Source organism: Ambystoma mexicanum, chromosome 7q (assembly GCF_040938575.1).
Source record: "Ambystoma mexicanum isolate Mex_15411 chromosome 7q, UKY_AmexF1_1, whole genome shotgun sequence".
Lineage (NCBI taxonomy): Eukaryota > Metazoa > Chordata > Amphibia > Caudata > Ambystomatidae > Ambystoma > Ambystoma mexicanum.
The window spans coordinates 700,258,552-700,402,730 of record NC_090941.1 but is presented as its reverse complement, the minus strand read 5'-3'; positions in this window follow the sequence as shown (position 1 = coordinate 700,402,730).

Below are 144,179 nucleotides of genomic sequence, written 5' to 3'. Positions count from 1 at the left end.
AAGCTGCCCAGTATTAGCATATCCAGATGACTTGGTAATATTCGATCACACCATTAGTGGGATGAGAAGATCTGCGGTTGCATTATGGGAATATGCTGAAGAGAATGGTCTGAGCATTAATTTAGGAAAAACAAAGATCATGAGATATACAGAAAAAAAGGTCTCAGGGGTAGCGAATATTGCCTACGTCCCTCGGTATTGCTATTTAGGTATAGATTTTGAAAATACTGGAGACTATGTGGCCTGTAAACAAACACGCTGTATCAAAGCTGCACAGTTGACCGCATTATTTTACAGATTTACGGTTAGGCAAGGCGGTTTTACTCTATGGGGTACACGACAACTCTACATTCAGGTCTTTGCTCCGGCGATAATATACGGTCTGGAAGCATTACTAGAGTCTGACCTGAGATGGCTACAGATATTAGAGGGTAAATCTGGCGACGTGTTCTTGGTTTGCCTCCCTCTGTCCCTATGGCCATTATCAGATTAGAATTGGGCCTGACCTCCTTAAAGGCATTAGTATTAAAGAAGAGGGCTTCGTTATAGCTCAGAATGACCCGAGTTACAAATAATGGACTATTAACAGCGGTGCATCAAGAAATAGAAAAGGAAGGCTTGATTTGTTCAATTGTGGACCAGATGAATGATCTGTTCTCCGAAATAGGCTGGCAACCCAGAGATGGTAAATACTCAGAGAAAGTAAATAGAGCACTGAGTAAACGCGTAGACCTCTGGGATTGGCTGGAGAACTTTGAACATCTTAAGAGCTTGAGCAGTTACCATTTTGTGCAATATAGATTATTTGACTTAAGGAAACCCCAGAGATACTTGAATATTTGTCCATCTGTCAGACTTAGACGGTTCATATTACTGCTTCGGCTAGAACAACTTCCCACCCTTAGCAATACGGGGAGAAAAGATAGGATTGCCGTAGAGGAACGTATCTGCTGACTATGTAAAGTACAAGAGCAGTTGGAGACGGCAAAGCACTTGACTGAATGTTTGGAGATGGCTAGTACATTTTCATCCCTCCTTGGTAGCTATGTGCATGAAATAATGCATATTGGGGAAGCCCTGTTTTGGCATCATTGCCTCAACTCTAATAGCTTACGTCTGTTGATAGCTCTATATACTATCTGGTTGCGAATTGAAATAAGATTGGGCATAACTCTTTAGAGGAATAGATTTTACAAAGGTAATTTTTATTTAGAAGGTATGAAATGTATATATATCTGTGAAAGATATGAATTATTTGTTTTAAACAGAATATGTATTGCAAATTATTTGTATCTATAATTGTATTTGTATTATGTTGGTATTTTTATATGATATTTAATGTTAAATTTGTGTAAAGTTTATAATTTAAACTATAGCGCAATAAATATTAAATGAAAGAAAATGTGCACACTCTAGGAGTGCAACATCCAATGGAGCAATCTTTAATTATCTTAGTAAATGGAGTACCTACAAAAGACAAAAAAATATGGCAACAGCTGGTAGATTTACATAAAGTTAGACAAGCCTTGCAATATCTAAAAGAGAATAATGAATACTACAAAGAAATTAATATTGAAGAAAACTTGAAGGATACAACTGAAACAATTCAAGAGATACACAAAGCTGGTCAATTTGAGCTCCTAGATCCTGCTACAATATCAAATACTTTAGACCATTATACAATTCATCCATTGCACTCTAATGACACTGTAGAAGATGCACTAGAAACGTACCAAATGAGTCAAACAAAAGGATCACCAATCAGCATATGGGAAAAAAGTATAGAAGCACGTGCGTTTCCTCTACTCTTTCCTACTGGCAAAGGAGGAAGGTACGATGATAGACCTATTCAAATATCAGCATCAGAATACCGCTCATTATGGATGTATTCTGAAGATCCCAGGTTCAGACAAAATGAAGAATACTTATTCCACCTACTCTTTGAAAGTGAAGTAGCAACTTTATGTTATGGAGTTGCACACACATTAAAATCAGGATCTCACTTTCAAAATATGTCAGCTACACAATTATTACAAAAAGTGCAACAAAAAGATGAGGTTTTACAATCAAATATTACAAATTTATAAGCAAATATGCGTGCTACTAAAGAGTACTGGTTTCGACGTCATGGAGATGTACGTTGTATGATCAGAAACCTTGGCCCACCCACTCGGTTTGTTACATTAAGTTGTGCAGAATATGAATGGGAAGATTTACATGATTTCCTACGCATATCAAACAAAAACAAAACAAACATAGATATACTAACACCTGGAGAACTTTGTTTTCTGGATCCTGTTAATGTTTCAAGATATTTTCACCATCGCTTCATTGCTATGCTACACTTTATGTGTAATAAAACTGTTCCTCCTCTTGGAGAAGTGCAACACTTCTTTTGGAGAAAAGAATACCAAGCCAGAGGAGCACCACATATCCACATGCTTTTATGGATTAAAGATGCTCCTAAATTTGGTCAAGACAGTGATGCCACTGTTTTACAGTTTATTGAAAAATATGTCACTTGTGAAATTCCATCAGAAGCCACAAATAGTGATCTTCATGCACAAATATTACAATTTCAAAGACACAAATGTGGCAAATATTGTCGTTGCAAATACAAAAACAAAGGGAAAAACCACACCAAATGCCGCTTTGGTTTCCCTAGACCGGTTACAAATACAGGTCAAGTGAACAACCTCATGTCTTCAGTTAGACATAGTGTTAAAGGTAAGTCACCTAAAAATACATAATACATAAAAAGAACAGAATAAGAAAAATATATCAATGATTACAATGCAATCATTGCCCACTTATGGAATGCAAACATAGATCTGCAGTACATTGCAGACAATTCCACTGCAGTTGCACGATATGTTACAGCATACTTAACCAAAGCGGAAAAAAACAGAGGTCCAAGACCTCTGGAATGACCTGTCATCAGACAAAACAGTGTCTCAGAAATGATACAGCTTGGGCATAAACATGGTCTCCCATAAAGAGTGTGGATCCTATGAAGCAGCAGATCGTTTAACTGGTACTGCATTGTATGGTAATTCTGAAAATATAGTATGTCTAAGTCTTGGTCCTGCTAAATCTAGAAAACGAGTTCTAAAATCATACGAAGATATAGAAACAATAGCCAAACATGATCCCAACAGCCAAGACATTTTAAAAAACAATTTATTGGACACATACTACCCAAACAGAAGTAATACTTTGGAAACCATGTGTCTAAATCACATAGCCCAAAACTTCACATACAAAAATAATATAAAACCCAATAAAAAAAAAGGTAAATACAGAGTGACAAACTGTGAAGGCAGCTTAGTAAAACTCACCAAACCAAATTTAATTAATCATATCAAATTGTCATTAAAGCCTCCTCAACATAAAGAACTATATTACATGTCCCTGCTACAACTCTTTAAACCATGGAGAAAAGAAGAAGAAATACTAGAAAACTATGACTCATATGAAGATGCTTTCAAAGCAAATGAAAGCACTATAACTGATGTAAACTTTACACAGTACAAAACAATGTTGCACAATGAACAGCAACACGAAGAAGAACTCCAGGCCCAAATAGATAAGGACACTCCTGACAGTAGTCAACCTTCTGTAACAGGAAGCCAAGAACCACTGTGAGAACCACTAATAACAAATGAGGCAGAATTAGCTATGACAGAAGTAGAAAACACCATGTGTCAGTATGAAGATAAAGAAGACTTAACTATACTCCAATCAAAACTAAACAATGAGCAACGTAGCATTTTTCAAGAAGTAACAAAAGAAATTGCACATGGTGTACAACATGAAAACATAGAATGCACCTGCCAAAATTACAAACCTATACTACTGTACGTCAGTGGTGAAGCTGGTTCTGGCAAAACATTCTTAATCAAAATCATCAGCAAGTTCCTTCAACAATTGACAAACAACAAACTGTCAGCTGTTGTCACTGCCCCCACAGATTTAGCTACCTACAGCATAGGCGGTGTCACTTTACACCGATTACTACTCCTGCCAGTAGAACACCAAAACAAATTAGACTATTAAAAAATTTCTACAGGAGCTGCAATGGAACTACGCAGAGTATTAAAACAAATGAAAATGCTACTAATAGATGAAGTGAGCATGGTGTCCAACCAAATGTTGGCTTTGATTCACCTCAGATTACAAGAAGTACTCAAAACAAACTACGAAGAACTCTTTGTAGGAAAACACATTATTGTTTTCGGAGATCTTCTCCAATTGACACCAGTAAAAGGTGAGCCTATTTTTAAAACATTAGGACACAAACTGTTGGCAGCATTGGAAATGTCAACCTTTGGCAACATTTCCAATACAGAGAATTAACAGAAAACATGTGGCAATCTGCAGATCTCACTTATGCCAACATCTTACAAAGTATTAGAGTTGGTATACTATCTAAAGAAGCACAAGCAATATTGAAAACCCGGCACATTCATGCACTTTATGGTGATAATGCATGTGCTACCGATGTTATGGAACAATTAGCCCACAAAAATGTCAATTGTGTGGCCTTCATGCCAACTCTTGCAAGCTGTTTCAAATTCAATGAAATAATGTTAAATAAAGAAATGCAACAAATAATGGAAATTAGCGCCACAGACAAACTAGATGTACATGGCATGACACTACCCATGAGTGAGCAAGCCACAACAAGACTAAACAGTTTAGAAAATTCAATCTCCAACAGAGCTGGGTTGGAAAAGATATTAAAATTATCCTTAAATTGCAGAGTATTAAACGTAACCTTGACGTGGACCAAGGACTAGTTAATGGAGCACTGGGTACAGGTGTTGGCTTTCAAACATACCCACGTGACAACAAAATTTAGTTTGTCAATATTCTCTTTGACAAACTTTCAGAAGTAAAAAGGATAGGATGCTCAACAGCTCGATTCCTTCTCTTCAAAGACATGTATGTTTGCAGAGAACAATTTTCTCTAGCTCTTACATACGCATTCACCATTCATAAATCACAAGGTCTTACCCTAGACAAAGCAATGATAGACATTGGTAACACAGTCTTTAAAGAAGGCATGAGCTACGTAGCACTATCACGCTTACGTACACTTGACGGTCTATTTCTAATCAACTTTGATGCAAGTAAAGTAAACGCTGATATTCCTTGCATTTTAGAATACAATAGACTTCGTTCACTATACACCCCCCATCTAATCACATATTCTGTTCCACAAAAAGTAAAATGTTGTAAAAGAAAACTAAATCAAACAGAAATGCAACAGGATGTCACTGAAAATTCTCCAAAGAGAAGAAAAGAAACTAAAACTTCATCAAGTACCACAAGCATAAAAGAACCAATTAGGGAAAGTAAACCAGGTACTTCATCAAAGAAGGAAGACAAACTAAAAAAAATCACTCAGATACAGAACTACCTGGCCCATTTAAACTCTCAAATATAGTTGGTGTAAATTGCTACGCAAATGTAGCAATGAATATTCTATTTCAATTACCACCAATTGTTCACAACATTTACTTACACAGTACAGACCAATTGTGTTTGCAAATGTTAGTACTTCATAGAAACACAACAAATAATCCTGACAACACGTATAGTGTTTATAAAATAAGACAACAATTGGACTACTGTGCTGGAATGGTGAAATTCACTATAAACTCACAGGAAGATCCACAAGAATGTCTAATGTACTTACTACAAGTACTGGAAAACAAAAGCATACCTATAAATGAAATCTTCCAGATTTCATACATGTGGAAACATACATGCACTCTCTGCAACTATGTGACACAAGAAGAAATCCCCAATGAACGCTTCGTATATATATCAATACCTAATTGTGAATCCATTCTATTTCAGCAACTTGTACAAAATACAAACCATGGTAGATTATGTTCTACCTGCAATTCGGATAATTGCTCCACCTTACTGATACAAACACATAGTAAATACGTAATACTAATGCTCCTACGTTACAATGCAGATGGTACCAAAAACAACTGCAAGCTGACTGGATTCACACATGGTCAAGTATCACTTGGTAAGAAAACCTTCACAACAATAGGTATAATCTACCACGCAGGAGCCACAACCAATTCAGGTCACACTGAACACACCTAACTCACAGGTAAAAAGGCTCCCTTTTCAACACCAATCCAAATGATGTATGGCCCGCTTAGAACCTTCCAGCTAATGATTTTCTGGTTAATCTTTTTCCCCAATTCACTTTGACCTGATGAACCTTACTCATACATATGGTATGTTTTTTCGTTTTTTTCTTTTTATTTATTCTTTCATTTGCAATTGCGGTTGATTGTATTCTGTCTTGTTTTGTGACTCTTTGAAATTTGTTTAAAAATTGGAAACTTGACTCTTGATATGATGTACCAAAAAATCTTGTGTTTCCGTACTATTAATGTATGTTTTTGTGGTCTTTCACCTTGGATGCACCGATACCTTGGGTCCCCACACCTTGCATCAACCTTGGTTTCAAAATTACTTTTTCCTTCTTTTTCTTGTTTTTGGTTAACCCCGCATCAAAAATGTGTATATATGTACAACTCTGTAGCCTCAGTTGAAGGGCAAGTGCCCGAAACACGTGTCAGGCTACCTCAGTGACAATTAAATTCACTATACCACTTTGGACTAAATTTGTGTTTATGCGCAGTGTGTTTGCAAAACAATTGTTTACTTGGTTCCTTACTTGGCGTTAGATTTGGCAAATCGCGCCTCCTGCATCCACCTGCAGCTTTACTCACTCCAACCAAATATATTAGATCCTTGCGCTGAACCTCAAACCCCCCCTCTTGCCACTCAATTCGGATATATATCGGGTCCCAGAGGCTCAGCTGCAGACCGGATCACTGACTAATAAATAAGCATTATGGCTACTGCAGCAGAATATATTTTGACCCGAGAAGATGACATTAAAGCATTATTTGCTCCCAAAGGTTCAACCCTGAATCCTTTCAAGAGACTGATCTCTGAAAATAACGATCTCCGAACTAAGTTTATGAAATTAGAACGTCTTAGCGTCAGAGAGATTAATACATTTTGGGAAAAAACTACACTAACACATTACTTGAAAGAAAATAAAATTCCTAGAGGCCTTCGTATTCTCATTCTGCCAGACTTCGAAGACCCGGCTGATAATGATCTAGCGACCGATTGGGAAGCTAATCTATCGGCTAGCTCGAATACAATGCTCAAACTTCTTATTGAACATGCAAGTAGAGAACATGAACGTATTGTAATTCAAATTGATGCATTAAAGGAGGATATTGCACACTTCGATGCACCTAGCACTACTATAGACAAAAACTATAAAACCTTGTATACCCGCTTACGTAGACACCAAGATGAGGTCAAACTCCGCAAATCACGTAAATTTTCCCGTGATGACAGAGATTATCGGGATAATAGGGTATATACATACCAACCAAAATATGATGAAGTCTCACGCTCACGACCAACTAGTGCAGCCTCCTCACTAGCAAGTTCAGAAGCAGATAGTGATGCTGATAAAGCAGATACAGACATAGACCCCCTAGTGGGGCCTAGTCAAACTGAATCTAATCTCTCCGATGATTTTGTTGCACCCACGGGCAATTGTGATCACACTACACAATCCCTACCTAACCCTTTTTTAGAGCAAATTCGCCGTTACAAGAAAGGCAATCGCCAAGCCGCACTTGCGGCCATGAAAAAAGTCAGGTTTCAAATACCTCCAGTTACAAGTACCACAACCCCAGACCCAAGCCTCGGGGCACAAGGGGCGGCCAACCTCGCAGGCGCAAATGCTCCTCCCCTTCAGCAACGCAGAATGACTCGATCTCAGTATCAGCAAAACCTCAGGAATCAGACACACTAGATCTGATTACCAATTTGAGTGATTACCCTCTCTCTCAAGATGAACGTGTACTCCTGAACAAAGGACTCTCGTTCGCTCCAAGCGACCGTAATGACTTTGTGCAAATCCAGATTGACCTGTTCAAATTCATTCGGAAAATCAAACTGAAAAAATATTTTGCTACACAAATCAAATATTTTAAGCCTAAATCACAGCAGCCTGCCCTCTCGGATGTCACACTTCAAACTATGCTAAGTACACATGTCCTTATGTCATTGGACGAATGCGATCATGATCCTAATACTAATATGATGGACCTATTACATGACCTCAGTATACAACAGCAAAATCTCAAAATAAAAGAATTATCAAGTAAATCTAAATTTGTGCCTACTTTTCCGAAAGACAATTTGATTGATACCTTCCATCAAGCAGTCACAAATGACATACACAAACTGCAAGACTCCACTCATACGAAACAAGGGCGCAAATGCAACTTGACGCGCCAACAACAAATAGCTTTGCAAAAGTTGGCTTCTAATGAGAATCTGATCTTCAAAGAGGCAGACAAAGGTGGCAATGTGGTAATAATGAATAGGAGGGACTACATTGCCATGGGCCTAGAACACTTAAATTCACCTGGCTGCTATGAAACTCTGCCCTCAAATCCAATTTGCACACTCAGGGCAACAGTCAGCCAACTTGTGGCCAAATGGTACACCAGAGGCCTTTTAACAGATGTTGAAAAACGGTTTCTTACTGTAGATGGTCCAATTATGCCCACTGCCTACTTCCTGCCCAAGATTCACAAACCCTTTACCAGAATACCAGAAGGAAGACCAATCTTGAGTGGGGGTGGTGGGATCTTTGAGCCAATCTCCATGTACATTAATGAATGTCTTGCTCCTCTTGTGACTTCTATCCCCACCTTTATCAGAGATACCATGCACATTTTACACATACTGGATCAATTACCTGTACTTCCAAACATGTTACTAGTGACACTTGATGTCAAAGCACTCTATACCTCCATTGAGCATGCGAAAGCAATCATTAGTGTTGATCATATTTTCCGGGAGCACTCTGCCTCATTTTATGAACACATAGAAATGATTAAAGATCTCTTATCGTGTGCTCTCTCCAACAACGTATTTTTGTTCAACAACATTTATTACCGCCAACTTATTGGAATAGCAATGGGGGCAAACTACGCCCCAGCCCTTGCAAACATATTTATGCATCATTTTGAACAAATGGTTGTCTTTACAAATACTATGTTCTCACCATATATCTATATTTGGAAAAGATATATAGATGACGTAATTCTGATTTGGAATGGCTCCTGTGACACCCTGAATGATTTTGTGAACTATCTTAACACCAACATATGGGGAATTCAGTTTACACAGAGGGCCTCATTACGACCCAGGCGGTAAGTTACCGCCTGGGCCGTGACTTTACCACCATGGCGTAAACTACGTTTACGCCATGGTGGTTGGCGGACTTACCGCCCCATTCCGAGGTCGGCGGGGCGGTAAGTCCCCAATCCCCATTTACCCTTCCCCATTCCCATTTTTGCCCCATAGGGCATAATGGGAGTGGGGAAGGCGTTAATTACGCCACCGTAAATTACGGTGGCGTAATTAACATCAAGTTCCCTTACCGCCATGGTTTTTTACACCCGCTAGAAGCAGGTGTAAAATCCGCCATGGCGGAAAGGGAACTCGTGATTGGCGGTAAGGGGTCGGCGCAGCTAACGCTGGCGCTAACCCCTTACCGCCAGGGTCGTAATGAGGCCCAGACTGTTAGCACCAGTAGTATCAATTTTCTTGATTTAACTATTATGATTTCTGATGGTAAACTGATAACCAAAACTTTTCGCAAATCCACTTCAGTCAATTCTCTGCTTCATGCGAGCAGTTGCCACAAGAAATCGGTTGCACGCAATATCCCCAAAGGGGAATTTATACGTGCTAGACGCAACTGCTCAACAAATGAGGATTTTAAAATTGAATGTTCATTTATTCGCAACCGTTTTCTGGAAAGAGGTTATGATAGTCACCTCCTTGACAAAGCTCAACTGGAGGTCCAATCTCTGCAGAGAGAGGTTTTACTCACTCCCATAGTACGCCCTCAGAGTACTCATAGCAACAAATTGAAATTTATTACCAAATATAACGCAGAGAGTTCAAAACTGTATAGCATAGTCAAGAGACATTGGCACATTTTACAATTGGACAGAGATATCACCCCCTGGGTAGATGATTCGCCAAATTTCATCTACACCAAGGCTAGCAATCTTAAAAACATTCTCTCTCCTTCATTTATGTCCAACCCACAATCCAAACCAACTTGGTTACAGCTAGCCAGTATAACTGGTTTTCGTAAATGTGGGGGGTGTTCCATGTGTATGTTCGCACTTGAAACTAAGCAACTAGACTTTGGCCATTTAGGTAGATATTCAATCAACTCCTTCATGAACTGTAATACCAAATTCTGTGTATATTGCATCCTTTGTGTATGTGGGAAGCGCTATATTGGCAGTACAATTCGGCCTTTGAAGATTAGAATCAGGGAACACTTGGCTTCCATCTCTCAAGTAGATTCCAAATACCCATTATCTGTACATTGGCAACAAGTCCACCAAATGGACAACAAGGCTGAAATCAGATTCACTGGGATGGCCAAGGTTTCATTACCACAACGAGGTGGCAATTTGGTTCTGAAACTACGCCAATTAGAAGCGCGACTCATTTGTCGTTTTCGCACGGTCACACAAGGCCTCAATACAGATCATGAACTGTCTGTGTTTTTATGAGCAAATTTGCAATATATAGAATGTTTATTTCAATTGGTATGTAATCTACAAAATTTACCCTCCTCCTTCCCCATGCGGGGGTTTCTTCGTGTGCCATACATCTAGCTGCCGATAATTTTCTCCCTTTCCTAAATATTTTTTTCTAAGTGCCCATATGAGAGGGTTCAGGAAGGTATGCTTCTTCCTCTACGTTTGTTTTGAATTACTGAGTGTCTTATGTATCATCTGCCCTTTGCTTGTCCAAGGAATCCTGATTTCTCTCCTTGTGCAACTGTCAGGCCTTTATCTTTTGCCTCCTCTATTTTCATTCTAAAGTGTCTACTCGGCACTTACCCACATGGGCTTTGTTAATTTTAATTAATTTAAACATACACCACAATGCTGGGTTAAATTTTATTGCAAATTATTGTAATTGATTAAAGTGAACTTGTTGTCTCAGCTCACTTTGAGTACATCTGTGCATTGTTCGCCTATTCTAGTCCCTTCTTTAACCGTCTTCCGATTTATTCGGTCGACACCTCAATACACACAACCAAGATGGCGATCGCACGTCCCTTCACGTACGGCTGCGGTCGCTTTACGTCTGCCGGCTAACATAATAATGTCAGTATGAGTCGCGGCCAGCCGGCTCCATTTCGTTCCATTCAGCGGAGACGCTGGTGAGTTCAACACTTTCACGCAGATCCCTAGGTGGTAGGGACTGCGCGGCTCGCAATTATGTAGCCAGACACGCACCCGCAGCTAATTAATCCGTCTCCTTACCTTTTCCTTTTCCCTCTCATCTTGGACACACGCCAATTGGACGGCCTCTCCCTTCAATTTCTACCTTAAAGATACGCGGAAACGCTTTTACATAAACCCTTGAGTGCAATTGCAAGTGACAGGTACTATTTTGGCACTTGCCTTCGATTTTAAATGCTATTTGACTACAGATGTGGATTTGTCTAATTAGCTGCGCCCCTTATTGTCTCTCAGTGGAGCGCATGTTAAATTATTCTCTCATTTACCCTAATCAGGGTAAGTACCTTGCCAGTATTTCAATTCTCAAATGATTGTAAGCTCCAATTTCTCATGGTACTATTTTATATGCTGCCCTAATTAGTTTTACGGCTTTCTCCCTCAGTTCACACTGAACACACCTAACTCACAGGTAAAAAGGCTCCCTTTTCAACACCAATCCAAATGATGTATGGCCCGCTTAGAACCTCCCAGCTAATGATTTTCTGGTTAATCTTTTTCCCCAATTCACTTTGACCTGATGAACCTTACTCATACATATGGTATGTTTTTTCGTTTTTTTCTTTTTATTTATTCTTTCATTTGCAATTGCGGTTGATTGTATTCTGTCTTGTTTTGTGACTCTTTGAAATTTGTTTAAAAATTGGAAACTTGACTCTTGATATGATGTACCAAAAAATCTTGTGTTTCCGTACTATTAATGTATGTTTTTGTGGTCTTTCACCTTGGATGCACCGATACCTTGGGTCCCCACACCTTGCATCAACCTTGGTTTCAAAATTACTTTTTCCTTCTTTTTCTTGTTTTTGGTTAACCCCGCATCAAAAAATGTGTATATATGTACAACTCTGTAGCCTCAGTTGAAGGGCAAGTGCCCGAAACACGTGTCAGGCTACCTCAGTGACAATTAAATTCACTATACCACTTTGGACTAAATTTGTGTTTATGCGCAGTGTGTTTGCAAAACAATTGTTTACTTGGTTCCTTACTTGGCGTTAGATTTGGCAAATCGCGCCTCCTGCATCCACCTGCAGCTCTACTCACTCCAACCAAATATATTAGATCCTTGCGCTGAACCTCAAACCCCCCCTCTTGCCACTCAATTCGGATATATATTGGGTCCCAGAGGCTCAGCTGCAGACCGGATCACTGACTAATAAATAAGCATTATGGCTACTGCAGCAGAATATATTTTGACCCGAGAAGATGACATTAAAGCATTATTTGCTCCCAAAGGTTCAACCCTGAATCCTTTCAAGAGACTGATCTCTGAAAATAACGATCTCCGAACTAAGTTTATGAAATTAGAACGTCTTAGCGTCAGAGAGATTAATAAATTTTGGGAAAAAACTACACTAACACATTACTTGAAAGAAAATAAAATTCCTAGAGGCCTTCGTATTCTCATTCTGCCAGACTTCGAAGACCCGGCTGATAATGATCTAGCGACCGATTGGGAAGCTAATCTATCGGCTAGCTCGAATACAATGCTCAAACTTCTTATTGAACATGCAAGTAGAGAACATGAACGTATTGTAATTCAAATTGATGCATTAAAGGAGGATATTGCACACTTCGATGCACCTAGCACTACTATAGACAAAAACTATAAAACCTTGTATACCCGCTTACGTAGACACCAAGATGAGGTCAAACTCCGCAAATCACGTAAATTTTCCCGTGATGACAGAGATTATCGGGATAATAGGGTATATACATACCAACCAAAATATGATGAAGTCTCACGCTCACGACCAACTAGTGCAGCCTCCTCACTAGCAAGTTCAGAAGCAGATAGTGATGCTGATAAAGCAGATACAGACATAGACCCCCTAGTGGGGCCTAGTCAAACTGAATCTAATCTCTCCGATGATTTTGTTGCACCCACGGGCAATTGTGATCACACTACACAATCCCTACCTAACCCTTTTTTAGAGCAAATTCGCCGTTACAAGAAAGGCAATCGCCAAGCCGCACTTGCGGCCATGAAAAAAGTCAGGTTTCAAATACCTCCAGTTACAAGTAACACAACCCCAGACCCAAGCCTCGGGGCACAAGGGGCGGCCAACCTCGCAGGCGCAAATGCTCCTCCCCTTCAGCAACGCAGAATGACTCGATCTCAGTATCAGCAAAACCTCAGGAATCAGACACACTAGATCTGATTACCAATTTGAGTGATTACCCTCTCTCTCAAGATGAACGTGTACTCCTGAACAAAGGACTCTCGTTCGCTCCAACCGACCGTAATGACTTTGTGCAAATCCAGATTGACCTGTTCAAATTCATTCGGAAAATCAAACTCAAAAAATATTTTGCTACACAAATCAAATATTTTAAGCCTAAATCACAGCAGCCTGCCCTCTCGGATGTCACACTTCAAACTATGCTAAGTACACATGTCCTTATGTCATTGGACGAATGCGATCATGATCCTAATACTAATATGATGGACCTATTACATGACCTCAGTATACAACAGCAAAATCTCAAAATAAAAGAATTATCAAGTAAATCTAAATTTGTGCCTACTTTTCCGAAAGACAATTTGATTGATACCTTCCATCAAGCAGTCACAAATGACATACACAAACTGCAAGACTCCACTCATACGAAACAAGGGCGCAAATGCAACTTGACGCGCCAACAACAAATAGCTTTGCAAAAGTTGGCTTCTAATGAGAATCTGATCTTCAAAGAGGCAGACAAAGGTGGCAATGTGGTAATAATGAATAGGAGGGACTACATTGCCATGGGCCTAGAACACTTAAATTCACCTGGCTGCTATGAAACTCTGCCCTCAAATCCAATTTGCACACTCAGGGCAACAGTCAGCCAACTTGTGGCCAAATGGTACACCAGAGGCCTTTTAACAGATGTTGAAAAACGGTTTCTTACTGTAGATGGTCCAATTATGCCCACTGCCTACTTCCTGCCCAAGATTCACAAACCCTTTACCAGAATACCAGAAGGAAGACCAATCTTGAGTGGGGGTGGTGGGATCTTTGAGCCAATCTCCATGTACATTAATGAATGTCTTGCTCCTCTTGTGACTTCTATCCCCACCTTTATCAGAGATACCATGCACATTTTACACATACTGGATCAATTACCTGTACTTCCAAACATGTTACTAGTGACACTTGATGTCAAAGCACTCTATACCTCCATTGAGCATGCGAAAGCAATCATTAGTGTTGATCATATTTTCCGGGAGCACTCTGCCTCATTTTATGAACACATAGAAATGATTAAAGATCTCTTATCGTGTGCTCTCTCCAACAACGTATTTTTGTTCAACAACATTTATTACCGCCAACTTATTGGAATAGCAATGGGGGCAAACTACGCCCCAGCCCTTGCAAACATATTTATGCATCATTTTGAACAAATGGTTGTCTTTACAAATACTATGTTCTCACCATATATCTATATTTGGAAAAGATATATAGATGACGTAATTCTGATTTGGAATGGCTCCTGTGACACCCTGAATGATTTTGTGAACTATCTTAACACCAACATATGGGGAATTCAGTTTACACAGAGGGCCTCATTACGACCCAGGCGGTAAGTTACCGCCTGGGCCGTGACTTTACCACCATGGCGTAAACTACGTTTACGCCATGGTGGTTGGCGGACTTACCGCCCCATTCCGAGGTCGGCGGGGCGGTAAGTCCCCAATCCCCATTTACCCTTCCCCATTCCCATTTTTGCCCCATAGGGCATAATGGGAGTGGGGAAGGCGTTAATTACGCCACCGTAAATTACGGTGGCGTAATTAACATCAAGTTCCCTTACCGCCATGGTTTTTTACACCCGCTAGAAGCAGGTGTAAAATCCGCCATGGCGGAAAGGGAACTCGTGATTGGCGGTAAGGGGTCGGCGCAGCTAACGCTGGCGCTAACCCCTTACCGCCAGGGTCGTAATGAGGCCCAGACTGTTAGCACCAGTAGTATCAATTTTCTTGATTTAACTATTATGATTTCTGATGGTAAACTGATAACCAAAACTTTTCGCAAATCCACTTCAGTCAATTCTCTGCTTCATGCGAGCAGTTGCCACAAGAAATCGGTTGCACGCAATATCCCCAAAGGGGAATTTATACGTGCTAGACGCAACTGCTCAACAAATGAGGATTTTAAAATTGAATGTTCATTTATTCGCAACCGTTTTCTGGAAAGAGGTTATGATAGTCACCTCCTTGACAAAGCTCAACTGGAGGTCCAATCTCTGCAGAGAGAGGTTTTACTCACTCCCATAGTACGCCCTCAGAGTACTCATAGCAACAAATTGAAATTTATTACCAAATATAACGCAGAGAGTTCAAAACTGTATAGCATAGTCAAGAGACATTGGCACATTTTACAATTGGACAGAGATATCACCCCCTGGGTAGATGATTCGCCAAATTTCATCTACACCAAGGCTAGCAATCTTAAAAACATTCTCTCTCCTTCATTTATGTCCAACCCACAATCCAAACCAACTTGGTTACAGCTAGCCAGTATAACTGGTTTTCGTAAATGTGGGGGGTGTTCCATGTGTATGTTCGCACTTGAAACTAAGCAACTAGACTTTGGCCATTTAGGTAGATATTCAATCAACTCCTTCATGAACTGTAATACCAAATTCTGTGTATATTGCATCCTTTGTGTATGTGGGAAGCGCTATATTGGCAGTACAATTCGGCCTTTGAAGATTAGAATCAGGGAACACTTGGCTTCCATCTCTCAAGTAGATTCCAAATACCCATTATCTGTACATTGGCAACAAGTCCACCAAATGGACAACAAGGCTGAAATCAGATTCACTGGGATGGCCAAGGTTTCATTACCACAACGAGGTGGCAATTTGGTTCTGAAACTACGCCAATTAGAAGCGCGACTCATTTGTCGTTTTCGCACGGTCACACAAGGCCTCAATACAGATCATGAACTGTCTGTGTTTTTATGAGCAAATTTGCAATATATAGAATGTTTATTTCAATTGGTATGTAATCTACAAAATTTACCCTCCTCCTTCCCCATGCGGGGGTTTCTTCGTGTGCCATACATCTAGCTGCCGATAATTTTCTCCCTTTCCTAAATATTTTTTTCTAAGTGCCCATATGAGAGGGTTCAGGAAGGTATGCTTCTTCCTCTACGTTTGTTTTGAATTACTGAGTGTCTTATGTATCATCTGCCCTTTGCTTGTCCAAGGAATCCTGATTTCTCTCCTTGTGCAACTGTCAGGCCTTTATCTTTTGCCTCCTCTATTTTCATTCTAAAGTGTCTACTCGGCACTTACCCACATGGGCTTTGTTAATTTTAATTAATTTAAACATACACCACAATGCTGGGTTAAATTTTATTGCAAATTATTGTAATTGATTAAAGTGAACTTGTTGTCTCAGCTCACTTTGAGTACATCTGTGCATTGTTCGCCTATTCTAGTCCCTTCTTTAACCGTCTTCCGATTTATTCGGTCGACACCTCAATACACACAACCAAGATGGCGATCGCACGTCCCTTCACGTACGGCTGCGGTCGCTTTACGTCTGCCGGCTAACATAATAATGTCAGTATGAGTCGCGGCCAGCCGGCTCCATTTCGTTCCATTCAGCGGAGACGCTGGTGAGTTCAACACTTTCACGCAGATCCCTAGGTGGTAGGGACTGCGCGGCTCGCAATTATGTAGCCAGACACGCACCCGCAGCTAATTAATCCGTCTCCTTACCTTTTCCTTTTCCCTCTCATCTTGGACACACGCCAATTGGACGGCCTCTCCCTTCAATTTCTACCTTAAAGATACGCGGAAACGCTTTTACATAAACCCTTGAGTGCAATTGCAAGTGACAGGTACTATTTTGGCACTTGCCTTCGATTTTAAATGCTATTTGACTACAGATGTGGATTTGTCTAATTAGCTGCGCCCCTTATTGTCTCTCAGTGGAGCGCATGTTAAATTATTCTCTCATTTACCCTAATCAGGGTAAGTACCTTGCCAGTATTTCAATTCTCAAATGATTGTAAGCTCCAATTTCTCATGGTACTATTTTATATGCTGCCCTAATTAGTTTTACGGCTTTCTCCCTCAGTTCACACTGAACACACCTAACTCACAGGTAAAAAGGCTCCCTTTTCAACACCAATCCAAATGATGTATGGCCCGCTTAGAACCTCCCAGCTAATGATTTTCTGGTTAATCTTTTTCCCCAATTCACTTTGACCTGATGAACCTTACTCATACATATGGTATGTTTTTTCGTTTTTTTCTTTTTATTTATTCTTTCATTTGCAATTGCGGTTGATTGTATTCTGTCTTGTTTTGTGACTCTTTGAAATTTGTTTAAAAATTGGAAACTTGACTCTTGATATGATGTACCAAAAAATCTTGTGTTTCCGTACTATTAATGTATGTTTTTGTGGTCTTTCACCTTGGATGCACCGATACCTTGGGTCCCCACACCTTGCATCAACCTTGGTTTCAAAATTACTTTTTCCTTCTTTTTCTTGTTTTTGGTTAACCCCGCATCAAAAAATGTGTATATATGTACAACTCTGTAGCCTCAGTTGAAGGGCAAGTGCCCGAAACACGTGTCAGGCTACCTCAGTGACAATTAAATTCACTATACCACTTTGGACTAAATTTGTGTTTATGCGCAGTGTGTTTGCAAAACAATTGTTTACTTGGTTCCTTACTTGGCGTTAGATTTGGCAAATCGCGCCTCCTGCATCCACCTGCAGCTCTACTCACTCCAACCAAATATATTAGATCCTTGCGCTGAACCTCAAACCCCCCCTCTTGCCACTCAATTCGGATATATATTGGGTCCCAGAGGCTCAGCTGCAGACCGGATCACTGACTAATAAATAAGCATTATGGCTACTGCAGCAGAATATATTTTGACCCGAGAAGATGACATTAAAGCATTATTTGCTCCCAAAGGTTCAACCCTGAATCCTTTCAAGAGACTGATCTCTGAAAATAACGATCTCCGAACTAAGTTTATGAAATTAGAACGTCTTAGCGTCAGAGAGATTAATAAATTTTGGGAAAAAACTACACTAACACATTACTTGAAAGAAAATAAAATTCCTAGAGGCCTTCGTATTCTCATTCTGCCAGACTTCGAAGACCCGGCTGATAATGATCTAGCGACCGATTGGGAAGCTAATCTATCGGCTAGCTCGAATACAATGCTCAAACTTCTTATTGAACATGCAAGTAGAGAACATGAACGTATTGTAATTCAAATTGATGCATTAAAGGAGGATATTGCACACTTCGATGCACCTAGCACTACTATAGACAAAAACTATAAAACCTTGTATACCCGCTTACGTAGACACCAAGATGAGGTCAAACTCCGCAAATCACGTAAATTTTCCCGTGATGACAGAGATTATCGGGATAATAGGGTATATACATACCAACCAAAATATGATGAAGTCTCACGCTCACGACCAACTAGTGCAGCCTCCTCACTAGCAAGTTCAGAAGCAGATAGTGATGCTGATAAAGCAGATACAGACATAGACCCCCTAGTGGGGCCTAGTCAAACTGAATCTAATCTCTCCGATGATTTTGTTGCACCCACGGGCAATTGTGATCACACTACACAATCCCTACCTAACCCTTTTTTAGAGCAAATTCGCCGTTACAAGAAAGGCAATCGCCAAGCCGCACTTGCGGCCATGAAAAAAGTCAGGTTTCAAATACCTCCAGTTACAAGTAACACAACCCCAGACCCAAGCCTCGGGGCACAAGGGGCGGCCAACCTCGCAGGCGCAAATGCTCCTCCCCTTCAGCAACGCAGAATGACTCGATCTCAGTATCAGCAAAACCTCAGGAATCAGACACACTAGATCTGATTACCAATTTGAGTGATTACCCTCTCTCTCAAGATGAACGTGTACTCCTGAACAAAGGACTCTCGTTCGCTCCAACCGACCGTAATGACTTTGTGCAAATCCAGATTGACCTGTTCAAATTCATTCGGAAAATCAAACTCAAAAAATATTTTGCTACACAAATCAAATATTTTAAGCCTAAATCACAGCAGCCTGCCCTCTCGGATGTCACACTTCAAACTATGCTAAGTACACATGTCCTTATGTCATTGGACGAATGCGATCATGATCCTAATACTAATATGATGGACCTATTACATGACCTCAGTATACAACAGCAAAATCTCAAAATAAAAGAATTATCAAGTAAATCTAAATTTGTGCCTACTTTTCCGAAAGACAATTTGATTGATACCTTCCATCAAGCAGTCACAAATGACATACACAAACTGCAAGACTCCACTCATACGAAACAAGGGCGCAAATGCAACTTGACGCGCCAACAACAAATAGCTTTGCAAAAGTTGGCTTCTAATGAGAATCTGATCTTCAAAGAGGCAGACAAAGGTGGCAATGTGGTAATAATGAATAGGAGGGACTACATTGCCATGGGCCTAGAACACTTAAATTCACCTGGCTGCTATGAAACTCTGCCCTCAAATCCAATTTGCACACTCAGGGCAACAGTCAGCCAACTTGTGGCCAAATGGTACACCAGAGGCCTTTTAACAGATGTTGAAAAACGGTTTCTTACTGTAGATGGTCCAATTATGCCCACTGCCTACTTCCTGCCCAAGATTCACAAACCCTTTACCAGAATACCAGAAGGAAGACCAATCTTGAGTGGGGGTGGTGGGATCTTTGAGCCAATCTCCATGTACATTAATGAATGTCTTGCTCCTCTTGTGACTTCTATCCCCACCTTTATCAGAGATACCATGCACATTTTACACATACTGGATCAATTACCTGTACTTCCAAACATGTTACTAGTGACACTTGATGTCAAAGCACTCTATACCTCCATTGAGCATGCGAAAGCAATCATTAGTGTTGATCATATTTTCCGGGAGCACTCTGCCTCATTTTATGAACACATAGAAATGATTAAAGATCTCTTATCGTGTGCTCTCTCCAACAACGTATTTTTGTTCAACAACATTTATTACCGCCAACTTATTGGAATAGCAATGGGGGCAAACTACGCCCCAGCCCTTGCAAACATATTTATGCATCATTTTGAACAAATGGTTGTCTTTACAAATACTATGTTCTCACCATATATCTATATTTGGAAAAGATATATAGATGACGTAATTCTGATTTGGAATGGCTCCTGTGACACCCTGAATGATTTTGTGAACTATCTTAACACCAACATATGGGGAATTCAGTTTACACAGACTGTTAGCACCAGTAGTATCAATTTTCTTGATTTAACTATTATGATTTCTGATGGTAAACTGATAACCAAAACTTTTCGCAAATCCACTTCAGTCAATTCTCTGCTTCATGCGAGCAGTTGCCACAAGAAATCGGTTGCACGCAATATCCCCAAAGGGGAATTTATACGTGCTAGACGCAACTGCTCAACAAATGAGGATTTTAAAATTGAATGTTCATTTATTCGCAACCGTTTTCTGGAAAGAGGTTATGATAGTCACCTCCTTGACAAAGCTCAACTGGAGGTCCAATCTCTGCAGAGAGAGGTTTTACTCACTCCCAAAGTACGCCCTCAGAGTACTCATAGCAACAAATTGAAATTTATTACCAAATATAACGCAGAGAGTTCAAAACTGTATAGCATAGTCAAGAGACATTGGCACATTTTACAATTGGACAGAGATATCACCCCCTGGGTAGATGATTCGCCAAATTTCATCTACACCAAGGCTAGCAATCTTAAAAACATTCTCTCTCCTTCATTTATGTCCAACCCACAATCCAAACCAACTTGGTTACAGCTAGCCAGTATAACTGGTTTTCGTAAATGTGGGGGGTGTTCCATGTGTATGTTCGCACTTGAAACTAAGCAACTAGACTTTGGCCATTTAGGTAGATATTCAATCAACTCCTTCATGAACTGTAATACCAAATTCTGTGTATATTGCATCCTTTGTGTATGTGGGAAGCGCTATATTGGCAGTACAATTCGGCCTTTGAAGATTAGAATCAGGGAACACTTGGCTTCCATCTCTCAAGTAGATTCCAAATACCCATTATCTGTACATTGGCAACAAGTCCACCAAATGGACAACAAGGCTGAAATCAGATTCACTGGGATGGCCAAGGTTTCATTACCACAACGAGGTGGCAATTTGGTTCTGAAACTACGCCAATTAGAAGCGCGACTCATTTGTCGTTTTCGCACGGTCACACAAGGCCTCAATACAGATCATGAACTGTCTGTGTTTTTATGAGCAAATTTGCAATATATAGAATGTTTATTTCAATTGGTATGTAATCTACAAAATTTACCCTCCTCCTTCCCCATGCGGGGGTTTCTTCGTGTGCCATACATCTAGCTGCCGATAATTCTCTCCCTTTCCTAAAAAATGTTTTCTAAGTGCCCATATGAGAGGGTTCAGGAAGGTATGCTTCTTCCTCTACGTTTGTTTTGAATTACTGAGTGTCTTATGTATCATCTGCCCTTTGCTTGTCCAAGGAATCCTGATTTCTCTCCTTGTGCAACTGTCAGGCCTTTATCTTTTGCCTCCTCTATTTTCATTCTAAAGTGTCTACTCGGCACTTACCCACATGGGCTTTGTTAATTTTAATTAATTTAAACATACACCACAATGCTGGGTTAAATTTTATTGCAAATTATTGTAATTGATTAAAGTGAACTTGTTGTCTCAGCTCACTTTGAGTACATCTGTGCATTGTTCGCCTATTCTAGTCCCTTCTTTAACCGTCTTCCGATTTATTCGGTCGACACCTCAATACACACAACCAAGATGGCGATCGCACGTCCCTTCACGTACGGCTGCGGTCGCTTTACGTCTGCCGGCTAACATAATAATGTCAGTATGAGTCGCGGCCAGCCGGCTCCATTTCTTCCATTCAGCGGAGACGCTGGTGAGTTCAACACTTTCACGCAGATCCCTAGGTGGTAGGGACTGCGCGGCTCGCAATTATGTAGCCAGACACGCACCCGCAGCTAATTAATCCGTCTCCTTACCTTTTCCTTTTCCCTCTCATCTTGGACACACGCCAATTGGACGGCCTCTCCCTTCAATTTCTACCTTAAAGATACGCGGAAACGCTTTTACATAAACCCTTGAGTGCAATTGCAAGTGACAGGTACTATTTTGGCACTTGCCTTCGATTTTAAATGCTATTTGACTACAGATGTGGATTTGTCTAATTAGCTGCACCCCTTATTGTCTTTCAGTGGAGCGCATGTTAAATTATTCTCTCATTTACCCTAATCAGGGTAAGTACCTTGCCAGTATTTCAATTCTCAAATGATTGTAAGCTCCAATTTCTCATGGTACTATTTTATATGCTGCCCTAATTAGTTTTACGGCTTTCTCCCTCAGTTCACACTGAACACACCTAACTCACAGGTAAAAAGGCTCCCTTTTCAACACCAATCCAAATGATGTATGGCCCGCTTAGAACCTCCCAGCTAATGATTTTCTGGTTAATCTTTTTCCCCAATTCACTTTGACCTGATGAACCTTACTCATACATATGGTATGTTTTTTCGTTTTTTTCTTTTTATTTATTCTTTCATTTGCAATTGCGATTGATTGTATTCTGTCTTGTTTTGTGACTCTTTGAAATTTGTTTAAAAATTGGAAACTTGACTCTTGATATGATGTACCAAAAAATCTTGTGTTTCCGTACTATTAATGTATGTTTTTGTGGTCTTTCACCTTGGATGCACCGATACCTTGGGTCCCCACACCTTGCATCAACCTTGGTTTCAAAATTACTTTTTCCTTCTTTTTCTTGTTTTTGGTTAACCCCGCATCAAAAATGTGTATATATGTACAACTCTGTAGCCTCAGTTGAAGGGCAAGTGCCCGAAACACGTGTCAGGCTACCTCAGTGACAATTAAATTCACTATACCACTTTGGACTAAATTTGTGTTTATGCGCAGTGTGTTTGCAAAACAATTGTTTACTTATGTTTCATATGATGTGACTGGACTCTAAGGGAATTACTGTAAGAACCTACTTGAAGGATACGTCTACAAATAAAGTAAATGTTTTAGTTTCTGACTGTTACTGAAGAAAACCATGTGGCCTAGATATGTCAGCAAAAGAAAAAAGAGTGAGCCAGACATGTGATGTCATCAGTCTTCAGTGATGTCATCAATGACATTTGTGATGTCATCTTTGATGTCTTGGGTGTTAGTCTAAGCAGTGCACGGTGGTGGCGCGAGTTATGGTTGCTTAGCTTACCATAACTGGCGAATTTCAAGGGTTTTTCGGTTTTACTTGGAACCATAACGTCCCTTTAACAAAGTTTTTTCACTGAATTTCATAGGTTTTTAGTAGCGCAACTTAACCATAACGTCCCTTTAACAAAGTTTTTTCATTGAATTTCATAGGTTTTTATTAGTGCAACTTAACCGTAACGTCCCTGTAACACAATTTATTTTTACTGCATTTCATAGGTTTTTATTAGTGCAACGTCACCATAACATCCTTTTCAATAGATGAAGACCACTAGCATCTTAGGTCCTCAAAGTGGGAACCCCAAGTGGTAAAAAAAAGATTTTTCTGCCCAAACCAGGAAGGAAAATCTTTTACCAAGATGGCCACCATGGAAAGGGAAGGCAGGGTATATAAAGAGAACACAACAGGGCATGAGCGGGGGGTGGGAGGTAACAGGAGAGAGACACAGGGCATGAGCGGGGGGTGGGGGAACACGAGGGAGACACGGGGCATGAGAGAGGGGTGGGGGGTAATAGGAGAGAGACACGGGGCATGAGAGGGGGGTGGGGGTAACAGGAGAGAGACATGGGCATGAGCGGGGGGTGGGGGGAAACAGCAGGGAGACACGGGGCATGATCGGGGGGTGGGGGCAACAGGAGAGAGACACGGGGCATGAGAGGGGGTGGGGGGTAACAGGAGAGAGACACGGGGCATGAGAGGGGGGTGGGGGTAACAGGAGAGAGACATGGGGCATGAGCGGGGGGTGGGGGGAAACAGCAGGGCGACACGGGGCATGATCGGGGGGTGGGGGCAACAGGAGAGAGACACGGGGCATGAGAGGGGGTGGGGGGTAACAGGAGAGAGACACGGGGCATGAGAGGGGGTGGGAGGTAACAGGAGAGAGACACAGGGTATGAGCGGGGGGTGGGGGGCAACAGCAGGGAGACATGGGGCATGAGCAGGGGTGGGGGGCAACAGCAGGGAGACAAGGGGCATGACCGGGGGTGGGGGGTAACAGGAGAGAGACACGGGGCATGAGCAGGGGGTGGGGGGTAACAGGAGAGAGACACGGGGCATGAACGGGGGGCAACAGCAGGGAGACACGGGGCATGAGCGGGGGGTGGGGGGAACAGGAGAGAGACACGGGGCATGAGAGGGGGGTGGGGGGCAACAGCAGGGAGACACGGGGCATGAGCGGGGGTGGGGGGCAACAGGGGAGACACGGGGCATGAGCGTGGGGTGGGGGGAACAGGGAAAACACGGGGCATGAGCGGGGGGTGGGGGAGAAAAGGAGGGAGACACGGCATGAGCGGGGGGTGGGGTGGAACAGGGGAGACACAGGGCATGAGTGGGGGTGGGGGGCAACAGCAGGGAGACACGGGGCATGAGAGGGGGTGGGGGTAACAGGAGAGAGACACGGGGCATGTGAGGGCAACAGCAGGGAGACACGGGACATGACCGGGGGGTGGGGGGAAACAGAAGGGAGACACGGGACATGACCGGGGGGTGGGGGGCAACAGGAGAGAGACACGGGGCATGAGCGGGGGTGGGGGGTAACAGGAGACAGACACGGGGCATGAGCGGGGGGTGGGGGGCAACTGCAGGGAGACACGGGGCATGAGAGGGGGGCGGGGGTAAAACGAGGGAGACACGGGGCATGAGAGGGGGGTAGGGGTAACAGAAGAGAGACACGGGGCATGAGCGGGGGGTGTGGGGCAACAGGAGGGAGACACAGGGCATGACCGGGAGGTGGGGGGCAACAGGAGAGAGACACGGGGCATGAGCGGGGGTGGGGGTAACATGAGAGAGACACGGGGCATGAGTGGGGGGCAACAGCAGGGATACACGGGGCATGAGAGGGGGGTGGGGGGTAACAGGAGAGAGACAGGGGGCATGTGAGGGAAACAGCAGGGAGACACGGGACATGACCGGGGGGTGGGGGGAAACAGAAGGGAGACACGGGACATGACCGGGGGGTGGGGGGCAACAGGAGAGAGACACGGGGCATGAGAGGGGGGTGGGGGGTAACAGGAGACAGACACGGGGCATGAGCGGGGGGTGGGGGGCAACTGCAGGGAGACACGGGGCATGAGAGGGGGGCGGGGGGAAAACGAGGGAGACACGGGGCATGAGAGGGGGGTAGGGGTAACAGAAGAGAGACACGGGGCATGAGCGGGGGTGGGGGGCAACAGGAGGGAGACACAGGGCATGACCGGGAGGTGGGGGGCAACAGGAGAGAGACACGGGGCATGAGCGGGGGGTGGGGGGTAACATGAGAGAGACACGGGGCATGAGCGGGGGGCAACAGCAGGCAGACACAGGGCATGAGTGGGGGGGTTGGGGGAACACGAGGGAGACACGGGGCATGAGAGGGGGGTGGGGGGTAACAGGAGAGAGATACGGGGCATGACCGGGGGCTGGGGGGCAACAGCAGAGAGACACGGGGCATGACCAGGCGGTGGGGGGCAACAGAAGGGAGACACGGGGCATGAAAAAGGGGGTGGGGGCAACAGGAGAGAGACACGGGGCATGAGAGGGGGTGGGGGGTAACAGGAGAGAGACACAGGGCATGAGAGGGGGGTGGGGGTAACAGGAGAGAGACACGGGGCATGAGAGGGGGGTGGGGGGAAAGAGCAGGGAGACACGGGGCATGATCAGGGGGTGGGGGGAAAGAGCAGGGAGACACGGGGCATGATCAGGGGGTGGGGGGCAACAGGAGAGAGATAAAGGGCATGAGAGGTGGTGGGGGGTAACAGGAGAGAGACACGGGGCATGAGAGGGGGGTGGGGGGTAACAGGAGAGAGACACTGGGCATGAGAGGGGGTGGGGGTAACAGGAGAGAGAGACATGGGGCATGAGCAGGGGGTGGGGGGCAACAGCAGGGAGACACGGGGCATGATAAGGGGGTGGGGGGCAACAGGAGAGAGACACACGGGGCATGAGCGGGGGTGGGGGGAGGGGATAGAGACACACGGGGCATGAGCAGGGGGTGGGGGGAGGGATAGAGACACACGGGGCAGTAGCGGGGGGTGGGTGGGAGGTGTTAGAGACACACGGGGCATGAGCGGGGGGTGGGTGGTAGGGATAGAGACACATGGGGCATGAGCGGGGGGTGGGTGGAATGGATAGAGACATACGGGGCATGAGCAGGGGGTGGGGGGGAGGGTAGAGACACACGGGGCATGAGCAGGGGGTGGGGGGAGGGATAGAGACACACGGGGCATGAGCGGGGGGTGGGGGGAGGGATAGAGACACACGGGTCATGAGCGGGGGGTGGGTGGTCGGGATAGAGACGCACGGGGCATGAGCAGGGGGTGGGGTGGAGGTTAGAGACACACTGGGCATGAGCAGGGGGGTGAGTCGGAGGGATAGAGACACACGGGGCATGAGCGGGGGTGGGGGGGAGGGGATAGAGACACACGGGGCATGAGCGGGGGGTGGGTGGTAGGGATAGAGACACATGGGGCATGAGCGGGGGGTGGGTGGAATGGATAGAGACATACGGGGCATGAGCAGGGGGTGGGGGGGAGGGTAGAGACACACGGGGCATGAGCAGGGGGTGGGGGGAGGGATAGAGACACACGGGGCATGAGCGGGGGGTGGGGGGAGGGATAGAGACACACGGGTCATGAGCGGGGGGTGGGTGGTCGGGATAGAGACGCACGGGGCATGAGCAGGGGGTGGGGTGGAGGTTAGAGACACACGGGGCATGAGCAGGGGGTGGGGGGAGGGGAGAGACACACGGGGCATGAGCGAGGGGTGGGGGGGAGGGATAGAGACACATGGGGCATGAGCGGGGGGTGGGTGAGAGGGATAGAGACACACGGGGCATGAGTGGGGGGTGGGTGGGAGGGATAGAGACACACAGGCATGAGCGGGGGTGGCTGGGAGGGTTAGGGGCATGAGCGGGAAGGATAGAGACACACGGGGCATGAGCGGGGGTAGGCGGGAGGGATAGAGACACACGGGGCATGAGCGGGGTGTGGGTGGGAGGGATAGAGACACACGGGGCATGAGCAGGGGGTGGGGGGAGGGATAGGGGCATGAGCGGGAGGGATAGAGACACACTGGGCATGAGCGGGGGTGGGCAGGAGGGATAGAGACACACGGGGGGAGCAGGGGGTGGGTGGGAGGGATAGAGACACACGGGTCATGAGCAGGGGGTGGGGGGGAGGGATGAGACACACGGGGCATGAGCAGGGGGTGGGGGGAGGGGAGAGACACACGGGGCATGAGCGGGGGGTGGGGGGGAGGGATAGAGACACACAGGGCATGAGCGGGGGGTGGGGAGGAGGGATAGAGACACGGGGCATGAGCGGGGGGTGGGTGGGAGGGATAGAGACACACGGGGCATAAGCGGGGGTGGGTGGGAGACATATAGACACACCGGCCAAGAGCAGGGGGTGGGTGGGGGGGATAGGGGCATGAGCGGGGGTGGGCGGGAGGGATAGGGGCATGAGCGGGAGGGATAGAGACACACGGGGCATGAGCGGGGGGTGGGCAGGAGGGATAGAGACACACGGGGCATGAGCGGGGGGTAGGTGGGATGGATAGAGACACACGGTGCATGAGCGGGGGGTGGGTGGTAGGGATAGAGACACACGGGGCATGAGCAGGGGTGGGGGGAGGGGAGAGACACACGGGGCCTGAGCAGGGGGTGGGGGGGAGGATGAGAGACACACGGGGCATGAGCAGGGGGTGGGGGAGGTATAGAGACACACGGGGCATGAGCGGGGTGGGTGGGAGGGATAGAGACACACAGGGCATGAGCAGGGGGTGGGTGGGAGGGGAGAGACACACGGGGCATGAGCAGGGGGTGGGTGGGATGGGAGAGACACACGGGGCATGAGCAGCGGGTGGGTGGGAGGGGAGAGACACACGGGGAATGAGCAGGGGGTGGGTGGGAGGGGAGAGACACACAGGGCATGAGCAGGGGATGGGGAGAGACACACGGGGCATGAGCAGAGGGTGGGGAGAGACACACGGGGCATGAGCAGGGGGTGGGGGGGAGGGGAGAGACACATGGGGCATGAGCGGGGGGTGGGGGAGAGTAATAGAGACACACGGGGCATGAGCGGGGGGTGGGTGGGAGGGATAGAGACACACGGGGCATGAGCGGGGGGTGGGCGGGAGGGTTAGAGACAAACGGGGCATGAGCGGGGGATGGAGGGGAGGGATAGAGACACACGGGGCATGAGCGGGGGTGGGCGGGAGGCATAGAGACACACGGGCATGAGCGGGGGGTGGGCGGGAGGGATAGAGACACACGGGGCATGAGCGGGGGGTCGGCGGGAGGGATAGAGACACACGGGGCATGAGTGGGGGGTGGGCGGGAGGGATAGAGACACACGGGGCATGAGCGGGGGGTGGTAGGGAGGGAGAGGGACACGGGGCATGAGCGGGGGTCGGGGGGAGGGAGAGACACACACGGGGCATGAGCGGGGGTGGGGGGGAGGGATAGAGAGACACACGGGACATGAGCGGGGGGTGGGTGGTCGGGATAGAGACACACGGGGCATGAGCAGGGGGTGGGGGGGAGGGGAGAGACACACAGGGCATGAGCAGGGGGTGGGGGGAGGGGAGAGACACACAGGGCATGAGCAGGGGGTGGGGGGGAAGGGATAGAGACACACGGGGAATAAGCGGGGGGTGGGTGGGAGGGATAGAGACACACAGGCATGAGCGGGGGGTGGGTGGGAGGGATAGGGGCATGAGCGGGAAGGATAGAGACACACGGGGCATGAGCGGGGGTAGGCGGGAGGGATAGAGACACACGGGGCATGAGCGGGGGGTGGGTGGGAGGGATAGAGACACACGGGGCATGAGCAGGGGGTGGGGGGGGAGATGGTGGCATGAGCGGGAGTGATAGAGACACACTGGGCATGAGCGGGGGTGGGCAGGAGGGATAGAGACACACGGGGTGGGAGCAGGGGGTGGGTGGGAGGTATAGAGACACACGGGGCATGAGCAGGGGGTGGGGGGGAGGGATGAGACACACGGGGCATGAGCAGGGGGTGGGGGGAGGGGAGAGACACACGGGGCATGAGCGGGGGGTGGGGGGGAGGGCTAGAGACACACAGGGCATGAGCGGGGGGTGGGGGGGATGGATAGAGACACGGGGCATGAGCAGGGGGTGGGGGGAGGGATGAGACACACGGGGCATGAGCAGGGGGTGGGGGGAGGGGAGAGACACACGGGGCATGAGCGGGGGGTGGGGGGAGGGCTAGAGACACACAGGGCACGAGCGGGGGGTGGGGGGGAGGGATAGAGACACGGGGCATGAGCGGGCGGTGGGTGGGAGGGATAGAGACGCACGGGGCATGAGCAGGGGGTGGGGGGAGGGGAGAGACACACGGGGCATGAGCAGGGGGTGGGGGGAGGGGAGAGACACACGGGGCATGAGCGAGGGATAGATACACACGGGGCATGAGCAGGGGGTGGGTGGGAGGGATAGAGACACACGAGGCATGAGCGGGGGGTGGGTGGGAGGGATAGAGACACACAGGCATGAGGGGGGGTGGGTGGGAGGGATAGGGGCATGAGCGGGAGGGATAGAGACACACGGGGCATGAGCGGGGGTAGGCGGGAACGATAGAGACACATGGGGCATGAGCGGGGGGTGGGTGGGAGGGATAGAGACACACGGGGCATGAGCGGGGGTAGGCGGGAGGGATAGAGACACACGGGGCATGAGCGGGGGGTGGGGGGGAGGGCTAGAGACACACAGGGCACGAGTGGGGGGTGGGGGGGAGGGATAGAGACACGGGGCATGAGCAGGGGGTGGGGGAGAGGGATGAGACACACGGGGCATGAGCATGGGGTGGGGGGAGGGGAGAGACACATGGGGCATGAGCGGGGGTGGGCAGGAGGGATAGAGACACACGGGGTGGGAGCAGGGGGTGGGTGGGAGTGATAGAGACACACGGGGCATGAGCAGGGGGTGGGGGGGAGGGATGAGAAAACACGGGGCATGAGCAGGGGGTGGGAGGAGGGGAGAGACACACGGGGCATGAGCGGGGGTGGGGGGGAGGGATAGAGACACACAGGGCATGAGCGGGGGGTGGGGAGGAGGGATAGAGACACGGGGCATGAGCAGGGGGTGGGTGGGAGGGATAGAGACACACGGGGCATGAGCGGGGGTGGGTGGGAGGGATAGAGACACACCGGCCAAGAGCGGGAGGTGGGTGGGAGGGATAGGGGCATGAGCGGGGGTGGGCGGGAGGGATAGGGGCATGAGCGGGAGGGATAGAGACACACGGGGCATGAGTGGGGGGTGGGCGGGAGGGATAGAGACACACGGGGCTTGAGCGGGGGGTACGTGGGATGGATAGAGACACACGGTGCATGAGCGGGGGGTGGGTGGTAGGGATAGAGACACACGGGGCATGAGCAGGGGTGGGGGGAGGGGAGAGACACACGGGGCCTGAGCAGGGGGTGGGGGGGAGGGGAGAGACACACGGGGCATGAGCAGGGGGTGGGGGGGAGGGATAGAGACACACGGGGCATGAGCGGGGTGGGTGGGAGGGATAGAGACACACAGGGCATGAGCAGGGGGCGGGTGGGAGGGGAGAGACACACGGGGCATGAGCAGGGGGTGGGTGGGACGGGAGAGACACACGGGGCATGAGCAGCGGGTGGGTGGGAGGGGAGAGACACACGGGGAATGAGCAGGGGATGGGTGGGAGGGGAGAGACACACGGGGCATTAGCAGGGGATGGGGAGAGACACACGGGGCATGAGCAGAGGGTGGGGAGAGACACACGGGGCATGAGCAGGGGGTGGGGGGAGGGGAGAGACACATGGGGCATGAGCAGGGGGTGGGGAGAGTAATAGAGACACACGGGGCATGAGCGGGGGGTGGGCGGGAGGGATAGAGACAGACGGGGCTTGAGCGGGGGGTGGGCGGGAGGGATAGGGACACACGGGGCATGAGCGGGGGGTGGGGGGAGGGATAGAGACACACGGGGCATGAGCGGGGGTGCGCGGGAGGCATAGAGACACACGGGGCATGAGCGGGGGGTGGTCGGGAGGGATAGAGACACACGGGGAATGAGCGGGGGGTCGGCGGGAGGGATAGAGACACACGGGGCATGAGTGGGGGTGGGCGGGAGATATAGAGACACACGGGGCATGAGCGGGGGGTGGGCGGGAGGGAGAGAGACACGGGGCATGATCGGGGGTCGGGGGGAGGGAGAAACACACACGGGGCATGAGCGGGGGTGGGGGGGAGGGATAGAGAGACACACGGGACATGAGCGGGGGGTGGGTGGTCGGGATAGAGACACACAGGGCATGAGCAGGGGGTGGGGGGGAGGGGAGAGACACACAGGGCATGAGCAGGGGGTGGGGGGAGGGGAGAGACACACGGGGCATGAGCAGGGGGTGGGGGGGAGGGATTGAGACTCACGGGGCATGAGCGGGGGGTGGGTGGGAGGGATAGAGACACACAGGCATGAGCGGGGGGTGGGTGGGAGGGATAGGGGCATGAGCGGGAAGGATAGAGACACATGGGGCATGAGCAGGGGTAGGCGGGAGGGATAGAGACACACAGGGCATGAGCGGGGGGTGGGTGGGAGGGATAGAGACACACGGGGCATGAGCAGGGGGTGGGGGGGAGGGATAGGGGCATGAGCGGGATCGATAGAGACACACTGGGCATGAGCGGGGGTGGGCAGGAGGGATTGAGACACACGGGGTGGGAGCAGGGGGTGGGTGGGAGGGATAGAGACACACGGGTCATGAGCAGGGGGTGGGGGGGAGGGATGAGACACACGGGGCATGAGCAGGGGGTGGGGGGAGGGGAGAAACACACGGGGCATGAGCCGGGGGTGGGGGTGAGGGCTAGAGACACACAGGGCACGAGCGGGGGGTGGGGGGGAGGGATAGAGACATGGGGCAGGGGGTGGGGGGAGGGATGAGACACACGGGGCATGAGCAGGGGGTGGGGGGAGGGGAGAGACACACGGGGCATGAGCGGGGGGTGGGGGGGAGGGCTAGAGACACACAGGGCACGAGCGGCGGGTGGGGGGGAGGGATAGAGACACGGAGCATGAGCGGGGGGTGGGTGGGAGGGATAGAGACGCACGGGGCATGAGCAGGGGGTGGGGGGAGGGGAGAGACACACGGGGCATGAGCATGGGGTGGGGGGAGGGGAGAGACACACGGGGCATGAGCGGGGGGTGGGGGGGAGTACTAGAGACACACAGGGCACGAGCGGGGGGTTGGGGGGAGGGATAGAGACACGGGGCATGAGCAGGGGGTGGGGGGGAGGGATGAGACACACGGGGCATGAGCAGGGGGTGGGGGGAGGGGAGAGACACACGGGGCATGAGCGGGGGGTGGGGGGGCTAGAGACACACAGGGCACGAGCCGGGGGTGGGGGGGAGGGATAGAGACACGGGGCATGAGCGGGGGGTGGGTGGGAGGGATAGAGACGCACGGGGCATGAGCAGGGGGTGGTGGGGAGGGGAGAGACACATGGGCATGAGCAGGGGGTGGGGGGAGGGGAGAGACACACGGGGCATGAGCGAGGGGTGGGGGGGAAGGATAGAGACACACGGGGCATGAGCGGGGGGTGGGTGGGAGGGATAGAGACACACGGGGCATGAGCGGGGGGTGGGTGGGAGGGATAGAGACACACAGGCATGAGCGGGGGTGGGTGGGAGGGATAGGGGCATGAGCGGGGGGGATAGAGACACACGGGGCATGAGCGGGGGTAGGCGGGAGGGATAGAGACACACGGGGCATGAGCGGGGGGTGGGTGGGAGGGATAGAGACACACGGGGCATGAGCGGGGGTAGGCGGGAGGGATAGAGACACACGGGGCATGAGCAGGGGGTGGGGGAGGGCTAGAGACACACAGGGCACGAGCGGGGGGTTGGGGGGAGGGATAGAGACACGGGGCATGAGCAGGGGGTGGGGGGGAGGGATGAGACACACGGGGCATGAGCAGGGGGTGGGGGGAGGGGAGAGACACACGGGGCATGAGCGGGGGGTGGGGGGGCTAGAGACACACAGGGCACGAGCGGGGGGTGGGGGGGAGGGATAGAGACACGGGGCATGAGCGGGGGGTGGGTGGGAGGGATAGAGACGCACGGGGCATGAGCAGGGGGTGGTGGGGAGGGGAGAGACACATGGGCATGAGCAGGGGGTGGGGGGAGGGGAGAGACACACGGGGCATGAGCGAGGGGTGGGGGGGAAGGATAGAGACACACGGGGCATGAGCGGGGGGTGGGTGGGAGGGATAGAGACACACGGGGCATGAGCGGGGGGTGGGTGGGAGGGATAGAGACACACAGGCATGAGCGGGGGTGGGTGGGAGGGATAGGGGCATGAGCGGGGGGGATAGAGACACACGGGGCATGAGCGGGGGTAGGCGGGAGGGATAGAGACACACGGGGCATGAGCGGGGGGTGGGTGGGAGGGATAGAGACACACGGGGCATGAGCGGGGGTAGGCGGGAGGGATAGAGACACACGGGGCATGAGCAGGGGGTGGGGGAGGGCTAGAGACACACAGGGCACGAGCGGGGGGTGGGGGGGAGGGATAGAGACACGGGGCATGAGCAGGGTGTGGGGGGAGGGGAGAGACACACTGGGCATGAGCGGGGGTGGGCAGGAGGGATTGAGACACACGGGGTGGGAGCAGGGGGTGGGTGGGAGGGATAGAGACACACGGGTCATGAGCAGGGGGTGGGGGGGAGGGATGAGACACACGGGGCATGAGCAGGGGGTGGGGGGAGGGGAGAAACACACGGGGCATGAGCCGGGGGTGGGGGTGAGGGCTAGAGACACACAGGGCACGAGCGGGGGGTGGGGGGGAGGGATAGAGACATGGGGCAGGGGGTGGGGGGAGGGATGAGACACACGGGGCATGAGCAGGGGGTGGGGGGAGGGGAGAGACACACGGGGCATGAGCGGGGGGTGGGGGGGAGGGCTAGAGACACACAGGGCACGAGCGGCGGGTGGGGGGGAGGGATAGAGACACGGAGCATGAGCGGGGGGTGGGTGGGAGGGATAGAGACGCACGGGGCATGAGCAGGGGGTGGGGGGAGGGGAGAGACACACGGGGCATGAGCATGGGGTGGGGGGAGGGGAGAGACACACGGGGCATGAGCGGGGGGTGGGGGGGAGTACTAGAGACACACAGGGCACGAGCGGGGGGTTGGGGGAGGGATAGAGACACGGGGCATGAGCAGGGGGTGGGGGGAGGGATGAGACACACGGGGCATGAGCAGGGGGTGGGGGGAGGGGAGAGACACACGGGGCATGAGCGGGGGGTGGGGGGGCTAGAGACACACAGGGCACGAGCCGGGGGTGGGGGGGAGGGATAGAGACACGGGGCATGAGCGGGGGGTGGGTGGGAGGGATAGAGACGCACGGGGCATGAGCAGGGGGTGGTGGGGAGGGGAGAGACACATGGGCATGAGCAGGGGGTGGGGGGAGGGGAGAGACACACGGGGCATGAGCGAGGGGTGGGGGGGAAGGATAGAGACACACGGGGCATGAGCGGGGGGTGGGTGGGAGGGATAGAGACACACGGGGCATGAGCGGGGGGTGGGTGGGAGGGATAGAGACACACAGGCATGAGCGGGGGTGGGTGGGAGGGATAGGGGCATGAGCGGGGGGGATAGAGACACACGGGGCATGAGCGGGGGTAGGCGGGAGGGATAGAGACACACGGGGCATGAGCGGGGGGTGGGTGGGAGGGATAGAGACATGGGGCAGGGGGTGGGGGGAGGGATGAGACACACGGGGCATGAGCAGGGGGTGGGGGGAGGGGAGAGACACACGGGGCATGAGCGGGGGGTGGGGGGGAGGGCTAGAGACACACAGGGCACGAGCGGCGGGTGGGGGGGAGGGATAGAGACACGGAGCATGAGCGGGGGGTGGGTGGGAGGGATAGAGACGCACGGGGCATGAGCAGGGGGTGGGGGGAGGGGAGAGACACACGGGGCATGAGCATGGGGTGGGGGGAGGGGAGAGACACACGGGGCATGAGCGGGGGGTGGGGGGGAGTACTAGAGACACACAGGGCACGAGCGGGGGGTTGGGGGGAGGGATAGAGACACGGGGCATGAGCAGGGGGTGGGGGGGAGGGATGAGACACACGGGGCAGGAGCAGGGGGTGGGGGGAGGGGAGAGACACACGGGGCATGAGCGGGGGGTGGGGGGGCTAGAGACACACAGGGCACGAGCCGGGGGTGGGGGGGAGGGATAGAGACACGGGGCATGAGCGGGGGGTGGGTGGGAGGGATAGAGACGCACGGGGCATGAGCAGGGGGTGGTGGGGAGGGGAGAGACACATGGGCATGAGCAGGGGGTGGGGGGAGGGGAGAGACACACGGGGCATGAGCGAGGGGTGGGGGGGAAGGATAGAGACACACGGGGCATGAGCGGGGGGTGGGTGGGAGGGATAGAGACACACGGGGCATGAGCGGGGGGTGGGTGGGAGGGATAGAGACACACAGGCATGAGCGGGGGTGGGTGGGAGGGATAGGGGCATGAGCGGGGGGGATAGAGACACACGGGGCATGAGCGGGGGTAGGCGGGAGGGATAGAGACACACGGGGCATGAGCGGGGGGTGGGTGGGAGGGATAGAGACACACGGGGCATGAGCGGGGGTAGGCGGGAGGGATAGAGACACACGGGGCATGAGCAGGGGGTGGGGGAGGGCTAGAGACACACAGGGCACGAGCGGGGGGTTGGGGGGAGGGATAGAGACACGGGGCATGAGCAGGGGGTGGGGGGGAGGGATGAGACACACGGGGCATGAGCAGGGGGTGGGGGGAGGGGAGAGACACACGGGGCATGAGCGGGGGGTGGGGGGGCTAGAGACACACAGGGCACGAGCGGGGGGTGGGGGGGAGGGATAGAGACACGGGGCATGAGCGGGGGGTGGATGGGAGGGATAGAGACGCACCGGGCATGAGCAGGGGGTGGTGGGGAGGGGAGAGACACATGGGCATGAGCAGGGGGTGGGGGGAGGGGAGAGACACACGGGGCATGAGCGAGGGGTGGGGGGGAAGGATAGAGACACACGGGGCATGAACGGGGGGTGGGTGGGAGGGATAGAGACACACGGGGCATGAGCGGGGGGTGGGTGGGAGGGATAGAGACACACAGGCATGAGCGGGGGTGGGTGGGAGGGATAGGGGCATGAGCGGGGGGGATAGAGACACACGGGGCATGAGCGGGGGTAGGCGGGAGGGATAGAGACACACGGGGCATGAGCGGGGGGTGGGTGGGAGGGATAGAGACACACGGGGCATGAGCGGGGGTAGGCGGGAGGGATAGAGACACACGGGGCATGAGCAGGGGGTGGGGGAGGGCTAGAGACACACAGGGCACGAGCGGGGGGTGGGGGGGAGGGATAGAGACACGGGGCATGAGCAGGGTGTGGGGGGAGGGGAGAGACACACGGGGCATGAGCGCGGGTGGGCAGGAGGGATAGAGACACACGGGGTGGGAGCAGGGGGTGGGTGGGAGGGATAGAGACACACGGGGCATGAGCAGGGGGTGGGGGGAGGGATGAGACACACGGGGCATGAGCAGGGGGTGGGGGGAGGGGAGAGACACACGGGGCATGAGCGGGGGGTGGGGGGGAGGGATAGAGACACACAGGGCATGAGCGGGGGGTGGGGAGGAGGGATAGAGACACAGGGCATGAGCGGGGGGTGGGTGGGAGGGATAGAGACACACGGGGCATGAGCGGGGGTGGGTGGGAGGGATAGAGACACACCGGCCAAGAGCGGGGGGTCTGTGGGAGGGATAGGGGCATGAGCGGGGGTGGGCGGAAGGGATAGGGGCATGAGCGGGAGGGATAGAGACACACGAGGCATGAGCGGGGGGGTGGGCGGGAGGGATAGAGACGCACGGGGCATGAGCGGGGGGTAGGTGGGATGGATAGAGACACACGGTGCATGAGCGGGGGGTGGGTGGTAGGGATAGAGATGGATGGGGCATGAGCAGGGGTGGGGGGAGGGGAGAGACACAAGGGGCCTGAGCAGGGGGTGGGGGGGAGGGGAGAGACACACGGGGCATGAGCAGGGGGTGGGGGGGAGGGATAGAGACACACGGGGCATGAGCGGGGTGGGTGGGAGGGATAGAGACACACAGGGCATGAGCAGGGGGTGGGAGGGAGAGGAGAGACACACGGGGCGTGAGCAGGGGGTGGGTGGGACGGGAGAGACACACGGGGCATGAGCAGGGGTGGGGGGGAGGGGAGAGACACACGGGGCAGGGGGTGGGGGGAGGGGAGAGACACACGGGGCGTGAGCTGGGGGTGGGGGGGAGGGATAGAGACACACGGGGCATGAGCGGGGGGTGGGTGGGTGGGATAGAGACACACGGGGCATGAGCGGGGGTGGGTGGGAGGGTTAGAGACACACGGGGCATGAGCAGGGGGTGGGGGGGAGGGATAGGGGCATGAGCGGGAGCGATAGAGACACACTGGGCATGACCGGGGGTGGGCAGGAGGGATAGAGACACACGGGATGGGAGCAGGGGGTGGGTGGGAGGGATGAGACACACGGGGCATGAGCAGGGGGTGGGGGGAGGGGAGAGACACACAGGGCATGAGCGGGGGGTGGGGGGGAGGGCTAGAGACACACAGGGCACGAGCAGGGGGAGGGGGGGAGGGATAGAGACACGGGGCATGAGTGGGGGGTGGGTGGGAGGGATAGAGACACACGGGGCATGAGCGGGGGTGGGTGGGAGGGATAGAGACACACGGGCCAAGAGCGGGGGATGGGTGGGAGGGATAGGGGCATGAGCGGGGGTGGGCGGGAGGGATAGGGGCATGAGCGGGAGGGATAGAGACACACGGGGCATGAGCGGGGGGTGGGCGGGAGGGATAGATACACACGGGGCATGAGCGGGGGGTAGGTGGTAGGGATAGAGACACACGGGGCATGAGCAGGGGTGGGGGGAGGGGAGAGACACACGGGGCATGAGCAGGGGGTGGGGGGAGGGGAGAGACACACGGGGCATGAGCGGGGGGTGGGGGGGAGGGATAGAGACACACGGGGCATGAGCGGGGTGGGTGGGAGGGATAGAGACACACAGGGCATGAGCAGGGGGTGGGTGGGAGGGGAGAGACACACGGGGCATGAGCAGGGGGTGGGTGGGACGGGAGAGACACACGGGGCATGAGCAGGGGGTGGGTGGGAGGGGAGAGACACACGGAGAATGAGCAGGGGGTGGGTGGGAGGGGAGAGACACACGGGGCATGAGCAGGGGTGGGGAGAGACACACGGGGCATGAGCAAGGGATGGGGGGAGGGGAGAGACACATGGGGCATGAGCGGGGGGTGGGGGAGAGTAATAGAGACACACGGGGCATGAGCGGGGAGTGGGCGGGAGGGATAGAGACACACGGGGCATGAGCGGGGGGTGGGCGGGAGGGATAGAGACACACGGGGCATGAGCGGGGGGTGGAGGGGAGGGATAGAGACACACGGGGCATGAGCGGGGGTGGGCGGGAGGCATAGAGACACATGGGGCATGAGCGGGGGGTGGGCGGGAGGGATAGAGACACACGGGGCATGAGCGGGGGGCCGGCGGGGGGGATAGAGACACACGGGGCATGAGTGGGGGGTGGGCGGGAGGGATAGAGACACAGGGGGCATGAGCGGGGGGTGGGGGAGAGACACACGGGGCATGAGGAGGGGGTGGGTGGGAGGGCTAGAGACACACGGGGCATGAGCAGGGGGTGGGGGAGAGACACACGGGGCATAAGCGGGGGTGGGGGGAGGGCTAGAGACACACGGGGCATGAGCGGGGGGTGGGTGGGAGGGCTAGAGACACACAGGGCATGAGCAGGGGGTGGGAGAGAGACACACGGGGCATGAGCGGGTGGTGGGTGGAAGGGCTAGAGACACACAGGGCATGAGCGGGGGGAGGGTGGGAGGGCTAGAGACACACGGAGCATGAGCGGGGGGTGGGCGGGAGGGCTAGAGACACACGGGACATAAGCTGGGGGAGGGAGAGAGACACACAAGGCATGAGCGGGGGGTGGGCGGGAGGGAGAGAGACACACGGGGCATGAGCGGGGGTCGGGGGGAGAGAGAGACACACACGGGGCATGAGCGGGGGTGGGGGGAGGTTCGATACAAACACGGGGCAAGAACGGGGGTGGGGGGAGGGAGAGAAACACACAGGGCATGAGCGGGGGTGGGGGGGATGGAGAGAAACCATGGGGCATGAGCGGGGGGTGGGCGGGAGGGATAGAGACACACGGGGCATGAGCGGGGGGTCGGCGGGAGGGATAGAGACACACGGGGCATGAGCGGGGGGTGGGCGGGAGGGATAGAGACACACGGGGCATGAGCGGGGGGTGGAGGGGAGGGATAGAGACACACGGGGCATGAGCGGGGGTGGGCGGGAGGCATAGAGACACACGGGGCATGAGCGGGGGGTGGGGGAGAGACACCCGGGGCATAAGCGGGGGTGGGGGGAGGGCTAGAGACACACGGGGCATGAGCGGGGGGTGGGTGGGAGGGCTAGAGACACACAGGGCATGAGCAGGGGGTGGGAGAGAGACACACGGGGCATGAGCGGGTGGTGGGTGGAAGGGCTAGAGACACACAGGGCATGAGCGGGTGGAGGGTGGGAGGGCTAGAGACACACGGAGCATGAGCGGGGGGTGGGTGGGAGGGCTAGAGACACACGGGACATAAGCTGGGGGAGGGAGAGAGACACACAAGGCATGAGCGGGGGGTGGACGGGAGGGAGAGAGACACACGGGGCATGAGCGGGGGTCGGGGGGAGGGAGAGACACACACGGGGCATGAGCGGGGGTGGGGGGAGGTTCGATACAAACACGGGGCAAGAACGGGGGTGGGGAGAGGGAGAGAAACACACAGGGCATGAGCGGGGGTGGGGGGGATGGAGAGAAACCATGGGGCATGAGCGGGGGGTGGGCGGGAGGGATAGAGACACACGGGGCATGAGCGGGGAGTCGGCGGGAGGGATAGAGACACACGGGGCATGAGCGGGGGGTGGGCGGGAGGGATAGAGACACACGGGGCATGAGCGGGGGGTGGAGGGGAGGGATAGAGACACACGGGGCATGAGCGGGGGTGGGCGGGAGGCATAGAGACACACGGGGCATGAGCGGGGGGTGGGCGGGAGGGATAGAGACACACGGGGCATGAGTGGGGGGTGGGCGGGAGGGATAGAGACACACGGGGCATGAGCGGGGGTGGGGGGAGAGACACACGGGGCATGAGGAGGGGGTGGGTGGGAGGGCTAGAGACACACGGGGCATGAGCAGGGGGTGGGGGAGAGACACACGGGGCATAAGCGGAGGTGGGGAGGAGGGCTAGAGACACACGGGGGCATGAGCGGGGGGTGGGTGGGAGGTCTAGAGACACACAGGGCATGAGCAGGGGGTGGGAGAGAGTCACACGGGGCATGAGCGGGGGGTGGGTGGAAGGGCTAGAGACACACAGGGCATGAGCGGGGGGTGGGTGTGAGGGCTAGAGACACTTGGAGCATGAGCGGGGGGTGGGTGGGAGGGCTAGAGACACACGGGGCATGAGCTGGGGGAGGGAGAGAGACACACGAGGCATGAGCGGGGGGTGGGCGGGAGGGAGAGAGACACACGGGGCATGAGCGGGGGTCGGGAGGAGGGAGAGACACACACGGGGCATGAGCGGGGGTGGGGGGAGGTTCGATACAAACACGGGGCAAGAACGGGGGTGGGGGGGAGGGAGAGAAACACACAGGGCATGAGCGGGGGTTGGGGGGGATGGAGAGAAACACACGGGGCATGAGCAGGGGGTGGGTGGGACGGGAGAGACACACGGGGCATGAGCAGTGGGTGGGTGGGAGGGGAGAGACACACGGGGAATGAGCAGGGGGTGGGTGGGAGGGGAGAGACACACGGGGCCTGAGCAGGGGGTGGGGAGAGACACACGGGGCATGAGCAGGGGTCGGGGGAGGGGAGAGACACATGGGGCATGAGCGGGGGGTGGGGGAGAGTAATAGAGACACACGGGGCATGAGCGGGGGGTGGAGGGGAGGGATAGAGACACACGGAGCATGAGCGGGGGTGGGCGGGAGGGATAGAGACACACGGGGCATGAGCGGGGGGTAGGCGGGAGATATAGAGACACACGGGGCATGAGTGGGGGGTGGGGGAGAGACACACGGGGCATGAGGAGGGGGTGGGTGGGAGGGCTAGAGACACACGGGGCATGAGCAGGGGGTGGGGGAGAGACACACGGGGCATGAGCGGGGGTGGGGGGGAGGGCTAGAGACACACGGGGCATGAGCGGGGGGTGGGTGGGAGGGCTAGAGACACACAGGGAATGAGCAGGGGGTGGGAGAGAGACACACGGGGCATGAGCGGGGGGTGGGTGGAAGGACTAGAGACACACAGGGCATGAGCGGGGGGTGGGTGGGAGGGCTAGAGACACACGGAGCATGAGCGGGGGGTGGGTGGGAGGGCTAGAGACACACGGGGCATGAGCGGGGGGAGGGAGAGAGACACACGAGGAATGAGCGGGGGGTGGGCGGGAGGGAGAGAGACACACGGGGCATGAGCGGGGGTCGGGGGGAGGGAGAGACACACACGGGGCATGAGCGGGGGTGGGGGGAGGTTCGATACAAACACGGGGCATGAACGGGGGTGGGGGGAGGGAGAGAAACACACAGGGCATGAGCGGGGGTGGGGGGATGGAGAGAAACACACGGGGCATGAGCGGGGGTGGTGGGAGGGAGAGAGACACACGGGGCATGAGCGAGGGGTGGGGGGGACAAACAAAAACACGGACATGCCGCACGGACATGAGTTCGTGCGGCATATCCCGCTCCTCGGCCCTCTGCCGGCCACCGTGTGCGATGGCGTGAGCGGGGGGCTGGAGGAACAGGGGACACACGGAGCATGAGCGGGGGTGGGGGGACAGGAAGGACACACGGGGCATGAGCGGGGGTGGGGGGACAGAAAGGACACAGGGGGCATGAGCGGGGGCTGGGGCAGACACGGGGCATGAGCGGGGGTGGGAGGAACAGGAGACAGACACGCTCCTGCTGACCTGACAAAGCCTCTCATGCGGGAAAGAAAGATGGCGGGTGTCTCTGAAGCCAGACGCACTGCATGCTTTCACCGTATCCAATGAGAGAGCACGTCAGATGTCCGCGGACATCACGCAAGCTGGTGGCCCAATCACTGTCCTGTCCGCGGAGCGAACAGGGAAGTCCGTCCACGGACCGAACACAGATATCACTAATTTTTTTTTACCTACTTTTTGGTCATTTTAAAAAAAAATACTGGACGGATTTTCACCAAATTTGCAAAAGCACGCTTTCAGAACCAAGCCGCTGCTCCTGGTCCAAATTTGGTGAAAATCCGTCCAGCGGTTTGGGCTGTAGGCGCGAGCAAAAATGTTTTCCCATTCATTCTATGGGAAAAACAGAAATTTTGGGACCCCCCTATAACTTTTCCCCCCTGCACGAATCCTCACCAAACTTTACAAAAAAATTTAGAGTGGGCCATATACTTTTTTTGCAAAGTTTGGTGAGGATTCGTCCGGGGGAGCGAAGTTATAAGCCGCCCAAAAAGTGCCCTTCCTATGGAAACAGCAACTTAACCATAACTACACTGCCACTATCGTATATATATTTTAAATGAAAAACGTTAGTTAATGATTAATTAAGGCACGAAACATATCGCAAAACCCTCCCCTCTGAAATTCAATGCATTGGGGAACTCAGTACCGGCTTCACTCATTGCGTTCCCATTGATCTCCCCTATAATGCTATATCCCCCATAATGTAATTTTCTATGGCACTGTCAATTCCTTCTCTTCTAATAAATATGTCTTCTTGGGCTTTGCAACGGGAACGTAGCGAGTTAAGCTGGTCCTGAGTTCCCCCATGCGTTGAATTTCAGGGGTTTGTTTGCTACAAGTTTCTTACCTTAACTGATCATTAACTAAAGTGTTTTCATTGAATTTCAAGGGTGTTGTCACTGCATAAATTTTTTCCACACACTGGCCGGCCTTTGGCCGTACCCACTGTATATTTTAGAACACTACCAGACCACTAGCCATGGCCTTCATCCATGGCCAGTGGGCACAGCCTTCTGCCGTGCCCACTCTCCAATTTAAAACACTACCAGATCACTAGCCAATGCCTTTGGCCATGGCCAGTGGAACGGCCTTCAGCCGTGCCCACTGTATATTTTAAAACACTTGCAACCCATCGCTCAAAGACATTCATCAATCAGAGAATGCTTTTGACCTGTTTTGGCAGTGGTATTGTTATGTATAAAAAATGGCTGGCTTTGAGAACTCACAATTCTTTTAGGCAATGCTCTGTGAGAATAACATTATTTGCCAACTATCACACACTTTGGTTAGGCAGCATGTTACAAGTCTCTTGTTTTATTACCGGTTTCTTGGTGACTGTTGTGATAAATCACACAACCCAAACTAACCACATTTAAGCAACACGGAAAGGGAAAAAATGACCGGCTGCAAGAATAGCATATACCCAGGTACATTTGCCCCCGTAGTGAATATCCATATCTGGCAGCCATGAATACATGCACAGTACGTGAACAAATATCGTGAAGTGAAATACACAAATGTAGTTCAATTGACCTTCCCCTTAGAAGAAAGTGCGCAAGACAAAATAGCATTGGGCTTAAAAAAAATAATGAACACCAGAAAAAATACTTGAGAGGGGAAATGTCACAATAAATATGCTGGCAAAGTATTAAAGGTGCTTACCTTTTAAACCTAGCAATCTATTGCAAAATGCTCGCTGGAAAACAAAATTCCAGCATGAAACAAGTGCCTGTGGTCTTGTGAATAAGCACCTGCACAATGAACATGACAACCTGAATCAAATCCTGGTAGCAAAATACTTGAGCAAGCTTGGCAACCTCAAAAAGAGCCAAGGGGCTGCACCCACCCTCTGAAAAAAAGTTATGCTGTCCACCTATATGTGTCCTTTACTGGTGCCATAAAAAGCATCCACGTCAGGGGAAAATAACTACACCTGTGTCCAGGAATACAAACTCTCTTGCCACATTGTGGGCACATACTCATGACTTACTTCCCCTCTCATCATTTCCCCTCGTCACCCCCATGTCTAGCTTTCAAAAATACAATGCTTTATTAAGCTAACTTGAAAAGTACACATACCATAGTGTCACTCAAATGTATAAATCCTTATAGAACCATATCAGGCAAAAAGTGTACAATTGTGGAATTATTCCCCCATCTTGACTGTGAGACTACAACTGCCAGAATGCAATTTTGGCAAAAGTCAAAAAATTGTATCTGTGTGCAAAACGTTCATGATAGGACAGTTGCACGGTACAAAAGAAATAATGTGGATGCTGTGTGTCATTAGATATTTAAAACTAAGAAAACACATGGCGTTCGGGACTGTGGACTGTCTCCCGTCCGTGAAGTAACCAGGAGCGACCCTGCTTTGTTTGAAAGCAAGGAAGGATTCAGCCCTCTTAGTTCATGTTTCTGTAAGTGGTCTTGTAAGTTGGGCTCATTTATTGGGCAACATGGCCTTAGGGGGCTGATCCCCTGCCAGGGTTCATCTCAGTTACTGCCGGGATGGAAAACCCAATGTTGCTGTAAAAATATCTTTTTTTTTATTATTGACTGGGAGACTACAACTAGTAGAATGCAATTCAGCAAAAGGCAAAAGATTTTCTCTGAGTGTAAAACTTTCAACGACTGACAGTAGCACGGTTTAAAAAATAAAATAATTTGGATGCCCAACCATGCAGTAACTGGGATTGACACTGCTTAGCTTCAAAGCAAGAAAAGGGCCAGCCCATTTCTCTAAGTGGTCTTGTAATTTTAGCTAATTTATTGGGCAACTTGGCCTGAGGAGGTGGGCACCTTCCTCACTTTGAAACTAAGCAGGCTCTGTTGTGGTTGCAGCATGGATGGGAGACCTGGATGGCAATTGAAGGCCATGGCTAGTCACTATAGTTGTAAAAATATCTTATAAAAAAACAAACAGTAACTGCGCGTAATGAACTACACATACTCTCGGCTATCCGTAGCCCTTTATAGCCGCGAATATTGGCAAAATGGCCACAAAAACAAAATACTTTCCCGGCCCTCACCAAGTACCCCCCTCATTTGTGCCAGCTCCCCCCACTCCCCACATGGCCTTCTCACCTACACTGCCCTCTCCCTTTGCCCCTCAACACATGCTGTTTTTGGACGCAGTTTGGTTTGAGATGTTGACTATTTGAGTTTACAGAAAGCTATGTGTTGCAAACTCAGTCCCTAGAATCCCTCCAACTCGTAAATTTCACTTGGTGCCCTCTAGCCACCCCCCACCACTACTAGCCTGATGGCATTCGCTTACTTTTTTCATGCGTTTCATTTTCCCATATCCTCTGGTTTAGTTGCGGATATCTCTCGTATCGAGAGAAAAATAAAATGGCAGTCGTTTCATTTCTAAAAAAACACGGTTTTGGGTAAATCTCTGAGATATCTCTATTTTTGGGAAGGGGCACCCCCTTCTCCATCAAATATTTAAGAACCTATTGCACGGAAAAGCCCCAAACCATGCATGGATCGCAAGTCTATTCTTCATGCATAGGTTGTGTTGGACCTGGTCTAAATCCGTCCAGCGGATAGGCTGTGTGCTTTGGCAAAAATTGACCTTGTTTGTCTATGTGAAAATTAACGGGAAGTAGGCCACACTTTTGGAAAAATCTTTATTTTTTACGCTTAATAACATTTTTTTTTTTAACTAATCTTTACGAAACTTTGCAGTCTGAGGGACGGGGGGACCATTACTTGAATCAAAAGTTATTAACAATTGAATTTTGAGAGGTTCCTATGGGAGTCTGACTCACCTTAACTATAGGGCGGCTTAAATAAAGCACATTGAAAATAATTATTTTATTAATGCATTTTTAGATTAAAAGAGTCAAATGAAACATATTCAATAATATGGCCTTAATTTATTATAGCCATAGTCACAGGTTTCTTTTCTATGAACAATCACAAATTAATCTGTGCTAAAGTTAATGGCATTTGCTTGCCAGAAGAACAACAATATCAAAACTGCTGTGTTGCTATCATTTCAAATATGTGTAGAAATCTACCTACATTGAGGATTTAGGGATTTAGGGATTAATATTCTTATCAAGCCAATGCACCACACTCTAAATCGTTAAGGTCTCTAAAGACAAACAACTCAAAAAAGAGTACTACTTGGTTTTTGTAAATCAACAGTTATTCTTTACTATGTAGACACAGCCAACACTTGTTTTGACCTTATAAACACAGGTCTTCACGCCATGCGGAACGCCACTCGTTGCAGCCTAATGGAGGTGATCTGTATTGGTGGGAAATATCCCCAGGAACTTGTGGAAGGACCAATCAAGGTGTTTGATCAACAATTGAGAATAGATGGTTGGAACAGAGTATTGCTGGATTTATGTTGGTGGGAATTATCCCCAGGAACTTGTTGAAGGACCTATCTAGGTGTGTGAGCAACATTTGAGAAAAGAGGGTTGGCACTGAGCATTCTTGGCTCAGAATTCCTAAAATAGCTGATATTCGAGTAATAATTTTCTTGACTGAGTATAGCAGTAAGACATCAACTCATGTCATAAGAACATACTTGGAAGAATCTCGATTTGAGAAGCATAAACGCCCTGACCAAAACCTGTGTTTATAAGGCCGAAACACGTGTTGGCGGTGGCTTCATAGTAAAGGATAGCTGTTTATTTACAAAAACCTACTAGTGGTCACTATTGAGTTGTTTGTCATTAGAGACCCTAACGATGGTGCATTGGGTTGATAAATATATTAATCCATAGATACCTTTTTAGTGACATTGGGCTTTGAGTCACATTCTAGAACCCATGCTGCCTATCATAATTAGTGGTTTAAGGAAACAGATTGATTAGTAATAAAAAATAGCAATTCAGGTTATATATAAGGTTGTGAGCACAGTGGAGAACATGCCCATTCCTGCGTTTGGTACATTGTGGATTTGCATCGAGCCATCTTCCTGCACTATGTAAGAGGAAGACATCCACTAAGGAACACCGCATTGACCTACAAATACAGTGGTACCTTTTACTTTTCTCAATTCCAGGTTTTGGCCCATGCTTGCCTATGTTGGTAAGAAGTTCATTCTAAGTTGCATAACATTTCTGCAATGTTTTATAGACGGAAACATGATGATGTAAGCTCGAGGGATTTCAAGACTAAAACGCAACAAAGCAACATTTACAGCGGATATTACGTTGATAGCATTCTCATGATTACGATACCACTCCCACTGCTTAGATTTTAACTGAAACCTTCACTTCAGAACATACAAGTCCAAGTCCCAATCTACCTTCCAATCATTTTTCACAAAAATGTCCCATTCGCCATTTTAAATTCTTTTGCAGATTTTACCGTTCCATGGAGTAACGCCTGGCCCAAGATAGCTAATAGAGGGCAAGCAGGCGATTTACTTGCCTTCAATCATAGTGCACCCCACTTTGTAACCAGTCATCCGTACAGGGAAATAAGTCAAAATTCCAGACAAATAGATTGAATAGGCGTACACTGAGGAAGTCATAATAACCTGCGCCAGATTTATCCTTCTGATTTATTCAACCATGCTATATAATTACTCATGTCGGCCTCAAGCCCATCAAGAATGGCAGGGATGTTACTTTGATTACTGGCTAAAAGGATACTCTTTAGACTATACCCAGTCATTTTCACTACAAACATTTAAGAGTTAATAACAAGGATGCGATCACTACTAGCGCGCTCAACCTCCCTAACCTACCGCCGCCCCAGAAGATCCCGCCAACCCTTCCCCACGCCACTTGGGGGCCGACCACGCACGTCGGCAGTCAATCTGGTGCCTAATAACATCTTGTACTGTTGACCTTTAAACCCTACACTCACTACTGCTTAATACACTGTGACGTGACCTGCACACTACTATATTGTACTGGTGAATGTCATCTCATGATTGTGACCTGCGCACTGCTATATTGTACTGGTGAATGTCATCTCATGATTGCAACCTGCACACTGCTATATTGTACTGGTGAATGTCATCTCATGTTGTGACCTGCGTACTGCTATATTGTACTGGTGAATGTCATCTCATGATTGCAACCTGCGTACTGCTATATTGTACTGGTGAATGTCATCTCATGATTGTGACCTGCGCACTGCTATATTGTACTGGTGAATGTCATCTCATGATTGCAACCTGCACACTGCTATATTGTACTGGTGAAAGTCATCTTACGTTGCAACCTGCCTACTGCTATATTGTACTGGTGAATGTCATCTCATGATTGCAACCTGCATACTGCTATATTGTACTGGTGAATGTCATCTCATGATTTTGACCTGCGCACTGCTATATTGTACTGGTGAATGTCATCTCATGATTGCAACCTGCACACTGCTATATTGTACTGGTGAAAGTCATCTTACGTTGCAACCTGCGTACTGCTATATTGTACTGGTGAATGTCATCTCATGTTGTGACCTGCGTACTGCTATATTGTACTGGTGAATGTCATCTCATGATTGTGACCTGCGCACTGCTATATTGTACTGGTGAATGTCATCTCATGATTGCAACCTGCACACTGCTATATTGTACTGGTGAAAGTCATCTTACGTTGCAACCTGCGTACTGCTATATTGTACTGGTGAATGTCATCTTACGTTAAGACCTAAGCATCCTCAATCGGTATTGTAGTCCTGAGTCCTAATTCCTACATCTGTGTGACATGCTTATCTAGCAGGCCCTAACGCAGCCTCCGAGGTATCTCCTTATGCTTAGACTCCTCATTCTTATGTCCCCCCAGACATATCTAAACCAAAATGAGAATACACTGTTAACCCACCCACTGCTGCATACCAAGCCAGTGAGCTGTATCATGCTCAACCATTGACAAGCTCCTGAACTTGTCCAAATCTTGGCGCATGCCACTTCTAGTGACTGTGCTGTGCCGTTAAATGCCTGCCTTAGTCAGACCTATCCATAGCCTCAAAAATCCATGCCCTTCAACCAATGAACCTCAGACCTTATTCCTCTCCAAAATCCCTTGCTCCCACAAGCACAGGAATAATCATGTAGCAACTCACCTACCTTACCACTACCCCAGGGCATAGCACCAGCACATTACCATTCTCCTGCCAATCACATGACCTATGCCACCCCCAAGAAAACCTTGCTCAACTGAAAAAAGGAAAAGACGCATAGCCTCCCGCATCCCCTTGGACCAACACCACATACCACGACCACTGCATCTATCATGAGGAGAAACACATTTCTTAACCTTAAAACCATAACCCCAACAATGCCTACAGGGAAACCCACCCGGCAGAGAATACAGTCCCCACACAGTTGACTAGACCATGTGAAGACCCCTAGAACTCTAAACACTTACACCATGAGAACCAAAATCACTACTGGCAATCTACCAAAAAACACCTCCAAAGGACAAATCCAGCAGGCCTGCAACCCCAGTCAATTAGACACCAAAGACTACCTATCTTATAGGAGCCCTTATCAATGCCACATCCCTCCTAGCCCATGCTTTGGACATCGCTGACATCATCTCCACTAATAACCTAGACATCCTAGCAATTACAGAAACGTGGCTACACCCAGCGGCCGGCCCTGCCCTCTCCCTAGCTATCCCACGGGGATACACCATTCTAAGGAAAGATAGGGAAAGGAAGGTGGAGTAGCCATCATTGCCAAAAATAACCTCCCTTATAGAAATATACCTAACACTGAGATCCACTCAAGCAAACTAATGTCACTCAAGAAATCACTTTTGCCCAACTGTACCCTTACCCTTCACTTCATATACCGACCCCCAGGACCACAGCGATCGTTCGAGGAAGACATCACACAACTCCTCTCATCAATACCAAGCCATCCTCAAAAATTATCATCATGGGAGATTTCAATCTTGGACTTAACGACCCTTCAGATACCCAGACGCCTGCCGTTGCAAACACGCTGGAAGTGCAAGGCTTTCGTCATTGGATAGCCAACCAAACACATGAAAAAGGTTGCATCCTCGGCTGGCTTGCAGACTGCAACTGCAACATGAACATTATAGCCAACAACCTGTGCCCATGGTCAGACCATAATCTCATCTCACTATTCTCCATCAATTACATTTCCCAGCTGAATAGCCCTCCACAACACACCCCGGCAATAATCTCTAGAAACCCACGCAACATCACCCCTGATAACATACTCCCACTCACATCACCACTAACTACATACCCACTCAGCCAGCTCAACCCTACGGATATGGTCACGCTATACATCTGTAAAAGAAAGAGGAAATATCAAGGCTGAGTACCACAAAAGGAAATACACCAAACACAGGCTTATAAAGATTCACAGATCTTTAATACTACTGTACAGTTTACAAAGAACAACTCAGATAGCTATCTGGCCCTCAGTACATCACAGTAAATACCAGCCCTTCAGTGTGAGAAGTGAGAGGTACTGGACATCTAGACATTCGTACATTTATACATTTTCAGTAATAATGTCCAGCCCCTCTGCAAGTTAATAATCCATGGTTTAGAGTTCGTGCCGAGTTCACTTATGGCTTATACGACAATATGCACATGGATTACATTTGATTCACATACAAACAGGTTACAATGGCAACAATGTATTCCCAGATTTAGCAGTAAGCCTTAGCACATGTCCCTCTGAATGCAGTTCAGCCAGTGTCCATGTTTGATATTTACTTTACATTGTTTCGATGTATGTCCGTGGATCAGGCTTATTGGTGCAGACAATCCTTAGACCACAAGTCAGGCATGGGACAAGGTCTCTTTACCCTGTCTAAACATTCGGCCAACGGACAGTCTAAACATTAACTAAACTGGAAGGTTCGGGAAGGCTCGGTTACTAGTGGTAAACACAGTCCACCATTTTAGAACACAGAGTTACATTTGAACAGAAATCAAAATGGCGAATGATCCAAAAAGGGCAGCAAAGTCAATCTAAAATTGGAACTTTGCAACACGGTTTTCTTCGCAGAGCGACTGTCCTTAGGACAATATATATAAGAAAGGAGGCGCAATATGATTTCCTATTTAACAAACCTTCCTTTTGGCCTAAGCCAAGCGCTTAACTACTTCTAGTCACTTTACAAGTAACTCCACGTCTCAATGTCCATACACCCTGAATCACTATCATCAGAGATATCGATCGCCATAAGGTCAGAAACAGAAACTTCTTTCAACACAAATTCGTTTGTCATTTTCTCCGTGGCGCGTACCTTGTGTCCTAATGTTCCCATCGCTTGTGTACAAAATCCACCTAACAGTAAACATATGCCAGTAAGACCCTGTATACAGCAACAGAAAAACAACAGAATACCCAAAATAATCAGCAAGACTGAAAGTAGCTTCCATCCCCAAGATCGTAAGAAGTCCTAGAACCAAGCGCTAAGATCCCAGTTTTCCCCGGGAACATGCACTTCTGAATTTAGGACGAGCTGATTTTGTATTGCCTTAAAGATAGTTGGGGAGGAATCTAGCACGAAAACGCAACAAGCGGACCACACTAATTTACATACCGCACCACGCTCAACCAGGATGACTTCTAACGCCATCTAGTTCTGTAGTGCCACTAACCTTATCGCTTCCTGTTCTAAAGTCATGTTATAGAGTATGTCAGTGGTCCGGTTCATGTTCCTCTCCAGTACTCCCGCTAGTCTTCTGATATCCTCAGAGTTTAATATTTTCCCCCAAAATCATACAAAGGAATTAGCTGCGTTACCCAGAACTTGTGCTGAAGTATCACCATTCTCGTCCCGCCTTGGACGAGCCTTAGAGATTTCTATGGTGCTTGCTATGAATACCCCGGGTAACAGAATTCCTAAATAACAGGTTCCCTGCCAATCCCTAGGTAGCCATGGGAAAGCTTCATTACCGCAAACAAAGTAGACAGGTTCGCCTACATACAAAGGTCTGTCCTCACTAGTCAAGTTCGCAACGTTGGCGCAACCCTTGAAATCACCCATTGACTGAGTACCATTCCCCTGTATGCAGAAAGAAACTGAATCAGGGCTGTGGTTAACAGTATAGGAAGGTGGCGTGGAATCCCTATAAGAGCCATCTTGAAAGAGATCAGAGATTGAAAAGGACGAGATAGTCTATCGGAAAGGCCTAATAGAAGCAACATTAAGCTTACTCCTATTTACAAAGAGTGAGCATCCCGGGGCGTTAGAACTCGTTTCTCAAAATCATTCAAATTTGTTCCATCAAAGTTCCCCGAGATGCTATCGTTCCATCGGCCAAAGAATAGTGCCCTTAAAGAAGCATAACATGCAGTAGTCACAGGTAAAGGATGATTATACCAGCCCAGTCCCTTATCTCTGTGTTGCGGTAAATGCGAGCAGACCCAACAATTAGTTTTGTTAAAAATGGCATGTGTGGCATTCATAATGAGTAATAAAGTGTTATTATGGTAACTCTGTCTGTGCTGAGAGTCTCTAGGAGATAGAGTGTGCAGATGCACAAAAGATGTAGAAGCAGTGGGTACATTTTCAGTAGGTAACAGAATTTCAAGCGGATGTATTTCTTCCAAATACCAAAATACTATTGTGAAGCCGGTTAAAATAATCACAAGACAACAATACATTTTCGGGGACCACGCATTTGATTGTTCGTTATTACGATCAGGCACACAGTCTCTTATTTGTTCCGTATGAGTGGGAGCGGTTGCAGGCATTGTTTCTTCAAACAAACACTCCAGAGTTTGTTTGCTGGCGATCGCCTGATCGCGCATTTTCGTAGTCCTTCCCTAACCACAGCCAACAAAATCCCTTACGTGCAAAAAGAACGGGGCCAAAATACAAGCCCTCCAATTATTTTTCCCCGTGGCACATCCAAACCGTGCAGTAAGTCTAGCTCCTTGGACACAGATCGTACCTTGTGACTCCTGGTACTGCGTGATCTGCGAACAACGTGTTGTTGCTTCCTGATGGAAGTGGTGAATTTGTGACCAAACGTAACAATGGTGAAAAAGGATCTGTGGGAGAGTGTGGAGATAAAGCGGCTGTTTCCCCAGGCCCAATGGGTTCAGGGAGAGTCTCTGATGCACTCTCGATGCTGCTTGATGCTTCGTGATCGCTGGGAGCAGTGCAAGTAGGGATTACTGTGTCTTCTGTATCGTGTGACAAAGGGAAGGGAATCCTCTTGATGTGTGACGCGTGGATCCAATGCTTTCGCCCCGACACTCGTACTGCGGTCTGTGTGGCCAATAGAACTTGATGCGGGCCCCGCCAACGCGGTGGAAGGCAGGATGCTCTTTCAAATGATTTAACCAACACCCAGCTCCCAGGCCGTATGCTGTGACCTGGGCCCTCGTACTTTACAGGGAGGGCTTCTTGCACCTGTTGATAAATCAAATACAGATTTTTAGTTAACCAGTCGCAATAATCTGAAAGAAGTACATGTTCAATGTCCCACAAAGGTCTCGGCTTAGGTACGTTCCAAATGTTAGCTGGCCTACCCATTACCACCTCAAATGGGGAGAGCCCAGTCTTAGTCTGTGGGGTCGTTCTCATTGATAACACAATCGGTAAGGCATTCGGCCATTTCAGTTTGGGGCCGGCACACGTCTTAGAGAGCTTGTTCTTTATGATGCTGTTGTGTCTCTCTACCAAACCAGCACTTTGAGCATGTCTAGCCGAATGGAACCGTTTATCGATCTGTAATCCCGCGCATATCTGCAGAATTACAGCAATGATAAAATGTGGACCATTGTCCGACCAGATGACCCTTGGCAAACCAAACCTAGGAAAATATTCCTTAAGAATGGTTTTCGCCATTGTCATTGCTGTGGCATCTTTAACAGGAAAGGCTTCAACCCATTTACTAATGGTGCAGATAACAACGAGTACATACTTGTAATTATTACAATGCTCCATTTAAATGAAATCAAAATGTATGACTTCAAAGGGGACAGAATGAGGACCAAAACTACCCTTTGGAGTCGATGTGCCCTTTCCCATATTATGCTGTACGCAAATCATGAAACTCTGAACAAAACGTTCAGCTACTTTGGAGATTTTATCATTCACCTAGACATTTTGTAACATTTTGGAGACCTTCCGTGCACAGATGTGGGTGGAGCCATGAGCCATTGCGACCATCATTGTAATGTACGCATCTGGCAGCAAGCATTTTCCTTCCAACTTGTCCACCCAACGCCCATCATCATCCAATCTTGCCAAACCCTCAGCCCATTTCTTAGATTCCTCTAATGTGGCATCAGCTTGAATACTCCTTACAGATTTGATACCCTCATCCAAAGTACAAACATTAGTGGCTTCCCTGGAAGTATACATTTCTGAATAGAGATCAGTGGCAGTCTGTTTGGCTATCTGGTCAGCGAAAGCGTTCCATTTTCCCACATCATCTGTGATTTTCTGATGCGCTGCGCATTTCATGATTGCTAACTGAGTGGGGAGTGCAAGCGCTGAGAGTAGCCATACTATCAAGGAGCCATACTGGATCTTAGTTCCATGCAAGGTCAAGAAACCTCGTTCTGCCCAAAGTCTACCGAAGTCGTGAACCACCCCAAAAGCATACTTACTATCAGTATATATATTTACTCTAAGCCGTTCGGAAAGTTCACAAGCTTGGGTCAATGTTATAATCTCTGCGGCCTGTGTGGAGTTATGCGTGATTCTTTGGATCTCCACAACCGTGCTCAATGTGGTGATTGCATAAGCAGCCATGGATGTACAATCCGGAGGTTTGAAACAGGAGCCATCACAAAACAGCTCCCCTTGTGGATTGTTCAAAGGAGTATCTTTCAAATCGATTCTGCCTTCAGTCTCTTGCTCTGTGGTGTAAAGGCAGTCATGTGACGGTTTGTCACTGCAAGCAGTACCTTGCGTGAAAGGTAAAAGTTCAGCCGGATTCAGAACGCAACACCTCTGAATTTTAATGTGCGGAGCAAACAAGATCATTTTGTATCTTGTTAATCGTGCGGAGGTGAGGTGTTGCGTTTGTGTTCTGTTTAATAGAACATCTACAGAGTGAGGTACCATCAGGGTTAAAGCATGGCCTAGGACCATACCCTCGCTCTGTTTTACAGACGCAGCAGCAGTAGCGACAGCTCTCAAACATCTTGGCAAAGCGCATGCAATAGGATCAAGGGCAGAAGAAAATTAGCCGCACAGCCTATTCTTCCCTCCATGTTCCTGCGTTAATACAGCCAAAGCACATCCATCAGGTTCATGCACATACAACACAAAGGCCTTTTTATATTTTGGTGTGCCCAAAACCGGTGCAGAACACAGTGCAGTCTTGAGCAGATCAAATGCTTGCTGGTGTTACAAGTTCCACAGCAATGGCAAAGAAATGCCCTTATTTGTCAAAGCCAACATTGGTTTAATGGTTAACGAGAAGTTCGGGATCCACTGCCTACAGTAAGAAGCCATTCTCCATGCTAGAAATGATTTTTACCCGCTCAGGCGTCAACCTTCTTTCCTCTTTTGACAGGAGATAGCCTAAATAGACGACCTACTGTCGACAATACTGAAACTTTTTGAGTGAAGCTTTGTGTCCATGTTTTGCTAGGTGAATAAGCAACAACACAGTGTCCTCCTTACAGGTACTCTCTGAGTCAGCAGCTAAAAGTAGATCGTCTACATATTGAAGCAGTGTACAAGTGGTGGGCAACTCGAGTGTGTCAAGCTGCTCTTTGAAAGCCCTACTATAGATACTCGGACTTTCCGTGTAATCTTGTGGCGCACGGGTGAATGTAAACAAGCGTCCCCCTAAGGTGAACGCAAACAGATATCTACTATCCTTGTGTATAGGAATGCTAAAGAAAGCCTTCTTAAGGTCTACAACACTAAAGTGAGTAGCAGAAGCCGGAATCATGGTTAGTATTGTCGTCACATCAGGCACAATAGGAAATTGTAGAGCAACAATCTTATTGATGGCATGTAAATCAATGATGAAACGAAAAGGAATTGCATTATCGCCTTTCTTGTACGCAGGCAAAATCGGACTATTGCACAAACTACCTGCAGTTTCCTCAATTACCCCATGATGTACAAAATCAGAGACTATGCATTTCAAAGCTTGCTCACCATCAACCGAGATCTTATACTGAGGACTATGTGGCAACTTTACTCCATGTTTCAAAATGATCTTAACAGGCTCAATCTGTAGAACACCGACATCATTGTCATCAATTGCCCACAAACACTCTGGAACATCACTAAATTCCGGCAGCAAAGGTCTAGTCAAGAACTGAGAGACAGAAAGTTGCTGTGGTGAAATCGGCAAAGGAACTCCATCCGCAGAACAATGAATTACCGCATTTAATTCCTTCAACAGATTCAACCCCAACAAATTCTCTCCACAGTTCGTAGTCAAAAGTAATGAACAGTGGTCCGTAAATGGACCCAATGTAATCGGTACCGGTGAAGAAACCGGACAGACTAATGGTGTACCTGAAAACCCTACAGAAACTTTGGTTTACCCAGACAGTGGAATGTTTAGAATCCGTGAATGGTCAATTGAACACTTCTGTGCTCCTGTATCTACCAAGAATGGATGTTTCCCATTTCCCACTATTATTTCAATGTAAGGACCTTTCTGATTAACGGGAATAGACATAACAAACCCTGCTCCGGGCAATACTAGCGAAATAGAATGTCGTCAAAAGGAAGTTCTTCAGAGAGATATGCAGCAGAAGGAAGATAAAAAATGTTCCGATTATCCACACTCGGTGCCTGAATATCCTGTGAAAAAGGTTGCAAATTTTGAGAAAACTGACTTCTACCAGGACCCACCGCCCCAGGGCGGCCTCTGGATCATCTACCCATGTTACCAAATGCATTATTTGACCTCTGCTGGAGGATCGAGCATTGTGCTCGCCAATGACCCTCTTGTCTACAATAAGCACACTGGTTCACGTTTACAGGACCCAACAGCGCATTTCCCTGTGGAGCATACTGTCCCCTAAATTGTGAAGTACCCCCTCTAGGGCCTCTAACAATTTGTTGCAATAGAACTTTAGTTTTCAGGTCTCCCTTTGTTTTTCAATTCTTTCTTTCTCGTTATTGACTCGGTTTTCATAGTACTGAGCCATATGCAACACTTCAGACTGAGACTTAGCAGGCAGCAATCCACGCACAAACTTGTCTCCAAAAAGTTGTTTCCCAGACTCTGTGCTCAAATCTTGTCCACTGTAATCTGAGAACACTTGTTCGAACCGACTAAAGAATTCGGTAGCACCCTCAGGCTTCCCTTGGACACAAGCAGTACATTTATCCCAAACAATCCTTCTTTCAGGAATTATAGCTTTTCATTTTGTGACTATTCTATCAGGCAAAGTCAGTATTACCTGTGGCGGTCTCTCGCCAGCTGGCCTTTCTCTATCTAATCAAACTATATTTACCCATGTATCTCCTAACCCTGCTGCATCATCTACAGTCCTAATTTGTTTCCACAAATCAACAGGTAGGAGCACGGGACATAACAAATCAATATCACTCAAGGTAAATACTGATGACTGCAAGACAGGTTCTATCTCTTTATAGAACCCTGTCAGATTCTTTCTAATATTGGGAATATATTGTTTAATGGTGTTCACTTCCTGTCTTGAGAACGGGACGTGAACAAACTGCGACAAATAATGTGCAGGAATTTCCTGAGCAGCAGTACCTGCTGCAACGTTAGCTGGAATCTCGACCGTTGGGACACATATTGGCGGAACCTCTCTCATAGGCAACTGAGAGATAGGAAACTCCGAACGCTTACTAAGCAGCAGAGCTAGATCGAGCGCTAAAGCAGCTGAAGGAGTGTTAGACGAAAAAGCTCTCTTGTAGATATTCAATAATTCTGCGGGACAACAAATCTTTCTTTTGATACATTCATCCTGCAGGTATTCTACCATTACCTGTATCACTTTCCTGTGCATTTCTGGCGTATACTGACTGTACGTGCCATATACTTCTACGGGAGTTATCGACATGTCTGAAATCCACCTAATTGCATCTTTTGTGCAAATTTGCGTTTCCTCATTTATCGACTTACAACAAGGAAGGAACCGTTTCTATACAAACATAGCATCCAAACTATCACCATCAATCTCTTCATTCAGTAACCTTTCTAACGCCCTTCTATGCTCAAAAACCCTCTCGACATGCTCATGTACTTTGTCCACAGTATCTCTTGAATATGCTAAAACATTCAGATCCCTCAACTTTTGTGGGAGATCTATTTCATCTAATCTGTTCCACATTACACATAAATGAATTCCCAACCCTTCAATAAAAATGTTTTTCTCAGGACAACTTGCTAGATTAGAGAGTGTGGAAAAAACATCAGCTTGTTCACCCTTCTCCGTGCACTGTCTAGCCCATGCAGTCAAATCGCGCTTTCTCTCTTTAGATACTGTATTACGAGTTACAATCTTTGATTCTGCTCCCTTATCAACTACAAGTGGGACAGAACCACTTGGAAGAGAAAGAGTCGACAAATCTTGTACAATCGGTAACAAAGGTGCTATCACTGGTGCAGAAGGCAAATCCACCAGACCCGTAACAGTAGGCAAAGGCAGAGGAGTAAGTGGAGGAGCAATAATAGGAGGAGGAACAACAGCCGGAGGAAGAGGAACATTAAGAGGAATGATAGGAGGAGCAGGAACAACTACGGGAGGAGGAGCAACAGCAGGAAGAGGCACAACAGCAGGAATATGTACATACGGAGGTGGCGCAGTAGCACCAGACCTTCGTTCATTTAGGAGTTTGTCAATTAGCTCATCAGATACATGAAAGTCTTTAGACGGATACATTTTCTGAATACCAAGTGAAAAAGCCCTATCCATACTCCTAACTGACTCAGACTGTTTATTTTGATCGTACAACAACGCTTTTTCGGCATTGTTCATGCATGCATGTTTTTGCCTACTTTTAAGTTGCTGCATAGCTTCTTTCTTCCAATTGTGAAATAAATCAAATGCTGCAGGTCTAGCTTTTTTCTTTAATAATGTAGATTCTAAGTATTCTATACGAAGAATTTCAAAACTACTATTGGCTGGTCACTGAAGTTTGGAAGCATGTCTAGTTTGTCTGTGCCAAATATCATTAAACACTATACTACCAATGCCGTACTTACAGTACATAGTACACGCTAGCGACCCCTCCTGTGGCGCCGGTCAGCTAAATTCCAAAGATTGTCTGTCACTGCGGAATAACACCCTGAAGCAGGAAGACAATTTCTCAGGGATATCAGATTACTGGTGTTACCTGGTCAATAATCTTACTCGCGAGTGCAATGCGCCAAAACAAATTATCAGGATACTTAAGAATCGGGTCATGACTCACCTGATCAAAGAACTATGGAGGTCCGATCGGATTTCTAAGGACACAAAGGACCCGCTTGGTTGGTGATTTCGGCAAAACTGCCCGCTTCGATATTTGGACCCTCATCATGATGCCGTCTCAGACCGTGGGCTCACCGTCCACGCATCGGGTCGTGCAGTACTGTTGAGGGCTTGTGGGATGTTTTTACCCATGCATCCACGCCCTACCATAAAACTGTGCAGTACTGGCATGGAAAACATCATGATGGCCAGAACTCCCCAGAGAGTGCACAGGGAAAACATGAAGAATAGGCTGCCACCAATTTTTGCCTATGTTGTGAGCACAGGAGGGCACTGCCTAAAACCACCATTGGGCTACACACACAGTAGCCTGAAACCATTGGGAATGGCAATGCTGATTGCCAAAAAGCAACTCAGAACTGTGGGGAATTAATTTTCTTAATCCCAAAAATGGTTGCATTACCAGTACTCACCACTATCAGAAAGCCGGCGTTTTAAAACCACCAGACTTTTGTGTAAAACTGAACAAATGAAACAAAACCAGACCAAGGAAAGACTTGCTAAGAGGTGGAAGAATGTAAAACTATATTCTGAAATGACTTGAAGGAAGCAATTATTTAATGTATAGGTAAAAATTGTCAGTTTGATTTGAATGTAGAAAACTGGGAACAAAAAGTGACATTTAGCTGAAACCTGGCTTAATGAAACTGAATTCTGCCTGACAACTACCCCCGACAGGAGTTGAAACCTGCTCAGCCACTCTTCCCCTTGCCAAAAGGAGTTGACACCTCTCTGATTAGATTAGGGGTGGAGCACCTGGGAACTGGAAGGGACAGAACAATGCAACTCCCTTGACTCAGGCAAATGTTATATTGGGGGCGTCGTAAAATAGCTTTGTCTTGGGAGACACTGGGGGGCAGCTGTGCCTCTGTGAACAAGCTGGCTTGGGGGAAGTGGATAAACCAGTTATTCCACCATGTGATGTGGGAAGCCACACCCCTGTTTGACCAGGGCATAATTTTAAAAAGATAGATAACTCATAGTGCGGACTTGCCATAATTATATAAGTAATATCATTATTTTTATGATTTTTCTGTGAACATTTTAAGAGGCATTAGGACCCTGTGGTGTATTCTGGGGGGTTGCTAGCGGAAAATAGGGTCTCACTCCAAATGTATGCATGTTAAAAATCTGACACTTTATCATCTGTAACCCATATCCCTGGTGCACATTTGTGTAAAATCTGGAAAGGTTTAGGGGACGTTATCTGGATGAAAAGGGGAGAATTCTGTCATCAGTGGACACGACATCGTACAAAGACAGGGATCGGATGGTTTGGTGCTACAGAATATATGTTAACTGGACCTATAATATTAGAAAAATGGTACATAGATAAATATGTATTTGGGTCAGAAATAGATTTGTGTGCAATCTGACAAGGGGAGGTTCCTCTGACCATAAAACCTACAGCATCACTCTGACTCACATTTCCTTCCCCCAATCAAGGGAGAGAGGAGGAATTGGCCAATGATAAGTGAGAGGGGCAGGTTTAGTTATGACCAACGCACACACCCACTTTCCAAAACACATAAAAAGAGACTGCTGGGACAGGTAGAGACATTCAATTCCATTTGCTGCGGAGCATGCTGACCAACGACTTCACATCCAGAGATCCAGACTTCAAATCCATCAATCTCCAGAACCTGAGGCAGAAATTAACTCCAGAATTTGTAGCAGAGAGGCCTGAATCCACCAGCTGAATCCTCTTCAGCAGGCCTCAAAACTAACCAAACAATTCAACAGCCGGGCGAGCTGTTTGAAGTTTTGCCGAGAATTTTTGCAAGAACCTGTAGCAGTACCCAGAAAGCAGTGTTACATCCAGAATCCAGAGAGGCTAGACCAGCAGAGCAGAGCTGACCCAGATCGCTGTGAGCAGAACTGGTTCCTGATTGACCCGCCGAGCAGACAGAACCGCAGCCGGACGTGTTGACCAGATCCGTGACAAGGCCTAGTTCAAATTTATATTGTGAGTACCAAGCAGAACTGTGCATAACCAATCTCCTAGTTAAAATAATCTAATCCAAACTATTTTAACCTAAGTAGAACTGCCTCCTAGAAATCGTGGCATCTGTCATTTTTAAAGCTGCACAACTGTCACCTGTCAATTCTGCAGCTGCAAGCTGTCACCTGTCATTTTGAGTTTACTTTAAATCCGAAAAACTACCTTTATTTAATCGTCTGTATCTCTGGAATCGTTTGGGCTAGGAACGAAATTTAGAATCTAGGCTTTCCAACAAACCTAGAACCGACTTCCTACTCCCTATACTTTTCCCGTAATCGCGAGACACGCACTCGCGAAATTTACCGCGATTTGCGATTTGGCCCGATTTCTTCATCTGTAGAAATCAGCAGCTTTTTGCTTCTCTTTGCTAAAATTCGTTTGCAATCTGCTAATCATTCATAGAGTATTGTTAAAGTGAGCCTGAACTAATATAAAGTAGCCATCACCTACCCTGAACCTCTAGAGGGAATTAAAAGCAATTTTAGCACCTTTTCACTTCCTTGCAAACCACATTAAAGTAATTCGCCTGTGTTTAAAACTCATCCCTGTTTTCCCTAAGCTTGCTGGGAGAACTGGAACTGTGTATTGCATTATAAAGTGTGATTTGTTGGGATTCTTGAAGACTGTGTGCTCTCCTTCCATTTCTGGTATTGCATAGGGGGGGAGTGAATTGTCAAAAGAAAAAGTGATCATATTACCTTTTGCTAAAATCATAACAAGTTATTTCTGTACTGCATTTTATTCCACCTTGCGTTTCCTTGAACCATATAAAGCATTCTTTCCCACCTTGTTCCTCTGTTCCTATTCATAGTTACCTCTTGCTGATTACTGCTCATATTCACAAGTGTAATATCCATTATCAATTTATTTATAGAAGTGTGATATATATATTGTTTAAATTTTCAAATAAACCTTTTAATTTGCAAAACAAACCTACTTCTTGGCTCAGTGGGGTGAGGGGGATTCTAAGAGGGGGGTGTTATACAAGGGTTGTCATCCAGAGTACTGAACTGGATATAAAAATACATCAATAAGGGTTTTCCTCAGCATCCCAGACTAGGCATTGACTTAGCTGTATTGTTGATTGAATATCGCTTACAAAAGTGGGGGCTCGGAGCCGGGATATTCTGGGTTAGAGTTACCACTTGTGCAGATTAATACAGTGTGCCAACTGACCAGATACACATATCCGGTTAGATCACCACGCTGTTTTACACTGTGAAAGCATCCCTAAAAGGAACGCTCTAAGTAAACGGTCTGTTTTGCAAAATAAAATACAAACTTCTGTAAGTCAGGAAGGAACTCTAATTCCAGAATGACGACACTGGTAGACATCAAAATAGCCAGAGAGCGCTTCTTACATAAGCTATTTGTGAGAGGTGAGTGGACTCATCAGGACCAAACGGTCTGGTTGCAGGCAATCGCGCAACAGGTCACTGAAACAGGGTCAGATATATGGAGAGATCAGGGTCCCCTACATGTGGCCCTGAGTGAACTCTATATGGCTCCTAAAGCCAAAGATGAACATAATAAGATTGCCAGGATAGGGGCATATTTGTATCTATATATGGGAGCCATGCAGGACAAATGTGCTGAAGGCCAAGATCTGCCAAATAGGCAACAGATGGCGTTAGAGAAGGCCCAATCTGATCTGGACTCTTCTGAGCAGAGGCTGCTCAGGAGCCAGGAGTCAGAAAAGGACAGCAGACAGTACATCACTAAAATAAAGGAGGATATGGATGTGCTGCAACAGGAAAAGGCGGACCAGTATACCAGATTTCTGGCCTTGCAGCAGGAGTACCAAGAAGGTTTGGACTTCCTACTGCAGAGCCAGAAAAAGCTGGAGCAACAATTAGATTTCAATAGGGCATGTGCCGAGCAGGTAGTCACCCTGCAAAGCCACCTAGATAGGGAGAAGGCAGAGAGCAATAAACTGATTTTGAAAGACCTGGATACCCAGGCAGAGTTTGACCAGGAGCACCAGAAAGCTGGTGCCTTCCAAAGGCAAAGGGACGACCTGGCGGCACAGATGCAGGCTCTTAGTCAGGAAAGGGATACCTTAGGCCAGGAAGTCTGCCACTTAAAAAGGAAAATGGAAGAAAATCACCTGGCCCTCCAGGGACTGGGTGTGCTCCAAAAAGAACACCAGAACTTGTTAGAGCACACCAGGCGGGTGGAGGATGCTCTGGCAAGAAAGGAGCAGGACAATAGGGACACAGCTCAGGAGGTAACCCTCCTGCAGCAGAGACTGGCCCAGTACTCCAGGACCAATCAGGAGGCACAGAGAGAAAATGAGGCTCTCTGTCAGCACATTGATAGGCTCCAGCAACAGGTAGTGATGCAGGAGAGACTGATAGAGTCTAGTAAGGCCTTAACTGAGGAACTGAAAGCGCAGTCTCTTGCATTGCAACAGGGAGCAGGGGCTGATAGAGACGAGGTGCGCTGGGAAAGGGAAATGCCTGAGCATAATCTCAGGAGCCCTGGTACCAGAGGCCTTCATCTCTCCCAGTCCCTGGACTCTGCCACCCCCATGTCCCCTCGCGCACATGAGCCCAGGGCCACGGAGATGGCAGATTACTATCCAGCTAGAAGTATGGGGCTCATAGGCCAGTACCTCCCAGGAATGGATGGGCGGGCATCCGGGTATGGGCACCCAAGCACAGTGCAATTTAGTGGGGAACCCCAGGAGAGTAGGCCCATTAAGGGCATCCTGAAAACCTCTGCCCAGTTAGGTCAGTGGGGGGGGTACCCATCAAATCCTGGCAGCAAGGAGGGGTCTGAAGACTCCTCTGAGCATTACAGGACACAGGAGACCAGGTCCCCACATTCTGCCAGCCATTCCCAGGCTCGCAGAATCCGGGAAAACCTGGAAGATCAGACAGGCACATCTGGGAGCAGCGCTTCTGAGTCAGAGGATGAATGGACCAGGGTTACCCGAACCAAAAAGGTCAATAAGGCAAAAAGGGCCTTGCTTAAGGACCCATTGAAACAAATAAAGGCAATAAGGAGTGTCATCACGCCTTATCATAAGAACGTCAAGTGTTCTGTTTGGGAACACTTGGAGCTCTATGAGCAAATGATGGAGACTTTCCATTTGAAGGACAGCCAAAGCTGTATTAATATGTAAAGTGGACCTTCTCACCAGAATACTCCAGTTTCGTTGCGGGACTGGAGGATCAAAACCATTCAAGGTGGTCCACATACAGGGCGGCCTTCTTGAAACATTTTTCTGTGCACAGAAATCCTCAAGAGGCTCGCAAGGCAGCCTACAATTTGCAATGTGGGGAGGATCAGGCCCCACAAGAGTTTGTGCAAGAATTAAAGCATGCTTTTGCGCAGACCACCAGAAGGGTGCGCACGGATAGCAGAGAATTTATCAATACGTTTTTCCATGCCTTACCCAAATACATAATGACCCAGCTCATGAGAGATTTTCATGAGAAAAGATCTTTAGACTGGGTCATTGAACAGGCTACCCGGATCTATGAGGTGCAGAAGCCCATCGAAAATAAAAATAATGTGCAGAAAAACCCCACAACCAACAGCACCCCTGCTGCTGCCAAGGTGGCAGAGGTAAAGGTCACCCCCGTTTTGGATTTGGAGATGGGGGGGCCTAAAAACCTACCTGCACCTAATAATGCACAGCCCAGAAGGCCCTCGGGCCAGTCACAGACTGGGAGTCGAGGAGGTAGTCCCACAAATGGGGTCCCCCGCTCCCCTGACTATGTAAGTCCCCGCTACAGGGGAACCCGACCAATCCTGGGTTATGTGTGGACTCCTCCAGCCCAAGGGGGGGATCCAGCCAAGCACCTAACCCAGGGAACTTCCCTCCCAACTTCCCACAGGAAGGCAGAAATTCTCCAAATCCTGGGCAGAACTTTTTCCCCAGGTATCCACCCAATTTCCAGCCCCAAAATCATCCATCCTTCTTTCCCCAATTCCCTGAGCCCAGACAACCTAGTCCGGGAGAGGGGAGGCCAAGGGTGGAGGGGTACCAAAATCTTCCCAACCAGGGGTACTACCAGAGAAGGGATAGCTACCCTTCCCGGGATCAGCCCAGGGGAGAAAATAGAGCCCCGTATCAGCCTGACCGGGTTTCACAACTTGAGCGTCAGGTCCAAAATATGGCACGGGTTTGGGTCACATACTGAGGGCTCAACAGAACCCTCAGATGAGCATGCCACCGCAGAATGCCCCAAACTCTGGACCTGGTGCTCCAGAACAATGACGGGGGCAGCCCCCTGATAACCCACCGGTTCACAGGGAGGAGGCACAAGGGGAAGGGGGGTGGAAAGCCTTGGAGGAAGCTTCCTTCCCAACTTGTAAACAGCCCCTGGAAAACCAGGAACCGGAAACAAAATCTCCTGCCCCTGAAAGCCTGCCTCCCAAGGAGCAGAGGGGGGGTAGGAGAAACAAAGGACCCAAACAGACCCACTTTGTGGAGGAGGTACAGGTCTTCCAATTTGAGGGAGAGGGATCCTCAGAAGATCCTGGGAAAAGGATTTTCTTCTTCAGAGATGGGGGAACTCCTCCCAAGGACAAATGGGTCCCAAGGGATGTCAATTCAGACTGGGGAGATGTGGAGACTGAGCTACCGCCGCCCATCATTTCATCCCAGAACCGACAACACCGAAATCCCCTGGTTCAAACCCATCCTGGTGACTGCCTCCAAAAAGGGTGGGGCGCCCAGAACCGGAACCAGGAGAACCCACAATGGCTCTGATCTCCAGTTGCCAACTTTTTCTTTCAGATTCCCCAGGCTCTTCACAGAATTCTGCCCAAATCTCTTCGCTAGCAATGTCCAAAACCAGAAGGTTAGCCCACCAGTTGTCCAAAAATGTGCATTATCTGTGCCCCCTTGAGGAGAAGGAGGGAAGATACTATGCCCCGGTACAAGTACAGGGGCAGGGTACAATTTTGGCACTGGTGGACACTGGATCCCAAGCTACCCTTCTGTCCAAAAGGGCCTTTGAGGAACTAAATGCAGGAAGGGGGGAGAATTACCGAATTCCTCTCACCTCTCTTCCTGGACAACTGCAGAACTTTGACGGGAAGGAAATTCCCGTTGAGGGGACTTCAGACTTGGACATTAAAATTGGGCGACACAAGGTGAACACCCGGTCATAGTAGTGACTCCAGAGGGCACCCCTTGTTTACTAGGGAATGACCTCCTGAGGAGGTTGTCACCCCTAATAGATTGTGTAAACAAGGTCCTCTGGACCCAGACTAGCCGACCAATAAAATTAAAACAGAGTGTCAACCATGTTAGTTTAAACGGCACCTGGACGAATCCTCACCAAACTTTGCAAGAAAAGTATATGGCCCACTCTGAATTTGGTGATGTTTGGTCCAAGGGGGCAAAGTTATAGGGGGGGGTCCCAAAACGTTTTTTTTTTCCCATAGACTGAATGGGGGAAACTTTGCGCATGGCTACAGGCCAAACCGCTGGACGAATGTGCACCAAATTTGAGGCAGTGGCAGGTGCTTTTGCTAATTTTGTGACAATTCATTCAGTAGTTCCCTTAAAAACGATCAAAAAGTATGTCTCTAAAAATTAGTGATATCTATGTCCGCTCCGTGGTCACACTTCCCTGTTCGCTCCGTGGAGAAGATTGCAATTGGCTATTCCGTGGTATGCTGCCCGCGACCATGTTGCGCTTTCACCGATTGGTTGTGGCACTGCGTGAAGTGCGTCGTAATCTTTCGATACGTCCGCCATGTTTACTTCGTTTTCTGTTGAACGCGAACATCGGCTCTAACATACCTAAATGAAGAAGGCACCAATGCAATTATAACACTTGTGGAACACTGTTTCGAAAGGTGAGCGTTAATGAGACGTGGTAGTACAAAGTCAAACATTGAAGTATTCTTGTTAGCACTGTCATATGGTACTCATTGTACTAAATTAATTTACTGCATCCATTTCACAATACATAAACAGAATTACTGCGATGAGGCTGGCGTCCTACTGTTTGAAATCTCAGCCAGCCACCTGCACTATTTCGTACACACAGCCCTTTTGCACGTGTACGGCAGTAGCGGTTCTCATAAATAGCCGCTGATATGTTGTTGCAAAATGAGAATGTATTTGTATTCGGAGTGAAGGCCACTGCATTTTCTCTTTTCAACACGAGCTCAGTACGGCCGCATATTTGTTGACACCCATAAGGGTCCCTTGTTTTTTAACCTTGAGGTACAGGGAAAGGGTAGAAAGAATGTAGGGAGTAACAATTTTAAAAACATATTGTTTGATACGGTTATGCTTCAAAAATGTTTGCACCGACCATGAGATATTAGTTCCCGAACAGGCAGTCTCCCACATACACTAGTGTTTGACTACAGCGAATGCAATGGAGGCACTCCACATCATGTAAATGTATTTTTGCTGCCTATATACCAAATTGCCGTTATGTTTTAGTTTATAAAAAAAATATTTTCCCTAATGTTTTACAAGTTTTATGTGCTGTTGCAATTTGTTTCCAATTATGGGCATTGCACATTGTTGCCGTTTGTAGGGTGCCACTACATTTCCTCAAATTAAAATAATATTTAATAAAAAAGGTATGTGTTACAATTTTGTTTTGTGCACAGGTTGTGCAGTGATACACGTTTTATTTCCCCTTCCACCGCGCAGCTACTGCCAAACAAAAATTGTATTATTAATGACGACGTTCCAGCTTTCTGTGCCGTTCGATTTATTTTTCCAATTATGGACATTGCACATTGTGGCCGTCCCTAGGGTCTCACTACATTTCCTCCTATTGAATTAATTGTTTACTGGAAATGTTATGTATTACAAATGTGGATTATCCAAAGGTTGCGTATTCATACATCTTTTAATTCCCATTTCCGCCTCAGATACTTCCTTCCCTATTGTGATTGTCAGGGATTACAGATGCCAAGTGACGGCTTCTTTAACCGTCAAATGCAACTGTTCATAACCGGCTGTCTGAGCATCATAATTCACTGGGATGATGGTGTGGGCCCTCTGTGTCCCTACGCTGCTGTCTTTATAAGAAGTGACATTCCATCCTTTCTGGTGGTGTAGATCACAGCGGTTGACGTCATCTTGCACACCAATGTGGGAGGAAAATGACTACTGTGGCGGCAACGCTTACTTTCTGTGTGTGGAAAAAAACAACGTGACCTTTAACATTCTCATTGTCGACCAAAGAGACAAACTTAATACTTCTATGGAAAAGTGAATAGTGCCATCTTTTCGCACAGTTCATTGTGAAACAAAACTACTTTACTACTTGCATAGGGCGATGATTTTGCTCAGTTTATTGTGAAATAAAACTACTAGACAAATTCTTAAATGTTAATGTTTTCTTTACAAATGTACTCTCTATTTTCACAATGTGGCATGCTGCGTTGCAGGTAGTAATGTATTTTGTAGGTGCTACATCACGGCATGTACGTCCATATGGACACATTTGTTTAAGCTGCCAAGGAACGTTATGGAGAAGGTACTCCATTGAACTTGCATTGGCTACGGGAGGGTCAGGCCCATCTCATATGCATTAGTGCCATCAGGCCGATTTCTGTCACCGTCAGCCCAATTTCTGTCATCCAGATGCCCTATGCACAGAAATGTTTGTAAAATAATATATAATTACACCCCCCCAATACACATATCTTCACACCTTTCCACCTGTGTCACTAACAAAATTATGTGTCGAAAGGTGAGTGGTAATGGTGTTGCATCCAGCATTTCTGACGTCATTGCGCTTCTCACCACAGAGTATGTTTGGCATTTTATGTCAACGTAAGTACACCACTCCTTTGCTCTTTTTACGCACATTTTTACAGAAAAGAATTAGTACATGTACAACACATGTATGTAAAGGTCATTGACAATGACTGAAAAGCTTTGTGTTGTGTATGTGATCGTCTTTTCATATTTAATGGTACAGCTTCCATCTCTGAGGGGTTGCCTCTATGTATGGTTAGTGGCCACAATGTCGGGGATATGGCTACTGGCCTTTATTGCAAGGGAGAAAACATTGCATTGAGGTCTCCATGTCTACCAGGGACTGCCTTTCTGGTAAAGGTCTTGCTCATAACCACACATTTATCAAGGAACACAAATGTGGTGCTGCCATAACAGTAACACAGTTTCTTTTTTGCTTTCTGCAGCCTGCAATGGAAAGTGAAGAAGGCTTTCTATCCAATGCCCGTCTTCCCTTTGTATGGTGGCCATCTTGAAAAAGGATTTGTTTTCTTCAGCCGGGAACGCCAGAGGCGTTCTTTTTTAAGACAAAAAATCCTCTTTCTTGGTACCACGGATTACTGCTGTAAAATCTTGATTGCCAATGGCATTCATCCCCCACTCTTTGTGGAGGAATGGGGGTGAATGATCCAGAAATGTCGGTATGCACTCTTGCTTATATTGTGTTGCACACTTGCATTGTGGAGTTCTGCGCTTGAAATTTTGCAGTTAGAAGTTCTTACAAGAATACCCAATGTACTTTCGCACTATCAACCAGTTACACATGTCATTGTGAAGTGTATATGACTGTTCGAACACGCCCCCATGCTGTACGTCAGCATATGATAATGTGGAATTCTTCAAAAGGTGGGCAGTTACTTCAAATGTTCCTTTACAGTTGTATGCTTATGTGTTACTATTAGAACGCTGATAAATGTAGTCGAAAATGTTTGATGTATTTATACTACTAAAAACCTATGGCATTCAGTTAAAAAAAACTTTGTTACATGGACGTTATGGTTACGTTGCCCTCCCAAAAACCTGTAAAATTCACTACAAAAATCAGTGATATCATCAATGACATTTGTGATGTCATCTTTCTTGTCCTGGGTGTTAGTGTTAGCAGTGCACAGTGGTGCGGGCAGTTATGGTTGCTTAGCTTACCATAATGGGGGAATGTGCAGTGTTTTTTGGTTTCACTGTGAAGTATAACATCCCTTTAACAAAGTTTTTTTTACTGAATGTACATATATATATATCGCAGGCAACGAAAACAAATAGGCTAAACATGTGATGTCGTCAGTGATGTCATCAGTGACATTTGAGAGGACAGCTTTCATGTTCTGGGTGTTAGTGTTAGCAGTGCACAGTGGCGATGGCAAGTAAGGGGGCTCAGTCTGCCATAACTGGCGAATGTCAGGGGTTTTTCGTTTTTAATTTGAACCACAATGGGTAGGGCGAACATTTTTTTTTGTGAAGTGCACAGGTTTTTTGTAGGGCAACTTCCCATAATGTTCCCTCAACAAAGATTTATTTGCAGTGAATCCAAGTGACACTTGACCATCCAGTCAGTTTGCAGTTGTTTTTGGTGCCATCTGCATTATAACGTAGAAGCATAAGTATTATGTAGGCACTATGTGATTGTATCAGTAAGGTGGAGCGATTGTCTGAACTGCAATACTAAGTAATCTGCCATGGTTTGCATTTTGTACAAGTTGCTGAAATGAAATGCTCTCACTATTTGGTATGGAAACATACACACATCACTCATTTGGGATTTCTTCCTGTATCACTTTGCTACAGAGAGTGCATGTATGTTTCCACATGTACAAAATATAGGTATGCTTTTGTTTTCCAATACTAACAGTATGTACATTAGAAATTCTTGTGGATCTTCTTGTGAGTTCATACTGAATCTCACCATTCCAGCACAGTCGTCCAATTGTTGCCTTACTGCATGAACACTGTATGTGTTGTCAGGATTGCTTGTTGCATTACTATGCAGCACTAACATTTGCAAACACAATTGGTCTGTACTGTGCAGGTAAATATTCTTAACAATTGGTGGCAATTGAAATAGAATATCCATTGCTACATTTGCATAGCAACTTACCCCACTTTCATTTGCAAATTTGAATGGGCCAGCAAGTTCTGTATCTGAGTGCATTTTTCGGTTTTTCTGTTGCTTCTTTGCCGACATCCCTGGTTTACATTCCCTAATAGGTTCTTCTATGTTTGCGGCAATTGATGAAACTTAAGCTTCTTTTCTTTCTTTGCAGAATTTGCTGTTGCATTCTGTTGCATTTCTGTTTCATTTACTTTTCTTTTACCACGTTTCACTTTATCTGGAACAGGGTATTGTTTCAGATGAGGGGTGTACAGTGAACGCAATCTATTGTATTCTAGAATGCAAGGAATATCAGCTTTGACTTTACTTGAATCAAAGTTTATTAGCAATAGACCGTCAAGTGTACGTAAGCGTGATAATGCTACGTAGCTCATGCCTTCCTTAAACACTGTGTTTCCTATATCTATTAATGCTTTCTCTAGGGTAAGACCTTGGGATTTATGAACGGTAACTGCATATGCAAGAGTTAGAGAAAATTGCTCTCTACGTACATACATGTCTTTGACGAGAAGGAATCCAGCAATTGAGCGCCCTATCCTTTTCACTTCTGAAACGTTATCAAAGTGAATATTTACAAACTGAATGTTGCTATCACTTGGGTATGATTGAAAGCCAACAACTGTGTCCAGTGCTCCATTAACTAGTCCTTGCTCTACATCAAGGTTACGTTTAAGCATTACTCTACAATTTAAGGATCATTTAAATATTTTTTCCAACCCAGCTATGTTCGAGTTTGAATTTTCTAAACTATTTGGTCTTGTTGTGGCTTGCTCACACATGGGTACTGTCATACCATGTACGTCTAGTTTGTCTGTGGCGCTAATTTCTATTATTGCTTTCATTTCTTTCTTTCACATTGTTTCATTGAATTTGAAACAGCTTGCAAGAGTTGGCATTAAGGCCATACAATTGACATTTTTGTGCGCTATTTGTTCCATAACATCAGTTGCACATGCATTATTGCCATAAAGTACATGTATATGCCGGATTTTCAATACAACTTGTGCTTCTTGCGATAATACACCATTTCTAATACTTTTTAAGATGTTGGCATAAGTGGGATCTGCAGATTGCCGCATGTTCTCAGTTAATTCTCTGTATTGGAAATGTTGCCAAAGGTTAACATTACCTATGCTACCAACAGTTTTCCGGCAGAGTTTGTGGCCAAAGGTTTTAAATATCGGTTCATCTTTCACTGGTGTCAATTGTAGAAGATCTCCGAAAACGATAATGTGTTTCCCTGCAAAGAGTTCTTCGTTATTATTTTTAAGTACTTCTTGCAATCTGAGATGAATCAAAGCCAACATTAGGTTGGAGACCATGCTCACTTCATCTATTAGTAGCATTTTCATTTGTTTCAATACTCTACGTAATTCCATTGCAGCTTCTGCAGAAAGTTTGTAGTAGTCTAATTTATTTTGATGCTCTACTGGAAGCAGTAGTAATCGGTGTAAAGTCACACCACCTATGTTGTAGGCAGCTAAACCTGTGGGGGCCGTTACAACAGCTGACAGTTTGTTGTTTGTCAATTGTTGAAGGAACTTGCTGATGATTTTGATTAAGAATGTTTTCCCTGATCCAGCTTCACCACTGACGTACAGCAGTATAGGTTTGTAATTTTGGCAGGTACATTCTTTATTTTCGTGTTGTACACCATGTACAATTTGTTTTGTTACATCTTCAAAAATGGTGCGCTGATCGTTGTTAAGTTTTGCTTGTTGTACAGTTAAGTCTTCTGTATCTTCTTGATACTGATACATGGTGTTTTCTGCTTCTGCCATAGCTACTTCAGCCTCATTAGCTATTAGTGGTTGTCCTAAGGGTTCTTGACTTCCTGCTACAGAAGGTTGACTACTGTCAGAAGAGTCTTTATCTAGTTGGGCCTGAAGTTCTTCTTCCTGTTGCTGCTCATTGTGTAACATTGTTTTGTATTGTGTAAAGTTCACATCGGTGATAGTGCTTTCATTTGCTTTGAAAGCATCTTCATAGCACTCATAATTCTATAGTATGTCTTCCTCTTTTCTCCATGGTTTGAAAAGTTGTAACAGAGAAATGTAATATAGTTCTTTCTTTTGAGGAGTTTTTCATGACAATTGTACATGATTAATGAAGCTTTAGTAAATTTCACTAAGCTCCCTTCACAATCGGTCACTCTATATCTACGTTTGCTTTCATCAGATTTTACATTATTTTTGTATGCAAAGTTTTGAGCTATGCGGTATAGACACATGCTTTCCAGAGTGGTACTCCTGTTCGGATAGTATGTTTCCAGTAAATTGTTTTTTTTAGAATGTCTTGGCTGTTGGGATCATTTCTGGCAATTGTTTCTATGTCCTCATATGGTTTCAGCACTCTTTTTCTAGATTTTGCAGGACCAAGACTGAACCATACTATGTTGTCTCATTTTCCATACAAAGCAGTGCCGGTTAAATGATCTGCTGCTTCATAGGCCCCACATTCTCTATGAGAGAGCATTTTTATGCCTAGGCTGTACAATTTCTGTGATAATGTTTTGTCTGATGCTAGGTCATCCCAGAGGTCTTGAAGCTCTGCTTTTTCTGCTTTTGTTAAGTAGGCTGTAACATATCGTGCAACAGCAGTTGAATTGTCTGCAATGTAATGCACATCTATGTTTGCATTCCATAGAGGGCAATGATTGCATTGTAATCATTGATATATTTTGATTCTTCCCTTCTTTTTATGTAATACGTGTTTTTAGCTGATTTACCTTTAACACTATGTCGAACTGAAGACATGAAGTTGTTTACTTCACCTGTTTCTGTAACTGGTCTAGGGAAACCAAAGCGGAATTTGGTGTAGTATTTACCTTTGTTTTTGTATTTGCGGCGACAATGTTTGCCACATTTGTGTCTTTGAAATTGTAAAATCTGCCCATTCAGCTCACTATGTGTCTGTTGTGAAGGGATTTCACATGTGACATATTTTTGGATAAACCTCAAAACAGTGCTATCACTGTTGTGCTCAAATTTCGGTGCACCTTTGATCCATAACAGCATGTGAATATGTGGTGCTCCTCTCGCTTGATATTCTTTTCGCCAAAAGAAGTGCTGCACTTCGCCAAGGGGAAGAACAGTTTTATTGAAAATAAAGTGTAGCATGGCAATGAAACGATGATGGAAATATCTTGAGACATTAACTGGATCTAGAGAGCAAAGTTCTCCAGGTGTTAATATATCTATGTTGTTTTTGTTGCTGTTTTCTGTGCGTAGGAACTCATGTAAATCTTTCCATGCATATTCTGCACAATTTAGCGTAACAAACCAAGTCGGTGGTCCAAGGGTTCTGATCATGCAACGCACGTCTCTGTGCCGTCTGAACCAGTATTCCTTTGTACCACGCATGTTTGCAAACATATTTGTTATACTTGATTGTAAAACCTCATCTTTTTCCTGTACTTTTTGTATTAACTGCATAGCTGACATATTTTGAAAGTGGGTTCCAGATTTAAGAATGTGTGCAACTCCATAACATAGTGTTGCTAATTCACTTTCATAGAGTTGGAGGAATATGTATTCCACATTTTGTGTAAATCTGGGATCTTGCGAATACATTCGTAATGAGCGGTATTCTGATGCCCCAATCTGAGTGGGTCTATCATCGTATCTTCCACCTTTGCCAGTAGGAAATAGCAGTGGAAAAGCACGTGCTTCTATACTTTTTTCCCAAATACTCATTGGCGATCCTGTGGTTTGTCGCATTTGTTAAGTCTCTAGTGCATCATCTATGCTTTCATTGGAATGCAATGGATGAATTGTGTAATGGTCCAAAACAGTGGATACTGTAGCTGGATCCAGAAGTTCACATTTTCCAGTTTCAGATGGCTCTTGAATTATTTCAGTTGTTTCCCTTAAGCTTTCATCAATATTTATTTCCTTCTAGTACTCATTATTGTCTTTTAGATATTGCAATGCTTGTCTAACTTTGTGTAAGTCCACTAATTGTTGCCAAATTCTTTTGTCCTTTGTTGGTACTCCATTTATCAAGACTATTAAAGAATGCTCTATTGAACGTTCCACTCCTAGAGTGTTTACATTTTCCGTTAGATCTAATGGCAAATAAACTACTTTGCCACAAATGCCTTTCACCAATTAAGAGGAAGGTAATGTTGCTGTTTTTGGATGAAGGCGTATAATTGCTTGAAATGGGTGAACTGTTTGAATTATTATGCTCTCATACAAACTGAGCTGTTACAGGATTTTTGGTAATGGAAACAATTCCGAATTATTTGTAATAGCACGTGAAGGAGTGTGGTTGTTGTCTAATTTTGCCGTACAGTAACTGCAACATATTAGGCGTTCAGTTATTTCATATTTGTTTTCAGCTAAAAGGTACAAAGCTAATTCAAACCATTTAGAGTCTTCATTGTCTTCTGTTTTGTATGCTATGTCCACATTTTTTGTTTTCCTTTTGTAAAACGTTCTGCGGCAACACACACACACATGGTTTGATACTTCAGCCGATGACCTTTTCAATTTTACTATTTCTTTTCTGTATGTGTGTAATAGAAGGTTGCTATGTGCAGAATTGTTGCTACTATGTTCGAAAACTGTTGCATTATGTAATTGGCTCTCACTTCCAAAATACTTTTTCTGAACACGGTTAATTTCTTCTTGAAACTATTTGGGTGTACCATGCAGAAGAGTGGTATTTAAATTGCCTAATTCTGAAGCTGGACTTTTTGTATAGTATATTTTATATGATAAATTTCTTACATTGGAATGATGTATTCATATTCTATTGATATCATGGAAGGTACATTTGCAAATAGACCTAGAAATGCAGGTTAATGAATGTCCTTTTAGTCCTGTGTCTTTCCGCACTGGACAAATATCCATATTTTGCAGCACTTTCATTTTACTTTTGTCTTTGCCTTTTACATATTGATTGAGGAACTGGTGTAAAGATTTGAAAGCTTTGTATGGAATGGCACATATTGATGTGCACGGCCATTTATATACTGGATGGTGTGGTTCTGCTGAATCGAGAGGTAATTCTGAGTTTTCAGGCGATAGTTTTGTAAGCAGTGTTTGTTGTTCCATGATGGTAGTACTGATTTTCTCATACCCTCGTCCACTGCTATGGATGGCAATTGTGTTTGTTTGATTTTGTTTGTATGCTTCTTCATTAAAATATGGCTCTGTGGTTGTTGTGTGACTCCATTCACCACCACAAACATGTAAGAAATTATTTTTGTTCACATTCTGTTTATTGCTGAGTTTCTTTTGTAGTTTGGTACTTAGTATTGTTAGTGCTTTCATCCTATTTAACACTAATATGAACAACTTCCTTTTGAGAAGGATTGCACTGTCCGTGAGAGCTTGTAGGATTAACTTTTTACAGTAGGTTTTAAGGGGTGAGGATGATTTCGGTCCTCTTCTTAGTAGATTCTGAAGGACTCTGTGACGAAACATTTTTGCTAAAATACTTTTTTACTATGGGTTCTTCTTACACTATCAGGATTATTAGGAACATTGTTAGCTGTACTGGTAGGCATTTTTTTGACAACATTTTTGTGTTTTGTGACACTTTTTGATGGAGGAGGTAAAGTTTCGGCAGTTGAGACTTCCTTTACTTTGTTACCAGACTGCATTAGCTGGTTTATGCCAACATTCTCTACAAACTCTACAACAGGTGGATGCTTACATTGGGCACCTTTATTTTTATTTGCTCTACTTCTGTGTTCCTTTCTAGGGAGTTGCTTTTTGGTAGGCATTCTCTGGTGTGTGTTGAGAAAAGAAATATACTTTGGTCTGTTGTCCAATGTATGTGTGCAGTGTGCATGTGTGCATGAGTCTGATGGGGAACCTCTTTGTCATGGTGTGTCAATGTGTATTGAACTCTTGCAATGATTTGATAAGGCTACTTTACTGTTTGTATACTACTACAATGTGCTTCAGATGAGACTACAAAGTGGCCTACTTGTGATGAGAACCATTATTAATAACCGAAATGCCAAAAACTTGCTACAGCAACTTCTTTTCACAATCTAACCTTCTAAGGATTACGTATGTTATTTGAGAACCAAACACACATATTCTTTGTTCAATAAATGGATATTTGTAGGTAGAATGGTTTACAAATCAATGCTTGCTTTGGTGCCCAAAATAAACACATAACCCTGCAAGCCTCTTTGAGGAGTAGTTACAATATAAAGGTTGTACTGTACTTACTTTTTTGTGCAAGATGACCAGGTTTCTTCGGACAAAATCAATTACTTTGTGTGTTTGCAGCAGTGATGATACTGCACATATTAATTGTGCTTCTTTCGTCAGAGCATTCAACTTTCATATTTCAACCCAGTTCACGTGTACATTTCACTTCACTCTGTGCAGTCTTTGCATGGTACTTGCAATATGGTACTTGAAAGTCCTTCAAAATAGCTAAAACTTTTAAGGGTATGGAAATGCCTTGTTGTTTACAAAGTGTGCTATGCATAGGAGAGAGGTTTGTAACTGATAGGGCATAATATTAAATGGGGAAACATTTTGTACTTGTAAATTAAAAGCATGATGCTGAAAAATCAGGAGACCCTCAGAAGGAAATGTCACCACCGCAATCGGGAGCGCTTACTATTCTGATACGATCACATTGCAAGTAGCATTATTATAGGGCGTACAGAGTATACAACTCTGACATTTTCACATACAAAATTGAGTTCTGCCCTAAATAGGCATGCTTGCAACGTATCTACCGGTTATGCGGAAGACAGTAAGCAGACGTGCAATTTGTGAATGACAAATCAGACATCTTGCACTTTAAAGGGGGAGCGTTGTTATGTATTCTCTATGGACATTTAGAGGCATTATTTTTTCTAAATTAAATCATAAGGGTTCCACATGTTCTCTGATTAAAATATACATACCTGTACTCTATACTCATGCATGTGCACATGCATCGAGCTGTATGTAGAAATTTGCAATACTTGCACAGTAGCTTGTGAAGTAGGTGCATTGCAATGATATGCGACTTTCATTCAGAATCATCGACAGTAATTTTGAAGTGCGCAATGTTGATGACAGAGTTAAAATTAGAGGTGTTCAATGTGATTGGTGGATGATTGTGCGACTGTTTAGTTGTGTCCAATGAGGGACTGGTTTGGTACCGCTGTGGAAATGGTGGAAGGACTGGGTAAGAGTTATGTGCCGCACATAGGCAACGCTTGTCCGCTGGTAGGGCATGTCACATACGGGTTTGTACAGCAAATCCTAGATGGAAAGGCGACTGTAGGCATCAGCCAATCAGATGTTCACATTACTCTTTTGTTGTCGAAAGACGGTGCGCACACTGAAGATGGCAGAGGTGGAGAGGGTCAGGGTTTTGATGTTTGGAGACATTTTTGTGCAAGGCTTAGAACACTATGCCGAGAGTAGGCATGTGGCACATCATTTCGATGTGAGAGGAGTGAAGGTGGTGTGGAGCGCTGACACTGATGCCAATGCTGCAGCAATTCTTCAAGTTTGTAGAGACATGCGTACAATGACCACTCCTCATGTCGTAATTTTGCACTACGGTGCTTGCCATTTGGGATACGTGACTTCTCGTAGTTTGTTGGCAGATTTGGCACAGTTGGTTGAAGCATTCATTTTTTTTTTTAAACACATTTTATTGGCATTTGAGTGGATTTGCATTTCAGAATTGCATTTAGTAAAGGTACCTGTTAGCCATATAAAGTGACAAAATAACAGTTAACAGTAAAAATAACAACAAACTGCACAGTCTCGTCGTGAGGATGTCCTTGTTCAGCTTATATTCCGGAGGAAAAGAGTGTGAAGACAGAGTTCCAGGGCTTGCGAGAGATCTAAGTCCAGGTTCTGGGTGGTTCCATACTTATTTGATATTAGAGTGGGCAGATACCTCAGGGGGGCTTGTGGTCTGCGGAGAAGGGTATGTCACGGAGGAGGGCCTTCCATGCTTCAAGGGTGTTGTTTATGTCAACTGCTCCAGTGTTAGCTCCATCTTGCCAGGCTCTGGTCTCGGCTGTGGTCCAGCGATCTAGTTCTCTGATCCAGTGTTCGTATCTTGGGCCCGATTTTGACTTCCAAGCCATGGCTATGGTTCTTTTGGCCAGGATGCAGGAGATGTCCATCAGCTTGACCACGTGTTTGATCTTGCTCAGTCTGGGGTATGCTCCAAACAGGAATTCCTTAGGCTCCCAGTTGTATCTGGTAATGCCAGCATCCATGCAAGTTTGCTTTATTTTAGACCAGAGTTGCATCACCTTGTTACAGGTCCAGAACATATGCAGCAGGTCTGCTGCGTTGGTGCCGCACCAAGGACAGTTTGGTGATGTATTTTTGTTGAAACCGGCCACCCTCTTCGGAGTCATGTATGTTCTATAGAGAACATTGAGTTGGATTTGTCGGAATCTAGTGTTCCTGGAGACCTCCTTGGGGTAAAGTAGTACTCTTTCCCATTCAGTGTCCGTAAGCGTGACCTGGAGGTCAAGTTCCCATCTTTCCTTTAGTGCTGCACTTTTAGGGTTGGGTCTGTCTATCAGTCGACCGTAGAGTCGGGTTACTGGTTTCCAGCCGTCTGAAAGTTCATGCATCTCGCTGAGCAGGGGGTCGGGGTTGGGTTCTTCCGGCCATTCTGGCCATTTCGTTTTTGCAACCTGTCTGAGACGATGATACCACAGGAATTGGCCTCTGCTTAGTTCCTCTGACTCCAGGATCGATTCGAATTCTCTGAATTTGGCATCTTCGAACATGTCGTCCCAAGTGTAAATCCCAGCGCGCTCCCAGTTTCTTGCCACCCTGAGATCTGTTATGGTTTGGCATGTGTCCACGAGGATGGGGGTGTCAGGAGAGTACGGGTGAATCAGTTGAAGGATGGAGCAGGTTCTAGTCCAAATCTGTCTACCCAGCTGCACAATAATGGGGACTTCACGTGTTTGTTTCAGTGGGTTCCAAAGTGTTTCCTTGGGGAACAGGTTGGAAGGTATTAGACTTAGTAATCCTGATTCTGCATTTGGGTCGTCGTGAAGCCATTTTGTCACATGGCTGAGTTGAGCAGCTAAGTAATACATGTGTAGATCTGGGAGTTGCACCCCCCCTTCTTTGTGTCGCAGCGTGAGGATCTTTAGGGGTAGCTTGTGTCTAGCTGGGCCCCATAGGAAATCTCTGATTAGTGATTCCAGCTTTCTGAAGAAGGGTAGGGGGATGTAATAGCAGACATTTGTAAAGTAGTAAAGGAATCTCGGAAGGATAATCATTTTCACGATTGCTCCTCTGCCCATCATGGCAAGTGGCAGTTTTGACCAGAACTTCATGGAGTTGCAGAGTGCCTTTGTTGCTTTCTCAGTGTTGTGGCCGTGGGTAAGCTCTGGGGTATGCGTTATGTTGATTCCCAGGTAGCGAAACATTCCTGGTTGCCATTTTATTCCCACCTCCGGCAATTCTTCCTTTCTCACCTTGTTGAGTCTGGCCAGCGGGAATGCACAAGATTTTGATCTGCTGAATTTGATTCCGGAGTACCAAGCATAGTTGTCCAGGACATCAAGCAAGACCTGTACGTTCTCTTGCGGGCTCTTTAGGTATAAGAGTACGTCATCTGCGTACAAGGAAATTATGAAGTGCCTGTTGCCTAGTTTTATGCCTGCATCGAAGAACTGCTTCCTGCAATAGATGGCAATCGGCTCCAGTCCCAAGATGTACAACATGGGTGATAACGGACAGCCCTGCCTGGTGCCTCGTTGTATTGCCCAGGCTTCAGATATTATTCGTCCGGTTTTCACTCTGGCCCTGGGTGAGCTGTACAGGACCCTGACCCATCTCACAAAGCCCTCTCCAAATCCAAACTCACTCAACACCTCGATTAACCACTCCCAGAAGATGGAGTCGAAGGCCTTGACGGCATCTAATGACAGCACCGCCAGATCCTCGTCACTTTCGTAGGTTTCAGCTATGACGTGTTGTAGTCTCCTTAGGTTGGCCGTGGTATTGCGTCCCGGGATGAACCCATTTTGGTCTTCATGTACAATGGTCCCAATCACCCTCGTGAGCCTCTTGGCCAGAATGGTGGTCAGAATCTTGGTGTCATAGTTTAGCATCGCTAACGGGCGATAAGAATCACAGCGTTCGGGTGGCTTGTTTGGTTTGAGCATGGGGATTATGATGGTTTCCTTCATGGTGCAGGGGAGAATTCCCTCCTCATATGTCTCTGTGTAGACCCCGAGTAGTATCGGGGTAATGGTGGCTTCATAGGCTTTGTAGAACTCGGGCGGGAGACCATCGCTCCCTGGAGTCTTGCTGGTGGCTAGAGATCTGATCGCGTCCTTGATGTCATCGGCGGTGATCTCAGTGTCTAGTGCTTCTCGCTGTTCTTCGGTCAATCTTGGGAGCCCGATCTCATCAAGGGTGGCTCTGATATCTTCTCTGGGTACTTGGTTATCGTGGGAGTAGAGCTCAGAGTAGAATTTTGCGAATGCGGTGTTAATATCCAGTTGTGACTTATGTGTTACTCCACGATCATCCTGGATCTCGGTGAGGGAGTGTCTTGGATGTTCTCGTTTGCACAGCCATGCTAGTAGTCTACCTCGTTTATCGGCCTCTTTGTGTGCCCTGGTGGTGTTAGCTGCAAAGTCGAATTTCGCCAATCTGTCCCAGGCCATTCGGCATTCGTCTCGGAGCCCCCTCAGGGTCTCCTCCATTTCAGCTGTGGTGTCTAAGTGGGACTCGAGGCGTGTTATCTCTGCTTCATGTTCTTCCAGTGTCTCCTTCAAGCGTCTCCGAATACCTCCCGCTCCAGAAATGGCTTCGCCCCGTATTACCACTTTCATCGCCTCCCACAGCGTACTCCAGCTCGATACGGACCCTTTGTTGTTGTCAATGTAATCTTCGAGCTTAGTGCCAAGATCTTCTTTGAACTCTTGGTCAGTGAGTGCCATGTGGTTCAGCCTCCACTGCATAACCAGCGGTGAATGGTCAGATATCGATCTGCCTAGGTATGTGGTGTCATCCACCAATGCAGCTTGTTCCCTGTCGATGAAAAGGTAGTCAATCCTTGTGTGAATCTTGTGCGGGGCAGAGTAATACGAGTAGCTTCTTTCTTCTGGATGTTGCGCTCTCCATATGTCCACCAGGTCTAAGTGTTCCAGGGCGTTGTTGAGAGCCGTGGTAGCGGCATTATGCGGTTGTTGTAGGGGCGCCGACCTGTCCACCTTGCCATTGCTGGTGCAGTTGAAGTCGCCTCCCCAAATGAAGGTGCCCTCTCTGCGGTGGGCTATTTTAGAGCACAACATTGTGATATGCGATGGTATTCCGTGTTGTGGGAAGTAGGAGTTGACCAGGCAAATTGCGGTGTGTTCAATGGTTCCCCATAGTATCAGGTATCTGCCTTCATTGTCAGCTTCCAATCCCTGTAGGCGAAACGGAACGCTTGGGTTCACCCATGTGAAGACTCCACGTGCGTATTTGGAGTATGATGCTCCCTTTCCAAAGTCTCCCCATCTCTCTGCCAGTTTGGACGAGGATTCCGCCGTCAGGTGGGTTTCCTGGAGCATTGCTATAGAAATCTTCTTTCTGCGAAGGTAGGATTGACTTCGATTTCTTCTCAGGTAGGAGTTCATCCCGCGCACGTTCCATGTCATTATCTTTAGTTGTGATGTCATTTGGATGTGTGGGAGCTTTTTATTGTCCCCTCCCCAGCGGGTCTGCCCAGAAGGTTTGGTTTCTTGATGAGGAGATTCGGCGTTTGACCCTCGTTCCTGCCTGTGCTTAGGTACTGTGTCGGTTTCTTCAGCTGTCCGTTCGAGTGTGATGATGTGGAGACTGTGCATCTAACATAACAAATAACGTAACTGTAACTGGTGCGCCTAGCGACTGCATTCACGTTGCTGTGCTCAGGCGCTCTCGCACCGTCGGAACCCATCTGGGCGGTAGGTTCGAGTGGGGTCGGTCAGGCAACTGGCCTGTTCTGGTCTGTTCGCGGGGGCGAAGTCCTGTGTCTGGTGTGGGGCCAAGCGAGAGCCGCATTTAGCTAGCAAACTGTAGTGTAAATTGCTTCCGCGCTGCAGAGTGCATGTGTTTGTGGTGGAATCTTGTGTCGGCGAACATGCACGATACGTGTGACCTGCTCTTTAGCTTCGATCATTTGTCTCTGGGGTGGGTGTCTGCGCCTTGGGCTAAGTTGTTGTCCTCCATCCACATGTTGGCAGCCGCTGGGGACTCCAGGAAAATCGAGCGGCCTTTGAATATGACTTTTAACCTGGATGGATAAAGCAGCATGTATTTTAAATTCAGTTGCCGCAACCTGGCCTTGATTGGAACAAATGAGTTTCTGTCTCTTTGCACTTTTGGGGTGTAGTCTGGGTAGACGGATATCTTTGAGTTGCCGCGTTCCATTGGGCCAGTCTCCCTGGAGTGCCTCAGAATGACTTCCCTGTCCTGGAAGTTAAGTATTTTGGCTATTATTGGGCGAGGGTGCGAGCCTGGAGGAGGCTTCTTTTGGAGGGACCTGTGTGCCCTTTCGACAGCGAAACCTTGCGTGAGTTTAGCTGCGCCTACCTCTTGTTGCAGTAGGGTTTCTATATATGCAGTGGGGTTCGGGCCTTCATCGCCTTCAGGAATTCCCAGTATCCTGATGTTGCCCCTTCTGGCGCGCCCCTCGGCCTCCTCGGCTCTCGCCTCGAGAAAAGCCACCTTTCTTTCAAGGTCCACCACCTTAGCTTTCAGCTCCACGGTGTTTTCTGTTGTCTCTTTTATGGTTGCCTCAGAGGTGGCGACCCTGTCTGTTAAATTCCTGGCATCCTGTCGCACAAGCTGAATGTCCGACCTAAATTCATCAATCTTGGTGTCGATAAACGTGCGCAGAGACGCTATGGCTTCCAGCACTTGTGCTTGGCTCTCGGGGGGGTCTGTGTTTTTTGTTTGTGTGGGATCGGGGCTGGGGGGGTGCTGGTCGGCCGTAGTTTTGAGTTTTGTAGAAACATAGCTGTCCATTGTAGCGGGTTTTGGTTTGCCTCTGGAGGACATGGCAGGTCTGCGGGAATGTGGCGCGGGCGGGTAACAATGGTGCGCCCCACGTTGGTTGGATCAGGTGGGGATTGGATGGTGTTGTCTTGCTAATGCGTTGGGAGGTAGTGGCCCTCAAGTTTTGCGAGAGTGTTTCGCTCTTCCCAGGCAGCGTGAGATGGGTTGATAATGTTTGTCACCCCTCGGGGCTCGGATTATCTTCCTGTGGCAGGATCAAGGGAGGTTGAGCAGTGCTGAGCTCGGGGCTCAGAGCCGGTGTGGTGGCTGCTGATGCCACTATGGAGTTTCACGGGGCCCCCCGATCTCCTCACCTCGTGGGCGTTGATCTTCGCCGCAGGTGTGCCGGTGCTGTCCTCGGGTGGGGGGTCGGATATCGGTTCGCGCCTTGTCCGTTGATCTTCCCCAGCGGTGACCAGGGTTTTCCTGGCAGGACGATGCGGGCGCGTAGGAAGCTGCGCCTTGCCTTGGCTGTCGCCCGTTCAGCAGGAGCAGTTCAGGATCTGGTCCCTCCCTCACTCGTTGGCTGTGGCTCGCGGCGCCTTGCGTGTCGGTGGGGCCTCGGGTGCCCAGTGCGCTGTTTCGCAGCTGTATGGGGATATGTGCCCCCGAATCGCATCCGCTATTATCTGGCTTCTCCGTGTGCTGAACTCCGCGACGATGGCCCGTCGCGATGCCTCTGGCAGCGTTAGTGCAATGCGGAGGCCGCCATCTTGAGCACAGGCGAGGGTGGAGAGGGGGAGGGATCGTGCAGGGCTGAATTTTACTTTCCCGGCTCCGTTTCTTCGCGGGATTGTTGTCGCTGTTCGGCGGCGTGTTCTGCCATCCTGTGTCTGAGTTTGTCGCCCAGAGGTGAACTACATGCGGTCAAACAAGGATCGTGGTGCGGCATCTCGGCCAGAGCTCGGCGCCTTAGCCTCCTTCCACCGTGAGCTCCAGGCCACGCCCCCCTTGGTTGAAGCATTCATGACCATCTTGCCAACAACAAAAGTAATTTTTTCTTCTATACTCCCAAGAGTACAATGGAACAACAATTCTGTTTTCTGTCCAGATCAAAGCATCAGGAGGTGTATCATCAATCGTGGCATGCGTGCATTCATGCTACGAGCTGGTATGTTTTTTTGCAGCCACGATAACATTGTTCCAAGCAATGCGGATTACTTTGAAGGAGATGGTGTAGCGCTATCTTCTTTGGGAAATGCAATGTTCTTTTGGAACGAAAGGCTTGCTTTAGAGAAGGTTCTGTAATGTTTGCAAGAGTAAAGCAAGGACAAAAAAATACAAAAAAATAAATAAAATACCAGATGTCTGTACTGTATCTGGGTCAAAAATTTAAAAAACAGCTCTTTTCAGAGCCTCCCTTAAAGGGGAAAAAGGGGAATAGTACTTTAATGTACCGTCGTCACGCTCTGATCCTGTACATGTCCACGAACATGGCGGTAGTTTGCAGCCAGCACATATCACCAACGGGGATTCATGGGTGGAGACGCATGTAAATGAGAATGAGTGGAACTAGGGATTGGTCCATAAAGTTCAGTAGGTGTGTTCTGCCGACCTACTTTAGTAAAACCGTCTTCTCCCTCACAGGAGACCACACAGTCATGGCTTTCCATGCTCGAAACAGATTATCTGGATTTTGGGAGACTCATGGATACATTGGTTGAAGGTGCATGCAGAAAACTGCAGTTTATCTACAAATCTCGGATTTCCTCATGTGGAAGTGCACTGGCATGGTGTGTGTGGCATGAGATGGCTGGACTTGGTACCTCTCTGTGTTACTTTACTGACAGAGCGTCCTCCAGATATACTGATCATTCATTGTGGAGCAAACAGTTTAGGCCATGTATCTGGAATTCATTGCAATTTGCAATGAAGGAAGGACTCGCGAAGCTCATGCACATGTTTCCAAATTGTCACATACTTTTTTCCGTATTGCACAAAGACAAATATGGCTGCGTTCTCCTGCTTTTGGTCCACAAATGGAGAAAGCGAGACGCAATGTGAATAAGGCTGTGTGTGCATTTTTAAGAGATGTTGGCATGTCCTCTTTCCACAATGAAAATATTTTGTTTCGAAGCACTTTCATTTTCTGCAGCGATGGAGTCCACCTCACATATGCTGGCAATCAGACTTTTCTTCACAATGTAAAAAATGCATTGCGACCTCTTTTGCAATCACACTAACCTATCTGACAATCCGTTTTCACCAATCCACTCTTTTTGACCCACACAACACACCACCGAAAGGCTCTTTTCAGAGCCGCCACTTACTCCCAGCGTACACTTCATTGTGTTTTCTCCGCTTGCACCTTCCCTTTTTTCACCTACGACTGTCCGCAAACTTTTTCAGAACTCCGCGGGGGTCTACGACCGTCACTTCATAGTTCTATTGTTATACTGAGAAAGGCGGCTCTGAAAAGAGCCTTTTCTGTATTTTTGTTGTTTTTACGATTTTTGCTTAACAGCACATGGCACACTAGGAGAAGAGGCCAAAGGAGGGTAAGGAAGGGACATCAGCCACAGGGATAAAAAAGGGCAAGTGACCGGAGAAAGGTTTTGGGTGAGCTTTATTTAGGTAAGGAGCAGATCTTCTGGTGCTCTCTGACTGCAGCCACAAAAGCACTTCAAATCTCTCCCCCCTGCAGAGTACTGCGTCACAATATGTGCACACTACTGTCACCTTTGAAAGGTAAGGGTCAACAGCATTGCGAATGGCTTGTGAGGCAGCTGGAGGGAGGCACTCCCCCACAGGAGTGTTTCTTGTGGTGGGAGGATCGGACACGGAGGATGCTGTGGAGGAACTCAATCGACTACGCTCTCCACATGGCACCACCTTGCGAATGTCTGCTGTGTGGAACGAAGTGAGGTGTCACTTCATGCTTGTCGTACCAAAACTGTATGCACCAAATCTCCCGCGACTCAGCACCACCTCGCACTGGTTACACTTCACCAGGTTTGCATGTGCTTTTGGTGCGTTCCCATAAACGGAAAACAACCGCCACACCCACGACTCCCGGCGAGTGCTCCTAGTGCAGAGTTCCTCCACTTCATTCTCTTCCTCCTCTTCTTCCTTGCTCTCTACATCCTCACCCATATATCTCTCTGCAGGCGCTTGGGGAGGTTGTGGTGGTGGCGGGTTTGGGGGTGGTGCAGAGGCTAATGACCCAACAGCAGCCATGGAAGCCATACTGATTAGTTTCCTTTTGGTCACTACAGCAGTAAAGGCAGTACACCTCAATCTGCTATACTAGAAAGAAAATGAAGATGCGCTCGGGGGTGTGGCCATTTGTAGGGGTGGAGGGGTGTGCCTCGTGACCCTGTTCATCCCTACAAAGCGGTACAAAAATTTTACACAACAAGTCCTGAGGTCAGCTATTGTCTTGGATATGTCAAATTACATTTTTACACTCTACAATACTTTGCCTTGTGTCTACAAGTTCTTTTGTACTGTTGCGGAAGCACACCAACCGCGCAAATTAGTCCCCATGCTCAGCGTGGGTGCGATCACATGATGACGTCCTCAACACATCCGCGCCACTAATGAAAGTCCCCTGGACAGCAAATGCACAGAATCAAACGTGCGCGTTTGCGCAAGTGTGCTACAGACAGTGTTTGGGTTCTCAAAGTAATTCAAAGTGCGACACAAGTGAGATGGACAGTTAGGGACAGGCGTGATGTTCGCTATACTTACGTTTGTACTGCACATGTGCATGCATGCTATGTTCACTGTACGAACAGTTCCAGTGTCCTTAGGACAACTCTATTTTGTTTGCCTACAAACTTGCCGGCCACCGCGCCTGTTCTACGGATGCCACCATTTTGGCTGTGACCGATACAGACAGGTATACTGTCCTCAACACACTCCCATTTAGCTTATTTACAGCCATCCTGGACATCTGGTGTGTTCTACGAACATGTTTCATCCACTTTGTAAGCGGTACGGCGAGGTATAATGTCCTTAGGATGCCCCTTTCTGTTTATGTACGCACAACTTCACCAGATGGTGCGGACACACATCAAGTCCATCCTACTTCACATTACTAAGGGAAGGTGTACTGCCTTTACAGCACCCACATTCCATTCCTTACGGATAGTTCGAACAGGCGCGCTGTTCGTGAACATTTTAAGTCTTTTAAAAAAAAAAAATTCCAACAAACTCTATACCAACAACTACTGTACAAAAAAAATTACACACACACACACCCTTCACTCCAAAGAAATAGTGGGGGAGGCTGACACTGAAACAAATATGGGGGCATTGGGATTCAACATGGGCTGGTTATCAGGAGAAGATTTGTGAGGGGAAGAAGGGATGGATATTTCGTCAAAATATCTCTTTTCTCCTTGAAGGTTTGGGGAGGGTTCACTAGGGAATGGAGAAGCGGGGCTGGTACAGGTGGGACGATGGTAACGAACTTTCCCTCTCACACAGTCCTCCACAAACTCCTGTAAACTTTTAAAATTTTCATTCAATATGTCCATTTTCTCCTCAATCCTTTTAATCCTGTCTTCTTCTCTCTCGTTTGTTGCCCTTTCTTCTTTTCTTTCCTGCTCTGTACAAAAAAATTACACATATGTCAAATGCCTACAAAATTCTGGTCATTATTTTGCATATGCACATCAATGTCTACCATTATTGTCGCTGTCTTCAGACATTTCCCCATGCGGAGAGTTCTCCTCCAGCCACTCCAAAGTACTAGCCATTTCTGTGTCAAAACAACATAAATAAATTAATATTTCTGCACCACATTCCAATATAAAAAAATTCCCACATACAACAAAATGACCTCCACTCACTCTTTTCCTGTAATCTCCCTTCGTCCTACTGTGTCCGTCCTCTGTCATTCTAGGCTGCTGAGTTTCTGTGCAGTGATTACCATGGAGGCATTCTTTTTTTTTATGGTTCCATCCATTTCAATCCACATGGTTATTGATTGTGTCCTTTTCTTTTCACACCTTTAGGCTCCCATATTTACTTACTACTAATTATAATATCTTTATGTCCTTCTTCTACGTTGCACACTTTTTGTGTAAGACAATAGTACATTTTTAGATACCCCCGCCTCTTTGCATAGTGTTGATCCTGTCCGCCCCATCCGCAAACAGGCGCTCCGTCCGTCCGTTTCTAATACCAATAGGGAGGGGGTTCTGTATGTTCTATGTTAAATGTATATCAATTACGTAGATTACACTACACATCTCCCAAAATCACCTGATGAGGGTGTACATTCCGCACAACAACTTAATTGACACAATGTTATGATTAAGTTCCCCTTCCAAAAACCAGCTAACTTCACTACAAAAAAAAAACTCTCTTAAGGAGACGTTATGCTTAAGTTGCCCTCCCAAAAACCTGTGCCCTTCACTAAAAAAAAAAATGTCTCCCTCCCCTTTACGCTTCACATTAAAACCGAAAAACCCCTGAAATTCGACAGTTATGATATTTGTGATGTCATCTTTGATGTCCTGGGTGTTAGTCTTAGCAATGCACGTAGATGGTGCGAGTTATGGTTGCTTAGCTTACCATAATTGGGGAATGTGCAGTGTTTTTTGGTTTCACTGTGAAGTATAACATCCCTTTAACAAAGTTTTTTTACTGAATGTACGTATGTATATATGGCAGGGAACGAAAACAAAGGGGCTAAACATGTGATCAGTGATGTCATCAGTGACATTCGAGATGACATCTTTCATGTTCTGGGTGTTAGTAGTGTGCAGTGGTGATGGCAGGTATGGGGGCTTAGTGTACCATAACTGTCGAATTTCATGGGGTTTTTGGTTTTAATGTGAAGCGTAAAAGGGAAGGAACATTTTTTTTTGTGAATATATATTGATAGGATAGTCCATTTGAGCCAAGTCACACATTCCATAATTTCAACTAGTATCCATCGCTGGAAGCTTACCTCCAGTTCTAAGTCACATTGTGGATATGCAAATTAGCCCACATTCAAATATATAGTGTGTGTGTATACACAAGCACACAGACACACAAACACACAGACATCTGTTTCAATTACACTGCTTCATATTAATGAATTGAAGGTGATCTTTCCAATGAAGTTGCCTTACTCCCTTCTTTTTAAGATGGAAAGTCCTAGGAATTTATACAGGTTTTGGAATCTCTTGTTTGATTTAACAACGCTACAGTTGCTATAACTGTGTAGTGGCGGGAAAAGTGAGTGTGGAATATGTCCTGAGAATATGCTCTGCTTGATAAAGAAGTATGATTCTGAATATTTCTGTGGATTCATAACTCCCTAATAAAAATATATCCCTGTGTATGGAACATGACAATTTGACACTTCTGAACCTTTCATAAACCAGCCATTTTCTGGTTGTGGGAAAGGATACCATTTCATTTCATACAGCTTTTAGTCGAAATGTTGTCATTAGCCACAAAAAACATAATATCACAATCAGGTTAAAAAGAAATAAGATAAGGAAGTGGTACAGGCGTTATAACACAATTAGATCTGGCAGATAATACATCATATTAAATCTCTTATCATGCCATCATATTTACAGAGTGCGGATAAAAACACATAGCAGCGTTCTAAGATCAATTAAAATTATACTACACAATATACAATACAGAAATAGTAAAAAATCTGTCGTATTTCTCATACTGATGTGCCAATGTGTTATACAAGCGATGATAAGATAAAAACAAAACGCATTCTAAAAACATCTAGACAATACTCATAATCACCTTTACATAACCTTGTTGTATAAATCGGGTGCCCGGGATGTTTCATGGAGCCAAGGAAATCTAAGAAGGGTTTAAGAGAGGAGAAAAAAAAACAGATCAAACAATGCCACTTTCTGACATTATGCCCAGTCCTAATAAAATGTGCAAAAATTGTGGAATATGCACTAATTGAATATTTGCGGCGTCATCAGGGCACAAACGAAAAGTCCCTAGCGTTGCCCCCAATACTGACAAAATGTGCAGAAATTGCAGAAAGTGCATTAGTCAAATAGCTAGCAGCATTATCAAGAAACAAAGTAATAAAGTGCATGTGAAATATCATGATTAATAGTCACGGTATTAACATAGTGGTAAAAATTGCAGAAAGTGCATTGACCAGAATAGTAGCAGCTTTATCAAGGCGCAAAGGTAATAAAGTGCATGTGGAATTACATAAGTAGTAATCACGATATTTTCGTAGTCACATTTTAGTTCTTAGGTTCTCTAACTTTTAATATACTTGCTCTTGCGCCATGCTTGATGGATAAAGCCTGCCACAAAAAACACTATTTTTATGTCGTAGCTGCCCCTAAAGAGCAGTAAAGCATCCCCTGTTCGACGTATGCCATGTGCACTACATATTGGCCCTCATTACGACCTTGGCGGAGAACCATGGTGCTATTTGCACCATGGTCCATGGCGCTAAGCTGCCAACTCCGCCATGGTGGTTGGCGGACTTACCGCCCCATTCCGACCTTGGCGGGGCGTTAAGTCCCCAATCCCCATTTACCCTTCCCCATTCCCATTTTTGCCCCATAGGGTATAATGGGAGTGGGGAAGGCGTTAATTACGCCACCATAAATTACGGTGGCGTAATTAACAACAAGGTCCCTTAGCGCCATGGATTTTAACGCCTGCTAAAAGCAGGCGTTAAAATCACCATGGCGCTAAGGGAACTCGTACTCAGGCGGAAAGGGGCGCCATGGTTTACGCCGGCGTAAACCCCTTTCCGCCAGGGTCGTAATGAGGGCCATTGTCTTTAGCAACTTGCATCTGGCCACTTGGCAAAAGAACAGAAAATGGCCAATAGATTCCTTATCGAGGCCACACACCAAGCATAGGTCATTTCCAGCGGGTTGCCACTTTTTGGTACGATATGCCAGGTTCAATTGAGGAAATCTAAATTTCAGGTATAACGTGTGAGCAAGGGGAGGGTTGACCAAATCCAGGTATTTTTCTAACCCCAAGGATGCTTGCTTGCCAAATATGTAACTCCCATGCCCAGCCCACTGCATGCATTCACCAATTCAACCTCAGCTAACTCCTGTGAAAATATTTTTGCTTTTTCTACATTACCAGAGGTAATGCCCCAGGGATTATCCCACAGGTTTCCCAAATGCATGTCCAAAAGGATCTTTTAATGTGTGTGGACCAGGGTAAGCATCTACCACCCTCTGTTTCCAACATGTACATTAAAACTTCACGGTAGGTTTTAAGTTCAGGGGTTAGCCATAATCTAAGCCAGTAGTGTACCGGTCTGAAAGTTTACATCATTTGTCTAGGGAGGATAGCCAGAGGGCATCACGCTCGCCTTGGAAGCAAGACGACACGGAGCAACACAGCTTCGATCCCCTGGTCGGTGCTTAGAAACCTCTGGGTATTAAGTGCATTATAAATAACCAATTAAAATTACAATTACGTTGGATTTCCCTAAGGCCCAGTTCCAGATAGACAGGGTTACCCGGTCACGTTGTTGACAGCCCGAGCAGCCTTTTCAAGAAACTTCTTTCAGCCAGGCCCAATTTGTTACTTGTCGAATGACCCCAAATCTCTGCCCCATACAGAGCATCTGATTTGGCCTGTGCGATATAAGGGGAGAGTGCCCTGGCGATGAGTGGTAAAGAATCTCCATACTGCCCCCCTGTATTTTATCAGTGTTATGCTGGATTTAAGCATCCACAATGTCCTAGTCGTTAAATCTAACCCCTAGGTAATTAAAGCATTGGAGCTGTTCCAAGTGAGTTCCATTGATATTCAATTTGAGTTTCATACATTTTCTGAATTAAGGATGGAAAAATAAAGATTTTGTTTTCCAAATATTGATCTCAAGATGGAGATCCAAAAATGTCTCCACAATGGCTTCGAGAGTATTTGCAAGCCCCTTCTCAGATGTGCAAAAAAAGAACTGCATCATCTGTGAAGGGGAGCATTGGAATCGCCTCAATGCCTAGTTTGAGGTCAATGAACACAGAGAACACTTTCATATTTTTCAGTACCATACATTTCTGCATGACCAAATGTGGTACCAAATGTAGTACTTAGTCTGGGCCGAAATCCTGCCTGGATTTGGTCTACCACATATTCCTGAACCATACACGCCTGGAGTTGTTTGTAGATAATACTTTCCCCACAATGTCCAGTAAGGAGATTGGCCTGAAATTTCCCTGATCCTCTCGCTCTCCTTTTTTGTAGATTGGAATTATTGTGGCATTTTGCAAGTAGGGAGGGACCTTATTACATATACAAATTGTATTAATTAGGTGCCATAGCAAGGGCACCCAGACAATTAGTTCATCCTTAATTAGGTCTATTGGCACGAGGTCCGGTCGGGGGATTTTTCCCACTTCTGGGAACAAATGGCATTATTAATCTCCTGCAGCTCGAATTGGATTGGGGCTGAGGTGTCCTCTCTATTCCAGTCCTGTGATGTGGTGCCCAGAATATCTAATGGGAGCCCCGTTCCATTGAGGGTTTGGAAATGCTTTCTCTCTGTACTTGGGCTGATGTTCTCTGCCACGTCCATGTCATACCTTTTATTCCCAATAACCATCTTACAAATGAACTAATGTTCCCAGATTGAGAGGCCTCATGCAGTTTGTCCCATTCTCGCCGGACATAATCTTTTTTATCAGGGATTTGCACCTTGCCCTTAGACATCTCAATTCCGTCCAATCAAACCCCTGGTGACTTTTTAGGCAATTCGAGAGGTCGAGCTTGGCCAGCTTGCAATCCTCATCGCACCAAATATTGTATTTTGTGGTGCGTTTATGCCCGTACTTGGTTTGGTGATAAAAACTTGTATGGATTAAAACCAAGTTATGACATATAAGGTCTACATCCACATTACCCAGGTCCATTAAGAAGAGTCGTTCCAAGTCTGGCAAAATCTGCTCATATATGCTAGGTTTCAGTGACTCCAAATTGAGATCCAGCCATTTAATTCTCTGTTTGGATTGCCCCTGGACTTGGACAGAATGACTAGGATTACCACAATGGTTACTTGCCCAGATTATTCAACATTGGAGACAAGAGCTTATGGTCACTTCCCTGTTCTTCCAGGGCCTCAAACCCTTTTGCATTAGCCCATAATTGCATGGATAAAAATATGTAATCAATGTGTGAGGTACTGTTATTCCCTCGAAAAGTACATTTTGCCAGCTGGTCCTCTCCAATGCGCCCATTACAAGTCCTTAAATCCATGCCAAGGAGAGTGGCAGCACAACCATGGGTCTGCAGATGGGACCTGTCCAAATGGATGAGTCCATGGAACAAATATCTCATGCTTTATCGTAATCCTCCCATGCCTCCTCCAAGTCTGATAGGGGCTCAATTTGCAAATTCAAGTCACCAACCAATATGGTTCGATGTGCCAGACCCTCATAGGTTTTACTTGTTTCTACAAGATTCCTCGCAAATTCAATTGTGTGATTCATGTTTTTGCTTGTTACCCGGTTATACACATAGGAAAGTATACCTGATTCTGATCTTGTTGGGGCATGTGAACAGGCAGCCATTTTCCAACAAACCCTGTGACACTTTGCTGTCAAAGATAAAGGCAAAAAACCTTTGTTAAATCTCATCCTCGACTTAAGACATTGTTAACTAATTGAAGTTTGAAGAACAGACGGCCCAAGATCCCTATATTTTAATCATTTCCTGTTCCAGTTTGCTTTCTTAGAGTTGTGATGCCATTACTTCCTTGTTTTTCCTCCTTTCGACACGCCTAACAATTTAAGGCGTATTCTCATGCCAAAACAGATAAAAACACTTGCCGCTGCACCCACCTATTTCTAACTATACCTGAACCTCCAACCCCTTATCTGCCCTTTCCCACCCCCCCACGAAATATTTTGATGAACTTTCTCGTTATTATATACATGTTTAAAATGCAGGCGCAGAAATGCCTGGCGATGAAAGGACGTCATACTGTTGTGGTATCTGTATTGCAGGGGAGAAGGTAGACTGCGGAGTGTGATTTTTAACACGTTAACTGGATTTTAGAGTCATGGAGGGTTCCTGGAGAGGCAATTTATGAGAGATCTGATGACTAGTGGATGTCACTCTGAACTCACTTAAATATCTTCTATCACCTTCAAAATGAAGAAGAAGCAAAATAATGTTATCAACACCTGGCTGGGATTTACTTCCCTCAACACACTTCTTAGAACTCGATGTTTTACTGAAGACATGCTCATTTTTTACTGAAGTGGCCAGAAGAAAACACCAGAGGTGATCATCAGTACGTAATAGAAACACCAAAATAACTACCAGTCTTCGGATATTGTCAGCTCTGTAGTTAGCACTTGTAACCTTCCTTTTTCAGTTTGCGAAATTGCATATGCTTAATTTCAGTGCTCTAAAAACTGTTTCTTCTCCAGTTATGGGTTGGAAAATGCTGCTAACATTATATTCCCTTGCATGTGGTAGTCTTGCAGCATTCAAGGCATACAACCATAATTTTACAACGGGGAGTTGTGATTTTATTAATGGCAAAGAGGCAAGTATTTTCCATTTCTCTTTCTATATGTATAGCGGCAAGACAACATAGCAACTTCAACTCCCAGGAACCTCACATTTTTACAATTCTGCATCTGTGTTGCAGCCCTTACCAATCACCTGCAAGTATAAAGTGTACACCCCTCCAAAAAGTCATTTTTTCTGAGTACATGCATTTATCATTGTTGACCCATTTTGACCCATTTTGAGCCGAGTCAAAAACAACTGATGTGTCAGTATCCAGTGAGACTTTGTCGTGAAAGCAGACCACTTTTACATACAGTCAGGATTCCCATCACAACCTCACAACTACGCCGCAATTGCTGAATGCTGGAAATACAATCAAATGAAATAAAATAAAGGGAGGGAAAAGAGGTGGGAACATACTCTCCTCTATGCCATTGATAAAACTTGAGTCTTGGTGAAAGGACTAGGATTAGTCTGATATGTAAAGCAACACTTGCTTTCTATTCGTATGAATGTTAACACATAGATACATGCTTAGCTTTCTGTGTAGCTGAGTGTTCGTATTCTTGTAGCTGCTTATCAACTCATGATTCTGTTTATTCTGCCACTCAGATTATCCAGGAGACATGTAAGGGCATTTAATGAGTTCCCAATCACAGCCTAAATACTGCTCAACACTATTACTCTACTGTCTAGGACCCTTTAAAGTCTCTAAAGTAGCAACTATTGGTGTGACTCATTCAAGGCAATTATCTTTCCCCAATGGAGGAATTTTCAAATATGCTGGTGTGCCCCACCGTAAATACCCATTGCACTGCTTGGGCTCCCCTCACTACTGTGCCTAGCCCAATCGAGTCAGAGTGATTGCAGTGTTGGCTTGTATGCCCAACGAGATGGTCTTGCTGTCTTATGTATGGGCCAAATGGCAAAGGGAACCTTTGTGTACCCTTCCAATACAACAACAGCTATCATTTTAACAAACAGAATGAGCGTGGTTCTGTGCGGTTACCTTCACCTTCCATTATCGCAAACATTCAGAATAATTTCACGTTACTTCTTTCCACCCCCACTTCTCTTCACACAGGGCACAGCAGTCCCAGTGTCAATGGACAGTTAATTAGCAGTTGAAGGTTCAAGTCTCTGAAGAGTGAAACGTTGTAGGACGAATGCCTCCTCACAAACTAAAGCTCAAAGTAGGTGCTGTAATTATGCTACAACGCAATCTTATGCCATCACTGGGCCTCTGCAATAGAACAGGGTTGAGAATTAGGCATCTACAAAGACACATCATAGCGTTCCGTGTAATCGATGGACTTAGATACTGTTCTTGTAGCTGCTTATCAACTCATGATTCTGTTTATTCTGCCACTCAGATTATCCAGGAGACATGTAAGGGCATTTAATGAGTTCCCAATCACAGCCTAAATACTGCTCAACACTATTACTCTACTGTCTAGGACCCTTTAAAGTCTCTAAAGTAGCAACTATTGGTGTGACTCATTCAAGGCAATTATCTTTCCCCAATGGAGGAATTTTCAAATATGCTGGTGTGCCCCACCGTAAATACCCATTGCACTGCTTGGGCTCCCCTCACTACTGTGCCTAGCCCAATCGAGTCAGAGTGATTGCAGTGTTGGCTTGTATGCCCAACGAGATGGTCTTGCTGTCTTATGTATGGGCCAAATGGCAAAGGGAACCTTTGTGTACCCTTCCAATACAACAACAGCTATCATTTTAACAAACAGAATGAGCGTGGTTCTGTGCGGTTACCTTCACCTTCCATTATCGCAAACATTCAGAATAATTTCACGTTACTTCTTTCCACCCCCACTTCTCTTCACACAGGGCACAGCAGTCCCAGTGTCAATGGACAGTTAATTAGCAGTTGAAGGTTCAAGTCTCTGAAGAGTGAAACGTTGTAGGACGAATGCCTCCTCACAAACTAAAGCTCAAAGTAGGTGCTGTAATTATGCTACAACGCAATCTTATGCCATCACTGGGCCTCTGCAATAGAACAGGGTTGAGAATTAGGCATCTACAAAGACACATCATAGCGTTCCGTGTAATCGATGGACTTAGATACTGTTCTTATACTGCACATACCTCTCATACAAATATGCCTTTCAAATTCAAAAGAAGACAGTTATCTATATGTTTAGCCTTTTCAATTACCATTCCTGGAAGCGATCAGTGGTAATCCTGATACTTAAGAAGGGGGACAGAAGTAACCCTATCAATTACCGACCAATATTTACCTTTAAAATATGCTAGAATGGCATATGTTGAGAAAAGGTGTGACCTTTTTGAAGACAAGCAATGTTAGACTTTGAACAGCTCTGTTAAATAGAGCACCATGAAACAATTGAAAACGGACGGAGCTCTATAAAACTTGTGAGTCCTTTGAGTAATATGTCTGACATGTGCCGGCTCCTGGAAAGTTCCCATTGGGTGTGCATATTTTTGCAACCACAAATACATTCCATCATATCATGAAGGCTTATTGTGGCTTTTTCTAATTTATCATGAAAAAAAACCTAAACATATAGAAGATGAATTGTAGTCTGATAACGTAAATATGAAACTCTGATGCTGTTGGACAAAGTGGCATCCAAATAAATTAACAGCCACCCCCCTCAGGTTTGGAGGAAACACACCACTGTGAGAAGAGGTTTTGTAAAGGATCAAGTTCCCATGTAAAAGTTAAAGGGACGAACAATGAATTGAAAAAGCAAAGAACCCCAACACAATTGCAGACATTGTTTGTGATGAGTGAACATGTAAATCATGAGGTTAGCATCCTTTAGGTCCAGTCGGAATAATTAATCCCCTGGCATCAAAAGGTCCCAAAAGGGAAAAAGGGAAATTTAATTTCTTTATTAAAATCCGTACCCTTCTTCTTTACCAAAAACAAATTACTGACAACAAATGGGGTTGAATTAATCTTTTTTGTTTACATTTTTGTCCATCAAAGCCTTGATTTTATGAGAGATAAATATCTTGGTATATTTTATAATATGAAAGGGAAGAGAGTATTTCCATTAAACTGGAGGGGAGACAAAATCTGTTCTGAAATGTTTAACTGTTGAACGTTCACCTATTTGTAAAACCCAAGGTTCTCAAGTGATACAAGGCTAGTTGGGCAACCACTGCTGAAATGTCTTACTGTTTGACTGCATATTGACGACTCTCCTTTACCAAGCGAGATAAATTTGTGGCCATATTTCCCCAAAACTTTTTTTTTCTCTGCAAATAGGAGTACATATGAGGTATGTGCAATATACGAATTTGCCAGCGTACCCAATTTTGAATAGATCTTTTTTAAGTAAAAAACGAAAGCAACCCTCATAATAGCTTGATGTAAACGCTTTCCCTTGAGCACCCAATGCCCTTTAAGCCCATCCTCCTAAAGTCTGTGGGTCCATGGAACAACCAGGATGTGCAAACCAAGTCATCTCCAGAATTTTAACAAAAGAGCCAGTGTATTCAACATGTGGCCCTGGAGGCAATACCAGGCCCTATAAACTCCGCTAAAAAGTCACCCATATTTAGATCAAAAAAGAAATATATAATCTATCTATAATATGTGTACTTAGACCCTTCTCTTAGAGACATGGCCTGGGACATTTGTTTCTGATGTTGTTTTTCCATTATGGCATACACACGAAGTTAAATATATGCTGCCCCAAGAAGCCGAGGTCTTCATGGTGTTGGTGTGACCTAAATAAAAAGGGCCAAAGATCCATTCCCCTACCAGTCCTTGAATGCTGATGTAGCAGGGCCCCCCTTGTTCATATAATCATTCAATACCTCAGATTGCGGATTTGGGAAAATTGGTTGAAGACAAGCTTCATCAATCAGGCCCAACATGGAGGAGGGAAGAGTTTTCTTCAAGTGATGTGCTCAGAGCAACTCATGCCTTCTTAAGAGGTTTTCTGGTTCCCCCTCGTGGCCTAACAGAGCTGGTAATGTCATAAAGTTATTAAAATCCTGTTTACTTTTATTCACCACTCCAGGATCTCTGGATAATAGTAAAGGAGAATAAACAAACACACCCCTCTGTTGTACATGTGTTTGCTTTTGCTGGCCCCATTGTTATAAGAACATGTTGTTTTGTTAAGAGAGTAATTGGGATTCTTGGTGTGCCAAAGTCACCTGTATTTGACATGCAGCGGAAAATAACAAGTTGCTTATGTGTTGATGGATGACAGATGAAGTACTGGCTGTGACATCATCAAAAACATCTGTTACAGAGAAATGCAGGGCATTTGCAAACTCGTCCCTCAAAATATCACCTGCGTTACTATCTGATTTAACCCTTTTCTTGAAGCCTGATGCTCTGCACGATTTATTTTAGCAGGATCAAATAAGACTCGGTTAGAATAAGTTGCCTTTCCTCTCTGCACATAGACAGGACGACAGAACACTGAAAAGACCAGGGAAATCCAGACCAGAATGTGACGTCCATTGCTGGGCTGGGATTGTTGCCTTGCTCCAATGGGATGTTCCTAAGATTCCAGCTATCATTAGGGACATTCCCTCATACTGCTTCCACTAGCCTCAAGGAACGGCATGCAGGGGATGTTTATAGAACCACTGCTACTTTGCACATAGCCCAACTGAATACAGGGAATGCTCAGCATGGTGAAAAGGAAGATCCAGTATAGTGAAAAGGGAGCACAATGATCGAATCAGGTGCAAAAGGAGAGGTACTTTAAGTTAACAGTAACCAGGAAAATAAATGTGCACCCATAAATTATGACACTCTCATACGACCATAACAAATTAAATTGAAGTGAATGCATGCACAATCTTTAAAGCCAAGGCAGCACCTGTGTTCCTGGGTTAAGCAAGAAAAGAGGGAATATTATACGTGAGGTCGATCGGTCAGGAATTAAGGACAGGTGCAGCCATGTTAGAATAAGAGGCTCTTGGGAGCTGTAGTTCTTTTATTATTTGTTACTGTAGAAATAAAGAAAATATAATTGAAAGCCTCTGTGCCATGGCTGAAAATGATCTGTCCAAATTCAATGTGGCTGCTTCCATCTAGGTTTTCTCACCTACTCCCCCAACCCCTCCTAAAATATCTGTTCCCTTTGTAGTCTCCTTGTCAACTCATTATTCTGCAAATTATAGGACATTCTGGGTTTTCATAAACCCTGCTTCCTGCAGTTAATCCTCCCAGGACTGTTTCGCTTAGACTGTTTGCAGAACGAACACTTGCTAGCGAGCGTCTAGCTGTGAAGTTTGGGGTGTTGGCTTGGCGTGCTTTATAATGAGCAGAGGGGGGAGATGAACACATTCACAGCTATTGTAACAGGAGAAGGCAGTGATTAATCTGAATTGCAAAATCCTTTGGAAACAAACATGTTAGAACCCGAGGGCGGTGAATTTCTATTTTTATCTTTGCTCATAAAAAAGGCGAGGCGGTGTCGCCAGTCACACATCCTTAAAACAGTTGTAAATGATAGCAATGATTCAGATTAACCATTCGATGCTGCACTGTGTAAAGTGCCTAGTCATAGAGATCTCTATCGATACAAATCAGTATTGGATGAGCATTCACGTGCCATGACTTTAATGCAAAAGATGTGCACTGAGACTTGCTTCTATGAAGGTAAAGACAAACACTTTATACTCATTTCCAAAAATGTTGTTAATTTCATGTTTTGCTCTTTCATACTAAAATGGAGGTCTTCTGGAAGGCTGCCGCTGATTGTTTGTGTTCAAAGCTAGAGATGCAGCTGGAATTACTCATGTGTGTTTCCTTCCTCAAGGGACTGCGGGTGTGCAAGCGGGTGACTTGTCTAAAGCCCCACAGTTCCCGGCTAAAGTTCTGAAGTCTGGTCACCCTTTTTGAATGCAGCATTTGATGTGCGGCCAAGAGACCTTTGTAAGTGGCAGAGAGTGGCAGTGGTGAGCTGGGCCGCGAGACAGGCAGAGCACTAACCTGTGCGGCCTGTGTGGGACAAAGGTGAGGTGCAGCTCAGTTTGTGGCATCAGATTCTGGCAGGTTGTACATCTTGGGTAAGGGTTTTGGAAGTCTTTTCTGGTCAACAGAGGTGGAGGGTACAAGGCATACAAACCTGGGTGGAGGGGCTGGAAGGCCCTGATTGACAGATGGATTACCAGGTAGCTCCACCACCAGAGGACTCATCTCAGGAGCATGAGGAATGTCTTTATTTATATTTAGCCAAAATATTGCTGGGGTAACTACCCAACTTGAGGATGCCCACAGTCAGAGTATTGTTGGGGAGGATGAAATAGTCGCCCTCCCAACTAAAACCTGGTCCCTCATACCATAGTATAAGGAGGAATATGTTGACTTTCATGTTTCAAGAAGGGTCACCCACAAAGGAGGGTTGCTTGCCTTCCCTTCAATCTCTATAAAGCTACCGATTACCATAGAACAGGTGGACACAGGATCCCCACTGTAGCATGGTAGTATGCCTAGTATTGAAGTCCTCTGGAAGACCGTTGTTGGCGCTTTCTAACATCTATAAAAGGGAACATGGTAGTGAAGGAGCACCATCCACACCCCTACCATTCTGGTAAAAGCATGGACAAAGTGTTTTGTGTGTCCTCATTCCTCATTTGGGAACACAGGAGGTCCCTTCCCGGTTGTTAGAGATTTTATTGGAGGCATGGGTGGAATAATCTGATGAACAATGAGTCAGCTGGGAGGACTAGGTCAGGGATGTTCCAGCTATGTGCTGTCCTCAGGGTACTCGAACAAGTAAGAAAACAGGTCTACAGTTGACCTTGTGGGCACTTCCCTACAATGTATGAGCTATCAACATTAGGACAAAAGATGATTGCCCAGCAGCATTGGTGTTTAAGGCTCACCAATCTTTGTTGCTTTCTTGAGGTAGAACATTAGTATTCAGATGAGACCTTGAAAATCGACCCCATGGTGTAAAGTGATAATCACCCGCTGTTTTTTTAACTGACTCTTACTCTGGCAAGAAATCCCAACCAGCAGCAAAAGGTATCCATGCAGAATTTGGCCAGGAATGGAATATACATTGAATGGTAAAGGATCGACTGCAAAACTAGCTTTCCAGCAGTGCTTAACGCTATTGTAGATGATTAGAATGTGTGCCCTGTCGGAAGAATGTTCCCACAATAAAACTACTTCAGAAAATCTATGCTCTATTGATGCTTAAAATCTCCCCTTCAGGCAAGGGCAAACCAGACCATTCTTTAAAGAAGATATCTGTTGTTTGACAGGGAGCGCAGAAACGTAAAAAGTCCTTAATCCAGTTACTTAGAAAGTTTTGATCTAAGGGTAGGCTCTCTGCCGGCCATGCATGTTTAACTAGTTAGTCATCAAATCCAAGACCTGCCAAATAGGAAGAGGGTAAGAACCTGGATCAGATCATATAAGGATTTAGAGGCTGCAGCTAAAGCTAAGAACTAAAAAACATTCTGGTCACTATTAACCTTACCTACGGGAGTAAAGAACAGATCCCCTGATGTGAAGTAACATTTGAGCTGCGGCATGGGAGCCCCACGTTAGATGCATTTATAGTCTAGTTGACCCTGCTGAAGCTACAGCTGAGGGGATGAAGCACTGTGATTCATGGGTGGGCAAGGTTTTCAAATAGACAGAATTAAAACATGTTAGTGAAAAGAAGATGCTCTGGAGGCGAGAAGCAGTTAAGTCTTGAAGTTTATTAGCAAGCGGGCCAACCCAGAAGCCTCGACCAATGCACTGCAGACGCATGGTTGGAATCAGGATCCTCACTTTCCTTTACCTCATCATTCACTCCCTCACTAGCATCTCCTTCTCCATCCTTCACTGCCTCAGCCCTTGCCAACTTACTCTTAGACCACACCTCCCCACCTTCCAGAATGACAACTCCTGCTCGCACAGCAGAAATCTTTTTCGGTCCGATCAATTTACTATCCACAAACTTGAGAGTAGACCTCGGATTCTTCACTAACACCCAGTCTCCTATTTTCCAATCCTGATCCTTGACGCAATTCCTCCTGTCAAATGACTCTTTATTGACATACTGCCCCTTCCTGATAAGCTTCATGATGACCTCTCTATCCACTTCACCAGACCCTGCCAATCCTAGCCAACCTGGGCAGAGCCTAGTTCCTGGCTCCCTACCCTTGAGAGACAAAAAAGGGGACACCTTGATAATGGAATGAGGAGTAGTCAAATTACTCCACATCATGTGATCTATTACATCTCTCCACAGCTGCCCAATAGCATCGCAAGCTGAATACCGCCCTTGACATACCTGTTGACCCTCTCAACCAAGCCATTGGCTCTGGGGCGATAAAGTGCTGTCCTAGTGTGTTTAATGCCATAACCCTCTAGAAATGTCCTCATAAACTGAGAAACAAACTGAACACCATTGTCAGACCTAACTCTGAAGGACAACCCTCCCTACGGAATACCTCCTCTAAGAAAAGAACCAAATCTCTAGCTGTCACCTCCCTAGCTGCTTTCCACTCCGCCCATTTGGAATGGAAATCCACAAGGACAAACACATTCTTTAATCCGTCACCCAAACCTGCCACAGGTCACAAAATATCCACAGCCAGATTTTGCCACAGTTGAACTCGAACCATATTAGGTCTCAACGGTGTCTCATGCACAATCTTATTTTTGTCAAACAATTGGCAAGGATTACAATTTTTTACAAACTCTTCAGCCATCCTGTTCATTCTGGGCAACCAGTAACTATGTCTCAATCTCCTTTTGGTAGCCCCCTCACCCAGATGACCTTGATATGCCAGTTCTAACAAAGCCATCCTCAGACCTTCTGGGGGAAAAATGCAACTCCCTCTTCTCAGTCTGCTTCCTACCATACTCAACTCCTCTCTGACTTCCCACCAAATCTCAAACCTCTTCTCAAGAACCTCCTTGTCAGGCCACCCATCAACAGTCTACAGCTTAATAAGCCTAACATCCTCATCTACAAGTTCAGCCTGTTCCCATTCCCCACTGTCCAAACTGACCAGCTTGGAAAAAACACATTATTCACATTCCTGAACTTGCTCTGGCTGGCCCGTTCCACAGGCATTCTGGAAAGACAATCTGCCACCACATTTTTCCTTCCCGACAGGTAGCTCACATCGAAATCGTACAACTGAAGACCAAGACCCCATCTGCTTATTCTTGGAGATCCCACAGCCCACCTGTCACTATCAAACAACTGCACTAAGGGTTTGTGGTCTGACCTCACAGTGAACCTCCTACCCCATAGGAAAGTTTTTTAAATGATTGACGGCCCAGAACATGGCCAATGCTTCCTCAATAAAACTCTCAGTGGAGTGGATATGCTAGCAAAGTCCCTTACAAACTTATGGTAATACTCTGCTAACCCAGAAACGATCTAACTTGATCCTTGTCCAAAGGACATGGATCCATCTCGATAGCATCCACCAGACTCGATTTAGGTCTGATACCTTGACTTGACACCACATTACCTAGACACTCAACACTATCGACAGACAGTTTACACTTACTCATTCTCACTGTTAGACCTGCCTCCCCCAGCCTTGACAGCACAACTCTCAGCCTTTCATCATGTTTCTCACAGGATTCAGCAAATACCAAGATATCATCTTGGAAAATGACCACATTTGGAACACTATCCATCACAGTCTCCCTCACTCTCGTAAAGACAGCTGCCGCCGATGCCAGACCGAACGGCATTCTACAATATCTAAATGTTCCTTCAGTGGTGATAAAAGCAGTCAGATGTTGACAATCCTCTGAAAGTAGAACCTGGTGATAGGCCTGTGACAAGTACATTACTGAAAAGATATTCGCCTTGCTCAACATAGCCAGCTTCTCACTTATTATGGGTAGAGGATGACAATCTACCAGGATGTCACTGTTGAGATCTCTCAAGTCCAAACACAATTTTATGTCACCACTGGTCTTAGTTGCTATGACAACTGGAGACAGCCACTCTGACCCTTCAATCCTTTCGATGATGCCCCTCTGGAGCAGAGATTCAATCTCTGCTTTGACTTTGCTTTTAAGATTTTGGGGAACAGGTCTGACTTTGTGCACTCTTGGGACCGCATCTTTTCTTAACTTGATTTCGCGCTCAAAACTTTTTTTACCTTCCCAGGTCCTCGGAAAACACAATTGGGAACTCTTTTTCCCAACAATCCCTCACTTCTGCAATTGTGGCAGGGATCTCAGCATTTGCTTGTATGCCTATGCCCAACTTCTTCTGCTCGCTCCATCCTAATAGCGATGATCCTTCTCGCGTAACAAAGATCTCAGCTTCACAACTCCTGGCCTTAAACTTGATGGTGGCAGGATACTTCCCTAACACGTCTATCTTGACGTTGCCTTATGCGTAAGGTTCAATTTCAGGCTGTTTTAAAAGCTCCATTCTCCCATTAACACAGTTTTCAAATGTCTGTCTAGACATAATTGTCCACGGCGAACAACTGTCCACCTTCATAGTCACTACACTGCCATTTACCATAAAGACACCAATGGGCCCCTTCGCTCCATTTGACACATCGTCATTTTCCAGAACATGCTTCACTTGTGTAAATTGGGACTCTACAGCACTTTCTTCCAGCTCAGGGCACCTCCCACTTGTCTCGATACTTTCTACTGAAGCATTCCCTCTGCAAACTCTTGCAAAATGTCCCTTCTTTTTGCACTTGAGACAATTAGCATTACGGCAGGACAAAACAGATTTGAAGAAACATGACGATTGCTGCCACACTTAAAGCACTTCAGACCCCTTCCAGGAATGAACTTCTTGCCACTTCTGACTGCTGCAACTTCACTCATTTGTTTGTCTGGCTTCATGCTTGCCATAAACTTGGAAGTTTGTTCTGTGCCTCTCGCCACTTCCACCGCTTGCTCTAGAGGCAGATCCTTGGAAAGCAACTTTTCTGGCATCCTACTATTGTTTGTACATTGTACAAGTTGATCACGTATGAGGGAGTCAGCTAAAGGCCCAAACTCACATGTATGGCTTAAGTTTCTTAGTGCAGCAATGAAGGTTTCAAGTAGTTTGTGAAGCTCTTGAGCCCTCTGAAAAAATGTATGTCTCTCAAAAGTGACGTTCTTCCTTGGCTCAAAATGCAATTGCAATTTCCTCACCGCTACACAGAGCCTCTTTTATGCCTCTTTTGAGTAATGCTCGGCCCTATGCCCCTCAGAATTCCCCTTTCTTATTGCTGTCCATTAGTGTCTTTCCTGTTTCCCTTATCAGTTCCCTTTAAGTACTCCAGCATCACTTTTCAGTGCCTGTAAAGAGAGTGTGCTCCTTTTATGAGCAATATGGTAGGCTGCAGAGGGGCAGGTCATGTAGGTGTGGAAATGCTGAAAAGTCTGTGGACAGCGTGGGGCAGGAAGAAGGGGATACTGGAAAAGCTCTCGCGGCCGAGAAGGTGAGGGCAGGAGAAAAGGGGCAATATACTTGCACTAACGTTGGCTGCTGCTGACGCCCGGGAAGAGGCAGAGCGGCTTTCTGTTACCAGCTTTGCTGACACGGCTCAATTCCTTCGCGGCCGAGCCCTCCTCCGGTTCGCAGGAACAGGAAGCGCACGGAGCAAATGCAGCGGCACATGTACGGCGGGCCTGCAGCCCAGACTCCTCGTCACCAAAGGAAAATAAGATGCTCTGGAAGCGAGAAGCAGGTAAGTCTTGAAGTTTATTAGCAAGCGGACCCACCCAGAAGCCTCAACCGGCCGCGGACACTCGCTCACACATAACCGTCAACCCTTGTCTCACGAGCTTCCCTGGAAGGCCAAGCTAAGCTTGTGAGACAAGGAGACTCGAAAGAAAACACAATACGTAAAACATCACACGTAATCATTACAGTTAGCTTGCCTTTGAAGCAGTGTCTTTTGATCTTTTTAAGTTTGAAATGAGCATATGCACCCCAGTATTATGCTGTCTGTTCTGTGTCAATTTCACCTTCTTGGAAACCTTGTAGAAGTGGTTCCTATTTTAAAAGATGAGAATAGGATCCAACCCAGCCAAGAATTATGTGCCCATATCACTGCTTAATAGTGTAAATAGAATGTCCTGCTACATGCTTTTATCAATGATTATGCAAGGGGTGGAAAAATGCCTCAGTTTGCTACCTGCTTAAGGGGGGCAGAGTATATAAAGAAGCAGGGTTGGTTGAGCACGGTCTACGATGGATGCTACTTAGGGCCACGAATGTGGAATTAATTATGATGGCTAGCTTTATTTGGGCTTGGTAGATCTTTGGGTCACCTCCAGCCCAGTAGATTAGGCATCTCGTGGAATTCTTTGCTAAAAGAATGGATGGACCGAGCTCTGTTCGCTGTCATCCATCCTTCCAACCCGCCATCTTCATACCTGCTGGTGGGACTTACAGAAATATTTCCAATTGAGAATCAAGTGAGCCCAGGCTGTGCCCTGGCTACTACACTGTTTTAGCTGTTCATCAATGATTTAGACACAGGGAAGGTGTAGATGGTGCTGATGACGAAAGGGTGTGGACTGTTAGGTTTCCTCTACTTCTGTTTGCGGACAAGGGTTTGCTTTTCAATAAAATTAAACATTTTATTATTAAGTTGATGGGAAGCTTTGAGTAGTTTTGTGCATCAAAGTTCTTTCAGATCAACAGTTTGAAATGCAAGGTAATAGTTATGGGGTTGATGCATGTCCCCAGGCACAAGATAGTCATAGGGTGGTCCCTACTGCAAATTGTCCAGTGCTTAAACTATCTGGGAATGTGCTTTTCCTCTTCAGGATCTTGGAGGCTCCAGTAGAAAAAGAGGAGCCTACCACTAAAAACGTAGGAGGGGTGATTCTGGGTTTTAGTCAAGGGTTTGGGGCGATAGTGCTTCTGCCCTGGTTAAAGCATATAATGCTCTAGCCTTGCAGGTGGTCACAACGGAAGTGGGTTTTCGTACACATTAAGGTAGACATCCTACAAACAGCTGAAAATATCTCAACAAACAGGCTACAAATCCCCTAGTGATCTCCCTTAACCTGGTGCTTTACTCGGCATGAACATGATAGTCAAGGAGGCGGCACTCAGACCCACTTGATACGGGCAAAGGTATGGGGCAACAAGAGGGATACCATTTATAAGATCCATTTGCGGCCTTCAGAGGTGCTGCATCCGTGCCCGGGGACATGCATATTAGAATCAATCTATCTATCTATCTATCTATCTATCTATCTATCTATCTGTCTGTCTGTCTGTCTGTCTGTCTGTCTATCTATCTATCGGATTCAAATCTTATAAGGAATCATACTGGATAGCAGTTACTGTAGCTAAAGTTGAGTCAGCATGGTCTAACTCTAGGACACAGCTTTGCTATGATCAGAATAGTTTTGAGGGGTAATACATCTGGCTTCCATGACTAGGTACCTTTTATGTAAAATGTGTCTTGTTAGCCTCACTTTGAAAATCCCCCCAGAGACATGGGCAAGGCTTCATAGTCATGAGCGTCATTGGTCATGTGTTATGGCTCAGGAATCCACAGACCTTTTTCTTTATCTCTGTGGCCATCATAGATATGTATTTATTTGTTTACATATATTAAACACACAAAAGGCGCTGCTAGAACCAGTTACACTTACATAGGGAAGAAAGATCAGGTGATCCGATCAGGCAAAGCAGACAATCTAATCTCAGTTGTAGACCCTGGTTAAAAAGCCCGGTTTTCAAGGCTTTTCTGAAAGCCCAGTCTGATTGGTCCTCCCTCAGATATGACGGGAGTGCATTCCAAAGATGGACGGCAACGGTGGGAAGCTGGCACCACCACTTTTCGCTCTCTTTGATTTGAGCATTCACAAAGCTTTTAGACAGGTAGGGGGGAGCAGTGTTGGAAAGGCATCAGTACGTAAGTGTGAGATATCTCAGGCGAAAAAATGTTAGGCCCCTCCAGCCTGAGAGTAGTATTAGTCACCTTCAAGAGGCTCTTGTGTGGGCACATTCCAGCGCAAATTCAGGGGTGGTTTTTGGCATCGCCATTTACATCTTGAAAGCGTGGGGGAAGAGAAAAGACATCCAGTCTGGTGGTGGGCATGAGCCAGCGTAACAGGACTGCTGGCACTTCTTTAGGTTTTCTGTATTCCTCCTTCTGTTATACCTCACTGCAACTGATTTTGATCAGACGTAATAATTTATTTATGTTCTCACAAGTATGTTGTGTTTGAATAGATTCCTTTACCTGGTTACTTGCTGTATTATTAATTTGCTAATGGACAATTGTCTTATGAATTGTTATCATTGTTTTTAATGACCTCTGACTTAATAAAATGTAGGCTTGAATTGACTTGACTTGTTGTATGCACACTAATCTTCCCTGATGTTAATTGTAGGCATTGCGCTTATTGCACAGAGGACAGCTTACACTTATCTTTGTGGGTATGCAGTCCTTTCCATGCAATTTTGATTATTTTGCGTGATTGGGTGTATTATAGGCATGCAAATGCTGCTGGTCTCGGGTTTCCATACGTAAACTACACACCTTTGCAGAAATAATCAGAAATGCAGCACCCATGCATGCGTGTGGAGGACGGCATTTGCATGAATTCTTACAGATGTTGCCTACTTTTTGCAAGTGAAAAAAACAGGTGGAAAACTATGCATATTCCAGTTTCTCCACGGTATGAAAATTCAATTTGTGCAGAGATGCAGTCAGGTTTGATGCGCGGAGTGGCTTGGGAAGGCAGAAGCAGTCTTTACACTTGGTTACCCAGATACATGTATACATCCTTTACACCCATATCAAAATGCAGCCCTATGTTATATGCATGAGGTCTAAATCTAGGAGTACCATTTACTTATAGCCGTCTTGGTTCATACACCACATTGGACGACCCGTAGACGATGTGAAAATGTGACAAGCCTCCTTGCCTTTGAGAAACAGAGACATGTGGGGGCAGACATATCTAGTAGGTAACTACCTAGATAGCTTCTGATCCAGGCCTTTTGAGTTCTGATTCCATTAGCACCACTTTGTGAAATAGGGTAACTCTCTGTATGCCCGATCTTATCTCACAAAATTGACAGTTCTTAGACTCCAGACTAAACCTCCTCATTGTATTACTAAGCAGTATCTCACTATCCCAAGTCGGCACCTAGACGCAGCACTGAGGCACGCTATACTGCTACGATACCCACACTAACATTGGGATTTAGTTTACCGTGCACAAGCACAAAGAAAGATGGGCGGACAATTCCGCATCAAGCAATGTCTCACTAAATAAAGTCAAAAGAATGAGTTAAACATACCACCCGAAAAAGAACCAATATTGACCAAGCAAACACTATGCCTTTTTCTATGGGGAGACATGTTAGCCTTATTCACAAATTTGTAACATTACAACTTTTATGTGTGACAGTTTTCTACAAATGATTGCAATGAAATTAATAATATTTTATGACTGGTCTTTACCTTTTCTTTACAAAACAAAACAAAACAATACAAATACCTAACTAGTTTGGGGTTGTTTGCTGGGATACTGTATTGCTAAGCTATAGAGTGGCTGGAGGCACACTTTGTTCGGAAGATTTAATAAGTTAAAAGTTAACCCATTAACCTTCAGACAGATACTTTTGCAGGCAGACATGGCTGTTTCCAATCCCCCAAATGAAAACAAATCTATTTAAGGATCTGCTGGATGGCTGCAATTAACTCGTTTTCTTTCAAGCAGTTGTTTTTTACAGGCATAAGTAACTTTTTTAAATCGCTTAAGGTAACAACCTACATCACAGGAGAATGTGATACTCGTCTTGGTTTTGGCACATGTATCCCTCCACAAACGCCCCCCCAAAAAGTGTCAAACCCACGTATACTATCTATACCAATAGTAATGTTCTCAACAGGTCATCACTACCTCTTTTGAAGAAAGTGTAACGTAATTGACGTATTTGTGTCAATGTTAATTTACCTAACATTAACGTACAGCATCCAATTTTCAACTGATGGCTCGCAATACAGTGCTGCATTTTCAGCACGAACACTGTAGCACTGGGTTGTACAAACCCAGGCATCAAGGGCTGTAAACCTGACGGGGTGTCAGAATACCCCTCATTAATATTCATGGGATACATTTGCATACAATGATTCCAAATGTATGCACATTTCTTTTCTCAATATTAATGAGGGACATGCTGAAAATCCGACATGTTGCTGGCCCTTGAGGCATGGATTCGGACAACCCTGTGGCAGCACATCAATGAGAGTCCAATTATCTATATGATGCCCAAACCAGGTCAAAAGCTTCACCAGGAAATATATGAAATTATCAGACCGACCCACCTCCATTCCTACAACCAACCTCAGGCTAAGTCCAATTGATCCTAGATTTCCTATACTGGGGATCCAGAACAGAAACTTAAATCAGTGCAGAAGCCAACAAGGCACCAGAATCCATAGCCAGAAGACTAGTGGCCGTCTTGGAAAAGGTACTGATTGCCAAATATAAATCACCATTTTGAATCTGACTGATTGCATATTGAAATAAAAATGAAACTGGAGTTTTTGAAATGACGGGATGTGAAAGATAGCACCAGTGTGGTGATGGTAGTTTGGATAGAATTCAGGGATGGGCGAGGGGTCTACCACATTTTGAATTTCTCTGGATAATCTTAGACTTTCTTATCAGTCGTTAAGAGCTGTGGGGGAAATTGACAGAACGGCATCCCTCAACTTGACAGTTCATTTTGACTGATAAGTACTCTATATTTTTTTTCTTTTTCTTCTGTCCCCAGCACATCCTGATCAAACGTGGGTAAAATCGGCGTAAGGGCTTTCAACGATTCACTGCACTTGCTTCTATTGTCACCCACCTTATTCCTTCTTTCAACATTCATGCCATATTCAGACTGTGGTCAAGAGTTGAGGTAGCATTACAGTGAGGTGCGAGATAAAGACAGAGCATTATAAAGTGCAATCACTCTTTACTATTGGACCACAGCCCTAGTGATATGCACAATGGGTGATATTGGGGAATTATTCATCTCCATGATATTGAGCAGTTGGTGTAATATACATGTATTTAGACATTTGGGGCCGCCTTACCAGGGACGTCATTTCACCAATATGCCAGGGGTAGCGGGAGTGACATCACATGACCTTTTGTGAAAACAAAAACAAAATATCGAGGCTGAGTACCCGAAAAGGAAATACTCCAAACACAGGTTACAAAGGAACATACAAGTTCCTCAGTACAACACAACAAACTCCAGCGTGGTTCAGTGTGTTCAGTGAGAGACTGTGCATTAGAATGCATTCGCTTTTTATTCATTTTGTGGGCACTATGTCCAACCCCTCTTCGGGTTAATATTCTACTTTATACATCACCAATTCTAGGGTTCGTTGCCGAATCTCAAATAACTGCATCTAACTGGTTTGTTCTTTATTACATGTAACAATAAGTGTATGCATTAACTGTGTATTCTAAGTTTTCTATTGCAAGTCTTCTTAAACATTAATACAATTTAGTAAAACAGACGTTCTTTGTTCAGTGTGTAAATACATTATCATAATATATACTCGTGGATTGGTTTCATTGCGCGAGTAGTCCTTTTACCCATAGGTCAATGTAGGACGAGGTCTCAGTTCATGACCTCAACAAGTAGCCTGCAGGCAGATTACACATTAGCGATGTACAGAGGTCAAGACGGCCATATTGTATTTTGCAAAGACATCGTCCACCATTTTAGCTCACAAGGTGGCTTTTCCACATGAATCCTAAAATGGCAGTTTGACATAAAATGGCAGCCTACATAGATTAAAGTTCATGACCTTGTAACACAGATCTCGCAAGTGACTTTCGAGCAGCTTGGCGTAGGCCAATATTAATATATTTATTACAATAGGAGGCACGATATACTTTTTATTCCGAAAAACCCTCCTTTTGGCCTATGCCAAGTGCTAAAAACTACTTTGGGTCTCCTTACGAATAACTCCATGCATCAGTATCCATGTACCCTGAATCACTATCTGAAATATCTATTGCCATTAGGTCCTTTACTAATATATCTTTTAACACATATTCTTTAGATGTCGTATCTAAGGCATACTTTGTATGTCCTATCGAATCTATTGCTTGTGCTCAACATCCCCCTACCATCGAACACATACCAGGCAGACACTGAATACAGCAACAAAGGAACAACAGTACTCCTAAAATAGTTAAGAAGACCGAAAATACCTTCCAACCCCAAGATCGCAAGAAGTCCCAGAACCAAGCGCTTAGATCCCAGTTTCCCTCGGGAGCATGAACTTCAGAACCAAGGACATGCAAATTTTGTATTGCCTTGAAGATAGTTGGGGAGGAATCTGGTACGAAAACACAGCAAACAGACCCCACTAATTTGCATACTCCACCACGCTCAGCTAGAATGACATCTAATGCCATTCAATTTTGGAGTGCTACTAATCTTATTGCTTTCTGCTCTAATGTCGTATTGTAGAGTATATCTGTGGTCCGGTTGATGGTTCTCTCCAGTACTCTCGCTAGTCTCCTGATATCTTCTGAATTCGCTATCTGCCCCCAAAATGGCACAACTAATTTCGCTATATCTCCCAATACTTGTGCTGGGGTGTCACCATTCACGTCCCGTCGTGGACGAGCTTTTGAAATTTCTATAGTACTCGCTATGAACACCCCTGGTAACAGGATCCCTAAATAACAGGTTCCCTGCCAATCCCTGGGCAACCATGGAAACGCTATATTACTGCAAACAAAATAGACAGGTTCGCCTACATACAAAGGTCTGTCTTCCCCAGTCAAATTTGCAACGTTGGCACATCCTTTAAATTCTCCCATTGACCGAGTGCCATTCCTCTGTATGCAGAAAGAAACTGAATCGGGGCTATGGTTAACAGTGTAAGAAGGAGGCATGGCATCCTATTGCCTATCGGAGCCATTTGAAAGGAAATCAAAGATTGAAAAGGACGGGACAGTCTATCAGAAGGCCTAATAGAAGCAACATTCGGTCTACTCCTATTTGCAAAAAGAGAGCATCCCAGGGGAGTCAAAACACACGTTTCTCAAAACTATTCAAATTGGTGCCATTAAAGTTCCCTGAGACGCTATCATTCCATTGGCCAATGAACAGTGCTCTAAGAGAAGCATAGCAAGCAGTTGTCAACGGTAAAGGATGAATATACCAACCTAGCCCCTTATCCCCATGTTGCGGTAAATGTGAACAAACCCAGCAATTGGATCTATTAAAAATGGCAGGTGTAGTGTTCATAATAAGTAACAGAGTATTATTATGATACTTTTGTCTGTGCTGGGAATCTCTAGGGGACAAAGTATTCAAATGCACAAAAGGTGTATGGACAGTGGGTACATTTTCAGTCAGTAGCGAAAACTCTAAAGGATAAGCTTCTTCTAAATACCAAAGGCCTACAACAGTGTCTATTATAAAACCAAATATTATTACAAAAATACAGCAGTACGTTTTTGGGGCCCAGGCATTTTGTCCATTCTCCCGGTTGGTCACCCCCCTATTTACAAGTCCAATACGAGCGGCGTGGTAGCAGGCATTGCAGTCTTCAAACAGAAACCCCAATGTTCGTTGCTGGCGACCCCCCGGTCGCGTGATTTCTGTGTCCTTCCAAAACCCTAGCCAACAGAATCCCCTTTCTCAAATTTGGGCAAAGGTAAGCCCTTGATAATTCTTTTCCTTCCTTGAATGCACAGTCAAACCGTGCCGTATGTCTATTTCCTTGGACGCAAGTGATATCTGGCTGTTCCTGGTACTGATTGATCCGGAAGCAATGTGTCGTCACTTCCCGTTGGAAGCAACGTATCCGAAACAAACGAAGGGGCAGAGTTTGAAACAGCCGTTCCCAGGTGTAAAATCGGTGGAGAGTGTGGAAACAAAATGGCAGCTTCCCCTAGCCTCTCGGGCTTAGAGATATTCTCCGACACACTCTCGGTACTGTTTACTGCTTTAGGATTGTTGGTTGCAGTATCAGCAAGGGGTTCTGCTTCTTCTGTAACGTGTGGCACAGGGTGAGGACGTTTCTTGATGTGTGACGCTATGGTTCCAATATGAGAGGCCTTCGAACCACACAGGTAAGGCCTCTCGTACCTGGTGGTAAATCAAATACAGGTTTTTAGTCAATTGGCTACAATAATCTGAAAGTAGTACATTTTCGATATCTCTCAACTTTCAACATTTTCCCAAATTCCACATATTGGGAGGTCTCCCCATTACCACCTCTAATGGAGAGAGCCCAGTCTTAGTTCGAGGGGTTGTACGCATCGCTAATAACACAATCGGTAAGACGTCCGGCCATTTTAGTTTGGTGCCGGCACACGTCTTAGCGAGTTTGTTCTTGATAATACCGTTCTGTCTTTCTACTAGTCCGGCGCTCTGAGGATGTCTGGCCGAATGGAACCGTTTGTCAATTTGTAACGCTGTACATACCTGTCGGATGACAGCGGTGACAAAGTGTGGACCATTGTCCGACCAGATAACTCTCGGCAAACCGAACCGGGGAAAGTACTCCTTTAACATAGTTTTCGCAGTGGTCATAGCTGTGGCATCTTTAACAGGGAAAGCCTCAACCCACTTACTAAAGGCACAAATGACTACCTATACATATTTTACATTATTGCATCGCTCCATTTCAATGAAATCAAAGTAAATTACTTAAAATGGGACAGAGGGTGGCCCAAGACTTCCCCTCGGGGTTGCTGTCCCCTTTCCCTCATTATGTTGTAGGCAAATCATACAATTCTGGACGTAGTGATGAGCAATTTCTGAAATTTTGTCATTTACCCACACTCTTTCTAACATTTTCTTCATCTGTTGAGCACACACATGCGTAGGACCGTGTGCCATTACAACCATCATTATCACGTACGCATCGGGAAGTAACCATTTCCCATCCACCGTGTCCACCCAACACCCATCGTCATCAAGTTTTCCCAAGCCCTCATCCCACCTCTTAGCTTCTTCTACTGAAGTGGGAAAAGTGAACAAAAGGCTCCCACCAATCCCCTCTCAACCCTGGCCTAGAGGATCACGGCCCAGACACCCGCCACGAGAGGAGTTTGCCCATCTCCCAGACGACCAAATACCCTGGTACAAGAACATACGGATGTGCCCACTCGCGTGCCCACCCGCCTGCCCACCAGCCTGCCCTGCACATGCCGACACCTGCGGCATGGATGGACTCGATTAAACCATCCAGCACCAAATCAACACATCGTTAGAGATGCCATGACGACCTAGCCAACGGTCAGCACACTCGTGCAAACATACACACCAGACACTCCCACACCAATCCACACGAAGAACATACTCAGTGCTATGACGTAGGCGACGGACACACCCACGGACGTGCATCTTTATTATTTTCCACATAGGCTTTTCAAAATGCAGAAACACAAGACGCATAATGAACTCATCTAAAAAGGCTTGCTCATGCTTCTTCTAAAACCATGTACCATAATGAGAAATATAACGAAGACACGATACTGGGGATAGAGCAATATGATACCATAACCTAAAGCGCTCTGTACCAAACGGTTCCACCTATGCACCAGGCCCAAGTAGGCCGCAAACAAAAGCTTCCATGAACATTAAATGAGCAAGAGTTTGGTTGCTGATCCTACAGAATGAGCCCAGCGAAAGCAGACTGTCAAGGGTACAACGTTGCAAACTCTCATTCCGCAAGCCGACGCCAAGGTCGCACCTGCAAGATAAGCCAGGCACAAAGCGAGAAATGCAATATTAATTGTGCAGAATTCTGCCTCAACCACGGTCCCACCTCACGTGACCAAGCCGAACTTGATAGGGTGCCAAGCCCAGGAGGAAGAAGGCGTCTGGATCCCCCGTCTCAAGACACAGGCAGATACAATTAAGCGACTCAATGGACATCTGCAGCGGTGGGAGTAGTCGGCCTTCCTGCTTATGAATAAATCCTCACATTGTCTGCACATACCCATAGTGAAACATTGTTGCAAGTGACAGGTGCACCGCGAGCTGGGAACAGCGATGGTCCCAGACTGGGGGGCTCGCGGGTGAACCAATCAGAACATGGGGCCCTTATCACTGACGCCATTAACATTGACCAATCCTCAGGGGTCTTCATGTAACAATTTTTATGTATCAAACTGAAGGGACAACCCAAGTATACCACCTGACGAACCCTTAACCAATAACAACGTTCTCTATACATATGCTATACTAACCCTACCACTCGGGAAACCAATCCAGAGTGGCGATAGGTTTTTTGCTAATTTTTCTCAGGTGACGCAAGTAGCGCGTCATACTAAGGTAAAAAGTGCCTGCGAGCCCCACGACGGAGAGAGTGTCAGGACGGACGCGTACGATCCTTGGCCATTCCTGCCATTTTGTTTAATAAAGAGCAGAATCACCTTGCTTCTTGCGTGTGTCTCATACTCTATCTCTTTTGGGATATACGGGAGGAGTTGGGGCCTCCCGCCCGGAGGTCCGCGGATGGCCCAGCCGACCCCGGGAGAATTTCCCCCCCCGACAAGTTGGAGGCACTGCTGAGATCTGTTTAAGGTCCGCTTTTATTTTTATTTTTCCAAGTACTCCCGTTGCGAGGAGGCCCGGCGGCGCGGCCCCCTCTGCCGCTGCCCCCTTTTGAGGACTACAGGACCATCGCAGAACTGCGAGAAGACCGGACGGCGCAATCCGGATATTGGCCCTCGGGAGCCGGTTGAGAAGTATCCCGCCCGCGGTTGGCGAGTGTCCAGACGTAGTCCAGACGAGGGGAGGTGGCGAGCCGCTTGGAGGGGTGCATGCAGTCGAGCGGCCCTGCATCAAGAGAACTTGTTGAGTATGCCACGCCCAACAAGCAATGTGAAATTGTGAGGGAGGGGGGAGGAATTGAATACGGGAGGTATTGCACATGTGCGCGGCGAAGGTTTGATAATTTAGTGTTGGCAATGAAATGAATGGTAGCCGGACAAATGCGAGAGCAGTCCGCTACGTTACGGGAGAGAAGGGGGCGGAGCACAAAAACATCACGTGCGGCCGCTCATAGACACTGATTGGCCTAGGTCGCGACCACGTGTAAGGGTGTGTGTGTGCGGTTTCCTACGATTTGGCAATTATTGATCAATGAGTAGATGAGGATCCCTATTGTTCGAGCAGGAAACTCGATAGATAGATGACGTTTCCCTGTAGGCGGTAGCTAGCTAGTTGCCCAATACGGAAGATAATTGGCTGGTTAAGCCCTCCTGTCGAGGGGCGTATCACACGCGAGGCGACGCAGTGTGCGCAGTCCGATTATATTATTGATTACCTTGCTCCAGGAGTGACAGGAAGACAGCTGTGGGGTTAACGGGGGTAGATTGCAAGTGTATTTTGGACTTAAAGAATATATGAAGAACTTACCAGTAGTCTGAAGAGATCGGTGACGTCACCAGCAGGGCTTACATAGGACATCTCGAGAACCAGGCATCTTTATTTTTGAGTGGTGGGGAGGAGAGCTGTGTTAAAGGTGGGGAAACGGAGGTACACGGTAACGAGTTGATCGGGGGAAGGCGAAAAGGGGGACGTGGCTGCGTACTGAGAACGCCGGCCACGGCAAAGTGTAGAAGAGGGAGGAGGAGCAAGTGAAAGTAGGACGGCAGTATAAGATCGTAAAAAGGGGCACGCAGCCGCAGGGGGCTACGTGCGCCTCGACCGCAGGGGGACGTAAGGGTGTTGTATAAAGGAAGAAATGAAAGAAAAGAATATACACATGTAAATACTATATTTTACTAATTTTTCCTTAGCGGACTATCGCAAGTCCCCAAACTTACGGGGCCAGGTAAAGATATAAGGCTGTATATTGTAAACTGCTAGTGAGGTAACCGCTACCAAATAGGGGAAGGGTAACAAGTGGAGCGCTACTATGTCATACGGGACAGGATCGGGGGGGTGGGGGAACACCCTCACTACCCCGCTGCAACACATATGTAAAACACTATCGCCCCATAGGGAGAAATTGATCAAGTACAGCATAGAATGGACACAGGGGACGGACAACAAAATGACGACACCATGGCCGCCTAATGGTAGCTTCGATCCATATACCCAACACTCACTATTAAACCATCTGCACAATACATACAAGGGGAAGAAGTTGGCGCACCACGTGGAGGTGTTCAACTTATGGAGGATGTTCCAAGGGTCCCGACCAGGACCAAACGGAATGTTCATTGTAGGGGAAAAAACGGGAGATAAGGAGATTAAGGAGGAGGGAGAGAATGGGGAAAAGGAGAGTGAAGGTACACAGAACACGGGGAAAGGACAAGAGGGAGGAGAAAAGAGTGACAACTCAACCGAAAATGAAATAAAAAAGGAACAGAGCGACGATACACCTCTAGCGAAGGTAGTGAAAACAGAGGGAGGGGGGGTTGTACCCTTTGAGAGAACTAGGAGAAATAGCAAGAGAACAATTGAGGACGGCTGAGGGGTACTCGAACCCGGCATACAGCCCGCCTCCATATACAGCTACAGGTGGCCACCCGAAAGAGGAGCGGACTAGTAGAACGGGATCGGCTCATAGGAAGATGCTAGCAGGGGAGGGGAGGACTGAAGAAGAGCAGACTACGGACGTAGGAAATGATGAGTGGGTAGCTGCGCAGATACTATTAAAATTACGAGGTTCATTAACAGGAGAAGAGAAGGAGGTGGTAAGGAAAATGGATGAGGATAATGCCAGGGAGAGTGAAATGGAAGGGGAAAAGGGGAAAGGAAAGGGGGAAGAGCTGTTAAGACAAAAGGAAGAGACTTTGGAGGAACGATTAGCAGAATTGAGGGATGAGCAGAATGCACTGATAAAGCAGCTCGAGAGGGGGGAAAGAGAGAGAGCACGGGAAAGGAAAGAAGGTAAGAATGAGTTGGGAAAAATGAGAGAACGAACTGAGGAGCAAAGGAGAGAAGCCGAAAGGTTAAAGGCAGCAGCAGAAAGGGTATCAAGAGCAGCACTGCGCGACAGGAAAAAAGAGGAAGAGGAGAAAAAAAAAGAAATGGCAATATGGAAGAAGAGATTACTGTCAGAAACGACAAGGAAATACGAAGAAGGGAGGATGATAGAGAGTATATTAGAAAGGGAGAGGGAGAGATGGGAAAGGAAGAAAGAAGATGAAAAGATATTGGAAAAAATGAGTTGTGAAGTAATGGAAGAATTAAAAAAGAAAAGAGAGGAAATTGGTAGAGGAATAGCGGAGAGAAACGAAGGGGAAAGAGAAGATAGGAGGGGGGAGAGTGAAGTAAGGAGGCATGTATATAGAGGCACAGAAGTAGCAACCACATCGGCACAAAGGGGAGCGATTAGTAAAGAAGAAAAGGGAGGAACGGACCTAATAGACTTAAGAACAGTAACGATTGGGGGGAAAAAGACAGTTTGGGGGTTGCCATTTATGAATGACCTTTGTAGTGAGGAAGAAGAAAATATGGAGAAGGAAGGAAGAAATAGTGAAAGGGAAAGCCTAGATAAACTATACACCACCCGGACAAATAGAGACTCGCCATGGATCTGCAGGAGAAAGGAAGAACTGCAGAAAAGTGAGTAGGAGGAGCATGGAATGGCGGAAGGGCAGACACGTGAAGCCACGCCGTCACCGTCCCGTCATACATGCTCCACCACCTCACGCCCATTGCGTGCAACATGCCCATCTAAACTAGCGCCCTTCACAAGCGAACTGACGCCCTATGCAGGAAGGCTTAGAGACCTCCCTGGACGCAGGCAGGGAGAACGAATACACACGCCCACAATAAATAAAGGAAATGATGAAAGAAGGGGAAGTGGTGGAGGAGAAAGAGTAAAGACCAGGAGAAATATGGACGAAACTGACGATGTAGAAGAGACGGAAGAAGAGGAGGGGTGTGAGGACTCGATTTTGTGGAACCCAGGGGGTAAAACGGGACACAACTTAATGCCTCTTCTAGAGAGGGGAGGGGTTAGACCACAATACGTCCCTTGGAAGCATGCAGACAAGGAAAATATAAAATGCAGACTCCCATCATTAAGTGGAGGTGCGGGTAAATGGATATATGAAATGGAAAAACACACCGCAGGACAGAAGTTGGCAGTGGGAGATGTAAAGGGCCTTCTCATATCAATATTAGGTGATGCTGCGGATGACATCTGGAAGAGAGCGGGCTTCCCCGGGGTAACAATAACAAACACATCTCACGATGGGGCACCATTCGCAAACTGCAGACATGCATTATGGCAGGCATTGAGGGTACAGTATCCGGACACATCAGACATAGGAGCAATTACCTCGCGCAAGATGCGTGAGAACGAAGATCCTGTTGATCATATCCAGGAAATTCAAGAGAAGTGGCGTATGGAAACTAGAGAACAATGGGACAAAGCACCAGCAATATTCTATCATATACTAGTACAGGGGCTCCCCGAAGCAGTCCAGAAACAACTGAAGAAAGTAGTGGGGGTGGAAGCAAAAGCATGGCCAGAAATACAACTGACTATAGTACATCATTGCAGGACATGGCAAGAAAAAATGAAAAAAAAGGAAGAGGATAGGAAAACGGAAGAGGCTAAACTAGTACAGAAGAAACTCACTAAATACACGATGGAAGGCGCACTAATAACTACACCTGCCACAATAACTCAAAGCCCCACACAAGTAGTGGCTGCACAAGACCCCTCCCAAATACAATCATCGCAGACTGTAACACAACAGATGCCGCCACTCCAACCATACACGACTAACATGGGAGGAGGATACTCAACGCCAGGGGCTGGGTATTATAATTACAACCGGGGAAGGGGAGGAATAATGAGAGGGAGAGGATACGGATTTAACACACAACAACAGGTGGGGGGACTTAGAAATTCCTACCCCACCGGGCACCCAGTATACCAGGACAACACAGGAAGCTTTCCATGGCAGAACAGGGAACCACTGGTATGTTGGATTTGTGGATTGGTAGGCCACATGTCACATACGTGTAGAGTGAGACCAGGCACACCGTTGTGGAGTGAACAGGGACAACAAGAGCTCACACAGGAACAGCAGGGCATCCAGCAACAGCAGACATTGCAACAGGGAAATAGACAGCAACAACTAGTAACACAACTACAGCCACGGACATATCCACCGCCTCAACAACAGGTAGCGATTACACAACAACCCCAAGCACAGCAAGTACAGCCACCTGCACAAGTCCAAGACCATAACATAACCTCAACCAATACCCAACTACAGCAAACACAACTGGGTAGGGTGACAGTCCTGGGACACAACCCTTACACGGGAAGTGGTCAATCATTATACCCCCAATAGGACAGCCCACAGACGACCTTGGTGTGTCCCATCCTGTCGGTAACACCTAATAGTGCGGAGGAACCACGCATAGAGGTAACGATAGGTGACAAAAAATTATCATTCCTTTTTGACACCGGGGCGACCCGGTCTTGCATAAGGGAAGGTAAATTTAAGATGTCAGGTGAAGCCATGAACACCTAAGGATTCTCTGGGGCTAGAGGGTTGGTTCCCTTTACTGATAACATTCCCTTATCAATAGGGGATTATGACATGTCAGTCCCACTTTTATACTCTAGGGCCTCACCAGTAAATATAATGGGGAGAGACATAATGAGCAGGTTGAATATGACGATCTCCTTTACGGAGGATGGCATAATTTGCTCTACTCCAGGAATTAACATGCTCACTGCGCGACAGATTATGCAGGCATACTGTGGACAGACAGTGATTAGGGCTGAGCCAGTAGATGGTGAACTGTTCCAGTACGGGACGGACATGGCATTTGCATGGATGATAGGGATAGAGGGAAACATCTGGAGGAGGCCAGCAGCCTACTTGTTTAGACAAGAAACGCCAGCCAACGAACCAGAAGGAAAGGTGATTTCAGTGGACATAGAGAGCATTATAGCAACCGCTGATTACATTGCAGTGCATGCCCAAGACAGACAAGGAAGAGCGTGGAGGGCAGTGATAGCACTAGCAGAGGGATGTAGACTCACCCAGGTGTCAGATGAGGAGCTCTTCTCAGGAGAAAAGGAAGAAGGCGAAATGGTATTTATGATGAGTGTGGAAATATGGCTAAGGGTGACGTACAAACAAGTGGCACAGAAAATTGCAATGGCACTTGAGGCACCCACGTCCACCCCAGTTCCCTTTTTTGAGGAGGACATGGCAAAAGTACCCACATCATTATGGACTACTAGCCCCTATGACGTGGGGTGCATAAAAAGCATAGGGGGGGTAAGAATAAAATTGAAAAAGGGTGCAATACTCCCCAGAGTAAAACAGTACCCACTATCAAAAGAGGCAGATGAGGGCATATATGAAACAATAACGGCCCTTATAAATAATGGCATATTGGTCCCGTCAGAATCTCCATGCAACACAGCTGTATACCCAGTGCGCAAGGCTAAAGGTGGATCTTGGCGCTTCATACAGGACCTCAGGCCTTTCAACAACATAGTGGAAGCAGAATACCCCATAGCAGCAAACCCGGCCACAATATTGTGCGGCATTCCAGCAGAGGCATCACGGTTTACAGTGATCAAGCTTAAAAATGCCTTTTTCTCAATACCACTGCACCCAGACTCACAAGATCTGACAAGCTTCACTTACAGAAACACAAAGTGGAAACACACCAGATTGCCACAACGGTACTGCGAGTCACCCTCAATATTCAACAGAGTAACACAGATGGATTTGGGTAACATTGAAGTAGAAAGCACAGTGTTACAGTATGTTGACGACATAATAATTTGTAGCACAAACGAAAAAAGATGCAGAGAGGACTCATTAAAGATGCTGACAATATTGGCTGAAAAAGGTTACAAGGTAGACAAGGAAAAGTTACAATACTGTCAGGAACAAGTACTTTACATTGGACAGCTCATATCCCAATATGGAAGACAGATTGCACCACAAAGAGCACAGGCAATTTTAAAAACGCCATTGCCACAAACAGTGAGAGAATTAAAGCAGTTCTTGGGCCTGTGCAACTACTGCAGAGCATGGGTATTTGATTACAGCTCATACATAGGACCCCTACTTGAGGGGTTAAAAGAAGCTAACAAAGGGGAGAAGAAGTTGGGGTGGACAATGGAAATGAAAGAGGATTTTAATGAACTGAAAGATGCAATATCAGCCGCTCCGGTACTGGCCACCCCAGATTATGAACGACAATTTTTTATATTTTCACATTGCGACTCAACAGTAATGAAAGCAGTGTTGGCTCAAAAAACAAGCATGGGCTACAAACCAGTAGCGTTTTACAGCGGCCACTTGGATCCTGTGATGCTAGGTCATTTCCCTTGCGAACAAGGTCTCGCCGCAGCTGCCTTTGCGGTAGAGAAAGCATCAACCACACTATTTGTGGAACATGCACTATTTGCAATATTGAACAAGCCTAAGTCCACACTAACAACGCAGATGGCGTCAGGTTATGAGATAATATTATCTAGAGCTGAACTATCAATTGTTAGATGCAGCACGGTTAACCCTGCAAGGTTTATAGCAGAAGCAATTGAGGAAAGAGACTATGCACACGATTGTACAAAGACTACTGAAATGTATTCATGCAATAGAAGGGTTGAAGAGAATGCACTAGAGGGAGGTGATGTCTTGTTCATTGATGGGTCATCAACAATTGACCAAAGTGACGGGATTAGGAGAACTGGGGCAGCAGTGGTAAAAATGACGGAGGTACCGATGTGTGTGGCGGTGAAATGCGTACAATTACCACAGCATTACTCTGCCCAAGCAGCGGAATTAGTAGCACTGATCTTGGCGTTGAAGGAAAGCTTTGACAAACGAGTGACCATATATTCCGACAGTGCATATGTCACATCCACTGTCCACTCAGGGTTGTCTAAGTGGAGGAGAAGAGGGTTTAGGAGAGCTGACGGCACCCCAGTGCAACATGCCCTCTTATTAGCTGAACTAATTGAAGTAATAAACGACCCCCAAGAATTAGCCTCGGTCAAATGCACCGCACACACTAATGGAGAAGATCATATTTCAAAAGGGAATGCAGCAGCAGACGCACACGCGAAGTGTGCTGGATATTTTGGCGAGCTATGGAACCCCCCAAAGTCAGAGAGAGGGAGAGGGAGGGGAATAGCTAAGGAGATGTTAATAAGAGAAGGGTACACCCATCTCCCAGCCACACAGATAATGGAGCTACAAGCGGCTGCACCAATGGCAGAAAAGGAAATATGGGTAAAAAGAGGATGTACAATGTTGCCAACTGACGCACTATGGCACCAGGGTAGCACTGGAAAGATGGTAATGCCACTGGCACTGTTGAACATCGCCCTGAGCCAACTACACCACCCAGCCCACACAGGCAAGGAAGTCATCGCAGCACGAATTAGGGAAGATTGGTTCTGCCCCGAGTTAAATTCCCATGTGTCAAATTTTGTCAGCAACTGTCTCACATGTCAGCGGTTCACGGCCGGTCACACGCTGAAGGTGATAAAAGGTACTATACCCCGGCCAGAGGGACCCTTCCGACACATCCATATTGACTATGTTGATATGATCAACGTATGTCAAGGAAATAGGTATATGATTGTAGTTGTGTGCCCATTCTCGAGGTGGATCGAGGCAGGGCCCTGCTCACACCCAGATGCATTCCGAGCAGCTAAATTCCTAGTGAGGGAGGTCTTCCCCAGGTGGGGAGTGTGCGAAATACTGCGGTCAGACAACGGGCCGCATTTCGCCAATGAAATGTTCCAGCATATCACATCCTTACTGAACAGCAAGCATAAATTTGCATGTGCATATCACCCGCAGGCCAACGGTGTATGCGAACGCCTGAATGGCCTATTAAAAGAGGCAATTGCAAAAATACAGCAAACAACAAAGAAGAGTTGGCTGTATTGCCTTCCGCTAGCCCTATTTGAGCTAAGGAATAGACCAGGCTCCGACCACCACCTCACCCCTCACGAGGTGGTGACCGGACGCCAAATGCGCCTTCCTCTGACGCCAACATCAAGAGCATTCACCGACCATGAGAGTACTGCAAATGTCCTTGGTGATGAAATGTACCAATATGTGTCTTCTTTGATTACTAGTGTAGTGTTTGTGTCTCAACAGCTCGAGCGCACGCGGGGCGGGTGTAAGAGTGATCAACAAGAAGACGCGGATGAAGAATTGGAAAAGGGAAAACTGTGCAAAATTGCCAAAGGTGACCACATACTACTCCGCAATTTCAACAGAAAGTGGAACAGCCCACGCGTCACTGGCCCCCACGTGGTAGAGGAAGTATCAACGAGAGCAGTAAAGCTACAGGACAAACGTGCCTTGAATCACCAACACGACTTAAGATCTGCAAACTCCAGACCCGCCCTAGCGTCACCGACAGGGCCATTGGAAGAGCAGCAACAGCGTCGCCAACGGAGGAAGGGACTTCTACTAACGGCCAAAGTGTCCCCACACCCTGCCACCCCCCTGATTCCCCAGAAACAACTACTGAAATAAAGAGGGGTAATTACCATACCGCCCACCCCATGGTCACACGATCAAAGAGTAAAGAATCCTCTACTAGTTGCGCCCCAAACCCTCTGCCCATTGACCCCCTACCCACTGCAGTAATAACCCAACTGAAGGACATTGTTTTGCACATACACATGTAAACACTTGAATGTTCTCTTTTTTTTTCTCTCGCACATGCAGGTACGGTGTATTATTGTACTGCTAAGAAAACAGATAACTAACAAAGTTCACTGCCCAGGAGTAGATGATACCCTCAGACAATAACTACCCTGAAGAATTATCGCACCAATTTGTCTATTACATAAAAAGGCCAAAGTACCTGAAAAGGATTAGGGTACGTGTCTACTACACAGCACTTCTCTTGGCCATAGAACAATCAATGCCCTACCTCCACCCATACTTGCCTGTCCTAAGAGATTGATCGCTTAGATTGGCGTGGGAACAGCTCTTCGCCTGGGCACTGAACGACTACTTGATAGGGAGAGCTTGAAAACAACAACTAACACTAATAACAAGCATATTGAGAATTTTCAGGCGGGCAACTTTAACGTCGCAAGAATTAGCTGCCGGACCACAGCAAGGTAAGAGTAAAATGCCGGTGAGACTAGCCTCTGTAATAAAGATGATAGGGATTTTGATGATCACCGGGTTTGTGGCTGCCTCTGTATGGCGGAACAGTTATGCTATCAATATTTTTGCTGTACCCAAACCTAACATACCCCCACCCCCAGCTGCAACAGGTGTTAAATCAGGTGGTACTAGCAAAATTCCACACAAGGGAAATAGAGTTAAACGCAGCACATACTCAGAGAATAAAGATATTGACAACTACATACAAATTTCAGCACACGTCTCTAACAACATGTGGTACCAACACATGACTCAAATAGGCAAACAAACAACAGAAGACAGCTGCTACGTCTGCTCATTGATCCCATACGCCATGAGTGCTTCCCGAACTTTCGTTGCCACGGAAATAGATGAAAAAACAGCACGGTGTATAATATACCTGGCACTGTTCCAAACAAAAGGGAGATTTCAAGGGAACACGGTGCACCTGGTATGGAAATCACGAGACACATACCCGTACGAAAATAACTTCCTTAAGAGTTATTTGAGCTACCACAAGGCCAGTTTACATGCCGAAGCATTCAGATACATAACAAGTGGCCCTGAAAAAGGAGAAACAAAGAAAGTTACACTACAGTACCTACCATGTGATTGGTACGCCACTGAAGCTCCTGGTAAACAAGGATGTTGGGAAAGACCACTGATAATAATAACAGGGAAGGTGTACCTGGGTGACAAATGGGACACAGGAGTGGTTGGCAGCAACATGATAACGAGAGAAGATACTCCAACTATTGCTGAGCACAACAACAGATGTTGGATGACTTGGGTCAAGTACGTACCCTTGCTAACGTGGATAGAGAAGGATGAAGACCCAATAACAATACTGCCAATGACTGCACCTAAGGTATGCTACCAACACAAAGGAAAAGTGGACGTAGGATACAACACCAACTGTGCAAGCGTGACAGAGCTACCTGAGGGGGGAGCAGGAACAGCAGTAGTAATGGACCATTACTGGGCCTGTGGAGACAAGGCATACCACACACTGCCCCCTCTGTGGAATGGTATATGCACAATAGTACACGTTAATGTACCATCACTAGTGGTGCCCCAGAAACATGTGAATGTGGCGAACTTCCCCAAAATGGATGAAGGAAACAAAAGGAAGAAGAGATCTGCACAGCTTCAGAAAGGGCCAGAGAACCGAAACAACGGCAACAACACTGTCCTGAACAGAAGGAAAAGACAAGGAGAACCTCTGACAGGAAATTACCTGTGGGGAAGGTCGGAAACAGCACTCACTTCAATTCCGCCAGAACACAGACTATTCAGCAGAGCAGCAATGTTCTTCTCCTCAATAATACATCCGGGACTACAGGCTTACGCAAACACAAAATGGCTCCAGGTAACTAGATGGGAACTAATGATGACAATTAACTCTACAGTAAATGGATTCAATGCAATAAAAGAGGAACTGCGAGCAGTGAGGATGGTAGCACTACAGAACAGATATGTACTGGACCTCCTCACAGCAATGGAAGGAGGAGTTTGCGCAAAGATAGGACAATCATGCTGCACATTCATTCCTGCTAACGATGCTGACAATGGTACACTGACAGAAGCAGTATCACAATTGGCCCAGATGCACTCCAAAATGATGGATGAAAGTAAAGGTGTGAAAAAGGATGAGAGCTGGTTTTCGGCGCTATGGTCCTGGATGCCATCTTGGCTGTCAGATGGGCTGAAGATTATAGTTGGATGCATTATTTTGGCTGGAGCTGCACGTATCATAATAAGATTTTGGAAGGCCCGGAAGGCACGCACCACAGACGAGATGATCGAAATGGTCGGTATGCACCCCTTGATGCCAGCAGATGACGGCCAACACACAGGCACAATAATAAAAGAGAGAGAGAGGTTGCGCAACCAGATCATCACCAACCACCTGGGCCCACCATCTGTGAAGCTCGAAAACCCAAGAAACCCAAGGAGCTACATAGGGAAATGGGTATACTGCACACCTGGAGGAACCTGTGTATATATGTACTGGTCATTTGAAGACCATGTTAACCACTATGGACATTTGGGAGGAGTAACTAAAATATGGAGAGTGAGAGAAGATAAGGAAAAGGATATGTTTGTGGTCGACAAGTCGACCAGAGGGGGGACTGAAGTGGGAAAAGTGAACAAAAGGCTCCCACCAATCCCCTCTCAACCCTGGCCTAGAGGATCACGGCCCAGACACCCGCCACGAGAGGAGTTTGCCCATCTCCCAGACGACCAAATACCCTGGTACAAGAACATACGGATGTACCCACTCGTGTGCCCACCCGCCTGCCCACCAGCCTGCCCTGCACATGCCGACACCTGCAGCATGGATGGACTTGATTAAACCATCCAGCACCAAATCAACACATCGTTAGAGATGCCATGACGACCTAGCCAACGGTCAGCACACTCGTGCAAACATACACACCGGACACTCCCACACCAATCCACACGAAGAACATACTCAGTGCTATGACGTAGGCGATGGACACACCCACGGACGTGCATCTTTATTATTTTCCACATAGGCTTTTCAAAATGCAGAAACGCAAGACGCATAATGAACTCATCTAAAAAGGCTTGCTCACGCTTCTTCTAAAACCATGTACCATAATGAGAAATATAACGAAGACACGATACTGGGGATAGAGCAATATGATACCATAACCTAAAGCGTTCTGTACCAAATGGTTCCACCTATGCACCAGGCCCAAGTAGGCCGCAAACAAAAGCTTCCATGAACATTAAATGAGCAAGAGTTCGGTTGCTGATCCTACAGAATGAGCCCAGCGAAAGCAGACAGTCAAGGGCACAACGTTGCAAACTCTCATTCCGCAAGCCGACGCCAAGGTCGCACCTGCAAGATAAGCCAGGCACACAGCGAGAAATGCAATATTAATTGTGCAGAATTCTGCCTCAACCACGGTCCCACCTCACGTGACCAAGCCGAACTTGATAGGGTGCCAAGCCCAGGAGGAAGAAGGCGTCGGGATCCCCCCGTCTCAAGACACAGGCAGATACAATTAAGCGACTCAATGGACATCTGCAGCGGTGGGAGTAGTCGGCCTTCCTGCTTATGAATAAATCCTCACATTGTCTGCACATACCCATAGTGAAACATTGTTGCAAGTGACAGGTGCACCGCGAGCTGGGAACAGCGATGGTCCCAGACTGGGGGGCTCGCGGGTGAACCAATCAGAACATGGGGCCCTTATCACTGACGCCATTAACATTGACCAATCCTCAGGGGTCTTCATGTAACAATTTTTATGTATCAAACTGAAGGGACAACCCAAGTATACCACCTGACGAACCCTTAACCAATAACAACGTTCGCTATACATATGCTATACTAACCCTACCACTCGGGGAACCAATCCAGAGTGGCGATAGGTTTTTTGCTAATTTTTCTCAGGTGACGCAAGTAGCGCGTCATACTAAGGTAAAAAGGGCCTGCGAGCCCCACGACGGAGGACGGACGCGTACGATCCTTGGCCATCCCTGCCGTTTTGTTTAATAAACAGCAGAATCACCTTGCTTCTTGCGTGTGTCTCATACTCTATCTCTTTTGGGATATACGGGAGGAGTTGGGGCCTCCCGCCCGGAGGTCCGCGGATGGCCCAGCCGACCCCGGGAGAATTTCCCCCCCGACACTACTGTGGCATCGGCTTGGATTCCCGTACAGACCCCACATCCTCATCCATCACATTAGCATTTTCAGTCTCCCTAGAAACATATAGCTCCGTAAAGAGATCAGTGGCAGTTTGTCTAGCTATTTGATCAGCGAAAGCATTCCCTTTTCCAATGTTATCTACAATCTTGCGATGTGCTGCACATTTTACAACTGCTAACTGAGTAGGGAGCGCAAGTGCTGAGAGTAGTTGCACTATTAGGGTGCCATGTTGGATCTTGGTGCCATGCGAGGTTAGGAATCCTCTTTCTGACCAAAGTCTCCCAAAGTTGTGAACCACCCCAAAGGCATACTGACTATCAGTATATATATTCACTGCAAGCCCTTCGGAAAGTTCACAAGCTCGGGTTAAGGCTATAATCTCCGCGGCCTGCGCAGAATTATGCGTAATTCTCTTAGTTTCCACAACTGTGCTCAAGGTAGTGATTGCATAAGCGGCTGTGGATGTACCATCCGGATGTTTAAAGCAGGAGCCGTCACAAAACAGCTCTCCTTGTGGATTATCCAAAGAGGTATCTTTCAAATCAATCCTGCCCTTTGTTTCTTTGCTTGTCGTATATAAACAATCATGTGAGTCTTCATCGCCGCAAGTAATATCTTGCGGGAAAAGTAGGAGTTCAGCCGGATTAAGAACACAACACCTCCTAATTTGAATGTGAGGGGCAAACAAGATCAGTTCGTACCTCGTCAACCGTGCGGAAGTGAGGTGTTGCGTTTGAGTTCGGTTCAATATAACATCTACAGAGTGAGGCACCATCAGGGTCAAATCATGGCGTAGGACCATTCCCTCACTCTGCTTTACAGACGCAGCAAACATTTTGGCAAAGCGCATGCTACAGGATCAAGGGCGGAGGAATAGTAACCGCACGGTCTATTCTTCCCTCCATGCTCCTGCGTTAATACAGCCAAAGCACATCCATCACATTCATGCACAAACAATACGAAGGCCTTTTCATAGTTTGGTGTGCCCAAAACTGGTGCAGAGCATAATGCAGTCTTAAGCAAGTCAAACGATTGCTGGTGTTCCGAAGTCCATGGCAACGGCGAAGAAATACCCTTCTTCGTCAAGGCCGTCAAGGCCAACATTGGTTTTATCACTAGTGAAAAATTTGGGATCCACAACCTACAGTAAGAAGCCATACCTATCAAGGCCCTAACTTCCTTCTGCGTATTTGGGACAGACATGCCAGAAATGTGTTTTATTCTTTCAGGTGTTAATCAATCTTCTTTCCTCCTTTGACAGGAGATTAGCCTAAATAGGCGACCTCCTGACAACAATATTGAAATTTCTTAAGCAAAGCTTTGTGACCATGCTTGGCTAGATGAATAAGTAGTAACACGGTGCCTTCCTTACAGGCACTCTCAGAGTCTGCAGCCAGAAGCAAATCGTCAACGTACTGAAGCAAAGTACAAGTAGAGGGCAATTCAAGGGTATCAAGTTGCTCTTTCAAAGCCCTACTATAAATACTAGGACTCTCTGTGTACCCTTGAGGTGCACGAGTAAATGTAAACGAGCGTCCCCCTAAGGTGAACGCGAACAAATATCTACTATCCTTCTGTATAGGGATACTAAAGAACGCATTCTTTAGGTCCACAACACTAAAGTAAGTAGCTGAGGCTGGAATCATGGTTAGGATCGTCGTCACATCAGGCACAATTGGAAATTGCGGTGCCACAACTTTATTAATGGCACGTAAATCAATTATAAAACGAAATGGAATTACATTATCGCCCTTCTTGTACACGGGTAATTTCGGACTATTACACAAACTCCCTGATATTTCTTCAATCACACCACAGTGCACAAAATCAGAAACAATACATTTCAAAGCTCGCTCGCCCTCAACCGAAATCTTATACTGGGGAATGCGTGACAGCTCAATTCCATTTTTCAAAACTATCTTAACGGGCTCAATCTGCAAAACACTGACATCATTGGCGTCAACAGCCCATAAATTCTCTGGTACATCAATGAATTCTGGAGGCAAAGGTCTAGTCAGAAATTGCGAGGCGGAAGATTGCTGTGGTGAAATTGTCAAGCGTACTCCATCAGAAGAACAATAAATTACTGCATTTAATTCTTTTAATAAGTTCAATCCCAGCAAGTTTCCCTCGAAATCCGAGGTCAATAGGAAGGGACACTGGTCTGTAAAGGGACCCAAAGAAATAGGTAAAGGCATAGAGACCGGACAAACAACTGGAGTGCCGGAAAACCCTACAGAAACATTGGTTTGCCCTGACAGCGGAATCTTTGGAACCCGTGAACGATCAATGGAACACTTCTGTGCTCCAGTGTCTATCAAAAACTGATGTTTCCTATTTCCCACTATCATTTCAACATAGGGACCTTTTTGATTGATGGGAATAGGTGTAGGTTCCAAACCCTGCTTCTGGCAATCCTAACGAAACAGAATATTATCAAAAGGAAGCTCTTCAGATAAATAGGCAGCGGAAGGATGATTGAATATGTTCCTAGTGTCCACACTCAGAGTCTGATTGTCCTGTGAAAAAGGCTGTTGAGGGTCCTGTGCAAACTGACCTCTACCAGGGCCCCCTACGCCTGGGCGACCTCTAGATTGCCTACCCATGTTATTATTCGACCTCTGTTGAAGGACGGGGCCTTGTGCTCGCCAATGACCCTCTCGACGACAATAAGCACATTGATTAATGTTCACAGGACCCAAGCGAACATTCCACTGTGGGACATACTGACCTCTAACCTGAGAGTTACTCCCTCTGGGGCCTCTAACAATTTGCTGCAATAGCACCTTTGTTTGTAAATCACCTTTCCGTTTTTCAATCCTATCTTTTTCATTATTGACACGATTCTCATAGTACTGAGCCATATGCAGTACTTCTGATTGCAATTTCACCTGCCAAGCACTCTCAGAGGACATAATCTGTGACTGGATGTCAGGCAGCAATCCACATACAAATTTGTCCACAAATAACCTTTTCACAGACTCTGTGCCTTAGTCTTGTCCACTGAAATCTGAAAATACCTGTTCGAACCGGTTAAAGAACTCGGTAGCACCCTCAGTCTTTCCTTGGACACAGGCCATAAGCTTGTCCCAAATAATTCTTTTTTTGGGAATTATGGTTTTTAATTTAGCAATAATTCTATCAGGCAAGGTTAATATAACCTGTTGTGGTCTTTCGCCAGCTGGCCTTTCCCCATCGAGTCTAGTTAAATTCGCCCATGTATCTCCCAAACCAGGTACATCGTCAATAGTTCTAAATTGTTTCCATAAATCTACGGGCAGGAGTACTGGAAACAACAAATCAATGTCACCTAAGGTGAACACTGAGGATTGCAAAACAGATTCCATCTCTTTATAGAACCCTGTCGGATTTTTCCTAATGTCAGGAATGGACTGTCTAATGGTGTTCACTTCCTGTCGTGAAAACGGGACATGAACAAACTGTGATACATAATGTGCGGGAATGTCCACAGCGACTATACCTCGTGCAGCATCGGCCGCAACCTCAACCTTCGGGACAAATGTCGGAGGAACCTCTCTCATAGGCAACTGAGATGTAGGCAACTCCGAACGCTTGCTAAGCAACAGAGCCAAATCGAGCGCTAAAGCAGTCGAAGAAGTGTCAAACAAAAAAGCTCTCTTTTAAATATTCAATAACTCTGTGGGACAACCAATCTTCCTCTTTACACATTCATCTTGCAGGTACTCTACCATCACCTTATCACTTTCCTCTGCATTTCCAACGTATATTGACTATATGTGTCATATACCTCAACTGGAGTTATCGATATGTCTGAAATCCATCTAATCGCATCTTTCTTACAAATTCACATTTCCTCCGATATCGGTTTACGACACGGAAGGTACCGGTTCTGCACATACATACTTTCCTCTTCATCATCCTCATTCCGTATCCTTTCTAACTCCTTTCTATACTCAAATAACCTCTCGGCATGCTCATTTACCTTCTCCACAGTATCTCTAGAAAGTGCTAAAGTATTTAGATCCCTTAACCCTTGTGGCACATCCACATTATTTAATCTTCCCCACATTATACATAACTGAATCCCCAAACCTTCAATAAAAACATTTTTCTCAGGAAAATTATCCGTATTAAAAAGTGTGGAAAAAACACTAGCCTGATCATCCTTCTCCATACAATGTTTAGCCCATGCAGTTAACTCACGTTTCTTCTCCGGTGGTACAGAACTGCGAGTGACAACCTTCGAACCTGCACCATGATCGATTACAAGCGGCCCAAGACCACTTGGAAGTGAGGGGATAGGCAAATTCGATGGAGGAGCTATAACTGGTACCACAGGTAGTGGCGGAGGAGCAGGTGGAGGGACAACAGTCGGAGGAATAGGAACAACAGGTTGAGTATGAAGAGTAGGAATAACAGCAGAAAAAGGTACAGCAGCGGGAAGAGGAACATACGGAGGTGGCGCAGAGGCACCAGGCCTTCGTTCATTTAATATTTTCTCAAAAAATTCATCAGAATCATGAAGATCTTTGCAAGGATAGATTTTCTGGATACCAAGTGAGAAAGCCCTTTCCATATTTTTAGCCAACTCAGACTGTTTATCATGGTCATATATTAACGCTTTTTTGGCAACCGTTTTACGACGGCGCGCATGTTTCTCTCTAATCTTAAGATGTTGTAACGCTTCTTTTTTCCAATTCTGTAAAACATCAAATGCTGCAGGTCTAGCCTTTTTCTTTAACAATACTGACTCCAAATATTCAATGCGAGGAATCTCGAAACTACCATCGATTGGCCACTGAAGTTCGGGGGCATGTCTGGTTTGTCTGTGCCAAATATCATTAAATACTATACTTCCAATGCCATGCTTACAGTACACAGTACATGCCGGCGACCCCTCCTGTGGTGCGGGACGGCTAAATTCCAAAGATTGTCTATCACTGCGGAATAATGCCCTAAAGCAGGTAGACAATTTCCCAGGCATATCTCAAATTCTTGGTGTTACCTGGTCAATAATTGTGTCTGCAGATACAATGCGCCAAAAATCAAATTGCCAGGGTTAAATTAAGAATCGGATCACGACTCACCTGGCCAAACCTAAGGAGGACTGAACGGTACTTCTAAGAATCTTACCTAACTAATCTTACCTCGTGTATGGTGATTTCGGCAAATCTGCCCGCCTCGATAAGTGGACTCTCGTCAAGATGCCGTCTCAGACCACACGCTAGTCGTCCAGGGATCGGATCGTGCAGCGCTGCTGAGGTATCGCGTCTCATCCAGGGGCCCCTTACTTTTTGTCACACCGTCCGATCCCAGTCCGATAGCAAGTGTCAACCTTCAACAACCCTGCATCAATCTTGAGGGTCCTTATTCGGGCACCAACTGTGACAACAAAAACAAAATATCGAGGCTGAGTACCCTAAAAGGAAATATACCAAACACAGGTTACAAAGGAACATACAAAAGTACTTTATCCTCTATCGAATTCAATTACAAAACAGTGCAAAGTCAGATAGCTATCGGCCCTCAGTACAACACAACGAACTCCAGCGTGGTTCAGTGTGTTCAGTGAGAGACTGTGCATTAGAATGCATTCGCTTTTTATACATTTAGTGGCCATGTCCAACCCCTCTTCGGGTTAATATTCTACTTTATACATCACCAATTCCAGGGTTTGTTGCCGAATCTCAAATAACCGCATCTAACTGGTTTGTTCTTTTTTCCATGTAACAATAAGCATATGCATTAACTGTGTATTCTAAATTTCGTATTGCAAGTCTTCTTAAACATTAATACAATGTAGTAAAACAGATGTTCTTTATTCAATGTGTAAATACATTATCATTATATATACTCGTGGATTGGTTTCATTGCGCGAGTAGTCCTTTTACACATAGGTCATCATAGGACGAGGTCTCAGTTCATGACCTCAACAAGTAGCCTGCAGGCAGGTTACACATTAGCGATGTACAGAGGTCAAGACGGCCATATTGTATTTTGCAATGACATCGTCCACCATTTTAGCTCACAGGGTGGCTTTTCCACATAAATCCTAAAATGACGGTTTGACCTAAAATGGCAGCCTACATAGATTAAAGGTCAGGACCTTGTAAAACAGATCTCGCAAGTGACTTTCGAGCAACTTGGCGCAGGCCAATATTAATATATTTATTACAATAGGAGGCACAATATACTTTTTATTCTGACACTTCGACCTCTTATGACATCACAGGAAGTGATGTTATTTGACCCCTCCCACCTCGAAGTGACATCACGAGAAGTGATGGAACACAACCTTTCACCCCTTGACAAAACAGAAAGGTACATCACATATTGTTCCTAAGTACACTACGAGAAATATGGTTGTGATATCACTATAATGATATATACATTTCATATAAGAATGTGTCACCATATGTATGGTTAATATCAGTGTGTTTAGCGCAATGTTACCAAATTACTGTGAATGCAAGCAGACGTTCAAGGCCAAATAATGATATGTTGTTATATAGCACTTAAACCTAAGCGCTTATACATACAATATCACCCAACCTGTGTTGGTTCTCCTTTATCAACCTCAGAAGGGTGAAAGGCTGAGTTGAGGTGTTTACGAACAGGCTAAATCAGTGACTCACCCCCTCAATTGTGCCTGGAAATAAACCTTTAGGAGTATGGCAATTATTGGATAGAATTCCAGAAAGACAAGTTATGCGTTATTCCTATTCTTTCTAATTTAGCATCACTTCTCAAAGTGATACACTTGTGGAACCCCGTTTTTTTTGAGAGGCCTGAACAAGAAAGTCAGCCACTCCAAAAATAACAATGACACTGGCCGCAGCCCATGAGCGTAAATTTAAAAGAAAAAAAAGCTAAACAAAAAAATGTAACCATTTTTTTTGCTTTTTTCTAGGGGTAGCAAGGGAGACAACAGGGGTGGCATGGGAGACCTCAGGGGTCGCAGCTGCGACCCCTGTTGACCCCAAAGGACATCCCTGCTCCTTACCCGATTTGTGGATACTTCACAAGTGGCACATTGTGGTATTTGTGTTGCATGAGCCGTTGTCTAGTCATGGATGCAAGAGCCCTTGTCCGCTCTATTTTCTGCATGAATGCACATAAGAGAATCTTTATTGCCTGTGGGCATGCTTTGTGTTATCAAATCCTGCAAATGGACAATCTGAACATAATCATGTGTGTCACCTTGGAGGTTGCGCGCATGCACAGTTCACCCCCACCTACAGCAGCATTCTCGATGGCGGTGTGGTACACATTGCATCCACCCTGTGGTGGGACGTTTGCTCTTTGAAAGAGGTGTTGGTGCGACCATGACATCACTGGCAGTCGTTTAGGAGCCATAATCTCATTACTAGCAGAGGCCCAGCAGCTGCAGGTCATGTTACAGCGTGGCAGGTGCACACACCACTCTGTAAGCTACGCTCGGCCTCTCCTGCACGCTGCGTGTGTGCGCAGGAGCAGCTGCTAATTTATAATGGGGTGCAATGCCCCTATGTTCAGCAGGAATATCCTGTGTACATTGTGCTGTGCTTTAGCTGTTGGAGTCCCCAACTTGCAACATCAAATTTAAAAAAAAAGTGCTGTGGAAAAATTATTCTTAATGTATTTTTTTTCTTTCTAGCACATGAACATGTCACAAAATAAAAAGCAATGGCATGGAAATGCACGCAACAACAATGGGTGATTCATCCATGATACAAATTCTGATGTGAGTTTTGTGGTAATTATAATGAATGAAAAAACAGATATAACATCGCCTTGGGGCTCTACCGTGGTACATCCTGAAATCATGTGAGGAAAAGTGTATGCCGTTTCTGTGTGTGGTGATTTTCAAACAGAAAGACTGAATGCGTTTTTGTCTTTGTGCATGAAACATCGGTGTGTGTCTGGGATGTCAGAACTGCATGCCAGAGGACATCCCTCATTCTCAAAGGAATTCGTCATTCCCCTTCATCTGGTCTTTTTTCGTCAAGCACAGCATACAGCAGACAGGGGCCTTTCAGACCTGTGCTTGCATTGCCTTGCATGACACAGAAATGCTAACCCACTGCACACGCGTGCCTGGTTCTTTTTCAGCTTTCCACCCATATAGACGTATAGAAAATGCTTTCCCAGTGGCATTTATTTTAAGTCCCATCACTTGCAGTGGTCAAGCGTCACGGGTGGGGATGTGTGGCTGGACCTTGCCCTCCACCTATGTGGGTCCAGGTAACCAATACCTATATACAGGCCCGGGGGCCGCTTCAACCTTTTTTACTCAGCTCACGTTTCTCAATTAGCTGATCAGAACCTTTACACGATGTCCGCGAACATTACACATCCACTCTGATTGGTCTAGAGGTGTCCACGTCAACTTATTCAGGAAGTGAGCCCGCAGACCGAACTTAGATGTCACACATTTTTTTAAGCAACATTTTGGCCATTTAAAAAAATAAATGATGATCCGATTAACAACCAATTTCCGATTAACAACACATTTGCAACAGCACACTTTTGGGACAAAGCCACCACTCCTTGCTCAGCTTTGTTGCAAATACATCCAGAGGTTTGGGGCTGTGGACATGAGTAACATTTCTTCCCATTCAAGTCTCTCCAGATGCATCCATTATTATTTATTTCACATATTATTTATTTAGTTGATTTAATCAAATTAATTATTTTTACAAAACATTGTAGAAGAAGAAGAAACTGTATATCAAAACTGTATGTCGAAAAAAAAGAAGCTGCATAGCAAAGGAAGAGGAAGAGATTCATGTGAAGGACAGTGCATCCATTATTCACTAGGTTTTCTGCTGGAGAATGTGTCTGCACACATAGACCACGAAGTCTCACACACTATTCAATCTCTTTACTGATTTCAGGACACCAGAATGTGTGCAACGTTGTATCGATCGTCTTCTGTCTCCAAGAATGGTCTATATTTAATGAATTTAGAGCCAACAAACCACCTTCACAGTAATGAAAAGCTACTGCCAAGAAGTTGCCCGCAGCAGTGGATTGACATGAAAATGTTGTCATTTCAGGACGCCTTTGTTGAGTGGAAAAATACAATTCTTTAAGCGAATATTGCTCAGGTTGCTTAACTCTTCCATAATCTGAGTTGGCATCACCACTACTTAGGCATGCTCGTACCAATTAACCATTTCACTGTTGAATTAATTGTAGTTAAAGATTCACCTTCCGTTGTGAGATTTGTTGCATCCAGTGTTATATTTGTTTCCAGACTGAGCCTAGAAACAAGAGCCATCTATTCTATTTATATATTACTCTTTCAGCTGGTTGAGACACTTCACATTTCTTTGATACACCAAATGTTGATGATCACGTTTGTATTCAAACTGCACCTTTGCATCTTTCAGGATTTGCCTCCTTTGACTACAGAGTTCCACCACTGCCTCCAGCTGTTTGTTCAATCAAGGATATTTTCAGTCAGCTGGATTTCATTAGGTGGAAAAGAAAGACACATGATGCATATTTCTTTCTTCCAGTATTAAGTTTAGACGTAACTATTCCAAAAACGTTACTTGCTTCACATAAAGTTGACATGTCTCTGAACATACAAACTATTCTATAATCACTGTGGTTAAATTGTTTTTTAAATATTATTTTTATATTCACGTAAATTACCTCAATAAAAAAAATGCATCCTCTTTATACAGATCAGTGGACTCCCTTACCCCCAGGAATAAATCATTCTCTAATATGTGGTTGTATTTAAACTCTAGTGCTGAATGAATTACCCTTAGAATGATACATCTGTTAATTAATGAATGGACTTAAGTCAGGAACTGTCCTTAGCATCCCACAGAGAAAACTATGGATGTGTAACGTTTGCATCCTTACCAGCTATGGCGTACTGTATTCAAAGCTGTTTTCAACTCCTCTCATTTTTTGATTCTTATTTAATTATAGTCTCTTCACAAGTCTAGTTTTGGAGAAATAGTTGCTCGTTCTTGATCCAACACTTCTCCAATAACATGTAACAATCAGTGAGGGTAATGAAATGTAAGCCCTTCTAGTATAATCCATATTGTGGCGGTATGTACACGTTCCACGGGCAACACTGGGGGGTAATGGCCTGCTGCCCCAGTTAACAGCTTCAGTGAATCAAGGGCAATTACCCCCCGGTGTTCTCCATGGAACGGGTACATGTGGTCATTAGCATCCGGGGTTAAAGCGAGGTGCTAAAAAAGGATTTTCCTTCCTACAATGGGACGCTGCACGCATCCTGTTACATGACCATCGTGGAAAGGGAAGGCAGGCCCCTCTTCCCTTTTTATGGTGGCCGTGGAAAGCTGCGAGGAAGGTGCGGCAAGTGCTGCCGTAGCCGAAATATGGTAAATTGGGCTGGAGAAAAAAATGGGGACGCGGGGTGGGGGGAAGATGGCAGCGGGGGAGCTAGCCATCAGGCGGCTTGGAACGCAGGCTTACACTGCCTGTTCAAGCCTACATTCCTAGCCACCTGATGTTCACATGTCAGGGTTATATAAACAAAAGATACACCAGTATGGTAACCCATGGTAACTCAGGCTATTATGAGACGGTTAAATAAAATATGGTTTAAAGTTTGTAACATTTTTATTGTCACATGACTTATAACACTTGTTATTATTAAGCACTAGTCTACAGTCGAATCTACTGAGGGTGATGGAGCAACTTCTTTTCTTCTTTAGGACTAAATATAACGATACAGACAAGATACTCTGCAGCAACCAACAGATGAGCAACTCTACGAGGATCTCCCTGGAACACTTAGAATGAGAGATTATTTTCCTTTTTGCAGAAAATCCTAGCCATGTCTCTGGCCCTATGGACTAGTGCATCTACTTCAGGGATCGGTGGGTGACCTCATTGTCAGAAGTTAAAATCTACGCAGGTCTACTCAGCCCTTCATCCTTCCAAGGTTGATAAAGTCAGCATCATTGAGCTGGATGACTAAAGAAATGTGTGGATATATTACACACGCTTCGCGTAGAGCAAAATGGTGCAATAGTTTGCACACTGCACATCATGCGTCTGATGGGTATTAGAAGTGTAGATTGACATGTCACGTGTGTTAGCACACAGCATATCAGGGCTCGCCTCACTTTAAGCTCTACAATCAATGCATTGGGCTACAGGGGAAGCTATAAGGCAGTCTTAGTTCAACTTTGCCCTAACCTTGGACTGGCGCTTCTGCCACAGGAACTCACTCCATCCATTCGCCAACTTAGAATCAGTGGAAATGGCAGAAACAGGAGCTGGAGGTGTCAGTGGGCTTGCTGGCTGGTGGTTGGAGTATTGGAAACCGGAATAATGGCCGCCACAATTGCAATGGCAGTCATGGATGTTAAAGAGTTATGGACACTCCGATAACATTTTTAGTGATTAGAGAGGCCTGTTTTGCATATCCTCACATATCTTTATTGACCATTTTTATAACATGCTACATTCTGCAAATGGCTTCAAAGCACTTTATCCACATTTTCCAAGTTTTATTGACATCAAGCAAATATTGTGACTTCCTCAGCCTGCAGGAGAAGCGGCTTTAGGTTTTCCTACTTGTGTAAGGCGTCAGGAAGCTCGGACTGTTTTCCACACTCATTCCATGCCTTGTCCTCTCGAGCCACACCGGCTCAGCGTCAGTCTGATAGGCACATCTAAGTGTCTTTGGGTCCTAGTGCCTGCACCGTTTCCGGGACTTGTCTGGGTCTCCATAGCAGATAGGTTATGGACGATATTTATATATTGTTCCACACTGTAGTCAAAGGACATCTGTCAATAAATGGCGCCAGTATATTCAACATATCACAATGAATGGTGGCAGAGAAAGAGAAAATGGAATGCTAATGATACGAATGCACATTGGAACCCTATACATGTGCATTTTTTCACTGTTACTTAAAAGCAGTGCATTGAGCATGTTGCTGCTCGGTGGAAGGAGCAGCATTAGGAATGAAGACAGTGGGCCTCATTCCAAGTACGGCGCTAACCAATGGCGCTATTAACGCCTTGGTTGACGCCGTACCCGGACCGGCAGCGCCTTGGTGGATGGCGGAATCACCGCCCCATTCCAAGGTTGGCGGGGCGGTAATTCCCCATTCACCAAGGCTCTTCCCCATTCCCAAATGAGCCCCCATAGGGCTCAACGGGAATG